This window comes from Accipiter gentilis, chromosome 5 (assembly GCF_929443795.1).
Source record: "Accipiter gentilis chromosome 5, bAccGen1.1, whole genome shotgun sequence".
In the NCBI taxonomy this organism is placed as follows: domain Eukaryota; kingdom Metazoa; phylum Chordata; class Aves; order Accipitriformes; family Accipitridae; genus Astur; species Astur gentilis.
This window is the reverse complement of record NC_064884.1, coordinates 11,169,241-11,313,419: the sequence shown is the minus strand read 5'-3', so window position 1 is coordinate 11,313,419 and position 144,179 is coordinate 11,169,241. Positions and strand designations below refer to the sequence as shown.

Here is a 144,179-nt window from a genome sequence, read left to right as displayed (position 1 = left end):
ATTTTTCTTTGCTTGCATCCTCAGTGCAGTATTTCCATCTTATTCCCATAGCATACAAAAGGCTCAATTCTTATTTAGGTACTACCGATCAACAGGTGAATGTTTATCCACCGGCTTCAAAGAGGTTTAAAATAAGACAAAACAAACCCTTCTCTGACAGTAAACATGGAAACAATAAATTGTCTTAACACAGACCAGTGGTCATGGCCAGTGGAAAATAATGAGCATCCCTGTCTGGTTTTGAGGGATTCCCTAGGGATGCTCTGTAACCAGCAAACACTTTTTTGTCTAACCAAGAAAAATCAAGCTGCATTCCTGTCAGCCTTTCTTGTAGAATAAATGAGACAGAAATATTGAAATAGCAATTATCAGTAGACCCATGAATTATTTAAAAAGCTGAATGCTGGCAGGTCCCCCATTCACTGAAGTGGACTGTTTTGAATGCACTGACTACCATAGCTGCTCCTGCATGTAGCACATAGGATGGGCATTTTGATAGAGTCAGCCTAAACCGCACCCTACTCTGCTGCAAACGCAGCCTGTCCCCGAATCGAATGTACCTGGCGGCTGCAGCTGAAAATCTGGCCCGTCGGATTTAATGGGATTACACATCTGTGGCAGCGAAGGCTCCCTGCTATGTCCCAGTGCTAGCCAGGAAAAATGACAGATTCAATGGAGAGCTAGAAAAATTAAGACTAATTATTTGGTCTGATCTCTGAAACTCTGAAGTGAAATTGCCCAGTTTAGCACCAGACTGTCAGAAAGGGGCCTAATTTGTCAGAAAGGGGCAAAATTTCTTACCCATGGGTAAATCTACTGAAGTCACAGCAAGTTCATTAAAAGTGAGTAGCTTAAGAGCAGAGCAATACCTTGAGTGAATGGGGCTCAGAAGGAGCTTCATGCTCCTCGTTATAAAGACTGTTACAGAGCCAGTCCCTTTAGCTGAGAGCACCACTGAAGCAGGGGCAGTGCGAGCCTGAACAAGATGCCTGCCAGCATGAGCCTGCCCCAAAAACAACACACCCTTCTTACAAACCTTATTCACTGCTTTATTCTAATGAGTTGCACACACACACACAAAGAAAAAGAAAAAATAAGACCCAAACCCCACAACATTTTCCACTTTTGTGATCATGAAAAAGGAGATTCCGAGTGCAACAGATTCAGAGTTAAATTGGTATAGGACTTTCAACATGATATAGGATAAGCATGGCTGCAACCACACAAAGCATGAGCTTTGCCTTATTTCTATGTCCCAAAACTTAGTGCTATGTCTTCCTGACTGTGCTGGCAAAACCTTGGCATGGCACACAATGCCAGCGGCTGCTTTTTGCTGCATAATTGGCAGTTCAAATGTGTAAAGCACTATGTCTGCACTAACCTGATTTGGGGCTGGGATTAATTATATAACATTTGCAGATAGATATTCATCAGTGCAGGCTGACAACATTTGATCTTGCACAAATCTACAGCAGAAACTAATGAGAAATTTAAGAAAGAAGATGAAAAAGAAGAAAGAGAGGAGATAAAAGGGAGAAATGTATTGTTTCTTTAAAAAAAAAATCCAACAAACAATAAGCTGAAGAACTAGAAACTAAAAGAAAGAACATTTTTCTCAAAACCTTCAGCTTTTTTGTTCCCGAGGTATATATGCTGGTGTTTGTGTCTCCCCCGAGCATTCTTACCTTTCCCACTAACTCTGCATTATCAATTCCTCTAACTGCAAAGAGCAAAAAAACAGAGTACATTAAATCTGATTTCTCCTTTTAGTCCATTTTCCCAGTATACCTTTGCAGACTATATTATTTACCATTAAGCAATTTCATATTCAACACTTCAGGAGACATCTTCTTCAGTACCAGTTTTGTTTGTCACTCTAAGATGCAGCTGCTGACTTTAAAGCAAAGGGGATTTTAACATCAGTCAGCAGAAATGTCACTAGGTATAAGTAACTCTTCCATAATAAATACAGAAAAGTCTATTTAATTGGCATAGCTCTTGTAGAATCAGTGAAGTGGCAGCTAATGTCTGCCCTCTCCATGTAATACAGGGACAGGGGAACACGTGGCAGCCAGTGAGAAGTGAGGGGAGGCTGTAAAGTACATGTCACTTTGTTAATCTGTTACCCTATTGCACCTGTTACAGAGATGGGGAGTAAAGGGCTTTATCGAGTTATTTTTCTTATATGTTCTGAAGCCATTGCTGACCAGGGAAGAGAAAGAGGCCATGAAGTTTTTCAGGTACATTTCTTATGGCTAAAAGCTCAAGTTAATGATGTCAGATAATAATATTTCAATAACTTCTGCAAATGTATCTCTCATACTCTTGGCTGAACCTGTTTTGCCTTTAGTAACCTTCTCTCAGGCTGACTTTGAGATGCAAAATGCTGTGCAGTTTTGTGTCCCAGAGGACCAGAATGATAACAGTATCGTAGAAAGCAGAGCGGGAAGAGATCCTACAGGGTCAGTTACTCCCTTCTCTTCCTCAAGGCAGGATCAGCTCTGCTAAATCAATCCTGACATTATTTGTCTAAAGTGTTCTGAAAAACCAAACAGCAGACCTTAAATTCGCGATGCCAGAGTCTGATCTTTAATACCTCTCCAGTGAATAATTCTTTTTCACTGTGTGCAGCCCTAGCGTTAGCTAAGCAGGACAGCAGTGGACCCTCTTGCAGCAGTAATTTTCAAGAGTTTGAGAATTCAAAGCAGGATAGCCACATGGTTTCTCTAAATACAGGTTAGAAATAAGGCTAGACATTTAGGATTTACAAATTGCATTCTGTAATTTTCTTCCCATACTCTCAGAATGATTTTATAATTTCTCTGCTAAACAAGGAAATGCTTAATCCTTGTGTTAACCTTCTTTTGATATTCCAGGACTCTCATTTATTTCGGTCTCTCACAGCTTAAAGGCAACAGTGAATGAAAGCCCCACGGAATAATGAAAGGCTAATGAATTTAAACGAGCCTCCATCCTACAAAGGCAACATAAACCATAGGAATCGTTTAAAATACCACCGGGCATATTCATACCAACAAATGTTTTTTTCTTCGTGCAACACTTTCACACTACAACGAAATGTGTTTACATTGCAAAGCTGAAGGCAGGGGCTGACGCACTGGAGCTGGAGAGTGAGAAGAGCGTGTGCCAACCTCTCCCCTTTCCCACTTCTTGGTTTTCCTGTCACAATTACTAAATCTATTTGGAAAGAACGGAAAAACTCATTTATCCACCACACCAGAGCAATGGCTTCTACCAGTGGCTGCACACATGGAAGGTTTTCAAATATCCTTAAATCCCAAGAATACTTAAAGTGATAGTAAAAACAGAGAGAAGGGTTCAAGTAGAGTCTTATTTTTCCATTGCTGTGTTATGGCAATAATAACTATATGTCTTCAAGGATGCTAAAATAACAGCAATGCTTTTTCTTGACAAAGAGTGGTATTGAAATTTCATTTAAAATGATACAAAACACACGCAGTTAGGGTTGATAAGAAAGTTAAAAAGTTAAACAGTAAGAAAAATGCTGATGAAAAATGGAATATTGGAGCAGCTGTTGATAAAACAAATCAGTCATGGTATATCCATGGACTAAGGAGAAATCTTGTGTACTTCTGAGAGAAATCATGTTGTTCGAACATTTGTGGACCATTTCAATGCTTTCCATTGCCCCTTTTCAAAGTGACTTTGACCTGATGTCTGTCACAGAACAGGGTCAAATACATTCCTTTGCTCAACAGGAGGAAAAAGCAAGTACCAAACAGATTTTTGCTCCCAAGTGCTTACGCATTAAGCTCTTCAGTCACTTGTATATTCATGAATATGTTATCCCATTCTTCTGTAAAAATATCTGCTAAATTATCCTGCCTGTCTCTGTAAGGGAGAGAGCTTGGACAGAGGCCAGCCACCAGCTGAGAACTCTCCTTGCCAAGTCTGTCAAGTAAATTGATTTTCCTCCAAGACCTTTGGGCCCCTTTGAGCAAAAAGAAGCCATATTTCATCTCCTTTTTGCTCAAAGGTCTTGGAGCAAAAATCTCAAATCTGGACTAGAGGACACAAAGTACCACCCAGGGACCACTGGTCACCTACAAAACTTTTGGATGTGGCCAAAGTTTGGGCCACCTTGACAGCACAAGCCGCTCACCCAGACAATTGCACTGTCCTCTGCAGCTGTGCTGGGCCATGGTAAGTTTTCCAGTCACTCAGGGGACCAGAGATGTCAATCAAAGTCCAGAAACCTCCCTATTCCTCAGAAATATAGTCAGAATCCAAAGGGCAGCGTATTGCATGGCAGCAACGAGTGAGGTGAGTCCCCATGTATATGTCTCCTTACGCTGAAGATGAACTTCTCTATACAGCCCCCATGTCTGTTGTCCCAGCTGCTATTGAGCCCACCATAAGCAGCATTTTGGGAATGTCTAGGGCACATCTTTGCTCCTGGAGCTGAAAGCTTGCATAGACAGCAATGCTGTCCGGTATCAGTGGCAGCTGATGAAGGATCAGCTGTGAAGGATCTCACTCACTTCTGAGATACAAGTGCATAAGTCTATCTGCTTGTTCAGTGCAGATATTTGTAAAGTATCATGGTTGGGGTTTTTTTCTTTTCCTTTCCATCATACAGCTGTTTCTCAGTTCATAAACAGTTCTTGAAATCCATAAAAATTAGTAGGCTTGTAAAAAAGTAAATTGAAGATATTTGTTGTACCAGAGTAAGCTATAAGATACCACTCTGGTGCATCATTGCCCCAAGTGAAAATAACTAGGGAAAATTTATTGTGTACTCTCAAGAGTAGTGGAGGAAATAAAATCTGAAGCCAAAGGTTTTCCACTGAAAATACCCACATTTCTGCCTTTGTACAGGCAGCTCTTAGACTTCTCCTGAGTTCTGCAAGAAGGGAAGCATAATAAAGACAACAGCTTTCATAACACTAGAGATGTCACATTTGTGGTTTAAGGACATATTACACACCAGCACTTCCATACAAGCTGTGGGGAGCTAATTAATGTAATTTCTTTCATGCAATGGCTGTCAGTCCCATGTTTACAAGCACAACTTGCCCTGGCCAGAAAGCAACTCCATTCCCCAGGTCTTCAGCAAAATTCTTGCCCCAGCACAGCCCTTTGCTCAGCAGCACCAAATCGGTAAATAAGCAAACAAGAAGCAGCCTTGTAGTGATCCTGTTATTTTTATCATTTCAAAAGGTGTTGTGTGCCTAGTCGTGCACCACTTAAACTTTGGAATAACCTTTTTAGTTCTGATATTTCACATACAGCTCTTCTAAGTGATTGATTGCTGTGCAAAAAAGCTTCCTATAGTCTTAATGTATTTTTAATGGAAGTCAATGCTAAACACATAATGTTTTAGCAGAAATATATCTGCAGTGTAAGAAAGGAAGAAAACTAACCTCTGCAAATTGTGGTCAAACTCTAAATGGTTTTGTTTAAAACCTAAACAGTTTCATTTTAACTACAATTATTGTTGACAATTTCATTAGGACAATCCCTCTCCCTACCCCGACTTTCATCTAGATTTCTAGAAATGGAAGGAATAAATATATATTCCAGTGAACCACAGCATTTCTGTGGAGCTTTTTTCACTTTACACTGAGTTCTGTCTGAGAACTTCACTCTACCTCATTTACGCCAGAAAGTAGAATAAGCTATGATATAATTTACTGCACTTTGAACATTGCCAAGCTTTGGATCAAAAATTTTGGTTTAGTCTATGCTAAAAACCAGCTGTGAAATCTAGGTTTGCATCTGGACTTAAATGTATATCATTTATAAGGAGAGAGAGGGGAAGGTCATTTGATCTCAGCATTTTATGTTGGATTTCCTACCTCCTCAGCTGGAACAGCAACTGCTAGGTGTGATCAAAATCTTATTTGGAAGCACTCAGATAAGAACAACCCAACACTGTTTATGTTACAGACTTAAAATATGATAAAGTATATTGTACCTTAACTCTTTATGGCTTAATATAAGCTCTAATATTTCCCTTACTGATTTTAAGTCCAATCCCTCTGATTTTGCCTTGACAGGAATAGTTCAGAGTGCTCCAGGTCAAACAGTGTAGTTGACCTCAGTAACACGATTGCTCCTGACCTCCTGCAAGTCTCTCAAAAGTCACATTGGCAATGGCCGGGGAGGATTAGGGACCCATGCCTGGGCTCTGCCCTGCCCTTGCACGAGTACTGGGGAGGGCTAATCATGCTTTGCACGTGTATAATTTAGTGCATCGGCTCCCCAGGCTGCACCCATTAAATACAGTCTCATACGATGCAGTATTTTCAGCTTTTCTATATAACAGTCAGGCTGATTCTTCACCCCTTCAAATTTATATGTCTGTCCATGGTGGGCATTGAGGAGAGGAGTAATTGGGAATGGTGAGGAATGAAGATCTTTTTTCTCAACTACAGAAGGGAAAAATGCCACCATAAGGGACAGACATAATGCTTCTCCCAGGCAGTGAGCAAAAGCTTGTGCAAATAGCCCTGCTCGTCCTTTCTGTACAGGCACACAGCTCCACCCAGAAACTCACCACTGGCCTTGGACAGGGAATGAACTGAACTTCTTCGAAGCCCTGTTCTCCTTCCTGGCCCAGGGCAGACCCCAGCAGTGAGCAGAAGAGCTTGCAAACAGCACTACTGAATCCATCCTCTGCAATTTTGTAATTTCCTGTTTTATCTCTTTTTCCCATTTTCAAATGCCTTCATCAGAAAGGCTTGTTAGCAATTAATATGAAAATGCAAGGATGAAGGCAAGCAGGTTTTTGGTGCAGAACAACATTGCCCGCTGCCTGCAGAAGCTCTCCTTATGAGAAGATGCAGATGAATTTGTGATGCTCGATCACCGTATAGAGGCTAAGCTCAATTACCGAACTGCACAACCACGTAAACGAAACTGCATCGCGATCACTTGGTAGACACAGCAGCTCCAACGATTCCTCCCACACTTGTACACTGCTGCCACTGTTCCCAGTCATCTGCAGACCCCTAGATCATAGTGAGGACAGTCTAAATCTATGGCAACCATTCAGCTATTAACAACATCCTTCCCAATGGCATGGTAACAGAGAGCTGGATACTACTAATACAGCACAATATATCCAATCTTTCTCCTAGGAAAAAAGGCTGCTAATAAAAGCAGCAAATTGCCATGAATTTTGTCTGTCTGAGAGCAAGAGGCACTACAAGTGTAGTGCATCCAAGAGGGATAAGAAGAAAAAAAGCTTAGCACAAATGATCAAAAATCTATGGGCTGGATCTGCAATTAGCATATGTGGACAAGTTTGTTTCCACCTGCATATTTCAATGCACTATTACAATCTCAATAAGAGATGGGATGCACACGGGATTGTCCCTGTTTCAGGAAACTAGTTGTGGACATAAAGAAAAACCAGCACAGAAGGAGTTCAGCCATGACTGATTTCTGCAAAAGTGCCTTTGGGTAGGATTCATTGTGGCTTTCTATAAACCAAGGGTGAAGGGATTGCATGCAGGGGTTGTGGCTGCTGCTGGCCCCTTGTGATGAGCTGGTCACCTGTATGTTGAGCTGATCAGTGTCCCTCTCATCAAGGCAGCCCTGTGGTGCAGCAGTGCAGGTCTTACATCACGCTCCTGGTTTGCATTTTCTGGCACGAGTCTGCTCTGTTGCTGAATCCAGCCAGAGCACTGCCTCCAACACGTGTGTTGTCAAGTCTGTGGAGATCAAATAGTTTTTGTGATATGCTCTGTAAAATTAGGCTACATTGTCAGGTGTATTTGATCATCTCTCCCTTGAAAACAGCCACAGCTTTCACAGACTGTGGTCTATTCCCCAGCCTGGGAATCGCCATCTTTCTGTGCTTTTCTCAGGTAGAAAACGCTATTTCCATAATCACAGGAGTGACAAAGCAGCAGGAAAAGCAGAGTACTTACACCTAAAATACAATCACCTGCAGGAAGAACAAGTATCAATGGGTGCATTGAGTGATTTCAATCATAAAGGTGACGCTTTTTGCTTCCTGGCATGGCCCTTCCCTCACGGCAGCAAGTGTCTAGTCCCCCCAAGACAGTCAGTTCAAAGCTACACATCTTGTGTGAGCACCAAATCACTTTCTAACACCCACCACACTTGCCTGCCAGCAGCTCCAGAGGGTTAAAATCCATTTACAAAATGTGCTTTTTTGTATGTAGTGCCCTAAAGCACTTACCAGGTCAGATAATTCTCCTAGGTTGTTTGTGGAGGGAATTGACCCTCCCCACCTGAAGACTGGAAAAATCCCCAAATGACCTCTAACCTTATTTTTCTGTTGCATTGGTTGTATCTACCTGATCACATGCATTCATTTAAATGCAAGGCTGATGGCATTGGTTTGCCTTAAAAAAGCAAAGTGCTGTAACAAGTCTTAAAAAACAACCATCCAAACTGTGAGAAAAAATTGGCAGAGATATGGAAAGCTTGGCAGAGCACATTTGCACTCCTCACAGCTGGAAACTGGGTGTGCTGCTAGCCCCAAATACACTGGGAGTGCAGGTCAGAGCACTGCAAATAGATTTCCTTGAGACATCCTCTTTTCACTTGCAAAGGGAGAACATTTCTGCTGAGAAATAGGAATGACATAATCCAACCGGTCAGGAACAAGCAGCTTCCCTCTCCCACTGCCCCTTGCAGACACAGATCCAAGCAGAAAGTTGATATTTACTTTCATCAAATATTGCTTCCTTGACACAGCAATGCAAGCACAGTATATGATCCTGGTACAGAAATCCCCCTTATGTAAACACATTGTCCTGCTATCTGCTGATTGCAGTGCCCAAATCCTGCAAGCATGCTGATGATAGCAAGAGTCACAGCAGGGCAAATGGTGAGAGAACAGGAGCAGAGGATTATCCAAAGCCACAGAAACCTGTGGGAAAATCTCTGCTTCCTTCAGTGCACACCGGGTACTCCAAAGTGGGGTGTGCATGTAACACTTCAGCATAATCCAACCAGTTACTCCACAGTACCTTCACTCTAAAAATGCAACTTCTAATTGATAAAAACATGTCTGATATTTTAACAAGCAATCCGTAATAGCAGAAAGGATTGAGGCAAACAGACCTATTTGATGCCTGCATTTGAATAAACATGCACAATTTTAAAAGCATTCATTTGCTGTTCTCTAGTGCAAATGTTATTTAGCCATTTGGTGGAATATCATACAAATTTCCTTTGCTCCCCATCTTAAGCAAAAAAGGAGGAGGTAAAAATATTTTTAAATTACCATTGATTTAACACGATCCAAGAGGGAATCCATGTTTGATTTGATGCAGTTTATAGTTTGCCTCATGTTTATTATAAATGAATACAAATAAATGTTCTTTATTTTCTGTTAGATAACAGCCTCTCTAGAGATAGTCTTCATAAATCAAGGTGCAGTTTACCATACCTGACACCTCAGTAAAGAATGAGGTTTTGTGGCTGTCCAAGCTGATGGCTGTGTGTTTGCTGTCAGGAGGGCAGGAGCCAGCCTGGACTCACTCTCACCAGCCAACACCACACCAACAACAACCACAGCAGACCCAAGTCTGCCTGGTGTTGGTTTACAAAGCAAAGCAAAAGAAAACTTCTTTCACCACAGAACCTCACTGACCTCTGAAAATCAACTCCACAAGATGGCAGAGGTCAGCAGCTAGTAGAAGCAAGAAGTCTGATAGCAGCATCACATGTGGACCAAAGCTGCTGCCCTACTGCATGGCACTTCTCCCCTGGAGATAAATGATGCATATATTTAACAACTGGCCTCACAGCCCGGGGTTCACAGTGCCTGCTTGCTGCCATCCAGAGAGGCTGTGAGCAGCACTTTCACAGCCATTTGGAGCCAAAAAGCATATGAGGGAATTGGGCATGGAGGTGCAAAGCGGGGTATGACTGTTTATGTTATTGCACTGCTTGTTAGCCTGGCTGCTCTGAATCTGTGCATTGGCCTCAGGTCTCACAGGCACCTCCAGCTCAACACCTTTTTTGCCTTTTGGGAATTACACAGTCCTACTAAGCAATATGAGGTGCAGTACAGAAAAGGATTAAACCCCAGAGACAAGCAGCTGCTACCTGTCTGCACTGATGGCATTTCTTGTGCCAGCAAGTTCCAACATAAGTGTGTACAGCCAAGTTTTACAGAACTTACTCTGAAGCACCAGGTATGGCTGGTTCTGGATGGATGCACCAGCCTGGGCTCTGAGGAGGAGGAGGAGCAAGTGGGAAGCATCCCAGAGTGGCTGCTGTCAGGATCACAGGCCCTTTTTCTCATCCAGGCTCAGAAACCAGCCCATCCTTTAGGCCAGTCATTTGCTAGGGAGAGGCATCCCAGCTGCAAGCAGGCATTGCTTGCAATGCACATTATTCAACGCATTGTTCGATGGACAACACAGAGGGCAGTTGTCAAAACCCAAGTGCTCTCTGCCCAGCACCTGTTAAGAGAAGGGTAAAACAAGGCAATTCCTATGCCTCCCAGGTAATGACAAAATTCACACGTAAAATTCACCTGTAAAAATAGGAGGGGAATGGAAATGGCTGACAGAAATATGGGCCCAGGTACTGCACATTCAATGTTCATGAGAAAAAACCACTGTATGGTATTTTTCTTTTTTGCCTCTCAAAAATGTCAAGACCTTTTTTCCCAGGGTATTCTCCAAGAGTATTTTGTTTCCAAAAAAGAAAAAAATATTTCCACAGACAATTCTGTAGAAAGCTCATCACTGTCTTGCCAGCAGAACTGATTGCATATGTAATTAGTATTTTTTCCCTTCTTTAGTGACTGCAAGCTGACTTTCTTACAAGCCTCATGCCATTTCAATGGCTGTGCTGCAGGAAAGGCTTTGCTGAAGCCCACAATCAACTATGAGGTATAAATTCATGAGCAATCAGACTTCGTTATCTCCCAGCTCAGGTAACAACTCCTCATTTAGCTGTCTTTGCAAAGCTGAGCCGAGCCCAGTGCAGTTGAAGGTGTCTTTTGAACATCCCAAAGCTTCACTGCTCTGCCATCCTGACAGCCTGGCATATTGTTCCAGCTGTGGTGCTCAACAGCTTAGTTTCTACCAAGGCTGTCAGCATAAGGGAAAAAGTCAGAAACACAGCAGATTTTTAAAAGGTATATATTTGGCTCAAAATTATTGATTGTTTTAGTAATGCACTTAATTTTGTATATCTGTGCATGCTTACTGCATGTAACCTTTTGCTTTGAACAGTGAGAAAATAAAGATCATAATATCCCATGCTTTGAGAATGCACTGAAAAAAATGTGAACTGTCAAAACTCTACTCTTAGAGAAAGGTTTATTTTCATAGTCTGTCACTATAATCAGATCAGTGTCTTTGTCTCACTGCGCTATCCCTACATTTTGCCTTGACAGTAACAGTAGTCATAATAACAACACAAGTCAGAAAGACATCAAAGACAACTCAGCAGTACAGCACAGAGTCATCCCCTGCGTATGGCTGTGCCCATCTGCTGTAACTTCAAACAAACTTCCCTGGGAACTCCCTGTGGAGGAGCGCCTGCACTACCGAGGCACACAGATGCATTTAAAAAACTGGGCCTCATCCTGAAGTCCAAAATCTCGGCTTTTGTGGGTTTAGACCACTGACGTTACCTTAATGCCCTTTCTGGTCTTAAAAATGTGTGGGAACCTTCTGAGAGTGTGGTGCAATTGATTTAATCTCCTTCAGGTGGGCTGTGCCCAGTCTATTCACCTTCTATTTGGAATATATTGGCTCTCAATGGTTGCTAATATGCCGGTTGCTGCCAGGCCTAAAGTACCACATTGCAAGAAAACCAGCACAAATAAAGCCAACATGCTGCTTAGTGTTCCCATTAATGGCACTTCAGCAAGGATTGCAAGGGAAGGCAATGCAAGAGAACAGGGCGCTGATTCCAGCTAAGACACAAGCGTGTATTTGAACCAGGCCCCAAAGTGATGGCTGAGGGCAGATTTCAGGGTGTTTCTATAACCTCACAGCTCTCATAGAGAATGACGTAAAATCCCCCTGAGGAGAAAAAAAATAAAAAATGTTGCTTGCCCTAAAATGCTTGAGCTCTAACAAGAATATGAGAAATAAACACATCAAGATTAGTCCCTTAAAAGTGGTGAGCTGCAGCTCCTTTTCCCTGCCAGAAGCTTCACCAAGGAAATTGGCTTCCCAGGACCAACACAAAACCATTTTGCTGAAAAGGGCCACGCCAGAACATTTTTCAAATGTCTTCCCAGATAAATTTTAACAGGTAGGCTGCAAATATTGCAGCCAAAAAGTGGGCAAAGCTCCATCAGACTGCCAGCAGTGGCAGATCTGCCAGTTAAAGCCTTTGGTCAAAGACTCAAGTGTTCACCAGTTGCAGCAGTGCAAAATAGGTGAGATCAGAATCAGATCCAGTCTAACAAATAGCAAATATCCTTGAAAGGGGGAAGAGAAGAGGCCACTTCTTTGTTCAGTATTTGGTTTTACTTATGGAAGACTCTTAAAAGTGCAATTTCTGTGTACTTCCCTCATACATCAATTTCCTTCTGCCTTCCAGGACAGCCAGGGCAGCCAGCATCTGCTTATACACCCTGGGGAAGCTGCAGCATGTGAGTCAAGAGCAACCTGTATATTTATTTTCTTGTTTCCATGAAGACTTTCTGAGAGAAAAAACCCATCCACTTGATTTTCTTATAAACCCCCCACCATTATAGTAGCTGCTGGCATCCAGCCATCATCACAGCGTGCCTGCAAGAGGTGAAATCCCTAGAGACAAGTCTGAGGCCAAGCTGGGAGTCCAGCCCAGAGAAAGAGTGAATTCCCCCAGCACAGATCACCCTGCCTGCCAGCTGCAGGAGCCCATGTATTTCAGCAAGGTCTGTCCTTATTTTTCAAAGTGCAATAGGAGAATTAGGCCTATTGTTCACACTTTCTTGCTATATTTTAGTGCTGAGATACGCCTTCCCCTAGAAAGCATCTTCTTTTAACAAAGACTATTCTTTAGCAGAGCTTCCCTCTGATTCATCATTTTTGCCACCGCTCGTGGGTTTATAAAACTCATACCATCCTTTAAACAACGCTTTTGCCACCAGATCCTGAGAGTCTCAATCAATATTCCTCTCAGTCCCTTACACAACTAGCTTTTTTTTTTTTTTTTTAAGTGTAGACATTCAGAAAAGATATTAGCTTAATGTCAGAATGGCTTGAACTTTCCTCCGGCCTGGAGCTGGCTGATTTCCAGTGGCAGCTAGAGGAAGCTGGGATGGAGATCAGCTATCCCTGCACTGAAATGAAGCTAACAGAGGCAGAGGTGCAACTCTCATTTAATCCAGCCTCCTTTCATCAGGGGTATTAAGGATACATCTTCAAGCACTTATGGTCTTTTATTTAATCTTCCCTGATCTCCCAAGTGGTCCTAGAGCAGCTTCTTTGAATTAATAGGGCTCACTGCCAATAAGCTTGGGAACAGCTCTGGAGCACACTGTTTTGGAAAGGCCATGCAAGACACTCCTAAGCCCTTTCACAAAGCACCTAATTCAATTGTTTCCCTTCGCAATGCAATATCCACAGACTCATCTGCTACACACTCAGCAATCACACTCAGATAATCAGTTGAAAGCAGAGGACAAACCAGCTTTCAGAGGGTGCAAGTCAGGGAACACTGGTCCCACGGTTGACCACCGCGCTGGATGGGAGTGAGGGCAGCACAGTCCAGTGCCACAGGCTTGCAGAGAGCCAAGAGGCGGGGTGATCACCCAAAAGCTGATGCCTTAAATGACTTAGTTACTGGAGAGATTTGACTGATGCTTTTACTTCCTTATGTTGGGGGGTAGAGCTGGGGTTGTTGGGTTTTTTTAGCTCTATGCTTTATTTAGGCTGCAAGGCAGCAATGTTTCTTTGCACTCGCACTGGGAGGTCAGAAGATTTCCTGGAAACAAAGCTCTAGTCCAACTACTTAATGTCTTGTGCTGGTTTCTTGCCTCTATTATTACAAGCTGCCTCTCTTATAGCTTGAGCACGAGATCCGTTTGGTATTACTAAAGCAATAAAAAGTTGGAAGAGAAAGACAAGAAAGGACATGTGGATTTTTGCAAGAGGAGAGAGAAGGAAGGCAGTGCTGTCCTGGCAGTGCAATGGGGCATGGGACAGTGTCAGAAGAGCCACAGAGGGACATGTTGGGTATGTCCTCACTGTGCAGTCAGCCCAGGATGTGACCCAGGTTTTATCCCAGTCCTTCTCCTGTCCACCTGGACGCTCCTTACTGTGGTTTTGGAAGTGCCTCGTTAATGTACAAAGATCAGAGCTGGGTCTGAAACTCTCCTTTTGCTCGGGAAGGGGAAACTCTTTTTTTCTGCAAGTTAATGCAGTTGAGTTGGGGAGGGTCCCGGGTCCTTCCCCCGTGACACCATCATACCCTCCACCAATGAGACCAACTGAAAAAAATCATAGATCATAAACAATCACAATATATACCCCCAAAACTCTCAGGTGGCTGCAGAAATAGTGAGGACATGATAATTTAAGGAGGGTGCTAGTACATCTACACTCACACCCAGGCTACCTTCAACAGTTGATCAGAGCATATCACAGATAACGGGAAGGGGGCCCTACCCACAAGCAGTAAAATCTATTTATTCTCGGTTTATGTTTCTACAAAACCTAGCACAAGAGAGTTGTGCTTCATGGTGAGGACTGTTCTGTACTACTGCAAAAGAAATATTTTAAAATAGATTTAAAACTCACTACCTACAAGTCAAAGGCACACCAAAGATGTGCAGAGCTGAGATTCCCAAGCAATGTGGCCTTGTGCTCTTAGAGACCCTCGTTCTTCCCCTGAATGTAAATGATAAAGACATCATATAACATGGAAAGGAATGAAAAAATCCCTTCACAACACAAAAAAAACTTCCAGTGACTTACTGGCAGGCTCAAGAGATAAGAACAGAAGATAAGTGAAGGCAAGCACCACAATAGTGTTTCCAAGTGTCAGATGCTATACCCAGACGAAAAGAAGAAAATATATTACTCTTTTCAGGAAAAAGAGTCACAGGCTCTCTATTCTGTCCAAGCATGAAAACTATGAACAATGTCTCAAGACAGAGTTCATACTGCTTAAGAGACAGATAGGAGAGATGTTTTGTCTTTTTTGTTGTTGTTGAACTTTTCTCAGCAAAATCACTATTTTGCCAATAATTCACTTTTTTTTTCTAGCAATTTTTTCTGTGTTCTGACCTAATAATGAAAAGGGTTTTGTAGAAAATGTGAGAACACAGAGTCCTTTCAAGAGTAATCATGCATCATATGGGCATTGCATCTCTGCAAAGATTGCAGTAATAATAAAAATTAACATACTCAACACTTTCTTCAGTGCCTTCCAAATATGTTCCTATACATATTAATGCTACATGAATATCCCATTTAAGACAAAGTATAACTGTTTTAGTAAGTAAAGTTGCTAGGTAGTTGTGAAGGGTGTTTGAATTCACTGCTAACCTGAACCACCCAGAAGCAGGGCTGTTCACAAGCCAGTCCAACAGGAAAAGGACAGAAATAGCCATCCAGCTCTCCATCTCTAGACAAAAGCAATAAATAAGTCATGTGGCAGAAATCCACAGGCTAGGGTGGAGTGGTCTGTGAACATGCAAAAAAGTACAATTTAACTAAACTAAATCTTCTCCAGAAACATTTTATACTCCATGTCACATTGATTTTCTTAAGCAGAAATGGAAATAAACAGTTCACTAACCCCAGATTTTGTATAGCTTTAGTGAGGCTTCTCAGCCAAATTCCAAGGAAAAGGACCCTGAATCAAATGCCAGAAAAAGCAGTGGAAAAATTCCTGTTACATTGAAAGGTCTTTAGATGTGGGCCATCTACTGTGCTCTCTTGGCAGAGCTATTCATATTTATACCAGTAAAAATACCCACAATTTGGGAAATATCCTTTTTGTGCCTGTCATACAGTTACCTTATCCCAGATACACTCTAGAAAGAGCCCCTACTGACCATGAAGTGTGTCACTGAAATTGTAGTAATTTAGGCGAGTTATGCCACTAATAGGGCATCTAGAGTCCAGAGTAACTTCCTTTATCAGCTCCTTATCTACTCAACAAAGCAATTCACTCTCCAGTAAGTACATTATCACCTGCATTTCCACATACACTCCTGGGCATTTGAATAGAAACCAATGTCATTCTTTAATTCATTCATGTAAGGTACAGCTCATAAATTGGTTGTTTCTTTTACAAGTATTCAAAATACAAGCATCTAACATTTAGTAACAAGGCTATTATAGCCAACAAAAAATAAGCCCTACTATCTCCACACAAAACCCCTGAAGGTTGGCTCCTTCGGTTATTCCTATAACTTTTGATGACCTGATTTTATTACAAAGTAGTTGAAATCATCATCCTTACTGGTATTTATCTCCAAAGTGGAGCCACCAGTTCACCCCATGGCCAGCTTGTACACTTGGGACTGTACCTGGGGCTAGGAGCAAAAGCTGGTCTCACACTAGTAAATATAAGCAAGGTCTTGAGCTTTGGGAAAAGATATTTTCAAATCTGATTAGACTGAGATACTTCCAAATGAGAGACAACAGTGAAACAGGGCCAAAATACATTATGGTATCGAAGTAGGAATTCAAGCAAAGGGTTATGAACAACTTCATTTTCAATCTACAAAAGGGAATTTATTTCACAAGCTAGTTGTTAATTATGGCCAAATCAGCAGTTCAAACACTGAAGAGATGGCGGAAGGGGAGATGGAGCAACAAACACATTTGGTTTTTATGATATTTTACCCTCATTTTCTGTTAGGTTTCAAAATACTGATGAAAATTTCTATACCTTTAATTTTAAGTATGGGACTAGCCCAATTGATTCAGTCTCAGGTAAAATTAAGCACATACATGCAGGATCACTGTCTTTATTTAGGAACAATGTAATTGTCCATTTTTCAACACAACATTAGATCTTCTCAGAAGATGCCTTCCTTAATGTTCACCACTGGAAAGCATAATATATATTTTTTTTTTTTTTTCCTTTTCCCTAAAGAGATTAAATGCAATTATTGCTGGAATTTGTCCTACTTCTCTACTGAACTGTTACAGGAGACAAATAACATTTTCGCTAGACTTAATTAAAACTCATGTTAATAAACTAAAGTGTAGGGAACCAAATATAGCAAATATTTTACTATAAGAAAAGATATGTTGTATATTTTACTTTATTGGCTATATTATGTATTCACTATATATACTCTTATATTTAAGATAAATAAGAACATAAGTCCTTAAATATAGATGTTAAGGTTATATATATTATACATATTTTTAATATATATACATATGTATGTTTAAATGCAAGCAAATTGAACATCAATACTTTCTAAGTTACATTGCTTTCCCTTATGGTAGGTAAATGTCCTGTGTTTTGAGTTCAGTATGCAAAGAATGTTGATAACACTGATGTTTTCAGTTGTTGCTAAGTAGTGTTTAGACCATAGTCAAGGATTTTTCAGCTTCTCATGCCCAGCCAGTAAGAAAGCTGGAGGGGCACAAGAAGTTGGCACAGGACACAGCCAGGGCACCTGACCCAAACTGGCCAACGGGGTACTCCATACCATGGGACGTTCCATCTGGTATAGGAACTGGGCAGTGGGGGCGGAGAATCGCCTCTTGGGGACTAGCTGGGTGTTGATTGGCGTGTGGTGAGCAATTGCCCTGTGCATCATTTGTACATTCCAATCCTTTTATTACTACTGTTGTCATTTTATTAGTGTTATCATTATTAGTTTCTTCTTTTCTGTTCTATTAAACCGTTCTTATCTCTGTTCTATTAAACCGTTCTTATCTCAACCCAGGAGTTTTACTTCTTTTCCCGATTTTCTTCCCCATCCCACCTGGGGGGGTGGGGGTGGGTGAGTGAGCGGCTGCGTGGTGCTTAGTTGCTGGCTGGGGTTAAACGACAGTAAACAAATTACTTACTGATATATCATACAGCTAAAACCAATGCGTTAAGTCTCTGAGCTTGTAAATACGTATTTCTGAAGTCCCTGTGCTATCACTGGCTGCCCAGTGCAGTCTGTGCTGTGTCTGCCCAACCACTGGTTACTTCTTGTGGCACTTTGAAGGCAATTAAGTCAGATATATTTGAACCCCCTGAAATGTAAGGCCATATAGAAGTACCACAAATTATTAAAAATACAAATTACTACTAAAAGTAGAGCAAATTATTCTTGCTGAGTGATATACCTGCTTTGATCAGGACTTGCACGGAATCACTCCCTTCTCATAACTTGGCCCAGTTTTCACCACGTGAACAACAAACATATTGACAGCTGGCAAAACTCTGCCTGGGTTGCAAACATATTTGCTTTTGAAGTCAGTACCTCATGCAGATACCATCTGCTCTGCAGTGAGGAGTAAGCAGCACACAATAAACAGGTCTGGGATAACCAGCCAAGCTCCTTCCCTGTGCCTATAAGCTACAGCTTGAATTACTCCTAGGAGTAATATTGTCCCTGGCTTTAAAACCTGGTTTTTGGAGTTGATGTAGTGTCAGAAGGAGCAATCACTCCTCAGTCTGGTTTGTCAGCTCACTGCCCTCCTCTTGCCTAGACAGAGAACTGCATGACTTTCCTTTTTTTGCATTTATTTGCATTTGTCCTCCTTGTGTATCTCCAGGTTCACTCTTTCTGCCATATCAAGATGTAGCATCCCCCACAGTAAAGGAAAAAAGGTAAGGAACTTCATTTGTGGCATAGATCTATTTTCCTGGTCAAGCACAACCCACAGGAAGCCAGGTCTGGTTTGGGCCTCAGACAACACCATAGGAAAACATGGATTACATGATCTTTTTACCATTTTGCTGATTTGGTGTCACTATCCATCAAGTTTTTGGACCTCATTCCAACTTCTGCCCATCAAACAGACTAGTAAAACAAACTAAAGTGAACACAGTCCCGTGGCATTCTGGTTTGAGGAAATATATTTGAGTCATCTATAACATGAGATGACAGAGGTGTATTGTCAAGAACGTCTACATTGTTTTGTTGGAGATAAAGGAGAAAATGTGCTGTAATAAATTGTAAAAGTTAGCCTTTTAGCATTTGGATGGCCACTTTAGAAATTTAAGTCCTCACCTTTAAAAAGCAAAACAACTAAGCTATAACTCACATTTATTTCACTCTTCCACTTCTCCATCAAAGATTTTCACTCCACATACAACACTTATTTTCAAAAAGCTGTCAAGAATGTAACAAATTTTGCCTTGAAGAGAAACAACCATTTCTTGGTGTCCTAAGATATAATAGCATACATTTCAATCCAGACAGGGTTGCAGCAATTACATTTATGACAATTATATTTCATGAGATTTCACCAAGGCAGGGAATGATTGTTTTACAAGAGAAAGGCTAAAGCTCCAGAAAGGAGTCTGGAAGCTAAATATTCCAGGAAGGACCCAAAGAGCCATCCCACACTGTAGGCTCAAGCAGCCTCAGGGCTAAGCTTATCTGCTTCAGCCTTTCCAAAAGCATAATTTCACGGTTACAGAGTGCAAATGCATAATATCTTATTCAACTAATTTCTGAGCACGTTGCGCTTTGGTTCAATGTTGTGGTTATTTTGCCATTTCTACACTTACATTTTTGGTTCCCTAGGCAGAGGAGCACCTGAATCATGGACAGCTGGAACAAGCAAAGTCACATCTTTCTTGGACCATCCCCAGTGCTTTTCATTTCTGCAACAGCCCACTTCTATTGCTGGTTGGGTGAAAGGTGTTTTCTCACAACTCTGAGTACCCCCATTTCTCTACAGAGCTTATACACAAATTTTTACTAATGCAAAGCAAAACAAAGGCAAGACTACAGGTCTTTCACTCTTCCTTTTTTGGGAAAAGCAGAACAACTTTGCAGCTCCTTCACCTCAGATGATGCAATGAATGTTTCTCCTGCTTCACCCAGCTTAACCCCTGCAGAAGTTTATTGTGGTGTATATCATGGATTCACTCCTATGAGCCTGCAGACTCCTGTGAAACACTGAGTGGTACCTATTTCTCCTGATTTCTAATTAATCCAGGGTCATGCTTATGACCATCCATATCTTTATAGGGGAATTAAAGATTTTTAGGACCCCAGCCCTTTGGGTCCAGTTTTGCCTTGGGTAATGGAAATTGCCAAAGAGAATACTGTATATGCAGTATTTTATGCTCCCTTTACCTGTCAGTACACTATAAAGTACATGCTGAAGTATATGCTGAGAGCCAAAGTTTACAAAAAGTTAGACTTGCACAACCCCAATCAGCCCCACAGCATCGAAGCAGAGGCTTTCAGCAGTACTTCAGCTTCCTTTGTGCCTTTTGCCTGCAGATTCAGTTCCTGTCATGCCCTCAGCTGGAGGACAAAGCTAAGTCAATGCAGAGGGTTGCAAACAAGCAGCTGATTACGGTGCACAATTAAGAGGCAGCGTGCTGGTCCCTGCAGATTGGTGCATCGTGTAACTTTCCATGCTCAAAAAGTCAAAGAAAGCAAACGAGCTGGGAAGTTGGATTCCTGTCACCTGGGAAGCTCACTGCAAGCAGATTCTTGTCTTTTGGGGAATGCATGTATAGACATTTAGATTTAATTGCAAATAGCAAACCAGTATGCCAATGAGATGACAGCAAGCTACTATACTGCAAGCATGTGAGCTTCAGTCACCAGCCCAACCCAGGAAAATAAAAACCCAACCTTATGAGCCTGGGAAGGTGCTAAACTTTTCTGCAAGGGTATAAGGATGTTCTTTAGCTGCAAGTGTGACTTGCATATATTCACTGCCTTTGAGACATCTGTCTCATAAACACAGCCTTTATCCCGCAAGTCTGATGTAGCATTCAGTTACACTACATTTGCAGCACTTTTCTGCTGAGTTTAATGATATTCTAGTTTGGAGAAGCAAACCTCTGCATGAGTTTTCAGATCTATGCAATTTAGGCATGTCCTTCCATATTTTAGATTACTACCTGAAATAGAGGCTTACCAGAGTACAGCCCTGTGTGAGTGAACACAACCAAAGAGAATAAAAGTGAAATGGTGAATACACAGTTCTCCCTAACACAAGGCAAAGTGTATTTTCATTCTACCTGCACACCCCTGGTTCCAGCTGTTACCATAGGTATGGAAGCTGAGGCTGATACTACAGATGACACAGGCTAAGTTTTGTCTCTGTAAATAAAACCAGTGGTATTTTTTAATTGACCAACCTTTAGCAGTTTGATCTTGCTTCTGGGAATGATATTTTCCTTCCAGAAACCAGTCTGAAGGATAATTCACACAGAGCCACTAAATGCCAAGGAAAATGATCAGAGAGAACAGACCCTCTTGCGCCGAGTCTGCCCCAGGAGGTGAGCACCACTCACTTTGATCTGCAAATCCTTTGGCTACTGGTGACATCCTGTGTAACCTAACATTTTTGCTCCATTTCTTCTCATGCCAGGATCTGACCTTTGCTAGGTTCCTTGTACATTCACATAGACTATTCAATGAACAAAGTTATATACAATTTCTATCCATCCCTGTGTCTTCAAGGGGTGATTTTCCTGGGTTTGATGGAGTCTGTGCTGATCTTTGGGCCATCTGTTGCCAGCTGCTTAAAACTGCAAAGTAACTCACAAATCAAAATAGAAGTGGTGGGTTTGCACAGGCTGACCAGAGAAGGACAGACTGATGCTCTTAAAAATACTTCTACTTGAACTTTCTTTTCTGTCTCAGAGGAATAAAGCATTTTTCAATGAGGTTGAACTTCCCTTTTCGTGATGCCTTCACTGGAGAAGGAGCACTCTCTCAGGCTCTACAGACAAAAGATTAAAAAAATCTTTCATGTTTAATTTCAGTTTAACTTCTGTTATGACTCCCTGTCTCTGGCTCTATACCAGGATTTCCTTTGCCTTCTGACGAAAGAGTAAACTCAAGTATTAAACAAAAACTTCTCTTTAAAAAGAAAACAATTGAACTTTTCATGTGTAAATGTACACATTTGTTCCAGAAATTTAAACTTAATCTCTCATCTCTAACATCTCTATCAAAAAATCATGCTGAATAAAACTGGGGGTTTTCCCCCCCTTTTGTTGTCCTTACAATGAATAAATTCAAAACAAGAGATGACTATGCACACAAAATATAATACAGTTATAGCAACTGAAGGGTTAATATTGAAAAGCTGATTTTCTATTAATTTTCTGGGCCTGAGTTCTCCTTTCACGCTTAAACATCTATATTGCACTGTTATTTCACAGAGACCAGAAAAGCACTTGGAAACACCAATCCCTATGTCACAGGTAGGCAGGTCCTTTATGAGCATGACATGCCGAGAGACCCTCCAGCCCAAAGTCAGCCTTCAGATCTAACAATGAGAAAATAGGAACCCAAAACAAAAATGAGAAGATTTAGAGTGAAAAGATAAGCTGAGGACACAGCACAGCCTTGATCTATAGCTGCTGATCTCATGCCCTCAACACTGCTGGAAGCTCTGACTGGAGCACAGCACACATACATATACCAGTCCTAATTTCATTTACTTTGGCTCCACTGCTAGCAGAGGCTTAATACAGAGCAAAAAACTTAGCAGCATATTGAAGCCAGCTGAGGTACCCAAGGGCAATGGAGATGTCCCCTTACATATACTTGGATGTGGAGGCTCAGCTCCTTCCAGCCATGCTGAGAGCACTACATGGCAGGGATTTGGGCATAAAAGTAGCAGATCATAGAGGAACAGATCTGTTGAAGTGGCCAGAGAGGTATGCAACCACCGTCAGTCACTGTGGCTGCATTGCTGCTAAGTCTGTTTAAAGGAGATAAAAAATCATACCCCATACCCCATTAATTCATTTTTTTCTGGAAGTTGCAAATATTGCCATTTGTGTTCTGTAAAAATCCTAACAATACACTCCTGACATGCATTTAAAAAAAAAAAAAAAAAAAAGCCTTTTATACTACCTAGGACCAGAAGTATTTGAAAGAAGTTTAAAATGCAGAAGCAGATGACCGGTGAAACTTGTCCTATTCTTGCTAGAATGATGCTCCAAATTCCTCAAGAAAGGTATTTCCTTATAAAGCACAAATGTTATTTTTAAATGAGCTTAAAATCCCACCAGGGCTCACCAGACACACATACACTTAGAGCCACAGAGCCACATAATGTCAGGGGAAACTCCAGCAAGATTTCCAGCATCTTTTTGCTCACAGCATTGTATGCAAAGCTCAGAGCCCACTTCCAATGGCACTTGTACAAGTGTGGAGCCCCGTTCTCACATCCTTATCCACACTGTGGCAAGTCTGATTTGAACGGTGTATTTAAGCTACTGCAGAAGCAAAAGCCTGACACCCCTAACATGTTTCTTTCCAGGGCAGAAAGTTGGTGTTATTCCATAAAGCACCTTATTCCTTTAGGTAATAATGGTCCAGAGCCAAGCCCCCAGCACTGCATAGGCCCAAGAGCAAGGGCATTTCAGGTACTGAATACAGGGATATGGCATAAAAAAATAGTAATTTCTGGCTGCTTAATTATAAGCTGCATCATTATGCATGTGCACGATGGAAGGAGAGGACAAACTTAGGTCACCCAGGAAACTTTGATGCTGGCGTTTCTTCACCTCCAAGTGTCTGACTTTGCAGCTTTAATAATATTCTTGTCATGAAGGGGTTTTGTTTAATTTATATATAGATTATGGGTTGCTGTCTATTGGCAGACACCCGCAGTATTGGCTGAATGCAGTTTAAAACAGCAAACCTTCCCTCTGTGAAAACACCTGCTTTAGCTAAAAGACCATTTCATTGCAGGTGTTACTTACACTGAATGAAATAGGAGCCTAATTTTGATTCTGTGATATGCCCAGGGATGACAGCATCATTTAATGTATCCATCAAAAGTTACTAACTTGATCATAATTGAATGGGGAATGGTACATCTGACCTTTCTTTTAAATTACCATCACAGACTTTTAATGGGTTTCTCAAAAGTTATTGTTATTAACATGAATATTACAGGAATGAAATCAGCCCTTTAAAGCCAGTAATCACAATGCTTAAACAAAACTGGTAACTGCAAATAATGTGCTGAGGTATCAAGAACCTTCTTGTCCCAAAAGAAAGACTAGATTAAGACAAATATATTGACTGGTAGAGATAATAATAACGATATCAACAGAGTTAATCAATTGTTTTACTGAAAGTATTAGAGTTAGTGAATTAAATGGGACAAGAATTTAAGTGGTGATGTGAAGTTACTTTACAGTGTGTCCTGTGGTTAATAGGCATAAGCTGATCTTTTGCATCTTCCACAGTTGGTTTGTTCATGATGGATATTAGCTGCATGGTGCAGGCTATTGACCTGTTACATATGCTGTGAACCTGCAGCTATTATCGTGTGAGATCCTGCAGCCACGTATTATTTATTATCAATGTCAGATTTGCAGGCAAGGTTAGTGAGCAACACAAGGGAACAAATTCCTAAGCCACTGTTAACCTCAATGGTTACTGAATCTTTTTGAAGATGCCCCCTTTTTGTTCTTATTTCTAATTTATGAGTGAATAAACTGTTCAGTCATTCAGGAGGAAGGAAAAAATCTGTCATATCTAATGCTCTGTTAGTTTAGTATTGATCTTTCTTTAGTGCTCCTAACCACTGGGATCAGTGCTCCAGTGGGTCTCAGCATCTGCTGTGTATATATCACTTTTTTTCTCACTGGAGGAAAAACTATAGTAGTGGGTCTGGAAGATGTCTACTTATTCATGGAAGAGGTGCAATACACACAGCAGTGATAAATACTTCCCTAACAATCTCCCCTGGAAGCAAGTCTCAGTCCCAGGCTGAAGGGACCACCTCTAGGTTTAAGATAAGTGTTTGTACTTTGGCCTTTTCTGCTAAGAAAAAGGCTAGTTTTTATGGTGTGCAGATTTTTTTTATAATAGCCTCCCATTTCTCATGGTCCTAGTAAAGAGTTATCAGATCACTGCCAGTAATGCATAAGTGAGAGAAGAGCCCTGACTGCCCTGTGTGGTCCAACAGCCCCTTGTCCAATATTCCTCTTTACTTGATTTAATATGCTAAATGCCATCCTGTGAGCTAAAGTACCATTTATAGAAATCAATGTATAATTAAGTTACTGAGTATGTGAAATTGGCTACAAATAGCAAAGGCATTCTTCCAGTGAGGATTCAAATTTTTTCTACCATGCCATAGTTTCCAGCTATTATTGCCATTTCTTAAGTATAATTATATATAGTTGGTGCTCAGCTGAGTTTACAACCTTCTGTAATTCCCTGTTCTCATTTATTTTTCTGCCCCAACAAGTCTAACTGCCAATAATAGGAAATATCCACCCCATTTACAAAGAGAAAAACACTATACTTAATTCCACAGATATATCAACTTAAATACCATAAATTTTAATACTGGGCATTGGAAAAGACACTTAGCTATGTACTATGTTATCTACACTGACTCAGTATGTGCAATGCCTATGTATTACAAGTCACTAAAGAGACCAAAAGCTATTGGAAATGGAGCATATCGGACCTGTGAAGCACCATGCCAATAGCTATGTATTATCTGTCTTAGCATCCAGCCTTTCACCTGGCATTTGGCCAAACCCAATAAAACTAATTACCATGAGATGTTTTTTTACAAATGGAAACGCTGCTAGTTAGATACAATCTGAGTGCTCCACACTGAGCACTGTGCATCAGGCGAACAAATGACTGCCAATTTTTTTTTTTTTTTCCAGTGGAGAAAGCAGCTATTTGCTCCCACTCACTCCAACAGACAAAGTCATAGCTCTGTTCTCTGGATCTGCTGTTCCTGGAAGACAGCAGCAGAGAGGACCTGCCTTTTACCATTATGAAAAAGAAGATTCTCGCAGTGGTCTTTATTGAAATACTTACCTGCAGATCCCCTTTTATTATATGCATTTATGGTTGCTTTTTGCAGATCACATTTTCACACATACTTCATAATGTTACTGCTGCTGAGTTTCATCTAGTCAGGTCCAACATACAGACACAAAATTTCCTGTTATAGAGAATCCCACAGACTCCTTCAACCCAGCATTTATATAAAAGCTTTCTGATAATCATCTATCCTCTGCAAGAACTATCGGATTTCACATCATAGCTGATCATACGGCTTACAGTCTCGCTGCAACTTGCTTTCGGCACATGTTGGGGGGCCACTAGCGTGACGCAGGGTTCCTGACAGGGGGAGCAGAGGCACAAGCAAAGCTTCTAAGCAGCTCCAGTGCCTCCAGTCTTCACCCAGGATGGTCTGCAGCCACCACCACAGCTCATCCCAGTCTCACAGCCAGGTTTGTGTTGGCACCAAAAAGCACTGTTGATATTTACCCCAACCCTCTGAAAAATTAGTGGCAAAGGAAATGAAATACCAAAAAGGAATAAGAGTCTGTGTTTGCTCAGGGTGACAAACCCAGGAAGGTTATCTGATCAGGAGAGTAAATCTGTCTCCTTCACAGCTGGTGATATTTTAGATGATTTTTTGGATAACACTGAGAAGCCATTTTCACTATTCCAGAGATGCTCTTTTTGGTCTGTGACTACAGACACCACCTTCAGGGCTGTCAAATACAGCTACCCCATTTCACAGTTCCCACACAACTCACCTTTACACTACCAAAACTGTATGTATGACAGCAAAGTGACTGCATCAACTCCAGTATGCTGCCTCACCCTGTGCCTGAATCCAGCCACTTGCTTCAGAGCCTCCTGGGTTTGTACTAGGACTGCCCACTGCTCCTCACACATGTATCTGCATCCCTATGGCTTTTGGGGGAGAAGACATCATTAGTTGCTGGGAAGACAGCTGGAAGGCCTGGTACCTTACATTTATCATGTTCTTTAAATTATTTGAGACTATTTACTGGAAGGTGCTGACACAAGGAATTTCAGTTTTTCACTTATTTTCCTTAGTCATTGCCCACATCCTAAGGATCCTGCACTGAGCCCTCGTGGGAATCCATCAGAGATGCGTCCTCTTCTGTCAAGGCTAGCCCAGGAAACAGTGGCTAGTAAAAGGCAAAAGGTGTCACACAAAGTAAATGGCAAATTAATAGCAGCATTTAGCATCAGAAAAACACCAAAGGTCCTTCTCCTTGAATGAGAGGATCTGCATCTGAGAATGTGTATCTGGCTGTAGGGAGAGAAAAAAATAGTATGATATAAGGAAGGACACACAGAAAGGCTCTCAGGAATGTTTTTGCCCGAGAAGGAATCGTTCCCCGGGATTCTACAAAAAACATTTTTGCCTTGCCCCCTGCCCCATTTACTATGCTGCTGTACAGGTCAAGAGAAGTCAGCTCAGAGTGTTCAGGTACAATTGAACACATTTGTCAATCACCAGTCTTCAAAGGATCACTGGCACCATGCTGCCATGGACACCTTCAGACCTGGGGGTTCGGACCAGGATCTATTGCTTCGGCAAAGTTTCAAGGGCGTTCCCTTCCTCTCTCTACATGGTACAAACAAGGTTGCCTGAGCAGATGACTGCACCATTTTGGAGCACTTTTTCCACTGCTGCGGGCATCTCTGCAGGCTGTGAATACTTGGTCCAGAGTTTTCAACAGTCATATGAATTTTGAAACACAGTGACTCTGCAGCCTTGGCCAAGGATTTCAACTGCATTCCCCAAGCGTTATGCTCACTGTGCTAAAGAGCACCTGCAAAGCATTTCTTTGTGATATTTACTTTATAAAATTAAAGCACAGGGAGAAAAAAAAAAATCAGTTTCTTTCTGCTATTCCTTAGTTTGCGTAAGCAGTTGATTGTAAATGTCAAACGCCAATGGTGCATTAGAAAAGGATCACACTGAAAAATTCTCTCTTGAAGGCCAGAGTCCAAACTCCTCACCAGCCCCAAGACTGCTCTAATTGCACACACAACAGCCTACATTGGGACCATGTACAGTAATGCCTAATTTAGCCATCACAACTCCAGTAGCATGGGAGTTAAAGAGACTCCAACCGCATATGCGCAGAGGGTTCACTCTTAAATTTTAGGCAGTGCCCCTCTACTTCAGACAGTTCTGTCCAGGTTCGAAGGGGTGAACGGGGAATATTGTGAGATCCAAGCTCATTAGAGGAGCAGGTGGGGATGTCTGCAGCTGAATAAGCAGGTTGCTTCAGGAATAACATGAAACAGATGTCCTGTCTTCGCACTCCCTGAACACTTTCTTCAAATAAATTGCAAGTGTAGGGTTTAAGGCTGAGTCTGTCATTTATCTCTTTAGCAACTCCTCTTCTGTTTTCTTCTGCCTGTTTTCTTTCAGGGTGGCAAATCTTTTCTGTAAAAGGATGACTTTAGAAGCTAGAGAGCAAAAAATGCTTTTTGATTGAGCAAGGGAAATGAAGTGTTGCTTCCTAAATGAGTTTACTGAAGTTTCAGGTAGAGAATACTGGGAGGTACTCTGCACATGGTGCAAGATAAGCACATATTCAAGCAATGTCAAAGCTCATTGAAGAAAACCACATACTAGGCTTTAATAAGGGGATTTCCCTTCAAGGTGTTTTCCCATCAACTCTTATTGTTCAGGTTGAGGAGGGAGTAAGGTTTTTACATATGCTAAGTATAGCTTGTGGTCTGTTGTTTCAGCACAGCAATGCTCTTACTCATACCAAATGTCTGAAACAGATGAAGGGACATTGGTTCTGATTACATACCCAAGTCCTGGGAAATACTCAGGCAGGTCTAGAACCATTCATAGCTACCAAAAATGTTCTGTCTTTAAGTAAGAGGTTACTTAAAGCACATACAAAAGCAAAGGAGACTTGATTCTTCTTCATGCATGAAGATTTTACTTTGAAAGATCAATGCACCCAGACTTTTACAAACAATGTTTTGGGATGTCTTCTTTTTGGAGACACCACCCCAGCCTCCACCAGAAGGTAGCTACTGATCATCAGAAGTCCCTACCACTCACTATCTAGACGTGTCTCAATGGGGTTCCTTCAGGTTAGGCAACCAGGCCCCTTTGTTAAGGTCCAGGATTTATATTTAAAAACACATTGCACAGCTAATGTACAGGGGATTAAACCAGCAACAAACTTCTAAGACTTATTAGCGGAAAAAATGGGATTTACAGGTCCACTGTCTTTGCTTATGATTGACAACTTAATGCACAGTGATGTAGGAATGCCATTTACTGTCTACTCTACTGCCTATGCTGCTGGGATAACCTTTCCTATGTGCAATTCTCTTAATAATGTCCATAACTCAGAACTGTGCAAAAGAAACTTCTAAAAATCTGCACAGAGAATTAGTTCAACTCTCAAGACAAAAAGGCAATAATTCACCAACTCCATCAGCACTACCAGAAGTTAACACAAAATAAATTTCCTGGGGGTTTGCAAAAATGTCAGATGACAATAATACCTTAGTGAGGCAGAGCATATTTTATGCATCCTGTTCGTTAGCTGTAAAGCCTGTCTGCATGACTGTTTTTTCTGATTTGAATTAATCACACTGTGTATTATGAAGAGACCCGCTAAGCCCTTTAGTACATAAAGCATTTAATAGATATTATTAGAAAAGTTATTTTGGAAATTTGCAATTACACATCTATTTGTACACTTGCATTTATTGCTTCTCTTACCGTCAGTCTGCATCAAGCTAAAGACATAGGAGTCTGTTTACACAGATGGACGTTTGGAGCCATTAGGGGCATGCTTACAAGAAAGTAACAGTATTATTCTTCTGAAAGGCTATAAATTTTAAAACACAAGTTACAGAGCAGCTGTTTGGCATAAGCAGATTTGTCTATTTCATATGAAGTTTATACAGCATTCTCAACATTGATATACCTCCCAGTTCCAAAACCAAGAACCCAGAAAATTCATCAATCTAGGCCATGAATAGTCCCAACAACCTTGAAATGATGCTGTGTACTGAAGTTCCTTGATGTGCAGTATCTCAGTTAGTCTGGAGCCTTAAACATTTAAGGCACAGAAAAAGCCCTTTGCAAGTCAATGAACCCAACCGTCTGTCTACTGATGTACACCTCCTCACATGAACTAAGTGTCAACCTTAAAAAGAAATTCAACTTACTGCTTCAGCCTTTATAGGAATACGCTTTTGCTAGTTGATGTTCTCTTCCAATTGATACGATAAATGCAGCCACTGCTAGTTTATCCCTATTTGCTCCTGCACCAGACAGCTCTTCTGCAGCTCTTAGCCCTCTCTGGTGTTCACCCTCAATCTATTTATAGACAATAGTATAGAATGTCCAGCCAGCCCTAAAAGTGAGACTTGGGGACTGATTTTGGGGCTACAGCCTTGGTTTTGTGCACAAGTCAGACAAGAATCATTTCTGCACACAGGGGTCTTCACTCTGCTAACATTATTAAAAGCAGGAGAATAACAGAGTATGAATTTCACAGCCCTAACAATCTTATGAAATTTGTGAAATACAACAGACAAACAGGTTTTGCTTAGGCACCCACAGACTGTGTTGGTAAAGGTTGACGCAAGGGCAGCAGACCAAGCGCTAAATGGATAAAATGGCATCCCCAGCGTTTTTTTTTTTTCCCTCATTCATTACCAGTGCATTTTTAGAGTCACCACATAACCCTGTCCACCCTTCCCCACAGGGGTATCAGTATTGAGTCATTCGTCAGCAGAATATTGTCACATTTTACAATATCAAGCTTAAATACAAGAGCCCTTAACAGGACAGTGCTGGAGGTTATCGATTTTGAACCACTGACGCAGCAGACAGCATCCCCCCAGCAGGAGAGATGCCCAAGGTCAAATGCCTTCTTAAAATACATGTTTGGCTACCAGGAGTTTCATTAAGTTCAATAAACCATCAGGTATTGACTAGCAGCACTATTTATAAATAATCAGCCTGTACAGTGCTGACCCCTTTTTTATTTAATGACATTTGTTTTCTCTTGTCAGTGTCAGGTATTTTGAGTTAGCAAAATGCTGTGACCTCTCCCACGCTAAAAATGAAACAGTGTATAAAGACTGCCATGAAAACCCAGAAGTAGCAACAGCTCCCGGAAATAGCATGTATCTATTTAGGTAATACAAACAAGATGTCAAGTCTTTAAAAGCGTAAGCTGTTAAACCAAGCGCCAAACGATCCATAAACGTTTGCATACCACAGAGTGAGAGAGAGCTCCCTCCTTCATTCAGCCTCCCTAAAATAAATAATATATTACGCACAAGCAAATTTTGTGTTATTGCAGCAGTGACAAGTCGTCCTATTGAATTAAGACATTCAAGAATTTAAGTTCTCCCTCTTTGTCCATTTCCTAAAGACAGTATTTCTTGCACAGGAGCTGCGATGTCCCGGAGCACTGTGGGCACAGCCACAGGGTGCTCATCAGGACTGAGCTTCAGCAGAACCATCCAGCTCTGAGCTCCCAGTCTAGGGCCAATGTTCTGCTGAGCTCAAGCCCCAACACCTTCTTAGTTCAGCGTTGCTTTCTCCTCCTTTTGCCAGAATTGGCAGGATCTTTATTTACTGCAGGTAGCAAAAACTCATTTTGAATTAATGGTCCTTTATTTCCTTATGGACTCTCCTTATTTCTAATTCTGATCTTTTGCCACAGTGGCGAAGGTGGGGTTCCCTCCTCCTCTGGTTTGCTCACCTGACATTTAAATTCTCCTGCACCATCCATGAGGGGGTAAAAAAAGAAATCACAACAAAAAAATCCAGGAAACGTAAGCTTATAACTTCAGGCCATACTATATTTAGCAGTTCCCCGGTGTGCTGCTATGTTTTTAATTGCTGTTGTCAGAATATATGTGGGAGAGGTAGATGCTGTTTTACAAAATAAGAACCCTTTATACCCAGCTGTTAGGTGCATAACTGTCATCTGACCAGTTAACAGGAGCATGAAATGTCAGGGTCAAATGCAGTACCTAAACCCTGTTATCTTGCCATGAATGTTGGTTGGTTTTGTTTCTGTGCATGTGCGCACCCATTCGCAGAGAAAGGGGTCCATTTTTTATGTGTGTACACATATTTATACTTATTATATCACATCGCAATATTTTGATTTGCAAGCGAGCAGTGTTCAGTGATGCAACAGTTGTAATGTATTTGGGGGATGGATAGATACAGAGTTATTACAAGGCAGGATTAAAACTCTTCGGTTGATCTGTATTGATTTTATTTTTGCAGTACTGTCTGCCTGATCATACATCTTCCCATTTCCACCCCACTGCTGGGCAGGAGGGGGTGCACAGCTCGGCTGAGACTGCAGAGTACGACATATATCTGCGAAGCAGAGAAAAAGGCACCAGCATCCTTGAGTGGTTACAAATTACAGACCTCTCACTAGGGGACCAGACTGGAGCCAGGATCCAGCTTTTAGTGTGCCAAAGCCAAATAGAGCTAAATTATACTCTCATCTGCTTTACCAAACAGCCACTGTGGCAGATGCAGTCTCCAGCAGGTCCTTGCCCCGTGGCTGGGGCCACCTTGCACGGCCATCCACAGTGTCACATGCACGAAGCACAGAGGGTCCGTGCTGCAGGAGGGAGACCCTGTTCAAGGTCTGTCATGCTCAGATCAAGTTTAGCCCTTGTACAAGTGCATGCACACATGTAACAGCCAAAATCACCTCGGGAAGCAAAAGACAAGTGCCTAGTGAGGGCACCAACACCTCCACACTCAGCAGCCACAACTGCTGCAGTAGTGCCTCTGCCACTGCGCCAGTACAGAAGTCTCTTTCTTTGCAATCCAATAAAACTGATCCAGGAGCATCTCCCGTAAGACAACCAGTTTCCCACCCTTCCTTACTGACTGAAAAGCCGTGGATTATTTGAAAGCAGGAAGAAAACACACCCACACTGCCTTTTCAACCTTGTTAGCATTTGCCAAGCATCATTTCAACCCTAACATTATAAATGTTTAACAGGTCCATGATGAAAGTCTTTGAACCTTGCAATCAATACAACTGAGCCACTGCAAAAAATTTACCATTGATCTGTGTTTCACTTCATTAAATATTAGTTTTACAAGGTTCAAAATGGGACTGCTTAAAATTGTTTAACAACCTGTGCTGTTCAGCTCTAATGGCCGTATTAAGGAAGGAAAAGTCAGTACAAAGATGGGAACAGGTTGGTACCAGGTTATGTCCTCAGCTCGTGCATTGCACAGGGGCAGGACTGTCCATGTGAGGCAGAAAACATTTGCAGGATTTGTGTGTGAGTGTGTTGCAACTCACCACGGGTCATGCAAGCTTCAAGGCAGCGGCACAGAGAAAGAGACAGGATGAACAATAAAACGTAAATGGTGGGCCCACCTTCTTCTTTGAATGCTGCTGCCTAAGCTCAGCTGCAGCCGAGCTGCCCGCCCTGTGGACCCCAAGGAGGGACTCTCCTCCAAACTTCAAATATAGATTTTTTTGAAACATACCAGCTCCTCTGGAGCAAGGAGGCAAAAATGCTGCAGCATGTCCCATTAGTCCCTTAAAGACCATATGATCCTGAAGTTGGCTAAGCCATACAGATTTGCATCAGTATTAACGTACACACTCAGCAAATTAATAATCAATTCTGCTTTTTGGCTTCTCTTTCTTGGTCCACTGAGTTAAATGTAAAACACAAAATCTTGATTCCTGCTACACCAGAATGGCTGAGAGCATCTATCAAGCCCTTAGTCCACAAGCAATGCTCTGCATGGGGTTAACTATGAGGGCTGATAGCAAACCATCACTCTCCTACCGCTACTAACACACACCGTTATTTATCTTCTGGATAAGTTTAATATTTTAGTGGAAATGGCTTTATGTACTAGTATTTCCTCATTTCTATGGCCCTGGGTCACCAGCCTCTATATTTTCACTTCCACAGCCAACAGCTAATAATGGAGAAAAACATTGTACATTCATTACAGAGGTGGGAAAAAAAATAGTTCTCCATCAACATGATTCCTTTGTGCTCTGGTTAAAGGTTGGACTTTCCTCTTTATTCTTGTCTCCTGTAATTTATTAAACCCTCTGCCACAATAAAATGAATAGTGAGTCTTGGAGTAGGTAAAAATCTATTTATGCAAAGGATATATTGCACAAACTATCAGATAAGAATCAGCATTCTTTGAAATTAAAATACATATATTTTTAAAGTATATTAGTTGCTGAGGAACTTTGCCACCTACCACTTGAAGATGCGCTGGGGCAGTCAGCCCGAGGCAGGGGCCTCCTTGCTGCCCCCCAGCCAGGAGCTGCTTTTGCAAATGGAAATCTGCTCAAGTGTTTTGGAAATTGCTACTCACTTCTGCTTGTGCTGAGAGCCAAGGTGACAGTCCAGCAAGAGTCACGACAATGCCTGGGTGTATCGCTCCTCTTGGTGCAGCACTGTGGCCTTCAGAGGAAGCATTCCTGTTTAAGAACTGGGTGTCAGAGAATTAGGCCAGGTTTACAGGCCAGAAATAGCAGCTCTCCTGTTCACAAGGCAACCTTTTGGTTGCTACAAGCTCCATGGCCAGGAGGGGGACACGCGTATGTACATTCAGATTCAGAGCCCCCCCTCCGCCCCGGCACTGCACACAGTGATGGAAACCACCCCTGCAATTACATCACAAGGAGTTTCCCAGAGCCCACTAAAGTGGCATTAGCAAAGGCGGTCAGAAATTCTCCTCTTTTGTGCATTATTTCTCTCCATCCCACGGTTTTACTTTGAGCGGAGAAGCCCTGCCGATGGCAGAGGCTGGGAAGTGGTCCCTTTGACTTACAGCTAAAGTATCATGCAATGCAACATTTTTATTGTCACCGTCTGCAGGATAAATGGTATTTCTCTGACACACTGAAATTCATATACAAAATAAACTGATACTCCTACAGGATAAAAGGAATACAGAGCCACTCTGGTCACAGATCAGCATGATTTTGCACGGGTCAGCAGCCTCTGCCAATTTGCTTGGCACAGCCACAGAACCAACTCCAGCATCAAGGCAGGAAAGGAGAAGAACTGAAATCAGCTCTCATCTGCAAAGTTTTATTCCTCTGAGCATCAGCAAAATGCAGATGGTCTCTTCTCTGAGTGAAGACCATTCTGCACCTGGAAAACTCAAGTCAGGAAGAGAGACCAGAAGGCAAAGAGGAGAAATCCGTTTGTACAAGCGCTTTGCTCTGCAAACTGAGCTGTACCCCTCTAATCAGCAGCAAATGTTCCTGTGCACAGCAGTAGCATGTGCAACCCAAATGTGTCTCTCAAATAGATGAAGGCATTTTTTCATGGAAATAACTATTTTGCATTGACTTTAAAAAACAACAAACGGTGCCTGTTAGAATTTTTAAAGTAGAGGAAGAAAGTGTTAATAAGGCTGTTTGGGATCTGCTTTTCTTTTCTGAAATTATTTTGAAAGAATAGGGATTAAGTCAGAAGCAGATTGGAGGGACCTTTCCCCAAGAGCAGAGTTCAATAAGCAGTATTTTTCTGAGCAGTGCTCCCAAGCAAAGGCCACCAGGCACTCGCACATATCTCCCAGTGGTACCATAGACAATGACACCACATCACATACTAAGATAAACTCTAAGCTAAGGCCAAATAAACTAAGCGTGCTTTTTAGCACCAGGCTCCACAAACCCAGAGTAAACCCATACAGACTTACTTTTCTCTACCAACAGTTTACAAAGCACCGTTGCTGAGCATGTTCACAGGATTATTCTTCAAGGCAGTAACACACCCCATCTGACAGATTCCCCTCTAGCAAGAAGTTTTAGGAAAGCATCCATTGAATTACAGACCAACATGAAATGAATTTAAATTCTTATGAGCAGAGGAACACCTTGTCCAGGCTGGTGCCTTATTCATGTAAAACTATCCCTGTTATATCTCCACTCCCTCACTGAGTTGTTCTGAGCTGCATAAATTAGTTACATGGGAGTGAACAGGACTGGGACATATCTGATAGATGCTGAAAATTCCCTGAAGCCCTTTGAAAATCTAAGCTTCAAAATGAGGAAAACATCTTTTAAAACTCCTTTAAGCTGATTTTTAATTGCAAAGTATAGATCACTGCACTTCACCCAGTAGATCTTTTTTTGTTTTGTTAACAACATGGCTGTATTTTGATGTAATTCAACTAGAATTGTATAGTTTGTCAAGTACCATAGCTGCATCACTTTGATAAATACCTAATTGTTCTGCTAAGCTCTACTGCAGTTATTTATAAGACCAAGAGCACCTGTGAAGTACAACCATTTTTTATCACAACCATTAGATTTCTACTGTTTATGGACCAAATTTTCCTAGGAGGTACAGAAGGGGAAAATCCGCTTACAGCTGAGGTATATCAAATGGCATTAGTTCAGGACCTTACCTAGTGTATTCACCTTTTATTGGAATAGCTTTGTCATTTCCTTTCAACATGCATTACCATTTTTACCATAGTTACAGGTTTACAATCTCTGGTTCCCTTCCTGGGCCTTAGGCTGTTCCCAGCAGCCACCAACGATGGCGATTTACCAATAGTCACAAATGATGGACATGTTTCCACCAATTGTAGTAACCATTGCTTCAAGATAACTGTTTCAGGTGTTTTCACCACAAGAAAGGACTTGCCAGGTTAAACTGAATTTTAAATCTTTTTAATTATTAAATTTGACAATTTCCATGTAATTTACCTACTCCCCAGGAAATCGCAACAGACACACAAAAACGAGAATAGAAAATGCATCATTTTGAGATAATTTTCCAGTCATTTATACCCATGAAATCCCAGTTAACAGGACTGTATCCCTAAAGCAGCAATAGAAATGTGAAGGGAATTGGGTCCTTTCTTTTAAATGACTATCCGCCCAGCTAAACCGGCGCTACCTTTCCTGGTGGGTTTAAATATTGTACAGATCACTCAGGTAATTGAAAACAGAATAAAAACCTGGTTTTTTGTGCAGTTATAGTTCAGCTAAGACTCCGGCATTGCAGTCATGTTTCTCCTGCCCTTTGGTCATCTTTATTTCTCTGTAAAGAATGAAAAGTTACAGGACACATCTGAACAGAGACCAAGTCAGAGCATTGTTTTGGATTGGTTATACAGCTCTCTTCTAATACCATCCCATAATTTATATAGTTTAGGCTCCTCTTGTTCAGACCACCAGAATTCAGAGCCTAATAACGTGTGAAATAGGAAATAAAAATGTGGCAGTTTAGTCAGAAACCTTTTACGGAATGTATTTAATTACTCCTAGGAAAAATGACCAGTCTGCTAGTATTTCCTCCCCATCCAAACGAATAGCATGGGATAATTAGACTAAATATCTTTCCCTCTTGCAATTGCTCTGATTTATGGACTTTGCTGTTTATATAGTTTCTATGATGACAGAAAACTGAAATTTAGCCAATGTGACTTAGAACACGTTTTTTTATAATGTGCATTCAAAAAGTTTTCCTTGATCTTTGATACTGATGGCTGCTGAGCGTGCAGAGTTAACCATGGGCAGTAAGTGGAGGAACAAATTATTTAGGTAGATGCCGTTCTGCCCAAGGAAATAATCTTTTCCCTCTATGACACAAAATGACTGGAAATCTCCAAATTCAAACCAATTTTTTCCCCTTCAGACTCACACAGGTCAGCTGGCGGGGAGACAGGGTTCTGCCCTCAAATGCACAGAGTTACAGAGCTCTCGGCACTTCCCAAACCTTAACACCACCTTGGAGAAATACTCGCAAAGGGGGACAGTTTGGGGAGGGAGGAGCAAGCTCTGCCCACAACACAGGCTGGGCACCACAGGGCAGGGTGCCATGTCCTCCATGCCTGCCTTCGAGGGGTCCAGCAGGTAGTTCAGCCCACCCGGACAAGGCAGAGCTCGTCGTGAGACTCCACCTACCCCTTCGTGTGAAAAGTCAAGTGCTTTTTTTTAATATATATTGCAAGTACCTGCACTGGCTGTGGGTGCCTGGGCATCAGCCATTCTGTGAGGAAAGGCAGGGGCTGCCCCTTGGCGGGCAACGGCCGGTTCCAGCCGGTTCTGGCTGGTTCCAGCCCAGGACTCCGCCCAGCCCCTCAGCCTCACCAGAGGCACCTCAGGGGAAGCGGGTTTAAGAACAGACAAAATGGCACCCAGCAGCGAGGCGTGAGGGGAAAGCAAATGTGAGAAACAGCCCCATAAGACCAGAGTGGAGAGGACCCTCCCAGCCCTGCTGTCCTCGCCAGTTCTGACGTAGAAAGGACAAGAGCTAAAACCGAGCGTGGCCAGATCGGAGCTGGCACGCCAGGGTACGTCCCGTAGTGACTGGCAACAAGACACCATTACCAGCCACGCAGACATTCTGACATGATCCCAATATCACAAAACCTCCACCTTGCAGCGCTGACCCTGAGAAGCGAGAGTCCTTGGGGTCTGCTAACGCCTCCCTGGGATGGAGACAGGGGCAGGAACAAGCCCCTCGGTCCCTTTGTCAACAGCACAGAACCAAAACAGATGAAGAAATTTTCAACTGACACGTGAGCATCGCTGAGGGATGCTGAGCATCAATTATTTCATCAAGATCAAAGATAAAACCTTATCTGCGCTAGTCTCAGCACCGCTCAGGAGCAGACCAGATCACTGAATGTTATCAAAACCCATCTTCTCTCTATTGTTCCTTCTTCCTGCTAAGGCAGGGATATTAGCAGTGAAAAAGTCAAGTATATGGTCACATGGACCTTTCATCTGAGAAAAGGAAGAGCTTCAAAGGACGAAGGGAAGCTACTCAGTCTGAAGTAGTCACTTTTTTTTTTTTTCTTTTGTTGAGGCAACCACTCTATCTTTTTTTAATCTGAAAATTTCTCCAAAATTACTTGAGAGCAGCATGTTTATTGCACACTCCTGGCACATACCTGCCTTTACTTCAATCTCAGTTTTCTATTAGCGCTTGCAGAAACATTTTGATGGACACAGTAAAGTTATTACTTAACATAAGCACATATGGATTATGGATACTGTATATTAATATTCCTGCAGTTTCCATTCTGTCAGGTACCAACATAGCCTTTGTCACCACGGTATTATAGAGCTTATAAAATAGGGCTGAGGGAAGTGATCCTTCCCCTCTACTTAGCACTGGTGAGACATCTGGAGTGCTGGGTCCAGTTCTGGGCTCCCCAGATGGACATGGACATACTGGAATGAGTCCACAGAGGCCATCAGGATGGCTGGAAGCTGGAGCATGAGGCACGCGCCTCTCCCCAGAGATGCCCAGTGAAAGGATGAGAGACAAATGGGAATGCAGGAAATTCTGGGCAGATATAAGGAAAACTTTTTCACAATGAGGATGATCCAAGAGGATCAAACACAGAGCGACACTGCGGTTGGTAAGGGGTGACCAACTCACGGGGATGAACCCTGCGCATCTGGTACTGTCTAGCCCAAGAGTGCGGCCCACACAGCTCCCCGCTGGCACTCAGCTGCTTGCACATGCCATGGCCAACAGCAACAGCTTCCCCTGCAGGTGACTGCAGGCCACTCCTATCCTGTTTACTTGTTATGAATTGTTTCAGCATGTTTTTCCAAAGCCTGATTAAATTGTGGTAACAGCTCATCTGTTCACAAGCGGTTTGTCAAGGTTCTCATGTGCCTGACCCCTTTCCTCCACTGTCACATGCAGTCAGGCCCTGACGTGTAATCACCGGGCAGACCTGCTCTGGCAGACAGCTTAATTACAGCCACATGCTGTTGGGGTCAATGCAGAATTTAGAGACTGAACTCCAGGTAATATATGGCATAATTTATGATTACAGAAATATACTGGTGCCTTCCTGCCTTTCTCCCTGTCTGCCCAGTTATGCACACAGCTGCAGAACACATGCAGTTCATCAAGCCCAAACAACCCCTTCCAAGTGGGCGACGGATGGTGACAGCTCTGCTTTGCCCCATCGAGCCCTTGGTCCAAGGACAAGCTGGCCAGGCTCTCCCCACGGGATGCAGCAAGGGTGCACCTGAACTATGGGGACTGCTGGCACTTCCTGGTGGTCTGTGGCACCTTTGCATACAGAGTGGTTATCTTCCTGTACAGAAACAAACAGTAATCTGCTAGTTATGTAGTTTTGCCCTTCTAGTGAAGCCATCTCAGAGTGTACCTCCTTCAACATCTATTTCATTTTGCTCCTAATGTTATTAATGGGATTTATGGAGACAAGGTTTAATCATTCATCATTATTTTACCTTTTCTCCCCCCTTTTAAAGTTATTAGCAAAAAATTAAGATGAAGAAAAATTTCTAGCTATAATTAATTTCTGGGAGGCAAAAACTTTTGTTTAACATGTACACATAATTCATTTACTGTAACTAAATGAAGAAGCTTAGAGTTCTCTTAGCTACAGGTTACCTCATCTGGACATGAGATGCTCTACCTGTCTGCAGGGAGCAGGCCAGCCTAAAGGAGCATGTTTTACTTTAAAATCACTCATTCAGATCCCACTGAATGCCAAGATACAAATAAGCAGTTTGGCCACAAACGTTTCTGCTTTTGATTTTACTTTGAGTTCTTAACTGGTACCAGTACCCTGATCAGGAAAGCTGAGCCTTTTCAAGAGAAATACACTGCCTTTTGGGCATTATAGCAGAGAACTGATTTTGCTCAGAAGAGCGCAAGACACCATCTGCAACACCCTCTAACTGCACCATGCACCAGACCATAAGCTAACCTAAGTCCTGTTTGTTTCAGTGACCTTCAAATAAAGCCTGGTGTGTGTATATGCGTACCTGCATGCAGACCCACAGAACATGTGTGAGCACCTGAGCAAAAGGGAGGCTGTACCATGCTAAATATTGATCCTGACAACTAGGAAACTAGTAACATATACTATTATCTTACTATACTGTGAATAAGTTCTGTAGCAGCTCTTAATTCATGCATCATTACGAAAGGCTCAATAGCTACAATGAGCTTTTTTTTTTTAAAGGGTTTTCAGCTGTAAAGGCATCTAACATATGCTCTCCTGCCAGCCCTAGAGACTTGTTGGCCATTTAAGGCTGCCAGCAGTCCTGCCAGCAAGGCGCGTTGCCCCAGCGCAGCAGGATGACACTATGCACACCAACAGACTAACATTTCTTCAGGGAGCTGACGGACAGGGGTGCCGGGAGGCAGCTAAGCAAGGGCAGAGGGCATTGTCATTCAGCAAGACAGAAGCTGAACCACAAAGTGTGAGATTTAGAGGTCCTCATGCTATTTATGATATCTTGTTCCCTTGGAGAGAAGATTTCTTCCCATGCTCTGGATGATTTGTCTTTCTAGATGGAACCACCCAGAGCAGAAGGTGTCCAAGAAGCAGTTTTTGCAGTTACACATATTTAAAGTTTGATGTAAAAGAAAGCAAAACCAGAGTAATCACTAGGACCTGTTACACAGCGGTAAGAAGCAGCATTCAACCTCAGTCAATTCCTACTCCATCTTTTCATTCACTTGCTACAAACCTGGCTGCACATACTTGTACATTCATCATCGCTCCCCTTTTCTATTGGGCCACACCACCACCTAGCCTGAACATCAGTGACTCCAGTCCTGCTGCCCAAGTGTGGAAGGTGGTTAACCAAGTCTGAGAAGAACTCACTTCTGGCATTCAGTATCACAACTTTTTCTCTGCCACTTTGGTTTTGTTTGTCCGTGGCTACAAATGCTAATGTTCAGCTAAGCTGCTCCGAGACACCACTCGCATGCTGCAGATGAAAAGCACAGGAGGAAAATAAAACCTCCAGTCAATGTTTGGTAGGCTGTTGGCAGCACAAAGTGAGAGCGCCCAAGTGACATATCCAAGCCCCAAAATACCTGGTGCAAAACTCCAGAATATTTAGTGAGAAGCCAAATGGATGCTGCAAATTTGCCGTAACAACAGGCTTAAAAAATAAAAACCAAGAGGAAGTGTGAAAATCACAAGAGAAAGAAAAGAATGCATTGCTTTAACATAAGTGTACGCTGAGAACATAGAAGAATGCTTGTAAAGAAGGCTTTAAAATGAGTTTCATAATCTGCTGTGATTGAAGGCAAGGCCTTATTCAAGACATCATTCATCTTGCACTTAATTGTAAGCACATGTTGGGGCTGCAGCCTGAAGCAAGGGGTTAATTCTCCAATTATTTCACAGGATTAGAACTACATTTTTTTCCCCAGGAAATGTAGTGTTATTGTGAAGCCCATCCAGACATGCTATTTCATAATTAATACTAAATAAAAAATGAATTCTCTCCTTTGTCTAAATAGTTTTCTTTGGCTCAGCTAGGAGCGGCAATTAGCAAGACAGCCTCCCTGAACATATTTGATCTGCTACAGGGTTTCCTGCTGCGTATCAGAAGAACAAACCTGATTTCACACAATCCATGGGGTTCGTGTTGGCTGGATGTGCTATAATTAAAATGATCTCCCCCCCCGCCCCCCGCTCCGGAGGGCTTTGTTAATATGGTTGTGGTTTTTTGCAGAGAGGCACGTATGTACCTAATTTAGCAGTTTTGTTGATTTACACTTCTGCTCTTTACCGGTTCCCTTTGTAGTGTTCACTGTTTGTAGTTTGGTGCAGAAATTGGGACCTGTTATCATTTGTGTTATAGGTCCGTTTTATTAGCAGGACTAGAGGTACAGTTCCCATGGAAACGTTTCATGGTGTGCTTTTCCTGGGATTTTCAAGGTTGTGTAGGGTGGGCTCTGGGGTGCTCTGGGGCTTTCTAAATGGGCACATGCATCAGTCTGTGAACACTTCCCCTTCAGCAGGGGGAGAAAAATAACATATTTTTAGATTGTGTATTTCCTCTCTTATGAAGTCTAATGCCTGTGAAAACAGAGCAGCCCGACAGCCCCATGCCACAGACTGATGTTCAGGCCAATTCCCACCACTCTGACAACAAACTGGATCCTATTTTGAAAGGCCACCACAAAACCCAAGAGAGTGTATTCCTTTCACTCTCTGACCTTTACACTTAAGCCAGGAGTGATGCCACTGTTTAACAGGGCTCAGCGCACTCGCCTTAGCCAAGATGTCCTCGTGTCACTAGGGACTTTCAAAGCTTCTTGAAAAAAACATGCCATCAACCCCCTCCTGCTCTACAGCTGAGGTGTTCAGGCCCAGGGAACGCTACTGCTCTTGGGCCAACCCTGTCCCCTGGGATTTATCAAGAGCAATGCTAAAAAAAAATAAAATAAAATCACATGTGAAAACGTTAAACCACCGTCTTTGTCACACAGCCTTTCTCTCAGGCCTCTATGATTACCATACACACAGCTGAGTTGCATAGCAAATGGGTTGCACCACTAGTCACCTAAACACCACGAGGATTCACCTGCAGCCTGGATCCTGGCAAGGCAAGTCCCCATCCACCTTCTCTTTGTCCTCTTTCTTTCCAGAGTCTGCAGATGGGTTCCCAATGCTATTTTTTCCTTTACTGTTTCACCTGAACACTTATAAATAAATTATTTTAAAAATTTACTTCAACCTATTCATAGTGGTGGGGAAAAACCCACAGAAGCAACTTCAAACTTCAGGGCCATGGCCACAGCACTGAAGAGATAATTATAACAAATTCTTATTCAAGTAGAGAGTAATTATCGTGTTCTAACAAACATATTAAATAATTCATTATTATTTTTATTTTGGCACTTCTTTGTGAACCAGCTGTTTAGGAAGCTGTTTCAGATGGAAGCACGTAAAGTCCCTGGGGTCCTTCCCCACCAGGCAGTAGCATGAGAAGAACCAGTAACGCTTGGACAAGGTTGGACCTACCCACAGCCTGGCTCCAGCATGGCCAGCAAAGACCTCGTATCAATATCAGAAGATGCTATGGTTTTATTTATTTTTCATCATCCCCCATGAATATTTGTCAGTTTTCTAATTACTCCCACGGAAGTGTCTGAGCTTTCTCAGTTAAGAAAGATTCAAGTAAGGCTTACGTCTCTGGTCCACGTTCTCTCTTAAGTTTTTAAAACATGATAATATTTTTATTTATGTAAGACTATTTAAAACTTTATTTTCATTCACACTACCATTTATGGGTTGCTTGACCCTCCACCAAAGTCAGCAGGAGTGCCCATGAGCATCCCATGTAGTCTTACTAAGCCTTCCTCTCTGATCTTTTTGTGAGGTGGCCCCAGTATTTGGCTTTTCATAACAGTGAAAGTTTCTTTTCCAAATATCAAAAATCTCAGCCACATCATGCTATTTCTGGGACAAAAGAACCCACGAAGAGTCTGGAGTCACCAAGGAGGAGGGGAGAGAGATTCTTTAAAAAAAAAAAAAAAAAAAAAAAAAAAGAGTCATTACTAGCAAGAAAATTATTTGCTCCTTCCTCCTTGTTCCCAGCACTGCATATACCAGATGTGAGTTGCCAGCTCTGGCAAACGCCATCTCATGATTCACTTCTGGGCCTGACTGCACGTGCTAGAAAGTACCATAAATCATGAGGCATCCCAGCAAATGCCTGTTCGCTGGCTGATTAAATAATGCAGAACCTCTTTTTATTAAATCCAAGCAGAGCTACTAGCGAGTCAGATGTTCTTACCTTCAGGTTTTTGGATGACTAGAGTCACAGATCTAGTTGCTTGCTGGCTTGGGGACATTCATGGCTGGGGTCCCTGCGTACATCGTTCACCTGAGCCTGCGTGGAGTGCGGAGGTATAAGGAGGTCTTGGCATTATATACCTGGCAACTGTATTTGCAAGTCCATTCTGCAGGAATTCAAAATAAAGGACAGTCTTATCAAGACTTTTTCTCTCCTGAAAGTGGGGAAAAAAGTGGCTGAGCCACCTTCTGTATCAAACTGGTGAGATCAGTATAAAGAATTCATACCACCCTGGGACTTCAAAAACATACAAAGAATGAAACAAACCAGTACCTGGGCAAGAGTGGTATTTGTTGGGGAGGTTCCCGACAGCAACATGGAAAGCCTGTGGGGCATTTGGTGTTTGAGAGGTTTGGGCAGCATGAAGGACTGCAGGGCCGGGTACCGTCCCCATGCCACAGAGGCATTTTGGGCTGGCTGTGCTCAAAGCATTACAAAGGGCACACTGGCTTCGTACTGTGTTCATAAACATGTCCATCAACTGCAACCTTTGGGGAACGGGCTCTGCTGAAACCATTCACTTGCTGAAAAACAAACTGCCATTCTTCACCTTCTAAGCCTTCAGCAAGGCAGCTCTTCTCCACTCCAGAATGTAAAATCCACTCACTACACCCGCTACACAAGTGCTATTTCAAATTCACTCATATGGTGACTTTTATAGCTCATTCATGCTCAGCTCAGAAGCTGGGAATGGCCCCGTAACAACATGTGCAAATTTTCGACTGAAGCAGAATTTTGCTAAAAACAATGGAATGAGGAGTCCATGAGGCTTGGCGCGATTACATTTTACTGAGAAATACCTAACCATGGGGGCAGAGACCAAGACAGATGAGATGAAGATCTGTAACTACTACAGCAGTTTTTATTCATTAGTACAGAGACATATCAGCAGGCTACAGGACGCCTTGAGAGCACTGACTCTCTTTTCCACACACTGCCCACTTTCTCCTCTCAGTAAGCTGTATTTTTAGGAGCACCCACAGGATTTATTAGCTTCAAGATATTGATTGTACTAAGTATTTATTTTTTTTTCCAGAAAATTTAGTGCAAGTTTTCTGCTCACCAGCACAAGCAGTAATCGGCAGCCCTTTCGCTGCACTATCGCGACACACATGCAGCCCACAAGGGGATGAGGGACCCCAGTCCTGGGCCAGAGATAAGGTGGGTACAGGAGGCCACCGACACACGGCCGTGGACACAACCAGCCTCCCCAAGTACCACAAACATGTCTGCGTCTCTTACCTGAGCAAAACGGCTCCGGGACCTCCATATCGCCCTGTCCTCGCCTCAAAGCTGTGCTGTGCAAGAAGCAAGGAGGAAGGGCCCCGCACAGGTGCCCGGCAGCTGCCCTTGCAGCACAGCTGGGGACTTAACACGTCACACCTGGGGCACACAGCTGGTGGCAACCTGGACCTGCCCCACGGCACCCTGCTCTCTGTCTACCATAGGTACCTCATTTAGCGTAAAAGATAGAAGGAAGCTCACCTATCTGGGATTTTTTAAGACACCTGGAGAGAAAGTGAACAAAAATGCATAACATGCAGCTAATTTCTCAACCGAGCAGGAAACACTTCAAACAGCTCCTTCAAAGCAAACTGCATGCAAGCCCAAGCACCTCATGGCTTCGGTCATTAAAGGAGAGCAAACAACAGTGAGATTCTATAATTTATTACTGTTGCTAAGATGAACACAGATACTTGATACCCAATCGTATGCAGAACTGTAAAAAAATAGTTTTAATACAGTATCAAAATTTACACAAGTGTAGTGTCAAAAGACCAGTGTCCCTCAGCTTAGCCCCTGCACATACATACGGCAGGCACAAGTACATGTTTTACATTTTTTCATACATATATATAGATATATAGGAATACAACAATTGAAGTTTAACTATGCAAACAATATGTATGGGAGAAAACAACATGTAAATGTAACAGACAACTGTTTGGGCTGGGTTATATATAAGAATTTATGCAAGAGTGCAATGTTTTAAAATGGAAGGCTGGATTCTGCATTTCCAACTCAAGGAGACAGAGTGAACAGGAATTTTGCCCGAGAAAGCAATGCTGGATCAGAGGCCTTACATTGAATGGTACCAAGGAAAAATAACAACAGAAACCAATGGAATTACTGCTGCAAATTAACACACTTTTTTTGAAGACAGTTAGCAGATTTACATCATAGTCCTATATAACAAAAGATAGTACAGCAACCGAGCTACATTCTACTGCAAATAGCCCACGAATACAGCATGTTGCAAGCTCAGAGAAAACAGAGGTTCTGACTTTGGCTCAAATCTTAGTAACCAAGAACAAACCAGAAACCCTGGAATTGTTGCATTCCTATTTTATTTATTTTTTTTTAACTTTTATTAGTCTTTTTGATGCTCAGCTATGGTAAAAAGTTAAGCAACAGCATTCAGTCACAAGCCTGTTGCACATTCATACATGAAACTATCATTGCTTTTAGATATACACAAAATACCTATCATTGCAATTCAATACACACAACTATTATCATACACATAGATAAAAATAAACTAAGCACATCTAGGGTGCCATCTGGTCAAATCTCAGGCAATCTGAACAAGAGCTTTTTGCCTCATAATAATCAAAGACATGCTCTGAGTATAATAAAACCTTTTTCTTTGAAAGAATGCTACAGTGGCAAGAAAAGCTTTTTTATAATGCAGTGCAATCTTTGAGATCCTTAGAGACTCTTGTTAAATAAACCAGCATGTCTCTAAATTAAACAGTAGAAATTAGCATCCTGACAATTGGAAAATACTTTCTGAAAAAAACTCTGATGGAAATTTTGATTTGAGACCTGTAATAGTGACACCTAAGTATTTTGTTCATTAAAGGGCTGCAAACATCACACACGTCTTCGGAAGATGTGCAAAGTGAATCGAAAAGAAAGCTATCTTTACTTTCATTTAGAAAGAAATTGTGTTTCACTACAAGTACTGTAGTTATGCTACACTACTGGCTGGTTAGGAGACTTTATGGTCTTTTAGCACCTCCAAAGGCAGGTATTCTACCAAAGCAAAAAAAAATCACCTGGAAATTGCCTAAGCACCATTAACTGATACTTTACAGACTGAAGTGTGAGTTACTAAGAAATGACTTTCTCAAAACTGCAGAGACCAAAGGCACAGTTTATCAATGTCTCTCTCCAGTCTGGTGAAAAACCTCTATTAAATCCAGTGGAAAATTCACTCAGACTTATTAGAGATTCACTGTAACTAACCAAAATAAAACTTATTTCATGTAACTCCTGCAGAATCTCAATTATCTTTTAGTTAGGATGGAAATACCTCAGTGCTTCTAAATATGGTGTGTTGAAGTGATGATGTGGCGGCAGCATTTCACTAGCCAGTATACTGAAACAGCAGTATTCAGGGGACACTGACAACCTGGCTCCCCTGAAAGACCTCTGTGCAGAATCTCTACAAGTTTCCGGCGAAGTCTCTTGTGCTGCATACAGACAGCCTGTTGTCAGCTGGGAAGTTGCTGTGGACACAGTCAGTTCCTTCTCTCTCATCAGCAGTTCAAACTTTTTCCCTTCAGAGAGAAGACTTGCTCAGGGCCTTTTACATAGGTCCTTTATACTGATTTCCTGACAAATGTTGTCTAATTCCAGGGCACGACCCTGCAGCATCTCCAAGTTTCCTCCACACAACCTAAAGGGAGGGATGGAAAGAGATCTCATTATCACCAGTTAAGATGTACTGGTGTTCATATAGACATGCATCTGGAAACACCACATGTTCATTACGCAGACCATGCAGCACACGTGAGGACAGAGGGGAGGGACATACAACAGGAGAAGAGAGTATTTCTCAATGGATACAACATTCCTTCTGAACACAGAAAGCACATGCTTCTAGGTAAAAATGATTAAAAACAGAGACAAATGAACTAGCAAGTGCAGCATCAGGATATTTTATGCTTCAGATACAAGACTGAGGGCATTTACAGGCCTCAACTGAAATCTTGTTCAACTATTTCCCAAACCACATCTCTCACAGAACACAATTCAGAAGCACAAAGCTCAGTCCAGAGGAGTCTAAACACTTCCAGTTTAAAAAGCACAGAGCAGTTCTCTTTTTCAAATAATTTACTTGTTCTCTTAAAATCAAGCAAGGCATTCAAGTGTCTATTCCATTTGTTTTTCCTTGACATCAGAGGAATTGTGCATGTAGTCACTCTTCTATACATGCTTGTGTGTTTTGTTGAACCAGAGCGAAATCTACAATTTAGTAGAAGTTATCAGTTTTTTTCTTAGTGTGGACTGTATGTTATAAAGGCTTCCTTCCTCATACTCACATCTACTCCCATTCATGATTGTATAACATCCATGTTACAATTATGGAATTAAAAATGCAGAGAAGTTATACGCCCCAAAATTAGGGAAGTATTTTATAATGATTTGTAAAAAGATTGACCAATTACAAGCAGGAGAATCAGTAGCTTGTGTCATATCACCAGGCATCTCCTCCAGGGGCCACTAGAAACAAGAGTGGCGATTACCACCATACTGTGTATTGCAATTTAAGATTATTTCTCTTTAATAATAATCAACTAGCAACCAGCTAAAGTATTACTGCTACTAAACCACTCATTAATCTCTGGACCAATAGCGATATGACTGTCATGAAAGGCAAAAACCATTTTCCATTGTCATTATTTATTATTTGTATCTTAACAGTGGCTAAAGCCCAGGAGTAAAGAGAGATTGCATTAGCTGGAACTGGATAAACACAAAGCAGCTGGATCCTGGGAAGTCAACATCCTGCAAAGGCGGCTCCTACAGCTGATGAGCAAAGGCAGAACAACCCCAAAGTCCTACTGTTATTCTGTGCAAGAGATAGGAAAATAACCCAGTTCCTCTGAGCCTTTGCTGAAGAAAACCTGATTATAAGCACGAAAACCAGAAATACTCCAATATTGGAAGCAGTAAGATGACAGTCTTACTACACAGGGCCAAACAAATTGAAGTCCTTTAAAGGAAACTGTCTTTAATACTAATGGGTGGGTAAAACCCAAACCCTGCAAACTTTCCATATTACCAGAATCTTGCAGCCTGAAATCAGAAGTTATCATCATAAAAATACACATGTGTTTTAGCTATGCTTGCTGTATTGTGAAACTCTGTGCCATGGTGAAAGCATGAAAAATGGGTTTTCAGTGAAACCTCCCAAAACAACTGTCTGTGGCTGAGCCATCGGAGATGGTGAAGGGCTGGATACGATGAGACAGGCTTTTCTTTCCAACATTTGGCTGATTTCCCTAACAATATTACCGAACAGAAAGGTCTCTTGGATAGCTTTTGTGAGAAGGCACATTGTACCTACATATGCCTTTCAACAATTTTTCTGGTCAATAAACATTACACAATATTTACCAAGCAGCTAATGCTGACACAACAACAAACTAAAAGGTGACACTTCCCAAAGTCCTTTATTTCCAGCTGAACAAATGACCCCTGATTGCTAGGAAGGGACAAACGTGTACAGGACAGCCCTGGAAAGCTGACATCCTAAGCAGAATTGATGAGGTGGGGTGAAAAGGAATACTCATGCCATTTTTATGGGTGGGAAATGGAGAAATCTTTATCAGCAACCGCTTTTGCTTGTGCATACAGTGCAAGAGATAGCTGGGTCCTGAAGGCATCACAGTAATTTTATTTGCCTCCTTTTCAGAAACATGGGATGATATAGGCCAAATATCTGCAGATTTATCACCAAACTCTCCTTTTGTGCTGGTGTATGCACAGTTCATGGCACAATCATGACAGCTGTACATGTTGCTGCCTTCTGCACACATTTATTTAGCCTTCTGCATTGTATATGTATTTTGGATTTGCATATAGGGTTGTTTTCTTCTAGTTCAACACTGACTTGTCACAAGCAGCACTAATGGAATTACTTTGCATTTACAAGCACTCAAAAGAAAATGTAAATACTTCAGCATTCCTGAATGTGTTTTAAATAGTTATGACAGAGCAAAAAGCCCAGTACCAAAAACTTCACTCAAAATTTCAGCAGAAACCTTGACTGAATAAAGGACAGCTATGAGGTTCACGATACAGTCATGGCGATTCATTTCTAGCTTACTTCCAACACACCAGAGTGAAAGGACAGAAAAATCTTCTCCTGGAAGCCAGGCAGACACCTGCACCCTAACTGCAGACGAGAGCAGCTACGTCACCAGCCAGCTGTGGTAGCATTTGAGGCCCGTGGTACTTCATGTGCAGCATGAAATACTCGTGGAGATCTCTGGGCTCCCTGGCCCCTCTTGCCCAGCTACCCCACCAGTCCCACATGGCGGATCCCATCTTCACTTTGGCTCCCAGCCCAAGTGAGTGTACTGCAGCCCTGAGAACAAAACTTACCGGTGGCCTGAGGAAAATCATGAAGAACATCCCTCCAGACTTAATCCAAACATTCCTGTGCTTTGCAATTACCTCCATGCTCACTAATACATGATAAACTACCTCTAAACCTGCCACTACATATTGCCATGTTCTCCTCAGACAATGCAAGCACATAAATACAAAGCAAAACCATTCCCAAATACGTTGTTGATGAGGTGGTACCAACACCATATGCACATACATCCTGAGGAGACAATTTCCACATCCATTATCTTAATAAAACATCAACATGATCGTGTAACACCATAAAGTTCCTACAACATGAATGATACATCCAAATTGCATTTCGGTACCAATCAAGGCTATGCACCAAAATTACAGAGCTCAAAATGAAACTTGTCATCATTCCACTGTTTTCACAGGCAAAACGAAGCCACGGGAAACATTTCGTGTAAAACACCCACAGTGCATAAAGCTGCAGCAAAACAGTGAGCTACAAACTGGAAGGAACTGCAATGAGAATGCAAAAGAAAAGAAACATAGTAATTAGTTTATCACAAATCCACTGTACTTTTAACACGGACTAGATGAATGTAGGAAAAAGTAAACCCAGAAAGGAAATAACCAACTATTTTAGAAGTATTATATCAATAGTCCAATCAGACATAGATTATAAAAGTCAGAAGAAAAGGTAGCATTTCAATGCCAGCAGCAGAGCTCTGAATGGCTGGAGAACAAAGAGACAAGGCAGAATACAAGTATATATTTGGGATTTACAAAAATGAATTGATAATGTCAAATTTAGTATATTAGCATTTTAGAAGTGTCATCACTTACATCACGAGAACTTTTATGGATTACTATTAAATATGTATTAGTTAGAAACTGCTTTTTTATCCATAAATTGCAAAGGAATAGTGTAGGCAGGAAAATGCATAGGTGCCATCATACAGATGGGGAAACTGAGGCTGCCAGACTTCATCATACTTGCCAAATTTTATTCTTATGAAGGATAAGTTCAGGTCAGCTGAGTCATACAGTACTTTATCCCAGATATACTATCACACATAGATTTTTCTGATCAATACTAACCAGAATGTTAAAATTATAGTGTTCCTAATAAAACAGTAATTGCATTACAGAAACAGTAATTGACTTAATTTCCACATAAAATCTTCAAGGGCATATTGTCAGCATTTAAAGTACTTTGCATCTTCAGGTGTTTCCAGACTCCATATGGAATATAAAGTTAAACACCTTAAACCTATACCGCACGTTTCTTCAGCCAGAGCTTTTTCTGCCTCACTAAGGTAGTGGTAAGAGTCTTAAGAGTCTTTAACAGCCTGCTGATTTATATTTTCCTGAGCTTCCAAGACCAGGGTATGTTTAAAAAAAAAAAAAAAAAAAAAAAAAAAAAAAGGGAAATTTTGTTTTACAAATTTGTTTTGCAGCAACAAATAAGAGCAGTAGTATATTTAAGCTTTCATGGGTCCTTCCTGAGTATGGGCATACATATATAACTGACCAATTGCATTTAAAGATAATTACACTGATTACAGTGCTCTGGATTTCAGGGCAGGAGGGATCATTAAATCTTCTTGCCTGACCTCCTGGGTACCACAGAACGCTTACTTTTCTGCAGCAACTCCTACACTCAGCCTTAGACCTCGTCTTCCATTAAAGCGTACCTCCATTTAATTTGTAGATGACACAGTGGAGTTTCCAGCAGGTGATGCTGAAGTCAGGACAGGAAAATACAACGCAAGTTTTGCAGGTAAGCCTGTGCCCTTGGTTATTCAGGCATATTCAGGCATTCAGACTGGGTAACAATCATCACTCCATAAATACAAATCCCGGTCTGCAAAGCAAACCTATGTGGAATATGCAGACCTCCACACACAAGCATGCAGTTTGGTCATATACAACTTGCAAAAAGAAAAACACATCCTGCCATATAAAATAACTATTTATATATCCCTGGTGATACCAATTTCACATAGGGAATAATCTCATAACCACTGGCGGGGTGGGGAAGATCACCAAGGTCCAGGCATGGGGATGCACTCACGGCAACTTCTTCTTTCAAACACCCTGCACGATGGATCAGGTCATGGAAGAGTCTTTCTCAGACCAGCTGCATGGCAAAGCTCTTCTCTGTCTTTTAGCACTGTCTCCACCAGTGGGAGATTCACAGGCAATTTTTTTTTGTTTTAAAGCCTCCTCATTACTCAGGAAAACAACAGCACTATTTTTAGCAATGACCTCCCTCTGTCTTCTTATGGATCCATCACTTTAAAATACCTTCCTGCTCTTTAGATTTCTTGCTGTGCAGAAGGGGATTGCACTAACAATGAGGTTTTGTAACAAAGACTATATCATTTTTCCAGGAATTCCAAATTGCCAAATTTGTAAAGAAAAGCAGTCTCCTTACTTTGGCTTGCTCTTTCTCCTGCATCTGATTCTGTTAAGTGATGCAAGTGGGAGCTCTGCATTCCCCAGAAGGGCAGGATCAAACCCATATGCTTCACTCTGGGAAACAGCAGGGTCTCCTCCCTGGCTGGGGATGAGGAAGGTTGGGCAGTCTGTTTAGCTGAGAGCTCACTTTCCATTTTGAATGTAACAGTATCATTTATATCTATTTCTGCCTGCTGCAAAACCTCCTAGCAAACTAAAAGCTGAGCTTTCACATTATACTGAACTATATTCTGTGTATTTCTTATCAATCCATTTCAGCAACCAAGTCATCAGCCATTGTTCAAATATTTCACGTACACCAACCAGCTATTACAGGTTGTCAAAAGCATGTCGTTAAATGTTCCATTCAGGGAAGTGTCTTTGACAACGGGTATTTTAAGACAACTACAAAAGGCTTTTTTTTTGATAATTATGCGTGACCTCTTGACAAAATTATGTGGCATAGCTTTATTTTCTAGGCAGCAGCAGGTGAATTATATGGAAGATGCACACAGGACCTTGAGCACTGCTGAACCGGGCGTTCCTCAGCAGCTGGGAACCAACACCTCTCCTGGACCAGGGCCAGACCAGCATGCTCACAGGCAGAGTGCTGCCGAGGAGGACATGGCCAGAGTGGCCATTAGAAGGGGACCTGCAATTGTGTGTGCATGGAGAGGGGCTCAGGCGCTCTGCTGCTGCTTCACCCCTTCGGATGCCAGAAAAACAGGCAAGGCGGCTGTGACGAAGCACTGCACCCAGGTTTTATGTTACAGGAAGGGATCCGATTGCTGTGATTTGTGCACAGTTCACTTGCATAAACCGACTTCCTCAGGCTTCACAGGGGAGAAGTCAATGTCACCCAGCCACGTGGAAGATAATCACCTTGCGCATAAACTCAGATGTCCAGGCAAGTCAACAGCACTATTGAGCTCTTACTGTGCACTGTACATCTCCACGAAGCTCAAAAACAGAGCAAATGTCTACAAAGCTCCCTTCTACTTCTCCCCCAGAGGAGTGCAAACCTACCCCTCCAAGTAACCAGTACGTCCCTACAACATCTGTATAGGTTGGGAGTAACATCCACTTAATTGAATGAATATTTAAGCAGTTTAGCTAATGAGTGAAGTATAGGATAGAAGACATGCACAAAGCACAAGAAAACAATCACACCAGAGTCCACATTAGGAGACAGGAATACAAAGTCTCTGCTCGGCTCACCATCCCTTTTTAATCCTCTCCAGAGGAGCATGGACACAGCTGACACCCACGCTGCAGTGGGACAGTGAACTCAGCCACTTGCTGATTCAGATCAGCTGATAAACCACTGCATCTTGTAACAGCTTTCTAAGTTGCATTAATTGCAACAGTTTCACTGTTGACATAGGTAAGAACTTGCAAATTTGCCCCTCCAATTGTTTGTGTCAATTGCTGTTTATCAATGCAACACAGGTCTTTGCAATCCAACCCTGACTTCAGGGTAAATCACATCTGCTCTCAAACAAATTTCAACACTGACCTTAGGATCATGATGCATGGTCTTCAGCCCAAAGTTTTGCTACTTGTATTACGAATATACCATGCCCATTGGCTTTAACTTTGCATTAAAGTATTTCTTTCTGCATGGGTTACAGGAATCCATTATTTTCCACAGGAGAACAAATATGCATCCTAGATGAAGTAGAAAGACTTCCTTATTCAGAAAAACACCACTTTCAGCTTTAAAGAAAAACTGTACAAGTGTAAGTAATTTGGAGAACAGCTACAGTTGGCATCGCCCCATTATAAGGGCCAGATCCCTGCCCTGAGAAACACACAGTCCACAGATGCAATGAGTGACAAACAGAAAAACAATCCCGCTTATGACAGTAACATCCCAGTGGTGTCCACAGGAATGTTGCCAGGACAATACAACACATGTTGAGTAACAGACATGACGTTTTGCATGGACTGTACCGGAGGAGCGTTACCTTCAGAGCATTTACCACTGAGTCAGACTGCTGAGAGGCTGAGCCATGTCCACTGACGCTAGCTGGCTCGTTTGCAGAGCAGTAACTCCCCTCCGCCCCTCCTGGCATCCTAATGGGATCCTTCGCAAAAAATTAAAAACTATTTAATAAAGAAAAGGGTTGGTAACTAATTAAAACAGATGTCAATTATTTATTGTTCCTTTTAAAAAGGCTGAGAAGCACTGAAGGCATGTTTTACTCCAAAGTTCCCCTTTTCTGTGCCACAGTAACCAAGATCCACGTGAGGCAGCTCAAGTTCTACTGTTGAGTGCCACCCAAACACTCTAGCTCTCAAGGGTGTCTATCTGGAAAATCAGGACATAGTAATAAAATTTCTTATGTAGGTACATTGCCTCACAAAAGAGCTGCAAGGTTCAGAGAGATGATTTCAACTCCAGAGGAAGGTTTTGAGAATGTCCAATTTTATCCCAATAATTCTGGAGGTTGTTCCTTCAGCAAAACTCACATTCTTAAATATTGCTGCAAGGTTTGCAACACAAGCTCAGCCGCAGCCAACCAGAGAATGAGCCAAGAGGTCCGGGCTGCCAGCTCACTTCTTCCCTGCCTCTGGCTGCTCAGTGCAAGGGCACGTCCCCCTGCTTGCCTGCCAGATGTCCATTTATACCCAACAGTGACAACCTCAGGGGCTTTCTCCTCCCATTGAATGCCTAGAAGGGTTCTTCAGGACACTGCCAAACAAATGCAAACTACCTCAACTCTTACAGCTCAGTCACCTCAGACTTTGCAGGATGTAAAGCGTGTCCTGGAGCAACTGCAATGCCGAGGTAACCTGAGCAAGCAGCCTGCTTCAGGAGTGCTAAAAATACCCCTGCTGCATTCATGGACAGCAATGTGATAGCTGCAGCGACAGAGATGGCCCGGGTAGAGGCCTCCGAGGTGCTTTCAACCTGACATGCTCTTCACTGTCATTCTTCATGCAGAATTTTGTTTGAAAAAATGAGGAATATAAAGAAGAAAAATATTTCTAAGATTGAGAGATGAAAAGTTCCTTTCTTACAGAGTAAGAAACACTGTAGGAAACAAAGAAATAATGTAGCAGTAATTCCTGCTGGAATGTGTGGGAAATGCATTTCTGAAGGAAAAACAACGACAGCGGAAAGAGCCTCTGATAAGAATCAGTGCCCCGATGTGCACTAATTTGCCCTGCTGAGCAAGCACATAGCACGTTGCAGTCTTTTTGGAGGTGTCTATAATCTAAACAACAGGAAAGATGAAGGTGGGTGTGGGAGCAAAAGGGCACAGAAAGATGACATGAGGCTGAACTTCACAGATTCAGTCTGCCTGAAAATGTTTAACTGAAAAGTATCCCAGTCCAAAGCAAGTTTAAATGCTGTGCATGACTTCGTCAGGATATGCCCAGGCCTTTGTAACCAATGCTGTATGGCTCACAGCAGTGCCAAAGGGGCACGTGGCAGAGAGAACCCTTGCAACTACCGAGCATGTTAGGCTCGATCCCAGCAATCGCCTGCAGAACTGAACCTCACCCATTAAAAAAAACCACAACAAACTAATTAAAAAAAAAAAAAAAAAAAAAAAAAAAAAAAAAAAAGAACACTGCATATGCTAAGCCCACAGACAGGGTACCTTAAGTCTGAATATGAAATCCCAATTGGTACACAAACTCATCTTCCAGTGTTGCTATCCTGCCAAGCAATGGATGCAGTGTAAACCACAATAGTGGGCATTAATGGGTCTCATAACTAGGCTGACAATACTGGCACACACTTAGGGCAGTGTGCAGTGTATCATCCTACAATTCTCTGCATCAATGACTATTATCAATTTGCTGTGATGTATGGAGGGAGGTTTAGGACTTATTTTTCGTTGAGAAGGATTTATAGATCTCTTAGTGACTGGGCAGACTTAATGCTATACTTTGGGAAAGGAAATGAAAGAGGAAGGAAAAAGGGTAATAAAGCAGACCAGAGCAATTCTGGTTTAGGATAAATTCCCTCAGTCAGCTTTGTTTTCTCTTTCTTTACTGACTCCAGGGCCAGCAAAGATTTTTGTCAGTTTTGAATGGTGAAATATAAATATTGCTATTAAAAGCTAGGAAAATTAGGACAGATTGTACATCTAAAGCCTCCTGAATATGAGAAAATCCAAAAGTCCTGCAAATTGTGCTGCTGTCAGAGTTCAGGCCTTCCTCCAGGCAGCTGTCCTCCACAGCTTCTTCTGTGCCATATGCAGCACATTTTTGTCTCCCTTCATGAGAACAAGAAACTTGTGTACACACTGCTTTAAGCAGACAGCATCCTCAACACATGTTGGTAGGAGACTGAAAATTAGTATTTCCCCTGTGGACATCCTTCTCCCTCCTCCCTCTGTCCTTCATAAGAGACATAAGCTTTTCTTAAAAAATGAGGCAGTCCAGCTCAGGGACTTCTTATCTCAGGTGAGGCCACTCCACAGAGGCAGTACAGCTTCTGCCTTCTTTGGAGGAAGCTTATTCCAGCAGATGATGCGGATGGGACCAGCCTGAACGTGCGTCCCCTATTCCTTGGCAAGGCCTGTGAGCCTGAGAACACAATCGGCACTACTGACCGCATTATGAGTTTCTGAGGCAGTGAAGCAAAACAAGAGGAAAAGGCTCTTTGCCAAAGTGGTGATGTGTGAAAACAAGGTGCCTTGGGAGACGAGGGAAGTGCGCTTTTCAGACCTATCATCACAGCTGCTGCTTGCCACTGGGGAGCATGGCCATGTTTACCCTTCCACCAGAACTTGACCTGAGTTTCCTTGCACTGAGTCCCTTCCCTGCCACTGCCCAACTCAGATTACAACTGGATCCTGAGCAGGACCTTGAGAACAGGAAGAGAAATCCTGTTCCCCTGCTCCTCTAGCTCCACACATAGCACTTGCTTACAGCCACTCAGCCACTCAAAGTAGGCATCCCATGTGTCCACGTTTTGGACAATCTTTTCATTTATTATCCAGTAACAAAGCTGTGGAATTGGAACCAAATAAGACAGAAGGGATGAAGTCATGGCTCCATAGACTGAAATCTGTATTAACTTTAAACATCTTGAGTAATTTTGAATAAACAGTGCTGCACAACATTAACGTCTGAGAAATAATTTACTTTTTTCCTCATCCTACACTGCCAACCTTACCTACTGCCCCTGCCCAGCCCTTGTGCCCAAGCTACAGCATGGTCTGCATGTTGCCTCCACTGAGTCTAATGTGTACTCTGTGCAGATTATACTGCTGCAGAAAGCACATTGTCTGAAGCAGGTAAAATCCACATAATATACCGTGTACATTTTGCCAGGAAGATAAGAGAGTGCAATCACTGAATGTGCAGATCCATTTTCTGTGGGAAGTAAATCTACAAAATATCTAATGCCAACACACGACTCTAGTGAATAGAAAGCACAGGAAATCTCACTCAACCCCAGAATATCACATAACAAAAAATTAGATAAATGGAAATTTAGCATCTCCGTCGCACTGACTGCAAAATGTTAAGGATACTCAGGCCATTCTCCTATAGTGCCAGAGGCAAACGCTGCACTGTACCGGGGTCACAGACAGAATAAAGACCCCTGTGTAGAACAGGGTATTCTTTGATGGAGAGAACTAATCATGAGCCTTTTTACTTGAGCCAGTAGAAAACATCATTTTTTTCAATCCATACTGTTGATAAGGATGGTCATGAATGAAAACCACTGTAGCGCAAAGCACACTGTATAGCTCAAGTCAGTGGCAGTTTGTCTGCCAGCTCCTCCAGAGGAAGCATGCCGCTTGCTGCCTGACTCACAACCTCCCCACGGCACACAGGGATAGCTGAGGAGGAAAAAACACGGTCCATCTCTGCCCCAAGGACAGTAGCAGTCAATTCACCAGAGCTTCTGAGGGAACATGATTTTCCTGTCCACTGGGCATTGCTCTGTTCGCTTACCATCAGAGACCTACCTCAGCAAATGCACAAGACCTCATTCTCCAGCAGCCTTTTATCCCAGAGGCAAGTGCTTTACTGGGAAGTATATTCTTCCTGCTGGGTAAATGTCACACCGGTTCAATCACTACCTGATTTTCAAAGCTTTTTTCTGATTTCCTCAGCCCTCAATTTCCTCATTAGCTCAAAGAAAACACAGGCCGTGTTTGTCAGCTTGTTTCAAACAGGAGGAGAAAGGAAAACCAGAAAGCAGCGAGCTGTAGTATGTTGTTCTGCTGGATTAATAACACCCTAAACAAAACGGCAACAGTTTTTTTAGGGAACATTCCTGTCAATTAAAATGCACAATTTTAAAATGCTGCAGTTATTCACCATAATTCCTGTTCTCAAAGACCTCAGCAGAAGATGACCTTGCTACTTCTGCATATCACTGCCGAAATCCACATATTCTCATAGCATATTTGAAGCACACTCAGATTTCTGAGTGGCCAAAAGCATTGCTGGCTACACACCTTCAGAAACACCCATTTTCAGCAGGCCCTTCACAAACCTCTGTTGCTAATGAACTGGTAAGAGAAAAAGGCCCTGGGCTGTAGCACCTCCAAATCTTGGAGGCCACACATATAAAAACCACCACTATTTAAAGTCTGGAAGATTCAGTGGACTCTACTAGAAAATCATGAGTACAAACTAACTCCAGACTTTTGGAAATTACTCTGGAAAAAATAAAGTATCTGTCCTTCTCGCTGAACTGCAACTCTTTTTGCATATCAGGTTTTTATTGAATTTGTATCTTGCCCATAAACTCTTGCTATTCAGCCTGCCCGTGCCAACCAAGATGGAAGTGCTATGCTTAGGACACCCTGAGACAAAGACTCTGGTCAGAACCTCAGCTGTTGTAAACTAAAGTCACTCCATTAATGACCTATTAATTCAAACTGAGGATGAGACCACATGAAAGAACCAGGTGGGTGGATGCTGTTGATTTACTTTCAGCAAATATTTAATGATATGATTAGGTAACATGGGTTTGTATGATGGGTTTTAATTACATTTTGGTTGAAGGATTCCCTATTCTTCTACATGCTATGGAAGGGAGGAGACAAACACTATTGGACTGCGAGTGACACTACTATTCAAACAGTTCCCATCTTCTAATTAGATTTATAACTGAAACCATGCCATGCAGAAGGAAAATAAAAACCACAGATCTCAGCAAAAAGGGTTTTGAAAGATCTGGACATGGGTTGAAATAAAAAGTGATAATCTAATGGAAGTGGGAAGAAAGAGGGAAATGGAAAGTGTTGGAAGTACTTAAAAATGAACTACTGCGTGCCTAAGGGTCATGCCTGTCATTTCACACTTAAAGGTACCAGGACTGGAAAAGGCTAGCAAGGATGCAACCCCCCCCAAAAGTGCCTGAAGCAACAGCGGAATTGAAAGAGAAACAACAAAAAGAGATGAAAAAAGGATCAAAAGACTTGTAAAGGAAAGAACGAGGAAATGGAGGCAGAAAAGCCCACGTGAGAGGGAGCAGAAGGGCTCCGGTTCAGCCCTGCACCACACCTGCCTCACGGCTTTGGGGCTGCCCCCTGTGGAAGCCAGGAGCTCGGCTCCCTGCATCCAGCCTCCAGCCCCACTGACCCAGGCAGTTTGTTTGCTCACAAAGCGGCATCCTGGCAATACTTCCTTTCCCCTTCATTAAAAGGTAAAGCTGAATTACAAGGACAGAGAGTTAGAAGGGGGAAATGTCTGACAATTCTCCATCTCTGCCTCTTGCTCCCTCCTCCCATGAAACAAATAAAAACTGAAGCAATTTAAATTGGGTGGCTTGCCAAGTATATCTTTTGCAAATGCATTCACTGTCATTATATGACAGATGTCCACATTTCCATAACATTTCAGCTCAGCTTATCAACCCTGAAATACTACCCCTATGAAAATTCAGGGATATCTTCAGTTAATTGACATGTGGATGCCAGATCCTGATCTAGCTTCCCCCAGCATAAGGCATGGATAGGAGTTACCCACCGCATCAAGTCTGGGAGAACACTCCTGTTTTCAGTTAGCTGAAGTTACTCACTGACATAACAGATCTGTCACAGCCCAGGAAGCTGTAAGTGGAATCTGAATCCATTGTTTGGCCCCTACATATTTTCTTAATTATTGCTGAGTATCTTCATTACAATATGCATAGACGCTCTGTTCTGGCTAGAGCACTGGCCATACTATCACAGGGATTTTTTTTTTATGTTAGCGACAAAACTCAATCCGCTGCGATGCTGTAGTTTCATGTACGTTTTGAGACAGCAGAAGGCAGCGGCACTGCCAGAGCCCGTGTGCTGCAGAGAGCTTTCCTGCCCTAGCCCCACAGGGGAACTACTCTGGCCTGAAATCCAGCCAGCAAAACAGAAATGTTCTTGCTCAAATCCTTTTGCCTCTACACACTGCTGTCACGCAACCTTACCTACATGAGCGTTTGAGAAGCACTAGCGCAAGCTGCACACCCCTTGTCTCAGGTGCAGCCAGCACAGTTTGGCATTCTCAACAGAAGACCCAGCTGCATACCATAAATCTTGGAAAGTACCTGCTTTCTTGCACAAAAATCCTATTTGTGGCCAGAAACTGAAAGGGTCTGGATCATATCTTGCTATATGCTATCTGAGAGAAGGAAAAAAAAGAACAGCAACAACAACAACAAAGAACAGCTAATTACAGCTCTTGCCGACACAGCAAACCTACAACCCATCTATGGCTTCTCATAACTCTTAAGACCACTACTATGCTATAAACTGCCACCAGAACAACTGTGCAGCACAGGAAGAGACATTAACGGGCTTAAGTGAATATGTACATTTTTATACCTTTTCTATTACCCGATCAAACTAAAATATTGACTCAGTGGTGGTACTGCATTTCCCCTGACAAAGAAGCCCTTCAGTACAGCAGAGTGAACAAAAACTCAGATTCCATTTGAACAGCGATGGCAGCACTTAAAACCATTTTCTCTGGAAACGTTCATGCCACTAAATATTAATAAAACCTTTACATAAGAGGTCTGTGGGGTTTTGAAAAGAAAACTAATATGTGTGGAGGGAGACAAGCAAAGCAAAAGAAACTGGAAAAGAACCACGCCTACATGACAGATGAAAGGAGTGATTTATCTGAAGAGGGTGTCAACAAATGTGCCAGTGCATTTTCATGAGTGACACATAAGCAGAAAAGGAGGGAAAGAAAGGATATTGAAAGCAGAGAGGAAAAAGAAGAGAAGTGTGGCAGGAGGAGAGGAAAAAAGTCTCAGAAAGCAAGGCAAGGACTCTTCAGTAAAGACCTAGCAGAGGTGTCACACTCACGAGTGTGAGTCGTCACCTCCCTCATAGAAAGTGCAGTCCTGCAACTCCCAAGCCCTCCCAGTGCTCCAGTACGCTATCAAAGAGGTGCTATGCAAAAAGCAAAAGGCACTCTCTTACTGAAGGACTAGTGAAATTTTAAGGCACAACACTGTGGCTGAGTAAGAGCTGTGCCAAAAACCTTCATCAGTTGTGGAGCTCATTGGTTTATTTTCAGCTGATTTGTCAAAAGTGCTTTGTTTGGCTTAACGCCCAACAAACTCCCATTCTTCCCATTAAATGGAATCAAACTAGGGCCAGGAGCTTATCCGTTTCCATCCCGCATCCTTGTCTTTGTGACAGGGCCTGATCACCGCTGATAGCACGTTCAAGGTGTTAACTCACAGGAACAACAAACCCCCAAAACGAACTCATGCAAATGTTTAACGCCAAGGTAACTGAATGCAAAGTCGAAATGAGCTTGGTGTCTACATTTTCTTCCTTTCCCCAAAGCAATGACTTTCTTAAGGAGAAAAGGTGAGTAAGATATGCCAGGAAACGTGAACCCTTGTCACTCATTATTTCTTATAATAAAGTATCTATAGATATTAGGAGATTTTTCAGAACTCTATTACAGATCCTTGTGCCAACAAAACCAAACATAAGACAAACTGACCTGTGTTTTTAAAAATAAAAAGCAGTTTTGCAGGCTTGCTCACCTAGTTCTCCCCCTTCAAAGTCTCACAATCAGCATATTTTGTTACAATTACTTTTGCAACAGCTATGGGCTTAGGTGCTATTTTCACAAGCACTATTTTCTGGTTTTGGCACCCCAACTAAGATATTTTCAATGAACTCAACGCCCCCACTGTGGGTGTTCCAGTCTTTGGCAAGATCCGGTAATGCATTTCATGGGTCTCCACTCGAGCACCTCAAAACCCAGACAAATAAAACACATGGCCACTTCTAAAGATTTTTCCCACAAAGAATGTTCCGCACAATTTATCCCCCAGTGTTGTTCCAGACCCAAGACAAACTACAATGGTATTTTTTCAGGCAGGTTTGTTAACATTTGCCCTGAAACTGTTCATGACAAGAAAATATTCTTTATCACTGAAGATCAACCTTTGTCTTTCCTATTGAAGACTGTATACATGTTAATGGACAGAAATTTAACCATTCTTGCTGTCCTCCTTTTCCAGATCAAAAAATTAGGGTACAGAGAAGTTACATAAATTGCTCAAGGTCACCTAGCAAGTCAAGAGCTAAACAAGAGCTAGAGAGGCCCTTCCAACTGTCATATTATAGGTGAGGAAAAAAACCACCACACTTTACTTAAAATCCACCTTAAGGAAATTGTTAATTTGGGGCTGAGATTTCCAGCTAATCTTAGCTTACACAAATGAATAAATCTCAGCCAGTGGATTTTACTTCTCACTATGTTTCACTGGTATCTTGGATTTTACGTTCAAATAACAGTGCTAAGTTCAATAAAAGGCACTTTCCTTCTTCAGACCAATGTCTTCATTTAAACTAGTGTTTGATTTAAACAAAATGCAACTTCTTTTTCCTTCAAGTGGGCAGCTTCATTTGGAGACTTTATGGATTTTTCTAAGGATTACTTAACAAAATATAATAGAAACATGCGCTGCTATATATGTGTATATATAAAAAATTACAAGTCTCTGATTCATTCTTCATGAACTTCAAAATTTTTCACTCTTAAAAACATATTGGGAAAACCTTTAACTTCATATTTGCTTATTTATTCAATTTAATTTCAATCTTGCATTTATGTATGTAATATATTCCTCAAAATATTAAAAGTTATATAACCCAATTATTATTACCTAAAACATTTGCATTTTTAGAACAAAATATTTTGGTTAACTATAAAGTGTACTTGATATTTTAGTAACAAGAAGCTCTTGAAATAAAACCAGAATGTAAAGGGTCAGTTCACTGAGATTTTCAACCCTTAAATTAATTAATTATAAGTACCGGCTTCCAGAGAATTTTTCTTAGCAAGGTATCAACACCTGCAAAGGAGAAAAGTTAATGAAAGCATTGCCATAGCCTTAAGTGAATATCGCACTCAATCACGAGCAAGAGAGCAAACAGATGCGAGTGCCTTTGTTTATCCAAATGATCAGCCTGAGTGTTCAAATGCAGTAACGTCAAATGACAAGTAATACTGATTTTATCTCAAGCACAAAGACTCGAGCGTTGCTGTCTAGCTGCTGGCTACTGTTCCCACCAACAGAAGTCACCCACCTGGGGCAGCATGCGATTTTCCTCCTCCAGCTGTCTTACTCTTGCCTCCAGCTGCCTAACATAGGACAAGGTTGGTTCTAAAAATCAAAAAGAAAAAAACACTCATATTATCCACAGAGATCTGCTTGTGTTTACTAGCGTCAGAGCCTGTGCCACATTCTGACTTGTACTCACAGCAGATTGCCTCTCTCAAATGTCCATTAAACATTCAGCTCTGTTCCTCTCAAGGGCAGCGCAAATAATGCCGATACTAGAATTAATCCAATTCCTCGGTGCTTTTGATTCTAAACTGCTGCGCTTTAAGGTGGTCCCTTCTCAGACACAAGGTATCTTACAGAAAGGCAACACAGCCTTGAGCTCTTCCAACCCCTAAGCTCCATGAGCTCGTACCGTGTTTTGGAAATACTCCATGAGAGCAACGCATTATCCCACCAAGTCACCGCTGAAAAGCCCTGAAAGAGAAGATAGTCTTCTGCAGGAAGACGCAGTCAAAGATGCCCTTCCACACAGTCCCTCGGAGGTCCGATGCCACACACACAGCCTCCCCCCACAAGCCGTGATCTCACGTGCAGGGAATACAGCAGCTTGCCGGCAGAGGCTCAAGCTTCGGCTTCTGATAGGGACACGTTGTCACAGCTTGAACCTGTGCTAGAAACCAGACGTGTGTCCCCACAGCCCTGAGAGGGTTTGGAGCCTGGCTGATAGCAGGACAGCCCAAGGCACAGCACTGCTCACGGTGCGTACTCCTCACCCCGTGCACGCCAGGACAGTACCACACTAGGACATGCTCTCACAGCACTGCTTTGCTATGTGGGCTTGGTTGAAGAGCAAAATCCTGCCCACTCTTTTCACAAGTAACCTCACTGACCCTCATGAGATAATTTGGTTGATTATAGGGAGCATGAGTCACTCCTAGTCTGCTCTGTTCCCAAGAACTTTATGAAAGAAGAGTAGATCCATGATCCCTCTCTAAAAGCATTCAATCACTTTATCATCATGCATGTCTTGGGTCACACAGAATTTCTGCTATTAAAGTCCTGTATCTAAGAGAAATACATGCCTGAGAAAGTAGCACTTGACTGTAAGAGAAAAGCTATCTTCTCAGTGCAGAAACACTGCCGTGACTCTTGTACCTCCTTGTACGTAGATGGAAGTCCACCATGTACTCACTGCTGACTCAATGACCCACTCAACTTTCTCCGAGATGTCAATTCCAGTAACGTATTTGTACTCATACTACCACGTAACTAGTAAAATTATCTCTCTGATGACTGATGGTACAGAATCCATGGGTATTGGGGCAGTACTGTCCGTTGATATAACCCTGCAAAGCTTCATGGACAACAGAGCTGTTCGCTGGTTTAAATTGACAGATGAATTTGTGCACCAGTTTCCTCTGATATCTAATCACCATGCCAGCCTGCCCATAAAATAAAGGTGATGGGAAATAAGGTGTTGCTTATTGCTCTTATGAGACTGCAATAGGCTAAAATATGCATGCACAGGTAGCGCATGGGAATTTAGACAACACAAAGACCACACAACCCAGTAATTTGTCAAAAATTATTAATATACAGCAAGGCACTGGACTAAAAATAGCATTGTACAATAAAAGGGAAAGAGGTAATCTGAGGTTCTGCGTGCTCTGCTGCATAAGGATTTTCATAGCTAGTGATGGGTGCATCTCTGGAGAGTTGCTAAGCCTAGCTCAGATGAGCACTTAGAAGATGAACAGCTTATTCAATTAACTCTATATGACGGGGTCCCTCCCATCAAATCAGCTTCCTTCCCAGCAGCAGTACTTTTGGGAGGAGCTGCAGAAGCTCCCTCACCATTATGGCCATTAGCATAGGCAACAGCTCCCAGCACATCTCATCTCTTCTCTCTGTTGTTTTCTACATACGGCAGTTTTTGTGGAGCCGTCTTTTCAGAGGGACTGAAGTAGGCGCTTTCTTTGGCACACGCCATCTCTCACTCACGAGCAGTTTCAAGTCCACTCCTATGTTAGCTTGGGCTTGGACTTCATGCTCGAGTCCAACTTCCCAGCTCTGCCCACCAGCCCACTTCATGCAAGCTCCCTTCTGGATTCTCTTCAGCTCTGGGTCTTTTGTAATTTTCTGGTTTACCTTTTATTAGCTCCTCATACAAAGTATACCTCTTGGCAAAGTTTGCCTCTCAGTTTTAATTCTTCAATTTATGTTGGGAGTCCAGAGCTGAGACCGTTGCTGCTTCAAATCACGTAACTCTGCTGTCAGGTCACAACTTCCCGATGCCAGTTCATACCAGCTGAGGATTTGGTCTGAAATCTCTGTGCCTGTTAACACTTCTGAAGTGTGAAACAGTTAAATAAATATCCTTTTTTAATTTGATTAAAATGGAAAATTAGGTCATCTACCAAAGGCTTGATCTAGCAAATCCTTATTTATGTGAGTCTTCTTGGCACATAGACTAGATGCATATATATTTCAGTATCTGTTAATATATTTATGCTGTGATGCTATGAGCTTAGACGAAAAAATGAGCAGAAAAGCCAATCAAGGACATAAAAGATGGAGGAATTGAAAATACACAAAGTGAATCACTGTCACCAAACTTTAAAACAAACAAACAAAAGTTGCATCTTGAAAGTATTTATGAGAAGGCCTATACGATTCATCTATTCTTAATCAGTCTGGAGACCAGTAAAGAGCTCTAAATAAAGAGCAAGTCTTAAAATGCCATTCAGAAAATAGTTACCTGATACCACTCCCATTGCCATCCCAGGCAAATTTTCACAAGACAACTAAGCAATTTAAAACTGAAGCAGAATGAACTGATGATAGTAATGCCTCAGCTTGAGTATCTAAGCTGAAAATTAACATCTCCCAAAGGGAATGCAATACAGAAACTTAGGATCGCTTCCATAACATTACTGTTGTCTTATAATAAAGCACTTAATAAGATACTACAATTTGTCAGGCAACCACTGCTCTGAAACATAACCTGCACAAACAAGATGATCCCTAGCTGATGTCATTAGTTATAAAACCTTTTTGTGTTTTATCCTTCCCCAAACAGATTTATCTCACATTGCCCATTTTCACAGAGCTGCGAGTACACAGAAAAGCCCTCCCTTGTTTGCAGAATCTTAAACTTGAGTTGTAGACTGCTTATAGATAAACTTCCAAACACAAATCTGCCGAGCTTCCTCTGCTGAGAACACAACCAGGGAAAAACAGCATCTGCATTAACACCATGTCCTGTTTTTGGCTGGGATAGTGTTAATTGTGTTCCTAGTAGCTGGTATAGTGCTGTGTTTTGGGTTCAGCATGAGAAGAACGTTGATAACACTGATGTTTTCAGTTGTTGCTCAGTAGTGTTTAGACCAAGTCAAGGATTTTTCAGCTTCTCATGCCCAGCCAGCGAGAAGGCTGGAGGGGCACAAGAAGTTGGGAGGGGACGCAGCCAGGACAACTGACCCAAACTGGCCAAAGGGGTATTCCTTACCATGTGATGTCATGCCCAGTATGTAAACTGGGAAGAGTTGGCCTCGGGGGCAGATCACTGCTTGGGAGCTAACTGGGCATCAGTCGGTGGGTGGTGAGCAACTGCATTGTGCACCACTTGTTTTGTATATTCCAATTCTTTTATTATTATTATTGTTATCATTATAATTATTGTTTTCTTCCTTTCTTTTCTATTATACTGTTCTTAACCCACGAGTTTGATTTTTTTTTTTTTCCACGATTCTCTCCCCCATCCCACTGGGTGGGGAGGAGTGAGTGAGCAGCTGCGTGGTGCTTAGTTGCTGGCTGGGGTTAAACCATGACACACCATAAAAGCTCAACTACTATGTTCTGGGTAATACCTCAGAAACGGTTAACTATGTTGAGATCAAACACATACTCAAATAAAAACAGACGAACAGTTAATTTGGGCCCACATTTAAACAAGATCTGACCACAGAGACGTGACACTGCAGTAGCCAAACTACCAGTTTCATCACCTGTGGACTTCTTGGCTACATTATTTCCGTTCCTTCCCATCTTCCTTTGCTAGGCACTTCTACAGTAGCAACAATCTTGAACAATTCCCATTCTCAGGAATGGATTCCTACCAAATGAGCTGCCCTACTTGCACTTCCTGTGCTCTTAGCATCATTGAAAGTGTGATCACCGTGTGGCGCTTCGTTCCAGGGCTGAAACTAAAATTCTCTTCCAAATTATTAGAGACACAGTAATACCTTGCTTTTAGGGAAATTCAATGACAATACACCCTTTCTCCACATCCATCATTCTAACATGTTATTACCTCAATGTTTACATAGCTGATCTCTTTTTCTTTTGACATCCACACTCTTGAAGCTAGTAGATATGCTGGGGTTATGTCAAGCTTCATCAGACGCTTAAGTTGCTGCCAAATGCCTGTTTTTGCCTTGGCTTTACCCATTTTTGTGTGACTGTGCCTGATCTCAGTCTATCAAGTAATTCATAATGTTCTTTAAGCTAGATTATTCTCCGCTATTTTAGAATGGTTGAGGATGTCATGTTAAATTCTGATACTTTCCTTTTTTTTTTCTGGGTTTGGTTTTTTGCAGACTGGGGGGTTTCAACTCACAGACAACTCAAGGGTTCAGCCTACACTTGTACTTGTTCAAATGTGCTTGAGTAACAAACACATATGGCAGGTGGAAGGGATTTTATCTATATGACCAGAGAAGTATTTGAGGTAAAGAAAGAGCAGGAGATGCAACACCTCTAGTACTGATATAAACTCAGAAAGTAATGTACAAGTGCTTTAACTCAATGACTAAAATTCCATTTTTCTGTATTTTTAAAAAACACTGATTCCAAATTATAATAGTTGTCTGCAAAAACTGAGCACTGGGATTCCACAAACCTCCTTTCGACCAACTTTAAAGGACAAACCCATCAATGCAAAAGATGCTACTTGCTTCATGGAAGTTAAGAAAAAAAATAAATGTACAGAATCTTTTAACTTCAGAGAAAACTGTTAATACAGTGGATGAGGAAAGCAAACATCTCAGAGGAAGTAGAGTGAAATCCTCCAAGATGAAAATACTTCGAAGGCTGGAGGTATTACGAGAAAAGAATAACACTGTTTGCCTCGATCCCTGGCCATTAACTTATGGCCAGCATGAAGAGAAGGTGCTATGCTGGACAGAAGGCTGCTCTGAAGCAGCAGCAGCCAGTCTTTACACCCTCATGGCCAGAAAACAGAAAAACACAATTTCATGATAATGCAGACATCACCTTGGTTCTGTTAACATCAACATTTTCTGCTTCCACTGGCTCAGCTCTATTTGGTATTCATGTTCCTAAAGGAGGTCACCAGAATCTGGAGAGCTGTCACATCCAAATACGCATATTTTAAATACCTACAGTATAAATGAGGGAAATTGCCAACAATTTACCTCAGCAAAGAATTTAGCACGTTATGTGTAGTGATACTTTGATGTATGGCTATGAAGGTTCAGTTAAGGTATATTCAACTTCAGCAGGGAAAGTCATTTGTTATGCTGCTCTTCCTGCACTGTGTTGGCAGGAATATAATCATTGCACATCAAATCGGATTTTGGTCATTCAAATCCACACCCAGCATCCCACAATGAAAATGAAATAAACTTTCAATAAATGGAAGATGAAAAACAAGGCTGTGCAAGGGTTACTTTAACCCGCCCTGTAATTAACTGACAGCTCCATACGTTTATGAAAGGGTTTCTATGCTAACTGGGGAGCAGATTCAATGACACTCAAAGTATTTCCCTGTCCTATAATTCCCAGTCATCTGATTTAATTACTTCAATATTAATATTCATGGCTGAAATATGTTATTACTGCAATCCATCAGCTACCCTGTTTGAATATAAGAAAAAAATACAAAATCACAGTTGGATTTACACTGACGCAAATTTACACCAACTGCATCTCTGAATTGGTGAAGCTGCTCAGTGTTTACATTGGCAGTGTCCAGCTTCTCAGCAGCAGGGTTAGGCGACCTCCGAAGGTCATTTTTAGCCCCGTCTTCTATGATTTTCTATAACGGTTGCACATCTTGCATAACACTCCTATTAAATAACTGTTGGAGAACTTATTAAAGTGCAGCCGAATTCCGCTGTAACACAGAGACTTTAGGATTAGTGCTATCATGTAGACAGAAAGACGTTTGCCTAAGGCAAAATTTTATTAAGCTCACCAAAATGTTTAGGAGCTATTTACCACTAAGGCACATATTCTCAAAAAGTTTTGGGACAGCGAACACCATAGCATTAGCATTAAGATAGGGTTCACATTTCTCAATATTGCTGTTGTCTGAAATTGTCCCACCCCAAGCTGAGATTTCTTGTAATTACGGATTTCAGCACTTCTTGACTTCTCCCTGTAATTAAAAATATAATTAACTAAGCTTAGCTAGTTCACTGAGTATTTCAAAACTGAATCCTAGCAAAGGGAAAAGCTTACATATGCTAATTCAAACATCCAGAATGCAATGATAACCCTGCCACTTAGGTCTATTTCTCAGGCAACACGTGCCATGTTTCCCCTTTTCAGCACGCATTACACACAGACATGTGCTAATTACGTCATCTCTGTAATCAGATGTTTTTACACAGATTTCATATAAAAATAGTGTTTTCTCAGTTGCAACAGCTTTTAATCACAGATTATCTATTTACTAGAAGAAAAAATATTTCTTGTTATCTTGAGACGGCCCTAGCCATGCCTTTAACGATTCCTCGATGCTGTCTGACTCAGATTGCCAATGTGTTTGCATTTGTCTGGATTTAAGTGCCACTTTGGCACTGTGGATTATGCAGTTGTGGTAATCAGGCCTGGGCCGACCAGGCTGCTGTGCACATGCTTGCCTGTGGTAAGGTGTAGGCATTGTTCTGCTGCAGCAGCACCCAGGGGTTTCATTCTTGCTGCGGACACCCAAGGAACACCTGAGGTCACCCAAATGCTGCCTGTGACACAGCCTACTAAAAATATAGGGTTGGCTTCCACTTAAGAAGTGATTTAGGTTTGCATTTGTTGGAGGTTTTGTTGCATGTTTAGCTTTAGGGTTCAACAAAATTTCCAGTTAAATTAAGATACAAAAAAAGAGCTTAAAAAAAAAAAAAAGTTTAAAAAACTCTCAGAGAGAAAGGATTCGACTACAGGAGTACCTAAAAATGATATCAGATGTCAGACGAGGTAAGCTTTTGTTTCCTACTTCTCTGAAGCTATTCATAACACTCCTGCTAACAGCTGGATAACACTGTCATGCTAATGGTCTGTTGTAATACTAACCTTGGTTTGTTTGGGGTTTTTTCGTGCTAGAGGTGACAATGGCAAAGCTTTTCTTGCTGGCCTGCTTGATATCCTGTTAGCTCTGCTTCAGCCTGTGCTAAATGCATTTGCCACGTTATTGATGAAAACTGAGAAAATCAAACCCATTACGCTATTGCTAAAACCTTTCTCACTGACTGTTAGCTTGTTCTAGTATTGATTTTGTGTGTTTTATGATTGGTAAAATCCTTATCAGCTCCACTTACTTAACTGCTTGGGTTTGTCCCTATGCCACTGCACTCTCATTTGCTCATTAGGAGTGTGCCCCAACTGCAGGCACATCCCCCAACTAGAAGCGCAGCAGAAGGAGAGAACGGGTGTTCAGTGGGCTCCTATGCAAAATCAAATGAAAGGTTGGAAGAGGCAAGCCTGAGAATAGCTTTGCTTAGGGAAGAAGGTAGATGAGGGTGCTGGTTCGGAGAGATAAATAAGGGAGGGTTTCACTACTGTTTCATAGAAAGAAATCTACAAAAAAGACATTTTTACCTTACATCAGTGCCTCCTGATCATGTTGATTTGCATCTCTTAAGTGGTCCCTTGCTGAAAAGGCCCTGGGTCCCCTGCAAAACACATGGCCAGTGTGAAGCCATGCACACCTATATGGCCCCATGCACCCCCACAGCCACCTCCAGCTTCTCCCAGTTCCGCTGTGCCCATGTTAAATGACCATTTGTGGTACAACAAAATGAAAAAAACAATACATCAATATATAAAGCTTCCCAACAACCGCAATATTAGTGCAAAAAGGAGAGGACCAGAGGGTCAAACTGACTGAGGTGTCAAATACATGCGCTAAAGGTCCTTCATCATCCCTGCAACTCCCCACAGATGCTCACAGCCACCTTTCTTATCAGGTAGAATTGTATTTCACAGGCTCCAATCATCAGATGTTGAAGAAGCATAGTGTAGAAAAGTTAGTTTGCTTGAGACTTTTAGTATTGATACAGCAAGCTCTAGTTAATAATTATATTGGCTTCCACTTTGAAGACTGCAATGTAGGCCAAAACGGAAAACTACATCTCCAGGAGTTCTGAATCAAATCAAACGTATGAATCATTTTTGTGCTCATCTAATGCCTTGTTAGGAGGCAGTTATCCAACCTCTAAACTCCCTTTTCATGGGTGACTATTTGTGTGACTCAAAACCAAATTCAAATGATGTTCCTGAGAAAGCAGAAATAGAAGCTTTCACATCACTGAAGCCACTGAACAACAGCACACACACTTTTTCTTGCTACAACTACAGAACAGATGCCAAAACTCACAACAAAGATCGATAGCCACAAGAATATCTGAAGGAACAACCAACCCACACTCTTCCTCCTTGGTAAGGCATCTCCTTGCAAGTGAAACCAACAGTTCACATTCTGTGTTTATGTGGGGCAAGTCTGGATAGAGAGACAAAGGCTGGGAAGGATGCCGTAGCTGCATACACCATTAAACAAATTGGACCTGAAAGCGTCTGGCAGCAGACGGCATCCTACCGTCTATAGGCTGCAGACTACGGCACCCAGCAAGTTGTGTCAGGGAGTCCCTTCCTAACCCCTTACATCTCTCCCTGCTTGGAGAGGCCTCCAGTGAGGTAGACTCATCTGGGAGAACCTGGACAACCATATGATCATGGCTTCAAGAGATATTTGGGCAGCAGGCAGTGCTACGAAAGCAAGAGGGGCAGTAAGGCCACTCTCTCAGGTTCTGTTTCTAGCTCCTTGGCTCCCTTCCAATCCTGCCTCTGCTCCATTTCCTGCAATAGAAGCATCCCACAGTGACCTGCAGCGTGCAGACAGCAGCACAAAGCCTTGCCTAAGCCCTGCTGGAGAGCCAGCGTGGCAACAGCATCTCCCGCGTGCGAAACAATGCCGGCACGCCCAGTCTTCAGGGGAAAAGTATCACGTAATACTAACCCAAGAAGATAGCAGGATTTAATTCAGCCATTATCTGTGAGATTCTGCTGTCTCGGGGGTAGAAGAAAAGCTGCTGAGAGGGTCAGGAGTCTTTTATGTTCACTCTTATACTCAGAACATCTTACTAGCTGTGTTAAAAGCACTGCCAATATAGTTTCCTATTGGAATAATGAGTCATACTTTCTAACAAGCACGAGATCTAATTTTGAATTTCACACCTGTCCGTCAGTCTCCCTGCAGCTACTCACCCCTGCCTCATGCACGAGGCGTGCCAGGTAGCACTGGATGGGAAAGCATCACAGAGAACTGCGGCTACACACAGTGCCCGCTGCCAGGAGGGCCCAACCTGATCGCTAAGTAGAAAGAGAAAGTGAAGGGGGACACCCTCACCTCTAGAAACAAAGACATCAAAACATCCACGCGTTTCCACATGGCTGCAGGCATCCTCTGGCCCAGGGCAGGCTGCCTGCCTGGCTGAGATACCATCCGAGCGGCCTGTCCCTGCAGCAACAAGCACTTGGCAGCAGTGCAGCATCTCCTCCCCGAGGCAGAGCGTCAGCAGGAGGCACCAACTACAGCAGGTCACCACCTCTGCCTACCCAAAAAGAAGCAGGAGCATGTCCTCCTCAAAATCCCAAGTATCTTACTACAGAATAGATATTTACTGGGAAACACAGCAGGGGAAACTACAAAACCAGCAGGTCTCCAAGGGAAAGAGAAGCTAGATTTATACAATTATCCATCTCTATGAATGAGTGATGAGGAGCACTCCCGGGATCAGGCAAGAGCAGAAGCTGGGGAACTGCCGGAGGAAGACAAGCTAATGTGGGCAGATACAGTGAAGATTTAAAATTATCACGACAGAAAGGTTTTTTGGATTAATTTCTCTACACAGAGTGATTAAGATGTAGGACAGGCTATTAAATGTAATAAAAGATGTTGCAAGATTAAGTATGTCCTCGAGACTGAACCCACCCTCTTGCTTCCCACAGCCCATTAAAGAGTCATCATAAAATAACACCTTCCTGTCCCTACTGAGCCTGGTCACGTTTGAAGCGGGAAAGATGACCATTTTGTAAAATTACTCCGCTGGCAATCTCAGCACAGAACCTAATTCTGAGGAAAAATTAACTATCCATTACATGCTGGCAGCTACATGATAGCAGAGGATAAGGCTGCCTGCATAGCCTCCATCTCTTCTGTAAGAGTTTTGGGGGCCTACTGTGGAAGGGAGTAATAAAAAGTATTCAAATGACATGGCTTTTAAGCCAAAAATCTGTCAGTGCAAGTATGTCACTATCTGTAGGCACTCACATCCCCAATAGTCTGCATGCCAGGCCACGTAACACAGGAGCCTGGGCTTCTTCCTCCTCAGCTGGAGCATCCATGTCTCCAGACAAAATCCCTGGGAGCAGAACGCCCCAAGAGGGATCTCAGAGATTAGGAATCAGTCTAAATGTCCAGCTCCGGTTGAAATCAGCACCTTACTAAACTACTTCAGTACTCTGGAAAACTCTGCAGATGTATCCTGCATGTTCTAGATACCTCAAACAAACCTGACCTCAGGGGATTAGAGACGCCTGTACCAGAGCAGCCCAGGCACCTACCCAGTGCAGGATCCTGCCCGAGCCTCAACTCTTCATTTCCTTAATTTCTGGAGATCTGACCTAGTATATCTGGGGTCCTGATATGATGCTGAGATTATGCAAATATTCCAGTAAGGCTCTTAGCAGCCATTGCTTCTTCAGAACCGCAGCCAAGGCAGTGACTGCCAGGCAGCGGGGACTCGGGTGCTGCATGCCTGAACCCTGCCACGCTGCATGCTTAGGCATCCAAGCCTTCCCAGGGACAGGGTTTAGGCACATTTTGCATATTTCCCCATTCACGTGGTCAGACATATGGTTCTCTCTACCCTGAGCCCAGATTTTTTCCTGTCCCATTGCCTTTTCCTGCCTTCGCCAAGATCTCTATGGCTGTATCCTAAACTGCTGCTGGGTCTTAGAACTAATTAAAGACTGTGTTTTATTTTGTGAAAGTATACAGATATAAAACCACATAATTGACTCAGAACAATAACACTTGTGAGAGACATAAAACAGGAGAACCTATGTTTTATCAGGGCTTCAGAGGAAACCAAATGCACCACATAAACACAGTTTTCTGGTTTCTCAATCCCTTTTCACAGTTCTTTCACTGCAATCATAATATGCTGCATAATATTATATTAACATGATGCTGATTAAGCCACTAATAATTTAAAAGTAATCTCAAACACAGGTAACAGAGCACAGCACATACCGTTACTGATAGGCTGCACTATACACATTTATCTGCTTTAAAGCTATCAACTTAATGATTGTGTAACGATGTACCTCCCAGACCCAGCAAATGGCGGCTGAGCCCCTTGGGCTCTCTCTCCCTTTCTGCTAGTCATGTATCTGCAATGTCTTTGTAGCGAAATCACCTGAGACTTCCTAAGTCAGCATGCTCAATAACCAGCTGCCCATTTACTGGTCAGCATAACAGATTTCTCCGGTGATCCCATATAGGTCACGTTGGTCCCGGGACAGATGTGGCAGCTTCCTTAGGATGCTACTGCCTGCCGGCTGGCAGCCCCTCCACTGATGTGGCTTTTTACCAGTATTAGTGAAGCTAATCCTTGGGCTTTAATGATGTGATCATCTTCCTAATCGAAGAGGTTAATGAAGTGCTTTCACTTTACTACACTTCCAAGACATTTAGAAGAAAGATTCAAATATATCTCCAAGCAGCCCTAAATAAAGGATACCGTCTTTTGCAGAACCGCCTATACATCTTTGTTGCCAACATGGCCATCGACCACCCAACAAGGCCATTTCTGAACCTGCATGTCTCACTCTGAGCTGTCTCTTGAACACATGAAATGATGCCACACTGCTGTTGGCTGCCCCTGCCCCTTCTCCTTTTATGTTTCAAGTACCTCTTAATTCAACAGGGATGAAATCAGTCAAATATAGGAAGTACTCTAGAACCTGAAAATGGTAAATAAACAGTTGCTATAATTCCGCAATTTTTTAAATCATCTGCATTCACCTGCAGGGATATAGTACTTTGTTCAGTTGCACAAGGGGCTTCAACATCCAGACAAAGCTTTGAGTGACTCACTGAGCAGTCAAACTTCAGAGCTCTCCCAGCTGCTTATCTACATCATCAGAACAAAACAAGTATTTTAAACAAGGTCTCTTCTGTTTATTTCCTGGTTACTTCACTAATGGGAAAGCAATTTACGCATTTCCTCTCCCTAAACAAACAAATAACTGAGAAAGGCTTTTGTTACAAAGGCTTTGGAAACTGTCATGTCCTTCAGGCTGAGATCTACACAGAGCGATTAATTACTAATCCTTCTGCCCCAGGCACAAGGAGAGGGGCTGTGCGACCTCCTGAGGCCCCTTTCTTGCCCTGTTCAGCATCAGGCCCCTCTTACGCTACACAGTGCATACAGAATAATGAGACAGACCTCAAAAATTAAGACTGCACGTGTTTCTGTGCACACATGCGTGTGAGGTGAGAGTCTTTTCATGCACTACCTGCCTCAGAGTTATCAGGATTTCATTCTGGCTACATTCTGAAGGCTTCTTTTATAGGATTACAAAAAAACTAAAAATTTGCTACTTCAGCAGACAAAAAGACAGAAGAGAGATCTTTGCTCCTTAGCTGAGCATTTCCTGAGCAGGTGGTATGGTACAGTCACAGTTATCGTGTCTATCTGATTAATACTAATACTGAAACTGAAACATAATACTGTTGTGAAATATAATAAATTCTAGAAAAATAAAAAATACCAACGTTTTTCTCTCCCAGCAGCTGCAAACTAGGACTGTATCTCCTGAGACTTTCTAGAATGAAGACAAAAAGACATAATTATTCCCAGAGTTCTGGGCAATGAGACAGACGTGACTGTAACTACAAACTGAAGGAAAACTACAAGTAAAAGAGTCAAAGGGGAATTACAAATCAGATTATATTACATACATATGACCACCACAAGTAATGCTAAAAAGACAACAAAACTAGACTACCTACTATTTTATTACACAGGGATGAGCTCAGATACTGTAGTGCTAAGGGCAAGGACGGTAGACTAAGTGTATAAGTGAGCTGTCAGGGAGCTGCTGTAACAAAACACAGACAGCATCCTGAGATTTCTGAAGAAAAGTGAGAAATATAGACAGCCTCAGAGGTTTAAGGCTAGAAAAATGCCATTAAAACAATGCAGTCTGGCTTCCTGCCCTGTGGAGACAAAGGAATTTTGATAATAATTCCAGGAATGCTGGGTTTCCTTTTGCTGCTGGAAGTGGATATGGTCAGAAGGCGGCTGTGGGCTTCTTCCTCCACAGAAAATTTTGGCAAAAAAATGGAAAAACAACTGGACCAAAATTAAGTTTATGAACAACATTTTTCATGTGAATTAGGACACGAACGTAGGATCTGTAGTAATAAATTGTTGCAGGATGGTTATATTCTCCATTTCTGTCGGTTTTGTGAAGCCTGACAACCAGTTCCAATCCATCTGCATTACTTTCTGCCATTCATCAATAACCCTGCTTTCATGTTCGCCTACAGAAACAGCAGGACACCTCTATCGCTTACCCTCCATCACTTTGTTTGCATCACGTTGCACCCAAGAAGGAAACCTGTCCGCCCCGGCTGGCAAACCTCCCACCGGAGGACATGCCACAATGCTTCCTCCATCCACCTGCTTCTACGGGTGTACCAGAATAGGCACCGTAGCACCAAGATTTGTCATGCTACAGTTAAGTGTTACCCAAATCCCTAAATACGGCGAGAAATCTTACACAGAAGATGACCCCCAGCAACCCACTGCTATTTCCTAGATGGTAACAGCCGTCTGGCCTCCACCAGAGTTTACCAGAGAACTGGCCTTAGCTAGACCGTTGCTCACAAACTTAACAGAAACTTCCAGTCTTAACAAAGACTAACAGAAAAATCTCAAAGCATGGGACAGGAGAGTAAACGCAATCTCCTTTCCTCCCATTCTTCTAATAGCAGCAATTACGACCTACTGACTCCAGAAACAGTTGAGACACAAAACTTCTTCCTGGAAACGTGCCAGGAGCTCAGGAAAATTATAAGCTTGCCTTTCCTGTAGCATAAACACATTTCAATGAGGCTCCACAACAGCAGCAGCAGCAGCAAAATTATCAGGCAGAGCTACATGCCTCTCTGCTGACAGCCGCCAGCACAGCCGGGCCAGCCTGCACTTTCCAAGGAAAATGGCATTTTCTCAGACAGCTGAGATAACCTTTTCTGGAGTACTTGGCATCCAATGCTGGCAGGAACTGAAATCTTCCAGCAGAGTGGAAGTTCCATCCTTATCAGACAAACAGAATTTGGTAGACCAAAGCACTTGGGCAGCAAATGGAGCTAGAGTAGTAGTAATGGGAACTGCCTGCTTTGCTTTTTCATTTGTTTTCTTTTTGTTTGTTTTTGGTTGGGGGCTGGGGGGAGGGTGTGGTTTGGGATTTATTTGTCCCACTGTTACAAACAGGCAGAAGAGAAAAAGGCATTTAATACATCTCTAAACCACGTCATAGGCTAGAAAGTGGTAGGTGAGTTAACATCTCTTCTACCTTGGCCTCCTCCTGTTCCCATACCTGCTTGTTACAAGAGTCCTTCCACTTCAATGACTCACAATATCCCTAAGTTTCATTTTCACTCTTTGTTAAAGGATGCTTGCAGAGGCAGCTGACATGGCTGGCCGAGTTTTGCTGAGAGTATTTCTTATATCATGACCAGAGGCCTTGCTCCACAGACAGCACGCAGGAACAATTTACACTGTATGGGACAGCAAAAAAAGTGCTACAGTCACAGGATATGTGTGATGAAAAGAGGGAAGGTATTAAAAGGCCACAGGCTTTTTCAAGTTTGAATGAAGTACTTCCTTTAGTAAATGATACAAGGATGCTATGAAGGGTTAACTGCACTGAACAGAGCACCAAGCTGGCATTTGATACTGGAGACGGGCAGAAGGATTTGGTTTCTGTATTCCCCACAAAGGGAATTGGTACCTGCTCTTAAGACAGGCAGAGAGAGCTCTTGATATCGCTGGTTTGGTTTTCTATAAACTAACTCAAACTGCTTTAAGAGGCAAAGTCTGGATTTCTCAGTAATACCCACAATTCCCAGGAACCCTGACTCCAAGGGCTGCTTCCCATGATCAGAGAAAAAGGAAAAGCCCAAGATTCAACAATAGTGTTATACCAGGCTTACCCAGGCGTGTGACTTTGGTAACCAGAGTCCATAAGTGAAAAAGAATTAGAGCTGCCTGGCCAACATTTTGATTAAACATTTATCATCGTCACCTAAACATCAAGAGTGTTATCTAAAAGGCATCTAAACATGTCTGAGTGCTCCTGCAGCTGAGGGCACCACTTTCAGCTGAACAGAGAAGAGCCACAACACGCAGCAACACCGTTTCCTCTAAGGCTGATCTGCCCCTGAGCTTAAACTGGTTTTGACCCAACACAAAAACTTCAACCACGGACATCAAATGCACTGATGATCTTGTGACCAGGACACTGCTCCAGGGCAACAAATGATCAAAGACCAGCCTTTTATTTCAGACTGGTTACTGAACAGACACCAGCTTTCCTTACAAGAAATACCAGTAACAAAATGAGCCTTTTGTCACCTTCCAGATTGGCTTGCTGGTTATCGTCCTTACCGAGGACATTTTATATTTTGATGAAAATGCTTACGCAGGCTTTAAGCATGAACATGCAAGTCGCTGCTCTGTCTTAGAAGAATACAAGATTAAAGGGTCAGGTCTCAAAAGGATTAGATCTTTCAGTTAGAAAAAGATTATGGGATAGACTCACACTTGGATTTGAAGCTTTCAGAATGGAAAAGAGAAAGAGAGGGAGGCAGAGTCAGAGAAAGGAAACTTGACCTCAATTTGAACTAACAAGTGAGACAAATCTCCTATTGTAGAAGTCAGAGGAATGCAGACCTGTTTGGAAAAGTAAAATCAGAGGAAGTAAGTAGTAATCGGTAAACTTATTTTCAGAAAATCACCTTATCTTTACTGCCTTATTCTTAACATGAACACAATGTTTCTTACGTTATGGTAAAGAATTCCCTGTAAACTTAAGAAGTAGTGATTTTTTTTTTTTCCTAGACTGTTTTCTTCAAGTCATCCATTAACTCCAAAGAGTCTACGATCCCTTGAGCATCAAAGCATTTGCCGCTGAACATGTTCAATGTTGCAATAGCCAATTCTGTTTCAGAAACGCTCACTATGCAATGTCAATTCCTACTTTTCTCTACTAGCTCTTGTCAAAGCCCAAATAATAACCACTGCTGGTGCCACCTACCAGTTTCTTCCCTCAACTGGCAACTAAGCACATTTCAGAACCATAAAACAAATACATTAAAATAATGTTGAAAGTGGTTTTTTTCGAAAGCTCTTATGACTGCACATTTGTGAAGTACCATACTTACTGCAACAATGGTTGCAGTACTGCCAAAAGTGACATTTTACTCTGTTTTATTAAAAAAATTTGTTAGCACATAAGGTATTTAACAACTCTAGTCAACAGTGTCAAAAAAAGTAGTCAGCAACTCTTCTATCATAACTGAATTCTCAAGATAACACATAGAGAGCTGAAAAAAAAAAGTATATACTATAAACACATTGTGCGGTTACAGAGTAAGCATTAGCCAGATCTAATCTCTGGCATTTTGATCAATACAAAAATTTCATCTGCAAACCATTTTTCTGCACATATATATAAATGTTCACACGTACAACTAAAACTACAAGCAGAACTGACTGTTCTAACTGAAAACAAACTCTCTTTCTCTTCAAATCACATCAGCAAATGTTCTTGCTCAACTCTATAGTAGTACAGCAACCACAAGTGAACACGCCATAAGGCTACCTGGAGTGACTGTACCTAGAGCTGACTTCTGGACATGTAGAAATATCAGTTTCTATGAATTTTGTAAAGGTGCCTCAGCCCATAATCCCCAAGTGTTCAGATCCTACCTATCTCACAGGGATTTCCTAGGAACAGGACAACCCATTGTAGACACGTACTGCTTTAAGATCCAAATCAGTTTTCCTAATCTTTAATCAGAGACACATCACTGTTTAAAACACTGACCTAGGACTAATGCAGGACACTTGCAATTTGACTTTCAATTTTAAAAAGATTCATAAAGTTGCAAGATGCTTTTCCCACAAAGGCAAAACTAAAACTCAGCCCATGCTTAACGTATTTACATAGTCTTCTACCTTCGTGTTGGAAGAATGTTCAATCAAATCTACTGATTGAGATAAATGTCTGGAAAAAGGATATTTGTCCTCTGGATTCGGGTTTGGAACATATCATGGAAAATACAAGTTTTCACAAATTATGTAGTAAGTGCTCATATTCTGGGGAAATATCTTTGCAAATTATTACTTACTGCTTGGGGATCATATTTGGGGAAATTTCACGTGTGACAGAAAAGCTTTCCCACACTGTAAAAAAAAATTTCCTATACTGTACATTGCGACTCTTCTCAAATTAAATTCCTTTCCCTGTTGAAATAATGGGTCAAACCCATACAGCCTACAGTTCATTTAGTGCTTTGAATAGATCACGTCAAGCCAAAGTCACTTTGATAGTAAAAATAAATAAAAGACTGTTGAATCAGCAGTGTAATACACTAGATTAAATTTGTCACTAACCCAATCAGATACACCACTTACTTTGTCCTACATATTGAGCACACACCCCTACCCGCCCCCCCCCCCCCAATCTATTAACGACCATGTATTTCATTAAATAGTGCTGGTTCATAATTCCCAGTTAACGTCTCAGCACAAATTAAAAGGGAGTTTGAATTCTACTTCCCCTTGCTGATGCGTATCTCTGCGATTGGAGGTTTTGCCACCCCTGGCAGGGTGTACTGCCACTAATCGCTTCTGTTTTTACAGTGCAGTAAAAATGGGTCATATAAATTTGAAGATGACTGATATTGGAGCAGACACGAACTAAGACGCAGCGTAACCAGGCTCAAACCACGAGTCTGGCCGAGCCCACTGCTGCTCAGCTGGGTGCGGGTGATGCCAAGGCAGAAAGGAAGGAGCTCGCTTTCATTGCGACACACAGCAGAACCGGCAAAGGGGTGTGCGACCCACTCGAGGTTTAGTTGTACTCCTGGGCAGAGACAGGTGGATAAATAGTATATTTATGTACTTTTGATATCTTTATTTTTTATGTATATTGATACATATGCTTCAGGCAGGCTGTTGCACCCCCTCTCTGCAACTCGGCAGAAGTTCAGCTGCTGCTCTCTGTGACAATGCTGCCCATAACTTGATGGGTCACGTAAGACCCAGGGGAGGCATGACTCTTCATTTGCAGAATTTACATATTAGCCAATTTAAACATCCAAAGTGGGGACCAAAACTAAGGACAAATGTAGACTCCCCCTCACCCCCTGCCCAGCTGTAAAAAAAAGCTTCACAGCGTGAGTTGCAGCCTCAGAGCAGGGCGGGGGCAGCTCTCCCAGGACAGACTCCTTTCCTTTGCCAGCGACCTGGAATCAATATTATTGGATTGGTATATATTTTCATCATGCTGAGAGTCGTTTCCCAAACACTAGTCTTTACCTGCCAATTGTTAAGTTTAGCATTTTCAGCAGTAATTGGCTTTCACCCACCGCTCTTGCTGCTACAGACTTTTAAGAGACCTTAAATACTTCTTACCAAGAACTCAGTCTAACAGAGCTTGGTAAGTCACTTCACACTACAATTAAGTCTTCCTGGCCCTGTAAACCACAATATAAAAGTTAATCAAGTGTAAAAGAAATTAGGGATGTTGTTACTCAAAACACCTAAATTTTACAAGTCATATTTCTTAACTGTAAGATTATTTCACGTCTGTCATTTGTTCTAGCTTCGCTGTGAAAAGACTGTAGGAAATTATGTTTATTTGAAACATCACCTTTAGCAATCTTCACACCAAGTTTAAGCTCAATAAACTAATACTACATTAAACTGAAAATCTGTTGAATGAAAGATGAGTTTGACTGAGCTGCAGTTTTCATCATGTAATAGCACATAACCAAAGGTAAGATTGCTATCCCCAGTAGACTCCTCTCTAGTAAAAAAAATTGTTTTGTGGTAACAGGATAGGTTAATTACCGTTTCCCCCAATAAATTACTTTTATATAGTTTTTGCGTATTACATTAGAACAAATGATGTATGCACATTTTTTGATATGATTTCTCTCTTCATGAAGGCAATCATAATTAGCAAACTCCTAAGTCCTTTCTCAATTTTCACTCTGTGTTTACTTAAGAAACTCTCACTAAGGATCATAACAAAGTCTTCAGTTTTTATCCCATTCTCACTACTGTCATTGACAATTTCTGCGACTGAGGATTAATAAATAAGTATTTTCTTTACACTGCAATTTCCTTACATCTTCATATCATCTGTCAACATAACTATTAGCTTGAACACTTAGAGATACGCCAACAAAAATAGCTGAAATGCCACAGAAAACAGTAAGAGTGGACATATGCCTCCACATCCTCAAAACTTTGCTTCCTATCTTCTTGTCAAACACGTCTCTTATATTTGACATGTTTATCAGCTGCATAAATATGCACATTGTCAAATTTCACACTCAGAAGCATCATTTTGATCCTGGGGCGGGCAGACATTCACGCTGTATATTTTTGCAGCTGGAGAACCCACAGAAGACAAATACACTTTGAAAAAGGCAGCACGATTGAGGCCATATGAATGAAGATTTAAGATTAAGATTTATTTATGCAAAACAAACTTTTAAAAAATAGTAACAAAACCAAAAGTAACATTCAAATGAAGTTAGATCCTGTTGCAAAGAAAAGTCAGAGGACAAGTTTCAAAAGCGTGAAAAAAGTCCATTTTCAAGTGTGCCACTTAAGGCCTTTTTCAAAGCGCTAGCATCCACACAGAAACTTTTTGAATGCTTATATAGCTATATTTGACCTCCAAAAAATATGCACCATTTAATATTAGTATGCTGCAGATCTTTATTTGCTGTGAGAATAGCTCTACTGCCAATCCCCATGAATTAATTCAGCATTTTGCAAAAGCATTGGAGGATGAAATATTTGACAGTGAATACAAACAGAGATTTCATCAGAGTATTTTGAAGATCTGCACAAGACGTTCTTTTACGCCAACCTCAGTCCCACAACATGCAGCTTACCAAGAGGGGCAGCACATATTAGAGTGCTTACAGATAAGTAACACCCATCTGCACACCAGTATCTCCAGCCCAGTGTTTTCACAGCACTTGCGTTTTCAACCAACAGTTTTTGCTTGCATGTAGAACTTGCCACATACCTGTAAATTTAGGACATTCAAGGGTGGATGAATTATTTTAATAAAACTACCATAATTTGAGTCAAGATCAATTTAAAGATCTCCTTTGCATGCCTTTTCATTCTGGAGGCTTAATTTTGCTGCTATCTTTTCAGATTCATACTAGCTTAAGAAGGAGCTGAATTTGGCCATAATGTGGTTTGTCACTTCTATTATCTGTCTGACCTGTCATTTGTATTTTTGCCATTTTGACTGTTTCTTTGCATCCCCTTTTGCAGCCAGCCATGGACCCAAGAGTCATTTCTCAGAGACTGAAGCTCTGCCCAACTTGGAAGTTCTAGCTTGAAAACCGTGTCACTGAGCATCAGGCACGTGCACTGTTCAAACACCAACTTCTGTGACCCTTGCAGGGGTATTTTCAGCAATTGTCCTCACACATATCTGTTCCAACCATGCCTGTTTTGTTATAGGAGCAAGAAATGGGAGTTACAAGGACTCGTTGCACTTGGTGTTACATAGTCTGGAAGAAATAAAAGGAGAATAAAGTCATGAAGGGCGTCCTTTACCGCAGTTCAAGGAATTGGTAATATCTGCCAAGTCCTACTGCATGCCCCTCTGTCCCCCACACATCATGTAGGTGTGCCAAGCCATAGGCACGGGGACCAGAACAGATCCTCTCCCTTAAATGCTCCTTTCAGAACAGGCATTGCCCATATTTATTCCTGGGGTCTCTTTCCACCTCCAGAGAGAAAATGTGTAGTTACTCAGTTCATTTCAAAGATTATTCAATCACTGACTTACCTCCATGGGAAGAAAGTACTTGCGGCATTTTCTTTTAAAGGCTTCTAATTCTGAAAGCATCATAAATGTAATGAGCATTACGATATATATGTTCATGACATATATTTCTTGTAATAGAACAGTTCTAACAATGTCCCCATCCTAAAGAGCCATGGTGGGAAGCTGTGTGGTTAAGATTATTAATGTGCAGGGGCTGAGTGAAAGTTTGGTCCTCATTTGTTTACTTGAATTATTCAATGCAAGCAGGTGTGAAGAGAAGTAATTTTCCCTAAAAATAGAGGACAAGCCCTGTATTCTTTATTCTCTCTCTGGCTTCTGTGTCAGAAAATCTGAAAAGCTTTCTAGCTTCCCTTTTAGAAAAAAAACCATAAAGGCTTCTTTTAAATTACAGCAGATGTGAAGTCAGTGACTGAAATGATGGGAGACTGTCCACAAAGCTGTCCTAGAGGATGTGCTGTCAGTTAAGGATTTGGTTGTAGCAGCACCGAAGCTGTCAACAATCTGAAGACATGTCTTGCCCACAGCCACTGGACCTCTGACAAATGGGAACACAGTGTAGCCACAGCTCTTCCTGAGGGTCTGGACCTGACATATTCACCCTTGAAGTGCCAAGTGATGCGTTTTAAGAGAGACGTGCGTGTGCCAATGACAGTGTGCCTCTTCCACCTACGTGCGCCTATGGATTTAAAATAGATTTAGACACCTATAGCAGGATTTAGGTGGAACTCGGGTTACTGTCTCCAAAACTGTACTCATTTCTCTAAACATGCTGACTTGGGGTCCCTGAATAGACAGAATCCTAAGAGGTGAATTCCACCAACACAGAAGAATAACTGTTTTACACAGCAGCATGTTTTGTGTAGCCCTGCTGCAGCACATTCACTGCTTTTCTCTGTGGTTCTTCCCACTATCGGAACACCTTCATTCAGCTCAGTGAAAGCATAACAATTTGATTTTCACTTCAAGTTATACAGATACCATACAAAATATGTACATGTATTTGCATTTTCCTATGCAACTACTGTATTAATAATTGCTCCAAGCACTGTAAGAGGAACTCCAGCTTGTGTCAAGAAGCACAGCCTCACTGATGACAGGAGAGCCGGCCCCAAGAACAGACCATAAACGGCCACCAGCATCAGGAAGCATGGGTGCTAACCCCAGGTTGAGACAACACTTGCTTTGTAAATCACAGGGCCTCTTCATTTCTCTCTTTCAGAGGCAACCACTTCAGTAAAAGGGACTGCCTCGCACTACGTGTTTGCATGCTGCCTCTTCCAGCAGAGCTGCAATAGTGACTGGTCTGATACACAGAAAGTGAACAAGCCATCCGCCACCGAGACAAATTCCCTAAGAGTGAGCCCACTGCAACTAGCCAAAATTGAAGAGCCTGGCCTTGGCTGGCAGCCAAGCAGTGTCCCAGCTGAAGCTAACAGTAACTCTTCCACTTCTGTAATGATTAAGCTAATGGGTATATTTATAGTGTAAATGCTGTATATACCCACTGTAAATGCTGACATCCACTGTAAATCCACTGTAAATGCTGATAGTGATTTGTTGTTTAATAAATTATAGGTCTGGTTTTCAAAGGCAGCCAAGTGCCAGCTCTGTTCCCATTGCAGCCACTAGGAAAAATCTCTCTTGATTTCAGTAGAGTCAGATGAAAACTCAAGACTTTTAAAAATTCTTAATTATATGGAGATGTAAAAGCTCACTGAAACAAAAAGATTATATAAAAACGTAAACTGCTTAAACAATTCTTTAAATTTACATCAGACCAAATTTTGTAGTTTTCAGGTAGTTCAAATCAAAGCCATAACAGATGTGAAAGCCAAAAGGAGCAAGAGAGAGAGAGAGAATTGAGATTCATGACGCTTCTGTTTCTTAAATCCATATATAATGCATAATGACTGAGTCTTAACCTTGCCCTGAAATATAATACATGACAGTACAATGTTTCTTACAGAAAAGGTAGTAGCTATATCTTGTGGCAGTAACATGTAAAATTTAAATGACATGAATAATTATGAAGAGATTAATAGATACCTTAAATAATAAGTTACATGAAAATAGCATCACATACATGCTTTAAAACCCTTAACTGAAAGTGTAGTAAAGTACTTGCAGGACATAATTTCTACTTTCACAAAGCAGTCTATCAGTTTATAATGTGTTTACAGCAGTAACTACAATATACCCAGAGTTTTCTTAACAGCAACTTAAAGTAGCTGTTTAGTTAAACATAAGTAAGGATCATATCTGCTACCTTCACTCACACCAATCTCATTTTACTCAAGACCTGATCCTGCACATGCTTTCAAAGTTGGCATTAAGAGTACAAAGGTTCAGCCATGTATCACAGCTCCCAGGACAAAGCCCATCTCCCAGTTTATTTCAAAAGTATCTCCCATCCATCCGCTAGCGCATGTAATCCTCAGTACCTCAATATTTAGGCACATCCAAGAAGCTAGATCCTGTAACATTTGGGTTAATGAAAAAGGTATTTCCAAAAGAAGTCCCAGTGAGAAGAGCAGCCTCCGTCAGGCTCCTGAATGCTTTCAGCACTTTAAAGAGCAGAAATCAGCAGCTGCAGTTCACACAGAACTAAAAGGACTTCCTTGCCCTCAAAGCAAAGGCAACAGTTATAAGAATCTAATAAATAATTATTACTAAAATAATTTCTTGCATGAGGCTCTACAAAGGTATTAGGTAATTAGGCACTTAAAATGCAGTGAGACACTTGCTGATTCAGTTGTTCAGATGCAATAGCTCTAAGCAACTGCTGTCTGCTGTAAATCATGACAACAGGCTACAATACAAAATACAGTAGGGAAGGGATGACATTGCAAGCCAACCACAGCTTTAAAGTGCGTAAGGTGGACAGTCATCTCTGCGTTTCAGAAATTATTCTTCAGACCAGAATACTGAGCCCTGAACAGTCAGAGCATTTCCCATCCGTAACTGCGTTCTGAGCTGAGATCTTAACAGTGAAAAGCCTGAAAAGCAACAGTATTGTGGGTACACCATTCAGTCGCCCTTCCCTACTGCTGTCCTACACAAAGATGAATTCAGAAAAGCCACCTCTGAGGAGCTCATACAACCCAAAGAGCAGTTAATGGAACAGCAAAACTTCCCTGCCGGGACACCAGGAGACCTCAAACAGCAGATTTCACCTGAGAGTAAATGTTTCAATGTTTGAGTTATAAACCTCCAGAAATAGGACTTCAGGATTATAATTTTCATATTCCCTTGGCTAAGGTGTTACTCTAAAAAGAAACTGCTAAAGAAAGATCTATTACCTCAGGTAAGATTAAAAATAAGGTTTCAGGGCAAGTAAGTTCAATGCAGAATGTATATGTATTTAAGAGACCCATTTACTCCATGCAGTTATATTGCTCCCTGATCTTCCTTTTCTTTTCATGCAATTATATTTAGAATTAATAGGATTTAGAATTACAGTCAAAACTGTAGAGCTGTGTCCATCTTTTTAAGATGCTTTCAAACCAATTTTCTCAAAGATTTCTCAGCCATCTGAACTAGATATGGATTTTTTCCCATCTTGCAATTTTACAGATATTTGGATTAAAAAAAAAAAGCTTAAATAAAATTAAGCTTTAAAAAAGTACATGCTAAAACACCCATTTGCTTAATGGTAGTTGTACAGACAGTGCAGTAAGAGATTGCTTACACCTGCAAACAGAAACCATTTCTAAAAATTAGTCTTACAAACCACCACACACAAATCTATGGGAAATCAATGCCCATGGTTTCTGTTAGGAAGTAGTAAAGAATTATTACTTATCCAAGAAGTAAAACAACCTTTTTTTTTTTTTTTTTTCTCTTTGTAAAATTCTGAAGGCCCCATCCAAAGCCCTTTGTCAGTGAAGCTCCTCACTGATTTCTGTGGGCTTTGGATGACACCCTTTGCCCGTCCTTAATCTTGTCAACAAATTCTATCATATCCTTCAGAGAAAATCCTGTAGTTGTTTTAAGTATGTCTAATCCACAAGGACAAAGCTTTAATGAGTTTCTAAATTTATATCTTAAGAAGTAAAATAAAATAAAATAAACCCCCCCCCCCCCCCCGTGACCTAGAATGTATTCCAAAGCACTGCTCATCTTTACACGGCCTCTGTGCACTCTCCTGCAGTGAAGTCTCTAGATCAGATTTATCTCATGTACATGAGCTAATAGGCAGAAAACAGGAAATAACCCTTGTGCTACACAGAAATATGGTTTTCACCATATCCCTCAAAAGGCAGCAAAGGGGTCACGCTCTGCATACCCACTGTCACCCCAGAGAAGCTACCACCTCATCTACCTGCAGGTGTGCTTGCGTGTGTGTCTGACAGCATTACATCATTTCTAGATGAGACATACTAGTTTTAGTAAAAACAAGAAGTCAAATAAATGAGGGATGGAGTAGGCCCCTGGGAACAGTAACAGACTTCTTGATTCTCACTGTCCATCCCTTAGGTGGTTTAATAAAGGGCTTCATATTGTGCATTGTAAAATGAAAGAGATAAAATTCATAAGAACTTCTTGTGTTCCACTGAATTTGTTTTAAATTACAGAACTGCCAAATTATAAAGAATTGAACAGTACTTTCCATGCAGACTTTATCAATCTGACAACAATAACATCCTAGTCCATTACCTAGGATTTATTATACTTCTAGCAAAATGACAAATGAAAGCAAGCACCAACCCTTCACCCGTTTCTATTCAAGATCTAAATTCCTTCAAATGACCCAGTTCTGTAACCTACAGGAAACTGCAAGTCAAAACCATTTACTTAGTCCCTTTTTATTTAATTCTTCATTTAAATTTATTCACTTTAAGGTAAATAAAATCAAAGCTGGTAAGCAGCTACAGGAGTGGAAGATGAGTGGGTGAATTCACAAGAAAAGGAAGGGAATTTACTGTTTAGTTGTGCATGCAGAATGTAGAGAAAAAATATGAAAATATATCAACAATAAACAGTGTATTTATCACCACACTGATCATTATAGCCGCCTGGTGTAGTGCTCTTCACATCCCCTTTTTCTCTTATTGTTTGTCTCGTGTAGATAGTCTTTGTGGGAAGAAGAAGATTCCTTTGTGTCTTCCCATTGCTAGGCACATTTGGGATGCTGCTGCAATCTAGCCTAGTGAACCTACAAGGCTAATATAAGATGCAGCAGGGAGGGTCAAGAGAGAAAGCAGCAGAAGGGCAGTGACCAACATTGGCTGCAGCAGGTCAAAGTAGAAACCAGCTTTCTTGGTCTTCTCTGTTTTTGAACAGATTTGGGTATTGCTCTTAAGGCTTGACCCAGAGTTAAGTCGTGACTACATCAGAAAAAGGCGGCCAGGATAGCAGAGGCCGCAGGTTAAGAAGATGTAACTTGAAGTTATCACACCTTTTGTCTCCTAATGGTAATAAAATAGTCCCTATTGATGTTTTCACCCTCTCCCACCTGGTGCTAGGCAGAATCCTAGGAAAAGACCTGCCTTTTGTAAAAAATAGATGGGGTTGTAGACAAGCTATAGAGGGGAGCTGCCAGGCACACATCAATGTGGAGTGCTCCCCATCACATCGCTGGTGTGCAGAACTGAGGGAAGGAAGCAGGTAAACCCCAAACCAAACACCTGATGTACTGTGCACCTCTTCCTTTTTGGTCCTGCGGCTTCTGTCCTGCTTGATGCTGCTGAATACATAGTAAGGAATGCCTTCTCTCTTATTTGCAGATACTGTTAGAGGGCTTCTCTCTCACCCTAGTTTCATGTTTATGTCTATTCAACCTCTTTCCTAACTGTTCAGCTGCATTTTCATATAAAAAAGTGTGTCCATCTTTAGAATTCAATCTGTATGGTGTTATTTCTGCACACAGAGCCTAAACAAAGTTCCTACTTGCAAATTCCCTTAATTATAACCATCCATTCGCACTAAAGCAAGCTACGGTATTTAATGCTTACAGACTTCAAAAATCACAGCATCCTCACGATGAGCTCACTTTGAGTGCAAGCTAAACAATGCATACTAGCTGTGTCTATACTGCAAACACAAGCAGACACTTCACGGAAGGTTCCCCATCAAATGAGCATGTGTCTGTGCACTGAAGTGATCTATTAAAAAAAAAGAGTAATGCAAACAATTGATGGAATAGGACTTAAGTATGAAATGAAGCTTCAGCATAAAAGGGGGAATACAGCCTTTAAGCAGGCAAATCAACTTGCTGTTTCAGCAAAACGGGAATTGCCACATTGCTCTGAAGTCAGACCAGTCTCTCAGTGGTTAGTTCAAGATGCTGCAGAGTTACGGGCAAACACCCCACCACAGGCTGACGCAGGTTAACTTGTCCATCGTAGTAGGGAACATGCCCTGTTCTTCAGTAGACAAGAATAAACAGAGTCTTGAAATGTAATTACTGTGGAATACAGTTTGTTTCAGTCAATTACGATGACCCTGAACATTCTCAATACCCACATTTCAGTCTTTTTTCCATTATAAATACATTTTAAGTATCAACCACCGCTTTTTGCTGTAAAATTTATTTATACATTTAAACAACATGTTCGTTTCTTTCATTGACTCTGAATCTTCTGCTACTGTATTTCATAGAGCATCTCCTATACTTTCTAGAAGTAAAATAAAGCTTCAGTCTGTCCTCTGCAGTTACTCACCGTTTATGTATTTTCAATTTTTTTCTCCTCCTCTTTTCCTCAGAGATTAAAAAGTCTTTTCCAACTGGACTTCACCAATTAATTATCTTTTTGTCCCCAAGAGAGAGGTGACCAGAACTTCACTTCATATTTACAACAAAGCTTATACAAAATATACATGCAATACCATGTTCCCTGTAGCAGTCACAACCCCACGTGACCTAGCATCATCTTTGCTTTTTTCTAACCAATGCTGCACATGCATAGGGCCTCCTTTCAGCTATAACGCTCAGATTCAATATCAATATTGATAATGCTATCATTTTAGCATTGGGCAAAGTGCCTTAGTTATTTCGCGTTCCTATTTAAGTTATCCTAGTTGGACAGTACCGTGGTCATACTGGGGCCACAAACAGTGGTCCATGTGCTCTTTAGCCTCACGAACCTAAGTAACAGGAAATGACTCACGCCACCAAGGAAAAAATTATATAAAACTGGGAGACGGTTGCTAGCACTAGCAAGACAGATAACAAGACAGAATATCTTTTTTAAAAATATTTAGGTTGATACAGTATGATGACTTTACAACAAATTCCAGTGGAACTGGACGCATTTATGATATTCAGTTAGGTTGATCTTGAATAAGTTTGTTTTGCTATGGAACTTGAGTAAGTTTGTTTCTCTAGGCATGACTCACGTATTAAGCAAACATTATCCACAACATGTTTTTACTCCCAAAGACATTTGAATCTTTTTCTAAAAAAGTGACAGAAGGACAAATATTTGAGACCTTCTCTGGGGAAAATCTTTGTTCGATTGCCACTTTAACTGGGATTTTCTTCTCGTACTCACTCACACCTTGGTTGTGAATTCTGCAGATGCTCCCTTTGTTCTCTTTCAAATGTCACTCTCTTTTCATGACCCAACCATTTATTTAAAGGCAGTTTTTCTTAGTTGGTAAAAGGGCATTTGAAGGCATAGAAGTAGTCTTAACATTTTCAGTTCCAGTCCTATATTGTGTCAATTTAATCTCATCACTTGCCTGAGAGTACTTTTATTCTTCTTGTTTAGGAACCTACAGACATATGGCAGTAGTCATCTAGAGGCAGAAAGAAGTGACATGTGGCATGAGCTTAGAGCAAGGTAAGAAAAATTAACAAGCAAAAGGTAAGGTTTTTCACTAGAGGTAACAGTGTTAGATATAGTAATAAAGCATCCCAAATACAATAGCAGCTCTTTCTCCATGGGAGCATATACTATAAATACCTGATTTTCAGGCAGCAGACTTCGGTCAAGTCCAGGTGAGTAGTCGTATTTCTCCTCAGTCGGAATGCCAGCGCTTTCTGTCATTTAACAGTCATGTTCACAAAAGGCAACTAATCACTGCGAGCACGCACCAGCAACAAATCAAAAGCAGCTCCCATTCACCTGCCAGGTCAATACTTTGTAGATAGCAAAAACATTTTCTGTGTGAATTTGTAGGTATTTATTTCCCTGGTTGCTCCTGCACCGCTACAGCAAGGGCCAGTGACCCCAAGGAAGAGATGCCAGCTGGTAGACCTGCTCTTGCAGTTCACAGGCCAGCTTTATGTTTGTGAACAGCAAATGCAGAATGATGAAATTAAAGGAAAGGAGATTTAGTCTATACAGATACAAGGCATTTGATTCCTTTTCTTTAACCTAAAATGTTTCAAATGAGAGTAAGGACCACCCCGCCAGAAAGGGTATATAGAAGTTCATGTACCCATATCTGTTAGACATGCTTTGAGGTGCAAATCAAATGCAGAGTAATACAGATGCTGTTTTAACCAAGAGATGGGTCCTGCTGTTTAACCCCACTACAGCATCTGCATCGTGCTCTCACCTGTTCTGAAGTTAACAGCTAACTGGTCTTCCTGTCCAGACCCCTATGAAGTCTGAGCTGAAGCTGAGGCTCAAATATAAGCAATACACCTAGCACACTGGTTGTACAATGCTGGATATTCTATTTTAATCCAGTACTGATGCATCTTCACTGAAATTTTCCTTTATCATTCCCAGGAAATACTGGAAAAATCTGACATCTTTTAGTAAGCTTTAGTTTTAAACTTCTAAGGAACAAACCTGAAAATTAATGGTGTTAACGTATAAGCACAATAAAAACAGCGGCTGATAAAAATCCCTGTAAAAATGAAATACAGCTTATTCTTCTTGCAACTTTACACACAGCTTGCATTTCTTCCTAAAGCTTCAGAAAAGGCCAGGAGACAGACTATTTATCAGAAAACCATCAAGCTAGAATTTCAAGTCTGGCTAAAAAGATCTCAGCTGAGCTGCTTACTTGTAAATAAAAGAACCTATAAAGTATGGTATGGAGCTTGATTTCCTTAGCTTTGAACCCCAAAGCTGAATGGTCAAAACCCAGACAACTCTATCCACCACTTAAATTAATCTTATTTTTAAAGTTCTGCTGCAGCATCAATCACCTTTGGATTTGCTACCAGGCCTTCCTTGTGCATCAGACTATAATACACACATGGCCCTGCTTAAGCTGTCAGCTTATTAAAGAGAGTGCACTCAAAGCTACAGCATTATTGAGACACCCGCAAAACTATCTTTTTTGCATAGGCTTCTATAGGAGGCAGAAAAGCAAGCCTGGGGCCAACTATGCACACTTGGTGCCATGGTAACAGAATGAAGCAGTTAAAAAAAAAAAGCATTGGAAATTTAACAAGATCCACATTAGGTACATGGGATTCCTTAAAAAAAATTCAGCACTGGTCCGCTTTCAGATGGAGGTTAAGGTAGTTATACTTTTGATTACAGTGAAGAAGAGTTATGGATACATAATGCCTCACCTTGCCACCAGATCTATTGTGTATAATACAGCTTTAGTGAAGTCTGTATCATGAATTACATAAAATATACTGGCTGAGCTTACCAGTTAAAATTGACTTTTTAATTTTATTAAGCAGTAAAGTCAGGGCATGGAAGGAAGATGTAAAAGAAAAATTTATGCACCACTGGGATGGCCACTATCCAAATCTTTGCAGCTTCCAGAAGAGCTCTCAGTATTTGATATAATGTATGAAATGGCTTGAAGATCTGAAAATCTACACCAAATTCTCAATCAGTCAGAAGTCTGTTGCACTGTGCCACCTTACATTAGCTAAGGATTTGGCATCTCAGCCCTTAAAATTTTAAACTTTTATTTGGTCATTTGGAACATCAGCACAAACTGGTACCCATTCCCTATGGCTGCAGGGGGCTGGTTGGATGGAGTCACATTCACAAGGCCCTTCTCTTACTACTCCTAAAGGAAATGAGAGATTTCATTTCCACAGCTCTTTAGTCAGGAATCATTTTCTTCCCTCCTCATTACAGTGTCTTCGCATTTGTTAAAAAACACTTTCAGGAAGAAAAGAGAAAGAAAGTGAAAGCAGCAAGATGTATTAAGATGTATAAATAAGTAAACAAACAAACAAACAAATCTGTTTTCCAACCACTACTAAATAAGATTAAACTAGCTCCTGTAATTAGACCCACCTCTTATCAGAGAAAGAAGAGGTGAACAAATGGCTGTGAGATAAGAATTAGCCTCAAGAAAAGCATCATCATTATTCTCTTTCCACTCCAAAACCTTAAACACATTCAGTCTTACTTGATTTCATCAAGATACTGCCTAGGCAAGTGAAAAGATTCCAAAAATAGTGCCAGCACCAAGACTACTTGCACTGCAACATATTCCCGGACACTTTTCTTCTGATCTATCCCTTTTGACATGACATCCAGAACATCACTAAAGCTTAGTATCAGACTGTGACATTGAACATCTGACGTTGCAGCAATTACCAAGTTACTGTGATTGAATGTCTCTCCCTGAGTAATCCCCACGGACTGGTACTCCGCATGAGAATTTGACTTTTGGAGAGAACACTGATCTTCTACACTCTGACACAGGACGTGTTTCCAGGTTCTGCACATTCAGCATAACTCAAAGCAGCCCTGATATGAATTTCAAAAAGCAGATTAAAGTTCTGGTGTCCTGCAACCTCTATTTACCTTCAAAACAGCTACTATTTATGTCTTGTATCTAGACAAAAGTTACCCTCAGCACATGCCAGTGCTTCCTAGCTTTCTCCCCTTTTCTTGGCTCTAGTGCAGTATCTTCAAAACTTGACACCAAATCTGCTCATTGTTTTAACCACTCATTGTGTTATGTGTAAGGAATACTGCCTATAAACTGTATCTTGCACTTCTTTACTATCCTTCTGCCCTTCAGAGGCTTTTATGATTCCTGCTGACACTGCCCACCTGGGAAACCTCAGCTCTGAGAAAGGATTTTGTTTTGGTTTCTCAAAGGAAAAGAATATGTAAGAAAAAAACCCCAATCAACAACTCCTCCATCAAATCAACTGCCTTACTTGTTAGTCATGCAAACATTTCAGGGCATTTCACGTCCAAGAGCTCTAATTCTGTTCCCTACAGATTAAGAACCAAAACTTCCACTACAGCACGTCAGCCTTAGTGGGTGCAGAGGTAGTATGACTTCACGCACACTGATGGACTTGGTCCAAATTTGTTTTGGATTTCCAATACAAGACAGACATTCATTCCTTCTTTACTATGTTTCTGCCCTTCCTTTATCATTCGACTGGGAAAAGCTAAATTGAAGCATATAGTCCAAAGTGAACACGTGATAAAAGTGCAATATATCCTCAGGTAGGCATCAAATCCAAATTCTGCCTTGGGATGCAAGCATAAAGCTTCTGCAAGTATCTAAGAGAGAGAGAGAACTATGCCAAGATTTAATCGAGACCATGAGTTGAAGTGTAATGCTCAAGTTGTCTGAATTGCCAGAACCAGAAGCCGGAATGATACCTGTGCCTTTTGGAAATACAACACTTTATACGATCCATTGCATGGCTCCAGTCAACTTCCTTTCCCTGCTCTCACAGGCATCTAAAGCCCAGGCTATTAGTCCTTTATTGTTTTCTATTCCAAAGTTTTATCCTGTTTCAAGATTGTCACTCATTTCTTGCTGTCTGACAATACTTTTAGCTTTTCAGAAGTTTTAATTCTACTAATTATTTATATTCCAAAAAGTAATATTTTTGATGGATAATGCTGTTCTTGGCCAAAGGCTTTTTTACCCCATTTTCTACCCACGTAGCCTGCAGAACCATTTTTGTTTTGCTAAAATGTCCAAAGAAGGGACACTTTTACCAGCATTGAAATACACAGCATCTTTCTTGTCTTATATAAAAATTAAACCCAACCTGCCATCTGTTCAATCTGTCACATCTAACACTTCCTGCAAAAGAGAGCTAGTTTGATCATCACCCATCCAGACTTTGATAGAGTGATCACAGGATCCTGTCTACAGGATAGTAACAAATTCTAGTGTCTTTTCTGTTAGCAACCGTAAGGTATTTTAAAATTATGATGAGATTCAGAAATATGAAAAATTTCCCCTATTATTAATAATAATTATTATAATAAATAAAACCTATTATTATTATTATGTTGTAAAGAAAGCAAAGAGTACACCATGGAGACAGAAGAGAAACTAAAGTAGTATTTGCAAAAGAAAACAGTAAAACATATTCTACCAGTGACAGCAAAGCCAAGGCCGAGTGGTTCTGAAAGAGTTCATGCCTTGCACATCCTCAGTGATAAGGCAGAACCCCTGTAGGAAATGTGGGAAGCCTAGACCTGGGGGAACAGCAAACAGATCTCAGATTTGGCCAGGTTTGTTCTGCTATGTTCAGGCAGTAACATACAGTACCAGTACAGCCAAGCAAAGATCATTTCTGAGAGCTAGTAGAGAGCCCACAGAGGTTTGGCTGCTGAGAAAAACAAATAAAACTATTTTTGACCTAAGATACATTTCTCTAATATAAAAAGATTTTTCCATAACACAAGTTTGATGACTTCACATTCCAGAAGTCAATAAGTTGAAATCATTGTTTTATGACTACACTGAGCATAAAGCTCAGTGCTTGAAAACAAACCCATGTTTACTGCAACGTCAACATTCATTCACTTTTTACAGTTTTTCCACGGATGAAGACTGAGATGCCAACAGCCCTTTAAGGAAACTATCTTTCATCTCTACCATTGTTCATCAGTCAAGCCAGATGTAAGCATGAAACTCCAAACACTGATCATTCTGATAAATGTGAGATGACAGATAAAAAAAAACCAGGGAGATGTAGAAAGAATAACCACGAATTATTTTTACCAAACAGAATACTCACTGGTTTGTTGTACTGCAGGGCTTGGTATCTGTAATGTATAGCAATCAGTTGTGAGCAGCTCAGAGGGCACCGCAGTTGTTCTCACGTAATCAGAGTATGGGGGATTGCAGAGTCACCTGATAGTTATTTACTTTACCAGCCATGAAAGGCAGAAATCTGGCTTATATATTTTAAAATTCTTTAGCACTGGATTTTCTGAAGATGTGTAGGGAAACAGCATTTCCAAGAGAGGAAACAGGTCAGAGAAGGGAGTTCTTCCCCAGAATAGGAATGATCTCTTCTTGACATAGTCCTGGACCACTTCCATCCTCAGCAGGCATTTTTGCTTACAATTAAATCTATTTTATCTTCCAAAAATATAACACTGAAGAGTGGCAGTGACAAGGGTCAAACAGACGACATAAGACAAAAGATGGTTGTGATAAAGAGAATAAATAGGTGCTGTGATGAGAGAAGAAAAGTGAATCTGCTTCAGGACTCGAAGCAAGACAGGCATACAGAGCTGTGTTTGCTTAGAAGCACACCAAAGCATCATACAGCAGTTTTTGGCAAAAGTGAATGATAATAAGTTCCACCACTGACGTTTGCAGAGAGCCTTGCAAAAACTTTAAAGCTCTTGGTCTTTGGGACTTCAAATAACAAGTAGAAAGAATCTCAGCTTAATATTTCAACCTTCAACCCTCACAGTATTTATGACTGACTTAAAAGATAATGGTTTTTCCATCACTAACACACCTGTGTTTTTTCCAGAGGTTAAAAATCCAGGTAATGACCCAGACTGACCCTGCTCAGCTTACAAATGCTGAGAAGAGCCTTACTTGCAAATGTACGGCTTCTTTTCTTTTAAAGAAATGAAGAATTACATAAAAGACCGAGTCCTTGCTTTTGTTAGCTAAGACACTGCTAAGACCTTCTGTCAGTCTGGAACTGCACAAGAGCCTGTGTATAAAGGAGGATTACACAACAACCTCTGAACAAAGCAGTCATTGGCTCACCTGATCTCTGTAGGGCATGGACCAAAACCACTAAGCAACGGAAAAGTTTCACCTGAGTCCAACATTTAGGTGTTACTGAGACTGTCAGAGCATATACCCTATGTTGCCTAACTCCACAGATTTATGAAGTGCGGTCAACACTCATGCTTCCACCAGTACACATACAACCCTGCAGCCTGCTGCTGCTGAGCTGTTCAGCAGCTGAGCGGCTCTTTACTCCAGCAGGACTCTCTAACATGCGCGGCTCACCTACAGAATCCAATGCACATCATGAGCTCATTTTATATATTCAAGACTACCAAAATAAGACCTCCAGTACAGGCTAGCTGTATACATTTACATAGCTCTGAGTTTGAGGAACCCACTCTGGGAAGCAGCAAAGGTATTTTCGAGTCCCCACAGCGCAAGAACCAAACACGGTCTTGTTTGCACCAGGAGAAACCCCAAAACTCTGTGCCATTGTGTCCTTGCCCTCCAGAGAGTGAACACCACACCACAACTGCTAACTTTCTTTAGGAGAGGATGCCTCTAACCTACCTCTCCCCTCTCCATCTTCTGCTGGATGGATTCTCCTCTCAGTTTTCTAGTTTTTGCTAATCCTATGCCTAAACAGGTTATTCTCCCCAGAAGCTAAAGGATAAAACCAGGTACATAACTTGGAGCTGAGAATTCCCCTAGTTGAGCAAGCCCTGATGTGAGCATTTCACCATGACTGGTCTCCCACTGCCTGGGGTTTCAAACAGAGGTCTGTCAGCTGAGATCAGCCCAGAAACTGCTGTGGGTAACAAAGGAACATGCAGAGAGGGATGATCTATACACTTAAGCTTAAGTCAGTCCCCTGAGAGCTTTAAAGAAGATGACCAGTAATTTGATAATGAACCAGAATAAAGCAAGCTATAAACATCTTCTGCAGCATAAACTGCTGCTAGATTAGGTTTGTAAAACACCTCACAAGGAAAAGGGGGGTATTGTTGTGAAAAGCACAATTTTAAAATCTCTCTTTTTTTTTTTTTAAAGTTATATTTATCAATTGTATAAGATTCCAGGGCGTACAAACAAGTGATATCATGAATAATCCACTGAAAATTAATTCTGCGCATTGGTTCTACAGTTTTAAAGGTAATAAATCATCAATCACCACCACAGGACCACAGCATCTATTTCATGCATGAAGCAGCACTTCATCATGGTAAATTTAGCTGTGTATTATTAAACTGACCGTAGTCTCTGGCCAGCTAGTAGAACCTGAATAGGTTTTCACATTATATTCCTCAGAGCTCAAAATAAATCAAAAAGTCTCAGCTTTATGTATCTACGCGATTTTTAGAAAATTACTTAACCATTTCAACTACTGAATACTCAGCAAGTGTGCAGTTAGTCTGAGGACTAGAAGTTCAAGGAAAAAATATCAGCTGCCACGGCTCTGGCATAACAATTATATTACAGATTAAAAAGTTAATTTAGTCTCCAGGCAGTCAAGTAGATTTTGTTTGCTCATTTGTAGTGAGGGTTTTTTTAGGGTTTGAGTTGGGGGGGTTTTTTTGAGTGTCAGTGAATTAGTCTACACCAACAGAAAAGCATAGTCACATGCAAACAATGTGGCTACAGCCTGTTCCTCTAGAAATCAGTGGCAATATTTCTACAAGAGGATCAAACTGCATATGATCAATTTCTCATTCAAATCCATTTCTTCTTCCCACCAAAAATGAACTTAAAGCAATTTAAGCATTTTCCAAATCCCTCTGTCCCTTCTCCCCATGGTTTACTGGCCATTCTTTTATTGAGGAAAAGAAATTTTCTCCTCTATTTAAGTTCTGAAGGACACATTATGTGTGGCCAACTGTGCCAAGGTTTTATTCCAACCCCACCTGTTTCCTTCACTATATACATATTGATTTTTCATACTTTAACTACTGTGGGAAACAAAGATTTAGGGAAAGAGTCGACTATCAAGTATGAAACCTATGTTCCTGTGAAAATAAAATCAAAAGAGCATTCTTGTGTGACCAGTTCTTTGCAGCAAACTTCCTCTCTCCTTCTGACATTCCGGTTTTCTTAAAAATCAAAACGGGGTTGAACAGGCTATAGAAATGGTACTTTGGAACTACCCGTGTCATCTGCTAACCTACAGCACTCCAGTGGTTGCTAGGTCAATTGTGGCTCCTGGCAATCATAATTCTTATTCCTGCTTCAAGGACTCTGTTGTTTGGCAAGAAAACAGGCCCAACAATCAGAGTTCAGTATTTTCTGGATTCTACTTTGAATCTCTCTTGCGTGTGTGTAAGAAAGAACATAGGATACATTTGTATATGGATTTCTCTTCTTTTTTATATCTTTAGCAAAGGGGGTGACTGAAAAAGGACATTCCGCTCTTTTCATTCAAGACAGTCAAGAACCAGAACATCGAACATTAAGATATGTTCAACAAATTCACAGAGTTCTGCCTATTTACCCTCAAGATTCTGGACTTATCGTTTCAACATGTCTGTTACTGTGACGAACACAGGGTCACAGCACTGGGATCTGAAATGCTCATCACACTGACATTCAGAAGCAACCAAAACATACCCAAGGCAACTCTCTTGCCTTTTTTTTAATCTGAGGTATTAAGAAAAAAAAAAAAAAGTTTTCAAAAGAAAAGTCTCTAATAAATTTAGAAAGACCTTGTTCATCTATATGAAGTTATAAAGCTTTGCACCTACCGCAAATTTCTGTTTGCCTGTCCTTTTACACTGCACTGCTAGGTAAGTCCCATTCATACGGCTTTATTCCTATGCTTATTCAGGCCAACTGTCAGAAACAGGAGTCAACGTGAGTCTTTCCACTGACTTTAACCTCACCTAAAGTGATGACAGGAATAACTGCAACTGCAGCACAGCAGAACCTCATCTAGATGCTGCACAATCCTGTACTTCTTTCTCTCCACAACTTCAACCACCATCACCATAGCGTTTCCCCATCTAGTTCTATTTTCCTGAACAGCGGTTAAATACTTCATGCAATTCCTTGACTTAACAGGAAAAAGCACCAAGCCACAGTCAAAATCATATTCACAGTAATTGTGACTTTTAATATATCAGTGACTAAAATCTGCAATTCCTCAAGGAGAACAGTTATCTTACCAGCCTACCATTACCTACTTAGCAAGCAAACACTGCTGTCCCTTAGCGGTCACCAAAGCAGTGTCAAAAGGAAACGGGCAAAAAATTATTCCAATCTCCAGAAATGTAATCACAGTTCCTGACATAACAGCTTGAGTGCTACTCACATATAGTTCTTCTTTTGAAGCATTAGATATAGCCTGGCACACAGCAAGGCATTCAGAATATTAATTTATTGCAGAGAGTGGGTCTAATTTCCTGCACTTGGTACAGTAATAGATTGGCAACACTTGTATTAATTCTACTTTCTCTCTTGTTGTTGAATCTCACAGCCTGTATATTTGAATATTGAGCTTATTTGTATAGCTACAATATAACCTATACATTACCACACAATGTGCTTTCTTGCACTGACCTATCCTTTTGAAACAGGTTTAGCATTTCGCACAAATAGGTTCACATCCTATCTGGAGTTTTGTACAAAAGCATACATACTGCATGGAAGGAAGGGGGTGTGTGGTGTGTGTGAATGTAGCCCACGTCTATATATTTTCCCCAAGAAGCACATATTACCTTACAATGAAACTGGAAATGTAAAAATCCTCTCTGATAAACATTTTAACTTTCCACCAAATACCCTGGCAGTAGGACAGCAGTCCCCAGGCACCTGCATTGGATTACTCTCTGCACTCTCTGCCTCAGACAGGGGTTACACTTTTTTGAAACAAAGGCAATTTCATGTTAGCTCTGTGCAATTAAAAAAAAAAACTAAAAAAAAAAATCTATTTCTCTTCTCAGTGACATTCCAGGAAAGTTTTCTATCTCACAGCACCTTTGGTTCATGTTAAATTTATCAAAATTACCATCTAGACAAACTGAGAGATGAAAGATACTTAAGGCTATAGTTAGAAATAGTCATAAGGCTAAAACTAACCATTACAAATTATTCAAGAAATCTTTCAAACCTACAACCTTTCTAAGACTATTTAGCTAAGTTTCTTGATAATCTAGAAAACAAAACAAAAACAACACTCCTAATGATTGACCAAAAATGTGTAATTTAGCACGTTAGTTATACAGTGCCTTATATCCATATAACATATAATTAAATGATTATCAAGCAATGCATAGCAGCCTTTGTAACTGAAGTTAATTCACCGCTTTTACTTTAATTAATCTGATATGATAATAGCTATATAGATGAATAGTCCTATTTGTGCAGTTGAGTGAACATTTTCTATTTGATTTGAAATGAGACAAGTGGCCCCCTAAATTAATAAAAGCTACCATGTATGGACACACGTAAAATGAATAATCAAATTCTTCCCCCATGCAGTTAATCTGAGATTTTTTTCCCAGTGGTGAAGCACAGGCACCTATAGGAACCTCATACCACCATAAACTACATGCTCCCATATTAACCAGACAGCACTCTATCATTTAAACAGCTGCTAGACAAGGACTAACAAGAGGAACCAGGAGGAATTCCTACATCTGTCTCACGCTGAATAACATACAACCCACTATCAAAAATAAATCAAGGAAAACCAAACATTTTACAGGAGTCTTATCTTCTTACTCATGCGTAGGTTTGCAGTGATACATCTCAGTGTTGGTACAGGTGAAAGCTGGCCCTCATGGGGACAGGCATAGTACTGTTAAAACTACAAAAACTGTGTCAGGTCTGGATATGATCCCAAGTTTATCTGACGAGCGGTATTATACGGAGGTAGAAAACACATGCACTCATCTTTCACCAATACACAAAGGAAATGAAGCCTATTTCTTACTACACTGCACCCAATGTATAAAAGGAAACAAAATATAACCCAAATAGAAAACATTAATTAATTGGTGCCTTAAAGCAGCACTTGGAGGACAACACTGTGTTTTACAAGGACTCTCACACCCAACTCTCAGCTGGGTTTGTGTTGTCTAAGGAAACAAGGCCAGACCATTCTTCTTTTCAAGGATTCTGGTCAACAATATCTATTACTTTGATCTGCATAACATTTCTTTTGCAATGCCCAAAGCATAGTTTCCAAATCTAAATTTAATTAAAGTTTACTTATCAACATGGTCTGAACTTTAAGTTTGTATCAGACTCCCTGAACCACATGATTTCTTGTATTGCCAAGTTTAGTGAAGAATACTTTGCCCTTTAAAAGACCAGGTCCTCAAATCAGCAAATGCTGCTTTTGTACTTAAAACGAGGAACACACACAAAAGCTTACAGAAGACAATAGCATCACTTTAGCACGTTAGGTTACAGCTGTTTGTAAATGACCACAAATCAGGGCCAAAGATATAAGGCTATACATACTGAAACTACAACTTCAATGCATTAAGACTACTGCAACCAAACGCATCTACTAAGCTATTTTTTTACTTCAAAGTAACGTGCATTGTCCCTGGCCTGATGGATCATTCTGATTATGCTTACATGCACATCACTAAGCTTTTAAGCAGCTCTACAATGCTGAAAGAGCAATGTAGTGAAAGCCATCTGGATCTTCCATGGAAAATCTTTATTAGATCCTTCTGCACTGCTAGACTCAACCTCTTTTGCCACATCGCTGAATCTGTCCAATTTTCGTCACTCAATCTTCAGTCAAATCCCACCAGATTAAAGCAGGTGCAATGGATTTCACACTTTGCAGAGAGATGGCTGACAAATTGATTTTTAAGAATATATATTGTTGCAGCTAGAAATTATAAAAAGAGAAGAACTTAACTATTTAATAGCAAAACTGAGAATCCAAATAACTGGATTACCTCCTTTCTTGTCTGCAGATAGTCTAAACTGTGTTTATAAAAGGCAGCAGGAGTCCATCTCTGCCCCATATAACTGAGAGCACTGTAGTTTTTAACCTCATGTTAGATTTTTAGTTGGTCTTCCAATGTAATTACTTTTTCAAGAGCAGGAACTATCAAAGGACTCACAGTAATGACTTTCACAAATAGTTAAGATTAATTTAGTAAAAAGTGGATAGAAAACATATTTTGCTTTTTCCCTTTTAAAAAGGAAAGCTCAGATTTATTAGCAGAGTTCAACTAACACAGACTTTTCACCTATGCCATGGTAGCAATTGTTTGAAAAATTAAATATTTCGTAATGAAAGATTTCTGCCTTCCAATACGCAGGGGAAGAATCCTGCCTTACGAAAAACTCTGGTAGAGGAGTAGAGGGTATATAAAAAGAAATTCACATTTCTACACTATCAACTGCTAGGATTGCTAAAGTAGCTGCAGTCCTACTCCATTCTCAATCTCAAGAGAAGACTTGCAGTAGGCACCTTCAAGTGCTCAAGACACCAAAAGCCAGGGGTAGCTCGGAGATGTTACAGAAGTAAAAATCCTGAGCGCCCACCGTGAGTCAGTCAGGATCAACACTACCATGATGGCAGCTACACCATGGCTGGCAGATACTCTAATAGATGTCCTATTTCTCATCGGATAGCAGAACAAGGCGGGCAGGGTATCAATCTGATATCTGAGACTGACTAAAAACTGCATAGTCATTAACAAAACCTTTCAATTATTATATTTGTCACCCACAAATAAGTGATATATCAAGTGGTCATTACCTATATCATTTCTTACCATTTCAAGTTTGGAAATGTTGGAGCTCTGGTTGCCCCTATAATCTAATTCTGCTGTCCCACACCTCCATTTTCTGGAAGCAGGGATACTGTTAAAAAACAGTGTAAATCCACTATGATCCAACTTCGGGTAACTGGATTATGACATTTGCCCTTCTTTGGAGTCCTTCACTTTGATATTTTCTTTTCTTCAGAGTCCTTCACTTTACAACCTATGCACTCCTTAATATAACTCTGAATCTGTCTAACCTTATCTAGCTTCTTTTTCTCAAAAAAAACCTTCGGAAACTACAACTTCTCTTTTGAGCAACTTTATCACCTGTGCTCACTAGGGTGCAACTCGAACCTTCAGCATCAAACACAGCCTGGTCCCATTACAGCTACAATGCCACCTTCACACCTGAGTGACATTTCCCTACAGATGGCAATCAGCTTCTGAACCCAGTTTCAGGAGTGAAGAGAAAGGAGATCCTGTTCAGTTCATCCCCCTCTTTCCTTTCCGCTTCCAGCAATTGTGCACTTGCTACTCCATCTGTAACCGCTCTGGGGAAGAGAGCTCTCTGCCTCCGGGCTGCAGGCCCCCAAGCATGACTGGTGGAGCTGCTCTCTCCCTCTCCTTTTTCAAGGAGACTGAAGATGCTTCATCCATTGCACTGTTTTACAAGGTATAGGGGTTGTCAAGAGCTCCGTACTTGGTTCACTGTTTCCAGTGAAGCAGAGAGAGAGCCCAACATGCTTCCCTGCTACTAAAAGCTGCAGAGGCAGCTCCCACCGTGTCTTCAGTGAGGGCCCAAGCCCAGCTCTGGGGTGATCAATGAAGGCAGCACCCTGGGGAGAGAAAGACACTGCAATTTTTTGACTGTCTTCAAATGTGGACTGAGACTCTGCATGGCAAATCCCAATCTTATTGAAAGCAGACAGTGAAAGAATAGAACTTCTTGAAAGAAAAGTTGCAAGATTTCCTTCAGATCAGAACATTATGGGTAAAAAGGGATTGCTGCCTCCTTCCCCTGGAATAAATTTCTAAGTCCCAGCTCATATTTCCATGACACCACTCAAAAAAACCCCCCAAAAAACCCCAAAAAACAACCACCCTGCTTCTGTGAACTCAGTGGGAACATGCAAGTCTATAAAGTCAGCCACCTGCATAAACAGAAGCAGTATCAAACCCAAATGATTTCATTAGCTAGACCAGTATCTCCAACATGACAACACGGTGAGTCATTTTGTTTTCACAAGAAGCAAGATAACAGCACACATATCAGCACACACACACATTTCTATAGCACAGCACACAAGAGCCTAAAGCAGACAAGCGGTCATTTATTCTAAGCAGGTGCTTAGAATACAACCTGCCCGTACTCCTAGAAGACACACTGGAGTATTCTGGCAGCTTGTCTTTCAAAGTCTGCCCAATTCCATCCTCACATGCACTCAAGCTGCTGGCTCCTGGATAACATAGCTGCTGGGAAGCAACAGGGCAGCACAAGACCCCGTCATCAGCCTGGCACCACACTAGTCCTACACCTTAGAGCATTTCCTAGAGTGGCAGGTAATATGGGTGGTGTGTACCACATACCCCTACCTTAGCAACTTCACATGGTCCTCCTGAAGTAAAGTAATCGGAATCCTTGTTTTCCCACTGCTACGTAAGAAGAGTAGTTTTAGGTCTGCATCATTCCCTGAGAGAAATATTTTTGCTCATTTCTGAAGGTTATTTAACAGGTCAGTTAGCCTCCTGCTAATTATCTCTCATGCCAGATCACAGTCTAGCACTGTAGACAAAAGTATACAAAAGTATTCTGGCTATTCTACTCCTCTAACTTTTCCAGCTATGCCAAACTCTTCAGTCTCAGAAATATTTTCAGTTTCCCTTCATTGTATATAGATGAATGTATTGCTATTTTACATGTTTTAATGCATGCTCATGACTCAAGCTTCACATGGCTCATACAGAAGAAACACCATCACTTGGAAAATGTGTTCACTTGACTGAACACAAAACATGAGACGTAACCAGTTACTATGTGAGTATCATGGACACCGTATTAGAGGATTCTGTGTCAACTGACTGTCAGTGATATCCCAAGGGTTCAGCTTAAAAATAAAATTACTATTTTGACCCTTTCAAAATATCTGGGAAGTGTTTTGATAAACTATTTTATTTTTTATGCAATTATCACTGTTAAATTTCTTACTAGTCTCTTTGAATTTCTAGCTACTTACGTTCATTTTTCTTATTCATGGTTCACAGTTGAATTTCGTGACCTACATCCAGTAAAAGTTTACAATGACAAAAACATGATAATCCCACGCTGTAGTTATAAAATTGGTTAAATACATTAGGAATGTTTTTTACAGGAGAAAATTATATGGCTCTGCAGAAAACTTTACAAGCAAAGATATTTAGACAAGTGCTACATCAGAAGTAGCGCCATATGTTCCCATACTTCAGCATGAAAGACAAAATGCCTGTAAAATGAAAAGCAATGAATTTTTTCCAAAAGCTACTGCCCTGAGAACTTAAAAATACGCACTTATTTTAAGTACCAAATAATCAGACCAATCTAATTAGGAAGAAGATAATTAAAAGACTAACAGTTTGCTAAATCATGCTCAGGACACACAACCTGGTGTTTGTTCTAGTTTATAAGTAAGATTAAAATAGTAACAGTACGAATGTCTCTAATCTCTGCACAGGTTTGAAACATTAAATTGCACTCAGACCACATTTCACCATAAGAAGTGCCATTAAAACCTCACTACTTAGCATGGCAGGAAGCTGCTGTAATTGCAGTAACTTTTTACTCATAACAAGAATTGTTACTGTAGTCCTGTCATCACATATCACTGACTGAAAATGTTTAGGCTGTCATTTTTGAACGTCAAAGCCTGATTCCCCACTGAGTGTACACTACTATGGAGCTTTAAAATCCTGGACTGAATTCTGATCGGTGCCATTCATAAACATTTTTAGAAATGACTCTGCTACAGTTACTTTGTACAAGAAACCTTCATCTTTTGACAGACAGCAAGAACCTTTACCCAGTCTTCCCTCAAACACAGCCACTGCTTCACATGACTTTAAGTAAACATTTCAGGCTGCAGTATTTGATAGATAGCAGCAGCAACCACCTACCTGCTAGAAATGAGTCTACTAGCATTCAGCCAAAAAATATCAAAATACGCTAGTTCACCAAGTTCTTATCTTCCACATCTGCCAAGTCACACAGATATTCAGACTGAGAGTCCTCGTGGAGATTTGTATCTGCTAAATACCACTTCCCCTCTTCCCTGGCATATTCACAAGATGCCACACTATTGATTGATACTAAGGGCCAAATTACCATTGCTGAAATATTGTGTTCTCATTTTTTTAGCGTATAAGAGCTTTCATTTTCAAATTTCATCCTGATGAAAGACAAATACTCCTTTTGATTGTACCAGTTAGCAAGCTGAAATCCTCAGCTGATAGCTGACCACGCCATCCGATTTGTATCAGCATCTTGATTTCCCAAATGAAGACAACTACAGCCACACGACTATTCTGCAACATTAAAAACAGGCCACAAGAAACAAGACAGCTTTACTAAAGGAAGCTATATTTTTCTATCGCAGCACTTCAAGTTTGGATTCATTGTAAATCACTTTCTCTATGTGCAAGGACACTTTTAAGCACCCCTGTAAAGGCAAAAGGTACATTAACATCTTCCAATATGCCTGCTGCATACACACACAAAACACTTAGGAATAGCTTTGTTCCCCACTGGCCTGGTTAGCATAATTCAGGAAATACAGGAAGGAAGGAAATATTGCCTTAAAAGTTGATTTTGAGAGGAAACACATTGAAAATATTTGTATCAAGCTAATTGTTCATAAAGGTGTTTTCTAGGCATGTGAGTAACCTCAGCCCCAGTTTTTACACCACACAAACCAGACTAATCTAAGAAAAAAGCTGTTAGAAAAGTGGTATGATGCAACAGAATAATCAGTAGCTACAACTCAGGAAAGCTGGGTTTAAGGTTTAGTTGGTGGCTGATTAATCCTGTCTTGTCATTTGTTTAGCTCAAGGTTCTTCATACACAAGATGATCACAATGTTTGCTTCATCAGTAAATTGTTTTGAGAACTACTGATAAAAAGCTCCAAGTAATAACCAGGCCCTACTAACAGGTGTAAGCGTTTACTCAGGTTAACAGCGCATCCATAGTCCTCTTACATACATCAAGGTCTCAACTTCACGAAGTCATTTTTTCTGACTTTGTACAACTGATACCTTGGCTATAATTAGGGGAGCATTCACACACATAAATCTATGCAAGTTCCACACATTGATGCTATCTTGATCTACACACGAGATATCTCCAGGGATAGAGCTACCATGAGTTAATCCATCTCCAGCTGAAAAGCCAAAGCTCTCTAGTCAGGGCTGCTTTATCTCCTAACAGTCGTGCAAGACTGGTCCACAAGCCTCCACAGGCTCAAACTCCACAGTTAGAAGCTGGAGCAAAGAGAGGACTTTCTGATGGCTTTCCACAAGAACCAAGTGAGCAAAGAAAACCAGCAACGTCCTCCTCTCCTCTGGCTGATACCACAGTCCCCACCTCTGAGATCACAGACTTGCTTTTGACCTTTCAGAAGCTCACAGGACTCACCGAAACACAGAAGCGAGCTTACGCAGCATGAACCAGAGCAAAAGGGTTTGGCCCAACAGATTGGGCCTGAAAAGAATGGACTTAGTGCAATGATAATTTCCAGAAGATGCATAAATATCATTAGCCTGATGACCAACATGTTACAGATTTTCAGTCTTTCCCTCTGCCAGATATTCATGAATTCAACAAAATTTAAATGTACCACAGACACACAAAATAGATATCACCGAACATTTATTTTGGTGGCTTTCAGATCTGATATATACTTGAGTTTGGGTTTTTCAGAGTTTGGCTTCATGGTTTTGAGGATTAAGTTAAGTTTTCTGCACAATACGCAATTAAAAATACATTTTCACAAAACCGGAGCAAGATAACAGGATACAAGATCTGATGATCCCACTGCAGCGATGCCATACCAGAAGGTGAAGAAAGCCAGTCACCTGTGCAGTGAGGAGCACACCTTCGTTTTGAGGAAGGCAGAGGATGCTCAGATCTCTCTGAGAATACTCCCCTCCCCCCAATGGGAACAGGCATTAGCAAACTTGCATGCAATGAAATTGATACCAAGCCTCATCTGACCAGCTATCACTAAAATCTCACGCTTCCACACAGTCAGTCTCTAGCCCAGCTGACTGGTTCGCAGCTACCAGGCCACATCTTGCATGGCTTGGAGGGTGAGCCCCGACAGAGTTGAAAGCCGACAGGGCCACAGATGACAGCTTAGTCAGCATCGTGCCAAGCCAAGATTTACAGTCTCATCCATCCCTGAACCTCCACAGATTCGCAGCTGGCTTGAGCACTGAATCAGAAATATATTTGGACTGCTAAAGGGATGGTGTTTACATGCAGAAGAGAACTGGGCCTGCAATCTGTAGGTCAAAGAGCTACTTCTCATTTACACCATTAAAAATAGAGAACTGTTTGTTGAAATATGTTTCTTTACGTATGCAACAAATGTCTCTGGATGTGGCTAAAACTGACAATGTTTTCAGCTTTATCCTTTCCAGATTTCTGATCAGACTTCTGGAGCAGTGAAGAAACTGTCTCTCAAAGAACCTTTTCCGCTGTGTTTCACCAGATACAATGGGACACAAATTTAGCACTTAGTAAGCACCGTATCAACAGTCATGCTAGCTAGATGAGTAAACCAACTGGCTGGTTTATACATCATTTAACTAGCACGACTATTCACACTCTTGAAGCACCTGAATACTACGCTGATGGGTAAAAACACAGACCAGTGAGGCTCAGCGTTTGGAATTCAGATACTCCTGGTTCCCTCGGAAACAGCATTTCCTAGTAAACAGAATACAAACATTATCTGGATTTTTTCAGTGAAAATCTGCTATCACTTTCATCTTCCATTACAGATCCTTTCCCATGAGTTTCAAGAGCCTCTTGCTTCCTATGCATCGTGATGTATTTCTGAGGAGCACTACAAGGGCAAATCAATTAAAACCTAACAAAATTTTGGGTGTATTAAAAGCACTTAATTTAAAATGTTAAATTTGAGAGCAAGTGTCACCTGACTGCATCTTCACAGTCAACACCCTGTTCCTCCTATAACAAGGACAATGAATATCCAAGAATCTCACATTAGGTTTAGAGACATGTAGGATTAATATCTAACATCAATTTACTGAAAAATACATCTGCTAAGTGCACCTCTACGAAACACAAAGCAGACAAAGCCAAGGGTTGCTACATTTAAAGTATAGATCTTTTCATATTGACAAATTCAACAGGTGTTTTGCTCTCAAAGCAAACAGAAATTATTTCTCATTCAAACATTCTTCACTAATCCTTCAAATATCCATTTTCTAAACTGATATCAGAAGCAACTCTGTCAATTTGGTTAGTTAAAAAAAATAAAATAAAATAGAAACACCATCAAGCAACAGAGGTGGAATAGAATATGTTGCCCAGGAAACTTAGCTTCAGTGCCTGAAGTACACATTTCCAGGTGGCAGTTGATAAGTGTTACTTGTCATTTAAGTACAATACCCTTTGTTTAATTTGGATTGTTGTAGAGTTATCATGAAAGAGGGTCAAGCAAGTCTTTTTGTGCTACATCTCTTTTTGTACTTCCCCAGGTATCTTTTCAGTATTCTATGGGTCTACGACTGGATGTACTTGCAGCAGTGTGATCAATACAAGGAGTTAGCACTATCGAATTCATTCTTGACAAAACCAGGATGATGGAGTGACTTGAGAGGATAAAACTCTGAGATCCAAGCTTCCAAGACAGTCTGATCAGTCACTTCCATGCTGTCAGGCAATCCAGCAATTCATTTTTATCAGTCTGAATACAACTTCTCAGGATGCTCCAAAAGGTTAAGAAATCTTTCCATTTTATTACATTCATAAAGAAGGTAAAATATGCAAATACCAATGTCTTAATGCTGAAATTAGGATTTATTTTAATATGCTTAGGATGCTTTTGTCCTCCTAGTTCTCCAAATTATTTGCATATGCTGTGATTGCAAGCTGTCAAAATGTAGCATTCAGCATTATTGATTGGAGTGTAGACCAGCTGTCAAGTTCCAACAACAAGGAATAAATCAAAAAGTTCTTAGCACCTGTACCTGGAGGAGACATAGATTCTGGTATCTTCTGCTGTTTAGTTAAGACTGCAGAGCCTTTGGTCTTGGTGGCTGGAGAGCTGGTTAGGAAAAAAAACATTGTTGGAATGCTTTGCTTTCATGTTTTCTTTATGGACTTAATGGTATTGCAAAAAACTAAAATTCAAAATTTAACTTCAGGTTACAAAAAATTCTAAAATGGACACAAGCAAGATGAACGACAATAAGAGACAAGTGACTTCATTCAGAGCACTGCAAGAGCATGGATATTTAGGCATCTTGCTTCTCTCTGGACATCCAATTTCAGTGTAAGTCAGGTGCCAACAAGGAGTGAACTGCTCAAATACTTCGAAGGATCTAAGCCAATTTTCAGGTTCTACCTCACAGCATTCATATGCTTGTGCTTGATGTATTCAGCTGCCATCTCAAACAGTATTTTTAGAGACCCATCTTAATGTCATTGGTTATGTTTTCAGACCACAAAAATCGTAAGATGGATTTTTAACATCATTAAAATTCACTCACTGTAAAACAAAAACAGACTCAGAAACCAAGAGGGGATGTGGGTCACCTATCAATGCTTTTCTCCACGCTTATCTGAACTTCGCATAAATGTGAGCTACATAGTGATGAATCAGCCCTGTAACCTTTGTAAAAAGCATATATATTTTTACTTTGAATCCACATTACAAGTACATGCTCCAAAAGCCTACAGCAAGTGTTGTTCTAGGCAAATTTTCACAATTCACAGGAACTTAAAGAGATACAGTGAAAGAAATCTAGAGAGTTTTGAGGTCAAATATTTGAAGGAGTTATCTGATTACTGATCAAATTAGAGAATTTTGATATTACAGGCAGAAACACTCTGGAATAATTTGGGCAACCTTGAGGAAGTACCAAAATGGAGACCTTTAGAAGACATTCAATATTGTTGCTTACCACATGGGTCACTCCACTTTTTCAGCTATCACATATCTTTTAGTCTTGACAGTGCTTGAACACTATTGTGCTTGATTAGTCTAAATAACCACTTAAATTATTAAATGGACTTTTCAAATCAGCATTACAAACTTTGTCACCATTTTTCCCCTCTGTGATCTGACAAAATATTTATAATAATTCAGTGCAAAGTTCACGTAACTCATGCAAATAAAAACTAAAGGGTTGAAGAAACATGGACTTGCTGAAGTATACAGGTGCAAAACTGCTGGTTCCCTCCTCTCTCCAAGAACGTACAGAAACAATGCAAATATGCCAGAAGTTTTACAGGAGAACTGACAAGTTGAACTAAGACTATTTGTTATTCACAGCCTTCACATAACTGCTCATCTTTTAAGACAGCCTAGCTCAGAATAGCAGCTTTCCCATTCACAATCAATAAATTTGCAAACGTTTTCATGCTGTGTACCAAATGCTCACGGATATATCTCAAATCACAATCCTCACTCTTTTTTGCATATCTTGCAGAATTAAAAGTACTAAAAAAACAACAAAAAAAATTTACAAAAACACTAAATGTGCACAGACTAGTATCCTTAGTGTATTTATTCTTTAAAAAACACTGTATACTCATCTTATACATGTTATACTTGTATAATTAATTTCCTCTGAAACAAATTACTGTTATTACTAGTATATCTTACTGTCTTTCAGTCCCACTGTCCAAGGCCTCTTCCAGGCTAATCCTTCCCTTTTCTCATTTTGTCTGGTATCTTTCTGTTATGATACTGTCTGAAAAGCCCATCACAAGTGATCAGATTTCAAAAGAAGAAATAGCACAAAGAGGTGAAACGGAGAAGGGTGGATTTTTCTCCTCATTTACTTAAATATGTTTTTAGATTTCTTGCTTGTAAATGCCCCAAAGATTATAGAAGATTTTTAATTCATGTATATAAAGGAACCAAAGTACATTACTAAAACCCTTCACAGTACTTCAAGTTTGCACGAACAATGAAGACCATATTATTAAGTCCTCAAGGAATATTACAAGCCACAGTTGGAGAACAAGTGTGTGGGAAAATTACATCCACCTACAAAGGAACGCTGACCAGAAGAACCACCTTACAGAAATTAGAAATTGCCACACTGGATCAGACCACCAATGCAATTAGTATTTTATCTTCTCCCACCCCATCCCACTCATTGGGACTAGGACTGGCTGTTTAGAGGCACACAAAAACTTTTACCATTAACAGCAATGGAATAACACCCCAGCGTGAAGTTCACCTTCAGTTTCTATTACTTAGAAGCTGATGTTTGCCTTAGACCAAACAAATCAGATCTCTTCTCCCAAACACCAGAGATTTCCATATTTTTTAGATGTTATCTTTCATTTTGTATTATCCAAAGGAACATATGATACTTCTCGGGATTTTAATTGCTGTTGGGCTCTGTGCCATTTCACAGCAACAAGGGTCTGGCTAAATCTGCTAGTGAGGCTTAAGAGTTTAGTTACAACTGAGCAACCTATTATAATACTTATTATAATCCAAATTTCATGGTACAGTGCTCTACCCCTTCTTCTTTACTAAGGCTAAATGCCACAACTATCTTCAGACAGACAAGAACATTGATGGGTACACAGTGGATTCTTCTACAGATTCAAGTATAAGCTTGTGGTAAAATCAATCATAGCACAAGCACTGTATAACTTGGTTTATAACTTTTTCACAAGTATGGATGTGGTATATTAAGATGTACTTCTTTCTGCATTAAGCAAAATTCAAAGCTCAGTGTTTCAGTCCTAGTTGTTTCTCTTAACAGAACTCACCCTGTAACTCTTCAAGAAGCACATGCAGACAAGACTCACATCAAGATCCTGACTTGAAGATAATGCTCAATGCTCTCTCAGTAACTATTTATCTGTGTATATGGCAGTAAGACCTAAGATAAGCTGCACTTCAGTTTACGGATTAAGACATGACTTACTACCTCAAAAGCCAATGAATTTCCATTCCTAGAGTCATTTTCTTATGTACACAAAGCTTTATTATACCTCATTAAATAACCTATAATTTGGAATGCCTCACTGTCCTTGACTCCTGTCAACATCTACATACTTTGTGTGTGAATAGTAGTACAAAATTTTAACCCTATGCTATACTGCTATGCTCTTCCCTAATTGTTAACCAATTCAGCTCCAATCCCTGCACGACCTGCAGCAACTCTCCATTATTAACTTCCAAATAAAATTAAAAAAAAATATTAAAAAAAAATTAAAAAAAAAGATCCCATCAATAGATAGAACAGAAGAGACAGGACAACCTTTCATTAACACACATAATATACACTACAAGGCTGAAGTTCTTAAACAAGCAGCACTTGCCAAGAGTTATTACAATATTCTAACTCGGCATTATAACCACCAGAGTTCAGAGAATTTGACAGTTTAATCACTGTAATATTTCTAAAACCATATTTTACTATTATAAAATCATAACACTGTAACTCAGAAAGCTGTGCAAAGGACTGTTACATGAGGTCCTGTCCTCAGGTTAAAGGTATTCTCTCCAAGCAAGGACTCAGACAAGATTTAATGTGAGGACTCTCCATACTGGCACTAAAAGAATAAAACAAAATAAAAATCTGCACACATATTTCAGGCAGACAACACTAACAGCCATCCGTGCAAGCTACTGATGAGCTCTCAGAGGTAAAGGCAAATGTCTTGCATCTTGACGCAATCACCATGAAAAATAAATAAGCTTTTCTATTGTCTTCTGGACACATACCAAAGCAAACTCCCCCTCACTACTCAGAAAATACATTCTTTTTAAAAACATACAATGACATACACAAAAGAAAAATCAGTGTGTCAGATCCATCCCAGGTGTGACCCTAGTAAAGTTAGGGGATGCACAAAAGTGCTGGCTTGTAGAGTGTTTGTCAAGACACCGTCAATAATGGCACTGTGATTTATTGTTAGCCTTTCACTTCTGGAGGTCTGTGGTCAAATGTCAGTGAAGTTCCAACAGACACTCAAAACAAGAGTTATGGCCGCACATCTCAAATTAATCAGCCAGCCAGCATAGCTGCTAGCCTCCACGTCGTACTGGTTAAATGCCTGGAAGATAAGGGCACTATTTACAGGTCTGAAGGGAGAGTTACTGAACGGGCCGTATCAGTGCTTCTGCGTAACTGTGGTATGCCACATGAACTGGGAGATGCGTAACCAACTCCTTGGCAGAAGCTGTCTAGTCCGAACCAGTTCCCTCCCACCTTATTAACACACACTCATCACAGACTAACATAAACCTTGTTCTAATAGGTACACGGTACACTGGTGATGGCTTAAAGATACTATATCTATATTCTACTCTGATTTTTGCTTCCATGAACGAAAGACTGAATTATCATCAAGTCCTTACTGCAAAACAAAGCCACTTGTGTAGTAGGACATGCAACCTAAGGGAAAAAGTATAAAACTTGAAAGTAGTGACTTAACAGAAATTGCTGTGTATCACACGTAGCTGTGGTGCATTCATAGTCCTGTAACAGGAGAGGCTGTTCAGCTGAATCCTTCCTATACTTCCCACTGTAACATGTAGTGCCGCTGCCTACCTAGCGTCAAATAGACAGGGGTAGAAGTAAACCTCTGCAATCAGCACCACTGTTTGCCTCTGATCACCCACTGAACTTTTCAGTAATCAGAGTGCTGGAACAACCATATAACCATTTGAAAGTAGGCAAGTTTCTTGGTAAGGAGAGGCATCACTCTTCCCATTAGCATAGCACTGGTTTTGCTGGAAGGATGATCCACCTTATATTAAAACATTCAAACCAAAACTGGTTTTGTCAGTGAAGATATGGAAGCGTAAACTCCCAAAAGCCCTATAACATGAGTTTCTAGGAGGTTCATTGTTTTGATATTACAAGCCACATTTTCAACTTGATGAATTACTCCACAAAAAATTAGTTTGGTAATAAATGCAGCAGGCTCTAGTCACATACATATTCACAAATCATGCCCCAGTTCTCTTACAGCATGTAATAGCTAAAACTAATTTACAAGTTTGACATGAAACCTATGGAATTCAATTGAAAGACTCCGAATGACATAAAGTTTGAGAGCTCTACACTTATAATAATAAACCTCTGAAATAAATAGTTGATTACTTCATATTGGCAAGCAAAAAATTCTATCAGCCCTGTAGCCTTTGTTTATACAACAGGTTACTGTCAAGAGTAATTAATGCTGTAACAGGCTCCCAACAGCAGATGTACAGTGGTGGGTGCCATCAGGAAGTCACACACAAAGTATTGTACTGCTATTAATGACAGGCAAATTATTTCCATTTCAACTTTAAGAAACATAACATGTAAGCAAACCTACACTGAAACATGACATCATTTCACAATTTGGCCAGCAGGATGTGAGCTATTTCCACAGAGAGGATATCAGTTAACTCAGTAACATTATTGGGTTTTTTTTTCCTCTCTGAAGTCATACTGCAGTTTCCTCTTTTTACTCAGTGCAGTATTTTTAGATTTTATTTTACTTATAAGAAGCACAATTATAGCAGAAATTGTTCAAAACTTAAGCGAGTCTCCATTTCGCCTACAAATACCTTTGCTCAAGGAGAGGTGCTGTTGCATTTGTTCTGTAAGAATCCTCACACCTCCAGCAGTGTATATAGTGTTAGTCAGCATTTTTACTTCTCTTCATTAATAACCTCAGCAGGAAGCAAAAAGCACATATGAAAGCCTTCTGATACTTTCCTTTCACACAAAAGTCAAAGCCTAGAGTAAAGCAAAGGACTTCTTAAAATAGAAAGTTTACAATAAATTGCTTAGAATAAAAAACACCACTTAGATTGCAAATGCTGAAAGTACATGAATTTATATGGAGGCACTTATAGCCCACATATTTGTGTCAGAGTTAAACTGTCATGTATTATTCTAGGTTGCATAAACATTCTCTTTAAAATGTTTTTACCGGTGGTATTTCATCTTCTAATTTCAGCAATCTTTCTAGCCCAAATATCTCTGTGCTCATTATCCAGAGCATTTAGGTGCGATCACAGCAAAAGTTTGTTACCATGTTTTATTTGGTTAGAGCCTTTAAAATGAAATACATATGTTTTCAATTAACAAACATCAAGCCAAATTTAGCTCTCACATCCCATTTTCTGTCACTCCAAAGGTTGAGGACACCCATTTCAGAAAAATATGTAGGAGAACCCTGAAGTAATTTTTTTTTTTTAAGGCTTTATAAATCTTATAAATGAAAGCTGACATACAAGAAAAAAATACCAAGATCAAACGTTTGAGCATAGAAAATGAGAAGAATTATGAAAGAAATGTTATCACCTCATCCTTTATTCCATCAGCTGTGCCTATGGACCAAAGACAGCCTCAGACTGAAATAACTTCCCGCATACCTCATGACAGCTTAAAATATGCATGAAGCCCAAATGATTAATGCATATACCTCATCCTGTAAAGCAGACTACAGCTACACATTGTATTTCTGATAGCACTGTAATATTATATTGCAACTGCTTTAAGTTTAGCTTAACAGCTTGTCAGAAATCTGTAAATACTCTACCTCCATTTCCCATGTCTTTACATAGAAAGTTCTGGTATAGGTATCTGAATACTTCGCTTCCCTGTGGTCACGCCAAGCGCTGACAAGACCAGAACTCTGGGTAAATGGGAGCTGTTAGCAGCATATGGAAGTTCTCATTTCAACAGGAATAGCTAGGCTGTTCAGAAACATGCATTCCAATTAGGAACAGCAATTTCAGGTAGACAGTATAGTACTTTTTAGAATGAGGTCTGAATACCTTCTCTCAGACCCGATTCAGAATCCAGTTAAGACCAAGGAAGATGCGACAGGCCTGTACTGAGTCTGGTAAGTTCTGATTACATAGTTAAAATACATTATTTTATTCCTTTATTTGCAAAGGAGTCGAAAGATGTCAGTCTTTGCTATTCATCAGTTAGGATCACAAACACTTCACTTGCTGCTCAAATGACAATCCACAAGTACTGCAATAAGATTAGAAGGGCCCTGTAAAGTAATCACAGATGTGCAATCAAACATCTACTAGCTAGATATACTCCAAATTTTAAAATAAACTAGGGTCCACCAACATGATATAGTTTACTTGCTACATGATTTGGGGATAAGAATCAAAAATAGCATCCTTTTATATTGCTCACCAGAGTTCAGGGCCAGGTTTCCATGCCACTTTCTAACTTATGTTCTCACAATTTCACTATTCCTTACAACAGATGCAAAAAGATCAGGATTTTCATTACAGCTCAATGCACAGTTCCCCACCTATACTTGATTGGCAGGTTCATGTATACAGGTATACACAGAACACACAAATTAAGATTTACACATTACTTTCACAACTGTAACAAGTGATAATGGCCAGCACTTTTAGCACTTCCATATTAACTGTTCTTCTCCACAATTTTACGGTAGCTGACAAAATCAAAACACAAAAAACCCAAAACGATTCAACCTTGCTGTGAAGACCAAGTATTATTCCTGAAGTTTAAGGCCTTTTCCTCAGAGCAAAGCTGTCAAGAGTTTTACCAGACCAAGGTCAGACAAATGTCAGCATTAAACTTCATGCTTGCACCAAATTATATAAATATGAAAGGAGAGAGGTTTGACAACTTACTGCTGAAAGAAGTTCTCTGCAAAAATGATTATATAAAGCGTTGGACAGGCAAAACTGTGATTAAAGTCAATAAACAGACTCCCAAATCACCAGCTGCCCTCTCCAGCATCTTATGGCCCGAGTCCAAATTGTAGATAGTTGAAATACTCTGCACAAAAGACACCAGGTTTGAAGTAACAACTGCTTTCATTGCACCATTAATGATATGGCCGAGTCCTTAACAAGACTATTTGGACAAAAAGAAGTATCAGAAAGCCCACCATGTCGGGAACAGAAAAACCTCATCTTCCTCTGTGCATGAGTTTTAAAAAATACATACATAAAACCTCAGATCTTTCTACATAAACATTGACTGGATTGATGAACATCATGAGCGCAAGTAAGCAGCCGCTTTCAGGAAGTCTGGTTCCATACTTCACGCTACTTACAGCGAGGTCAATTTTAAAAAGAATGAACTGAACGGAGAAAGAAATACAGTATTTAATGGAAGTTTTGTAAGACCAACTTTTATAACTTCTGTATTACACATCTTCACACAGTTGCCATACAGTCATCTTATTAATCATTTTTAAATCATTGAAAAGAGAAGTCTCTACCCTTACCACTTTGGGGTTTGTCAGCCCTGTCAAGTATATGAATTTCACTGACAGTAATCTGGATTTACCCCTACAGAGCAGGTTATCTTAACTGACAGCATTCTGTAAATTAAACATGATAGGTAAATGGACCAATGTGAGAGAGCAATGTGATACATGATGAGGATAGCACCCAGCAGAGAGCTCACTGTCCCCTCCATCTCACAAGCAGATCCAACAACAAGTGGCCAGTTCCACCGATGTCAACCCGACTTATCACAGCTGCTTATAAAATGGAAACACATGAACTCCATCCAAGACAATTTACTAAGGCAAAATCCTCAATTTCACAGAGCTTGACTTCAAATCTAAGAGTAAAGGTCTGAGAAATGGGTTTTCAACTGTGATGCTAATTTCCTTCATGAAAACATCTCAAAGCACATAGAAGAAACAAAACGGGGCAGACTATAGAAATTCTGCTAAGTCTAGAAACAGTTACTTCTACAACATAGTAGGATGTTTGAACTTTGGTTTTAATCATTTCGTTTGCTGTATTTCATTCATTTCAATATGTTTGTAACCACTTGTCTTTCAAAATAACAAAATACTTAAATAGCGACTATCTTTAAAAACAAAAATAATTAATTTCAATCTGTGAAGATACACAGCTCTTAAAAGCTAGGCATGTTTATTGGGTATCTTTCTAAAATGCAGCAATAACAACACAAAAAAAGCCCTTAAGATCTTCCTTAATTTTTCATTTGTTATAATTAAACACATGCAAACTCAAGGCTTTGAAAAGCTTTAGAAGCTATCCGGTTCATTTATATTGAGCCTAGCTCCTCATCTGAGGTCTTTTTCTAAAGTTTATAGAAAAGGATATAGGAAGCCTTCCATCAATAAACAGGAAATTTTAAAATCTTTAAAGCTACAGACAGGATAGGTCAGGAAGGTGGAAATGGAATTGGAGTCATTCACCTCCATTCTGCTGACTTAAACATAGGCAGGACAAGAAACATATGCAACTCCTCTCGGATGTAAACAGAAACCTACCTAGGGACAAATAGTTTACGTCTACCAACCACAGAGCAGGATCAAGGCCAAGAGCTGCTTCTTTATACCTTACACCAACACTCAAGATGCACTATTCCTCTACTTTTTTTAATCCACCCAACACATGCTGGATGGACAAACAGGTATATTCCAGTTAATTCACTTGCTAAAGGAATAATGGTGACACCAGACTTGTTACGTTTCATTTCACATAAAACACCATCCCTTTTCCAGAAATAGTTTAAATAGGACTGAAACTACCTTAGTAATTTTCAAAGTGAGTTTTCGCTAAATGTGTTGACCCACCATTCATTCCATTGTATATACTTCTGTGGTGAGGTGACAGGTCATCTGTTACTTGTCTCCTGAGGGTACCTTCTCTGCTGCCTCCACTGAGATGTTTGAGGTGCTCTGGGCTCCCTCCATAGTGTTGTTTGAGATGCTCAGGGCTCGTACCCCTCACTTTGTGGAGGTGTTCTGTACTTCCACTCGGTGTGTGCTTTGGAAGATGATCTGGGCTGCCACCGCTGTGCTTTTGATGCTCAGGGCTACTACCAGGCCTCTGCTTTTGAAAGTGTTCAGGGCTACTACTCAAAACGTGCTTTGGGATAGTTTCTGGACTGCTGCTGCTGTGCTTTTGTTGTTCAGGTGCTTTGACAATGGTTTTGTGATGTTCTGGACTTGGTCCTTTCAGGTGATGATCAGGACTGCCAGAACTCCTGGGCTTCTGCAGGTGCTCTGGGCTGATATTCCTGTGTTTGTGGTGCTCAGGGCTTCCTTCGCCCCGAGTTTTTTGAAGATGTTCTGGACTAGTACTTGGATGATGTTTATGATGGTCTGGACTGTCTGTACTTCCCGTGCTAGAAGTACTACTCCCATCACCGACATCTCTTATGTAAGCACTCGTCGTGGTTAACTGGCACAGGCTGATTTGGCTGTCGATAGAGCTCCGGCTGCCTGCTCCACCACTTTTCTCCTCATCCAGCAACACACACAATTCTTTCAGCTCCAGGTTTTCCTTAACCACTTCTTCTTGTCTCACTTCCAATTCTTTCAGCTTCTGCAAGTATAAGGCAACCTCTTTGTGCATAACACTAGCACTGTATCTGCCCAGTCTCTGCCATTCACGGGACACCTTCTTGCCCTTCTGTCTGTCGTCATCCAGAAAGCAGCAAAGATCTCTCAGTTCTTGGTTATCTTCTTGCAGCTTCTGGTTGATATCCTTTAAAAGAAAGATTATCATGACAGAGGAGTGTCTAAAAGAATTAGCATTATACCATTACACAAGCCAGTGAACAGCACTGCTATACACTCATCATCTAAGCACTCAAGTGAGGCATAAATAATTGTGTGTGTAGATCTGGCATATTATAACAGCATCATGCTTCCAACAAACAAAGCTGCTGTCCAGTAAAAAGTGACTATAACGTGGAGATAATCTTGAAGGGTTCAGAGACTAACCTGTGATACAGCATAAAAGTTTCAAGTGCTTAATTAATTTTCATGCTAAATACCAGAATAATTTAGCTCCCAAACTGGGCAAAGACCATAAGCGCTCTCATGATGATCTCACTCCCTTGAGAAATATTCACCTGCGAGTTATGGCTGAATAAAACTGCAAGGTACATCGGAAATTGTAATCTCACTAAAATAATTAATTATTAACATTTATACCCTCTATTCCCTAAAGCATATTCACATATAAAGATGAAGATTTTAGAGATTTAAAAAAATTGGAGTTTGTTTGATTTTTTTTTTCAGATTTCCGTAAAAGAACCTTGTCAGTCATCGCTTAATCAGAATTGCTTCAACCACTCTGAAATGAAATAATCTGCTTTAATAGATTTTTCACTCCTAACAGAATGAAGTACACGATTCCATGCCCTTCATTTTAGCAATGTTGCTTAAGAAAAGGAAGCTGTTGTAACTCCACTGGATTTGTGTGCATGCATGCATGCATTTGTCTGATCTTTGCCCCGAAATAACTTTGAGCTTGACCAATTTCAATGCGTATTTGACAAAGGAAAAATCTCAGTGAGGCCACAAGGTAGCCTTAAAAATCTGTGCTGGTGAGAGATAGTTAAAATGACCCCACGGTGGAATAAAAAAAAAAAAGTTGCAGACGCCCACAATTCATCAGTCAGAAGAAGCAAGAGGCACCCATCCACCGAAACTAGGTGCAGCTGGTCATTCTTACTTATGGACCAGTTATTTCACACAGGACAAAGGAGGTATATGTCCAGACACCAACACAGGTCTCAAAGCCACATTCTCCCAAATTCCTTTTAAAAGTTCCAGCTCAGGCATCTGAACAAAAGGTGGAAGTTAAACATCAATTAAGGAGTTCAGAATTGAGAGAGGAATTTGTCACTCCTTCCTACACATCTTGGTCTGTTTTGTTACTCATCTGGAAGATGCATAAACCCGTATGATGTCACAACACTTTTGTACATAACTGGGAGAAAGACACTATTGCTGTAATTTAACTTGTATTTAAAACGTAAGCTTTATTTTTACTGAAGTACTACCACGGATGGGTCTTTTTTACCCTCAGACACCATATATTGTCAAAAAGAGGGAGGGGAGACACACACACTCATACTTTGCAGAACAGAAAAACTTGGGAGGCAGGAACAATCTTCCCCCAAATGCCATTTATGTTATGTCACACCATTATCAAAGACATTTTCTCAATAATTTAGTTGTTAAAAGCCATTCTACAAGTGAAGAAATCTCTTCTAATGTACTCTCATGTAATAATTCAAAAGCCCACACTGCATCTCTGTCTCTCCTCTCCTTCCCTCCAACCTCACCTCACTGAGGAATTTCCTAAAAACAATGTCCTTTCTCAAAGCAATGGGACAGAAAATGTTTTGTAGTCATGCCTACTTTAAGATAACTAACTTTCTAGCTCTATAATGCACGTGTACATGCTACATCAGGGTAATTATCCGTAAACAGTCACACTACCTTCCCAAGCCTTGGAATTGGGAAGGAAACATCAGGGATGACGCTTCTCAACCAACAAAGGAGTTAAATTAAGAAGGGCTAAGTCATTACAGACTTGGTCTGCCTCTGACTGTAGCCTGCAGAAGTATACAATCGAAATTGGTTTGATCTGAGATGCGTTACCAGATGTCTTTTTCAGACAATAAACTAGGGACCGGTTCTGATCATCCCGAGACCGAGCCCAAGGGTTTGCCATCACCCGCCATACACTGCACTGCATCCTGGACATGACCAACTCTCTCCAGCAGCCTACCAGACTGCCTGACAGATGGGTAAGTCATCTTAAAATCGTGACAGAAACCAGCGTAAGCTACACAAAACCTTTTGAAAGTCTACAGCTCTGCACGCTATTCCTTCACGTGCACTTCAGAGAGGATCGTTTAACCTTACCGAAAACCAATGAAGTCTAACACAAAAGTGACAAGTGTTTTCATCCACCCCAAGCATACTGGGGCTGAGCAGACAGCAGCTGTGCTCCCCCAGCCTGCCGAACAGTCGGTCATCTCTTAACCGGACACTGGGTTTTGCGTGTGTGGTTTTTTAAGCGGGATCAAACACTACTGACTCCAGTCCTCGTTCACTTTTCAAGCGATCCTCGGCAAGGGCTCCTCCCAGACCATCCATCCACCTGATGAGATCGCTCCCGGCGGGACGGGTGGGGGACGCGGAGACACCGCAGAAACTTCAGGACTCCCACCCTGCCCACCCCGCTACCTTCAAGCCGCGGATCTCGCCGAGGTGGAGCTGGAGGCGGCGGTTCACCTCTCGGATGAGGTTGCTGTGGTCCAGCATCGCGCTCATCTTCTCGGCCTCGGCGCGGCGCAGGCTGCGGATCAGCTCCTCCTTGCTCCACTTGAGCAGCTCCTCGTCCGACACCTTGGACAAGTCCTCGGCCGGCGCCGCCCCGCAACTTTCCGCCGCCACTTTCGACATGGTAGCGGCCCGGCAGCCGGGGGGCACCCCCGCGGGCACCCGCGGCGGCGGCGGCGGCAGCAGCAGCAGCAGCAGCCTCCGCGGCAGCCCGCCGCCAAGGGGCTACGGCCCGCCCGGGGCCGCCCCGCCGCCCCGCCCGCGGCCGGCCCGCGGTGCGCCGGGGAAGGGGCGAGCCCGGAGCCCGCGGGGAGCTCCTGCGGGAGGAGGGGGCGTCCCCAGCTCCGGCGCTGGCGGCGGCTGGGCCGGGCTGGGGTCGGGGCTGGGGGGTTACGAGGGCAATCACTTCTGGCCGCAGGCGGCGGATCCTGGAAAAAAGGAGGAAGAGGAGGAGGAAAGGGTGTGGAGGAAGCCGGGCCACAGTCTGGGGAGCAAACTTCCCCCGTCGAGAAGACAAAAAAAAAAAAAAAGAAAAAGAAAAAGAAAAAAAGGGGGAAAAAAACCCCCCACAACCAAAAAAAGACCAAGACAAAGGAAACCCCAGCGAGCCCGGCTCTTTCAACAGGTCAGCTGTAGCAGCGTGTGCCTCGTCGCCCCTGCTGCGCCAGGGCTAGCCCCGGCCCTGGGAGCGGTGCCTCTCTCACGGTAACCGACGCCCCTCGGCTGAGGGATGCCGGCGCGCCGAGCGGGGAGGATGCGAAGTCCCGAGCCAACGCACCATGGCGGAGGGAGGCAGAGAGGCTGGGTCGGGCCGGGATGCGGGGCGGGCGGCCCGGCTCCGCCGCAGCGGGAGGAGCGGGGCGGGCGGGCGGGCGGGCGCTGCCGGCGCCAGTGGCGGGCGCGGGGCGGCTGGCGGCTTTTCACCGGGGCGCGCGCCACGTGCGGGCCCGCGCGGGCGGAGGCGGGCGGGGGGTTGGGGGGGGGAAGAGGGCGGTGCTGTCCCCCGCACGGCTCGCGGGCGCCACCTGCCGCGCGCTTTCCGCCAGCCCGGCGGAGGGCGGCCCCCGTGGAGCGAGGCGGGGACGGGGCCCGGCCGGGCACCGAGGGTCCCTCCCGCCCGCACCGGGGCCGGCGTTCACCTCTCCCCCCCCCCCCCCGCCCCGGGCTGCGTCCGCGGGCGGCCTCGCGGGGGTGCGAGGGAATAGGTCGGCGGAGGGCGGGCGGTGCCGCGATCGGCGGTGGGGCTGCCCCTCAGCCGGCTGGAGGCACGCCCGGGGACAGCAGCACGGCGGGGCCCGGCCCGGGGCTGAGGGGGCACGTCGGTGAGGAGGCTTACGCTTGGAAATAAGGGTCCAAACACATCCACCCCCACGCCAAACAGATCCCTCCACTGGGGCGGCTTGTGAGAGGTCGCATTACATCACCAAAAGCCAGCACCGCCTCAGCGTTCACCTCATCTTCAGGTACGGTGAGAAGACTTGAGCCTTGTGGAGCTGTTACCAGACAGAACTAGATACAGTTCCTTACTGCAACTCTTTACTCAAGCTGAAGGTCGCGTGCCATGAAATGAGCTCCCCACAGGAACTGAGATGGGGATATTTCTATTTCTTCCTTGGGAACATTCAGTCGCGGTGCTGCGAGAGGCTTACCTTTCCCAGTTTGCTTAGAGATACAAAGACTCTACATAAATCTGCCTTGCAGATGATTTGAGAATGAAACTTGATAATCCATTCATGCCGCTTACAAAGAAAGATGATACGATATATCTCAGCAGCAGAAGGGGATGAACTGAAACTATTAGGTGAATAATTGGTTGAATTCCCATTTTTTAAATCACCTAGTTCCCCCTGAACAATCCCCTGCAGGCAGAGGAGGGTGCCTCACTTAATAGGCCTTTACTACCTCCAATTTTGCAATTTTGTAATTACTTAGCATTAAAGAAGATTTCTGATTCTTGAGAGGAAAATGGAAAGTACTTAATATCAGCACTGGCAGATCACAAGGCTGCAGCCCCATAAGCAGGGCTGGCTCTGCAGAAGGCGGCTGCAGAACATGTGCCCTGCCGGTCCCACCATCACGGTCCCAGCTGGCTCCTTTGGCATTTTGCTGCCTCAGGCAACTCTCTGCTCTGCTCTGCTCGCTGGAAGATCAGCCAATGCCACAGGACCAGACTAGCCAAGGATTGTTTTCTGCTCTGGTCCTATTTAAAAGTTGCCATGAGAATGGTTAAATCAAACGCTATTTCTTTGTTCTTATTCCTGTTCTTCTCCTTGAACTATCAGCTATCACTTGATCACAGTTGAAGTTCTGCTCCTATCCGTCTTGGGTTATACTTTGCATTTTCACCATGCCAAAAAGTCCTACACGGTTTCTCTTCCCAAGCGCCATTCAGAGATAGTCTTTCAGCTGATCTGTTTTTCATGTACCTCCAGTTATGCCAGACCGTCCCGTTCTATCCAGCTGGGTCCGAGGACCACCCAGCAAGGGCAGCCCCAGAAGCCCATCCCAGCTTCCTGCAGTAACAGTCACTTGCTAAAGTCCTGGTTTGGGAATCACGTTTGAGCTGCTACCGTAGGTACAGGCTGCTTACTCCAGACGCAGGAGAATTACCCACCATCCCTACTACAAACAGTCCCTGTGCCGCAGAGTGAAGCGCAAAAGGACAGGCATGTTTGCTGAGCTGCAAGATGAACCCTGAAGTCCATCACTGTCAACAAGAGCTTCAGCAAAGCATGGAGCTTTGCCATCACGAAATCCTATTTCCTGATCAGCGCTAAGTATTGCGTGAAAAATTTATTTTCTCTGAAAACTCTATCACTCTCTTAAATCCTCTGAAATTTCTTCCACTGTAAAGAACAAAGCTTTAGATAAAAGCATCTGACCAGCCACAGCAAAAATACAGTAAAAGGCCATGAAAAGGAGCTGTCGTCTTTTATGCCCAAATATATTCCATTTTAATGCAATGAAAGAAGAACAGCTTGGGGAAAAGACACCAATAAATAAAGGCTTTTCTTATTCTTCTAATTCAGCAATATATTAGTTGAAAGGTCATATGATTTTAGATTTTTAAAAGTTCAAATGTATTTCTTTCCATGAAATAAACAGTTGACTGAAGAATGTCTGAAAGTTTTTAATTGAAAAGCTTCAGGGAAGAACGTCCACTTCCCTCAACTCAACTTTAATGGCGTTTCTCAGGAGTAGCATTTCATAGCTTTTGGTCACAGGGTGCCACAGAAGGCATGGATCGGAGATGAACAGCTTCAGAGAACACTGCATTCTCTACAAATGCGAAACGCCTCCACATTTGTATCTTCCAGGAGGTACAGCTTTATTGTATAGACACAAATAGAGAGAAAGGAGAATTCATAACGTATGGCCATTAGAAATAGTTTAATAAAGTCAAACTTCAAAAGTTTGGGACAAATGTAGCTCTAATAATGGAACCAAAAACGTGTCAAGTGAAACTAATCTGGAACGCTTCTATAAGGAGAGGATCTAATTTCACATTCACTCACGCTTGTGTAACAAGATCAAAATGAGAGTGGGAAGTGTGACATAATGATTCCCATCTCCTGGCAATTTTAACTTTACTTTCAGATAGTCCACCTTACTGCTCAAATGCCGAGTACTTCCCTATGCCTGGGCTGTTATCAGCAGTAGCGATGACAACAGTTGCCCCAAAACAAACACTTTATTTTTCACATTAAAGCTGATTTTTTGCAATACTGTCTTACTCCCTGAATAATTCTCATTCACAGGCTGAAGTGGAGAGACTAGGCAGATAAGCTTGGGGATTGCAGTGCTGGCAGCGCGGCAGTCCAGTGGCAAGGGGGATGGCAGTCCCCCTTCCTTTCAATTCTTTCACACCGTGCGTCAAATGCTAGCAGCAATGTGGACCCGCATCCAACTAAATCTCCATCATTGACCATGGTTTGCCAACTTGGTAACATTTACACTGCTGTGTCCTGCTCACGCCTGGATATACAGATATGTACTCACTGTTACTGGAAAATTTTCTTGCAAGTCCTTGAGGGCTAGCACTGGCTTTTCATTGCTCCTTGCAGACTACCTAGTGCTCTAAGTCTCTGATTGCTGGGCGGTGTCTTTGAGCACTATTATAACCAATAATAATTATACAATGATTTTAAAAACATTTTTGGACATTTCCAATGAGGCCCTAAAGCTGTTCAATAGCTGTCTGCCAAAAATGTGTCATAGCAAATGAATACTTTCATAGCAATCATTTTACATGAAGATGGCTAAACTGTTTTTGTTCAGACTTTCCAAAAATACTTCTGAGAAGAGTTCAGACTTGAAAAATGTCATTCCCAAATTGGAAGGAAGTGGAAAGAGCTTTAAAAATGAAAAGTTCAAGTAATTTTAGTTATAGTTGCCTCTAGATGTTCTACCCATCATTCATGTGTCTGTAGCTGACACCGAACACAGCATCACCACGCTGGCTGTGGTCCAATCCTAGCCCACTAGTTCTCTGCTGGCTCACCACCCATCCCTAGGCAGAGCTCCATACCTTCCCATTGCTAACAAAAAGGATGACTCCCCCTCCTTGCCTTCCTGTCCTTCCCAAAGAGCCTCTATCCATCCATGGCAGCACCCCAGTCACGTGAGCTACCCCACCGTGCCTCCATGATCCCAATGAGATCATAGCCCTGCAACTGCATACAGACCTCTAATTCCTCCCCTTTGTTCCCCGTGCTGTCTGTGTTGGCATACAGGTATTTCAAAGAGGCACCCAGCTGTGCTGATTTCCCAGGAAAAGTGGTAGAGCTTGTCCTGCAATGCTGTCCTCTTGGCACCTCCTCATTTAGGTGCATATGTTTTAGGTGGGCACCCTTCAGTCCTGTGTGTAATATCTGATGTCTCTCTCATCCGCATCACCCTGCATCCCTTGCTTATCAATCTGGTCCACTATTTCCTCACTTGTCTGTTTGTCATCAGCTCTCTCCTGTCCATTCCTAGATTAAAGTTCTCCTCACCAAGTTTGCCAGCATCTTGGCAAAAATGCTTTTGCCTGATTTTGTCAGGTGGATCCCATCTCTTCCTAACAGCCATTGACACTCAAAGAGGGTCCCATGGTCATAAAAGCCAAATCCTTGTTGTCAACACCAGCTGTGCAAGCACTCACTAGCCACAGGATCCATCCACTCCTCATCAAGTCCTTTCACCATCGTAGGAGTCTTCATTTTCCAACCTGGCAAGCACAGACCCTGGCTGCCCCTCCTTTATTCACTATACCAGTATAAGTTAGATTAATGCACTCATGTAAGAATACAATACAATATAGAACAACTTTTCCTAATGGAGTCTCATACAGTGTTCGTAGAGTGTTAGTACATATAAAAATTAATAGACTGATACTAGGCAGTCCATATAATATTTGCTACTTCATTGCATACACACTTCCATCACACAAGGGATATTATGGATAAAGGTGTCTAGCTAAAGCTGGCTAGAAACAAAATCCTTCATTACAGACACTTTGGTATTCAAAACATTTACAGACGGAATCCTCATCTTTTGCTCCTGACTTTACGATAGGTAAAAATAACAAACCCAAACTTCATTATGTTCACAACCCACTGTGAACTATACTCACATTCTCTGGCTTAAACCCATTATTTAGGCATGGTTTATTTATACTGTATCTCTTAATAAAGCTGTAACAGGTATAGATACACCAGCACACTTTCCAGTTCTAAATGAGATTAAAGACAGTATGTTATGTGAAAGGGAAAGCAACTCAAAATATTGGTTGGTTTTCCAAAGCTCTTGTGCCCACGTGCCCTTGGCATTTCAGAAGGCCTCTCGCCATTCTCTACTTTGACAGGTTTTCATTTGTGAACTCCCTCCCAAGCAACACTGGCCACCAAGCACTGCACCACAGCAAAGCCAACACACCAGAAACAGCTGCAGAAAGGGAAAAATGAGTGGAATCAGCAGAGATTGCAGATGCCTAGGACAAGGCTGGCTACATGAGGGCACACTGTGTGATTCTTAAACCCTCTTGCTGATGTTTCAGCTTTACTGCAACCTAGATGACAAACAAGTCCACAAATATAATTTCCAGTGCAACTATGAGCATATTTTTAAACTAGGCAACATGCAGTTTTCTCATCCCAGAAATATTTTTGCAAGAGAAAAAGATTCATGTATTCCCAACTACAAGAGAATATAAAAGAAATCTAGAAAAAAAAAAGTTTTCAAATTCACAATCTGGAGAGGGGAAAAAAAGCTCAGCTTGAGTTAGTCATTGGGCTTTTCAACTTTGAACCTTTTAATTAATTACCTCTGATAAATAGTTTGTATTTATTCTGTAAGGAAAAAAATGAAATAAAAACTTTTTTTCTTCTTGAGATTGTCGAAAAGTTTCTCTCCTTTTTTCAAAATTAAGAATTTCTCACAAAACAAAGTTTGCTATGAACTTCCTCCTACTGCCACCTACACATTTCTCATGATCTAGCTATCATGCAACCATGTGGTGAGTCAATGAAAATTTTTTTTTAAAATAATAAATAAAAATCAACCACTTAAAAAGAATGACTGATTTTCCAGTGGATGATTGCACTGATCTGTCTCACAGTACCTTTATCGGATGCAAGTGAGGTGGAGGGAACACACAACCCCAGGAATGGAGGTGGAGTAAGACCATCCCAGTTGATGGCAGCCTGCATTTAGAGCAGATTAAACATGCTCATGACAGTGAGCCTTCAGAATAGCTACCAAACAGGGCCCAGATGAGAGAAGTAGAGAGCAATTAGCACTTCCTGCTTGAGTTTCTGTGGTGACTGTGGTGAAGTCAGATTTGCAGATTTGACTTGGAATCTATAATAGAATGAAAAATCCTGAAAGGACTTATGTGGGCACTTTGCTTTTTATTTCAATTGGAAAACTGATTGGAGACTTTTGTGGCCCTCCTCCAGGACAAACTTGGGCTCCCCAGGTCACCGATTACTCACAGGAGGTTCCAGGAACAGATACTGACTCGGAAATTGCTTTTGCAAGTCTTGGCCAATACTCCTAAACCCGTTTGTTAATTTCAGTGAGGTACATGTAAATGAACATGCTTTATAACTGCTCAAGGTTAAACAAGTGGCTAGATGACTGATCCTTGGAGACAAAATAAAATATAGAAACAGGCACCTTTCCAGCTCAGCAGAAAACATACCTGAAACAATAACTTAAAGGCATCCAAAGATGTTAGAATGAAATCGTTAATTGTAACGTTTTTATGGGGTTGATTTTATCGTGAAGAGCCTGGCAATTTTTCTGCACAGCTAACAGTTTGTTCTGGCTGGGATCCAACATAGATGCATAACCAGAGCATCTGTGGGTTTGTTTTAATTGTACTGTTCATCGTCTGAGTAACATTGGACTTTGTTTTGTGTTCATATTTGATTAGTGAGTTAATAAGGGGCCAGATGCTTCTTTCCACTATTGCTGATGGAAATAAAGTAGATGACTGTGTGGTGCAGAGTGAGAAAAGGTGCGTGCCCTACAGTATAACCCTTTGCTTCTCCCAGCCCTGTACAAGTGGCAAATACTGGCACAGTATATGCAGGGATGAAGATGGAGATCTTCTGTCCTCCTCTAAGACACCAACATAACTGTAGTAAAGTATACACTTAAGCATTTACAATATACTTAGTAAGCACAGGCATTGGGATGAGATTAAGGTAGGGTAAGTCCTTGGAAAAAAATGTAAACGTTTTGGAAATTAAGCAATACCATGCTAGGAAGACAGGCACCACTGTCAGGAAGGAGGAACATGGAAAAAATCCCTTGCCCTGATGGATACTTTAAATTGGCTGCTCCCTAGAACCCCCCCCCCCCCCGCCGCCTTCCTATGGGGTTTTTTCAAGTTTAAGCTCTGGTATCATGAATGAAAATTGACATGAATTGACTGGAGTAGTGGGTGCCTTGATAACTATACAGAAAACAGACTCTATGTCCATTCACATAAGCCATCATACCAAATAAGCCACACTTCCTAAGTCCTAAGAACTGTGATCCAAACCAGCTATCTAATGAGGTGAAGAGGAAAGCCTCCATACTCTATTATCTTTTCCCTGAATCTACAAGACAAAAGACTGGAACTTTTCAAGCTAAAAGCTTCTTTTTAATCTGTCTCTTCAGTGGCATTATTGTCACTTGTTAACAAACCCTTTTTATGAAAAAGAGATTATTCATTGTATTTTTGTAAAGCTATGTATGCTTAAATAAAACTAATCTACAACAAGACTATATGGGACAGATCTCCAATGGTTTGTAACACAGTACTTTTCATTTAGAATCATCTTCATTTATCCCAAAATATTTCAATCAGTCACCACCCACTCATTCTGGCTGCCACATGGCTACATGAAGGCCTTTTATATCCACCCTGTTCCTTGGAGGATGGTATTTTGTAAATAGACTCTCCAGTTTCCACAAATCTCCCCAAAATTCAGTTGTTGTCTGCAATAAGATGGGCTTTTATGAAATCATTGGTTATTTATCCATCACTTACTCCTTTGCCAGAGAGACACTAGCAGTCTGTTGCCGAAGCTGATTTCTCCCTATCCCTTGCTGCTACACAGTGACAGCTTCCACAGTGGAGCTCAGTGGGAAACAATTCCAGGGATTTCCAACTTATCTTGACTTCTCATTCTGAGGTGTACATGTCTTTACCAGGATTACCTATTTAGAGAGAAGCAAAATAACATTATTTTGAAGATTTCCCTAGATTCACTTTAAATACTAGACCAGCTTAAAAATACAAACAAAACCATTCTTTCCAGGCAAGCATTGGTTCTTGAGTACAAAATTGGAAACCAAGTAATGAAGGCAAAGCATAAAACTAAAGAACCTGTGCTGAAGACATTCACACATCAGTCCATACAAGTCTCATGTCCTCAGTGCAACTCTGACTTCATCTACAGCACTTCTCAAAAGCTGATGGCCAGACCACAGCATCTAGAGTGCTGCTTTTCACAGTGGGCCCTCTCAGAGGTCTTGTTTGGGTTCAAAAGCCAAGACAGCAACTTGGGAACAGTTCATTTACTAACAGGTGTTTTTCCAAGTTAACCTGCAATGCTGCTTTGCCAGCCCTAAACCCATGCTTCATCTGAGGGGTGCTTTGTTCTGTACAGCTCTTTCTGCAAGACAGTATTCCAAGACAAAACCCCTTCAAATTTATCTAATAAAAAGCAGCAGGAGTAACAAGACCTCTCTAGCAGATGTGGCTGTGATAACATTCACTTCCTTTATACCAGCTGCAGCTCTGATAATTCCTGTTTCCTTCTTCCTGTTCTTCAGAATTGGGCTTTTCCCCCATTCTTTTTTAATTAACAAAAAAAAAAAAAAAAACAAACCCAAAACAAACCACAAAACAAAAAAACAACCTTCAAAGTTTGGGTGCCTACGCAGTGAAGCATTCAGAGCTTATCTAACAGAAAGCAATACTTCTGATTGAATGCACTCCGTGTGTTGCTACAGCAGTTTAAAAACTACTGCAATATTTTTTAGAGTATATATCATACATCTGATCAAACCCTCAGTCTCCCGTTCACTGGTAATTCCTCACAGGAATCTGGTGCAACATGCTAATAATATGGGTGAAGAAGCCAGCATTCAGAGCCCTTTGAGCTTATTCAAAACATTGATTTGTTCTCATTTTGTCCAGTGAAAGCAACACAGGAGAGCAGACACCTTTTGTCATTTTTTTTAAAATTGGTATTCACAGATTACTTTTAATGAGAAAAAACAAGAAAAATTGTTGGAGAAGAAAGGAGAGTTAATGATATGTCAGTGAAACTATCACAATGCCTAGTGAAGTTGCAAGCTTAAGTTGGAACTAAAGCAGTTTTGTACAGTCATTACCTTCACATCAGTTAGAAAGTACATGAATGTAGAAGGGAGCTGCCTGCTAATAGATACACTTTTCACTTGCTCAGGCCTTATGCAGATATCACTGGCTCTAGCAATTCTAGCAATTAATTATCAGTTCTGACAATGCCATTCAGGATGGAATAAAGACTGTAGTGCATTTAGTCACCTTGAACATTACTTATTTATTTGTACTGCAATAGCATCTGAGACTTCTAGCCATGGAGTATGACCCCTTTGAGTTGGAGCTATAGAACACAAAATGAGAAGACTGTCCTTAATATAGTACATAAAAAGACAATGCTCCTAGAATTTACAGCCTACACCCTAAGACCTCTGGTTCTTGCAAAGTGCAGGGGAAGGGGCAGAACTAGTTAAGTAAGACCGTCCGTTTAACATATAGTCATTTTTCACTGTAAACCTACACACACATTAAATTAATGAAGGAACAAACCACACTAAAAAAGTAGCAGAAGTCAAACAGGAGGATTATAAGGTTTGCAATGAAAAGAGAAGAAAAATAGATATTAGAATTCTAAGGAGTGTATTAGTGAGAATTATGTCAAACAGTTATAAACCCAGTTATGTAACCTGAAAAGATTATGAAGCCCATGATAGCAAAACCAAAACAACTACCTCAAAATGCCTGGGCAGATGATTTTTATGAAAACCTTGGACCCATTGTGGACACAAGGCATTGAGCTGTAACAGGTAAAATGACAGAAGTATTTAAATCCTCAAAGCAAGGGTGGTCCTTCTGCAAATACAACTCAACCTGGGCAGCCACAGGGAGATTTGCTGATGTGAAGTGGTTAAGAGAAGAATGGCATGCTGTCCCAAGTGACAAGAGCCTTTAGAAGTTGAGACCACAGGGTCTGTAGAGATTTCAGGGGAGAAAAGATGACTGTCGTTAAATAGGGAGTGTTCTTGTATTGGTTCACTCAGTCTGGTTGAAGTGATTGTTTAGCTGGTGCAGTGATGGCAGAGATGGCCTTGTCAGTGACACTATGCATTGGCCTGGGCTTTCCTAACAGCATTTCTGCTGCTTGCAGTAAGTGAAGCTTTATAAAACATTTTGGAAGTGTACCATTGGTGAAATGTGCAGAGAATGGCCCATGAATCCCATGCTTGCAGGCGTCTGCTTCCGTATCACTGCTAAAATCATCTTCACCCCATGTTCTGTTCTGACTCTTTGAACGTGTTCAAGTGACATATTGGCTTCCAACTATATTGTCAGTTCAGCAAACAGTAATCAACTTAATATTTACCATCCTGTCATGCAATAATACTTTGAAATTCTTTACTGGTTTGGGGCTGCTGAAATATGCATATACATATTAATGCGTGCAATACCACACTTGGAAGAAAGGTATACAGTAATTGAAAAGGCAGCTCACGAGGTTATTGAATGAACAGCGATCCCCACAGATCACCTTCCTGTGTAACTTTCATCTCCATGAACACACTCTTTAGTTATTCTGCTGATTCCTCTCAGCAGGAAAAATCCATTACATATTTAATTACACTGTGTTCAATATATTAGGTAAGTGAACTATTCTATGTAGTGCTAGCTTAACGTTACATGCTGTATCATAACGTTCTGCACAAAACAGTGTTGCAATGATATGCACATTATTGGAGATTTTTTTCTATTTGCTTACGAACAGTAAAAGCAAAAAGAAAATAAATACCGAAATCAGGATTTCTCATCTAAGCATACTCCTTTTAGCTATTATTATTTAATCAATTCAAGAGAAGATGCATGAACTCTGGAAACTGCTGGAGCACTAATAGGTGGGCATTGAAGTGAGGGGTTTTTTTTGCTTGTTTGCATTTTTAAGTGGAGCAGGAATTCATTGGTAGAGAATGAATGAAACAGAGGTAAAACAGAGAGGGGGGCAACTTGGCAATACTGAGATACTAAGTACAGCACAAACCATTGCTTCAGAACTGCCAGCAAATCTTGCCGACCTCAGTCAATTCCCAGCAATTAGGGATGACATACACCGTAACATTTGGAATATATAGGGAGAGGAAAGAGAATCAAATTGCTGTACATTTTGTCACAGCTGAGGTATGACAATTGCCAAGGGCAAGTGTTTCTGAAGATAAACTGATAGGCTGCAGTTGAAACAACTGCTTCCGACAAGGAAATATTAGAGGCCAAAAAAAACCACCAAACCCCAATCTTCAGGGGACGAGTATTTTCTCTGTTTGTAACATTAGCTAAACTATGTGCACAGAGCAAGATCACTGCAGAGGAAATTCTTGCAACTGCAGCACCATGTAAAATAAAAGAGGATCTAATCCAGAAACTTGATTTCCTGGGCTGACATAGCAAACATTCATCAAAGGTTAAATAAAAGATTTTAACTTCCTAATATCGGAAGACAGGGACAATTGGGTTCAGTCCAAAGAACTGGGGAGAAGATGCCAGAACTGACTAACAGAAAGCTATGATTAAAAAGAGGGATAAACCTCAATATTTTTTTAATCAGGAACTCAGTGCTATGGAAACAGACAACTGTTAGATGTTTTAGATTTTGTCCCAAAACTCACTGGCTTCAATAGGTGACTTTCCATTATTTGCAAGGAGTACTGGATCGGTACCCTGCTCAATTATTTACCTATCAATCTGCCTTATTCCTGATCTCTTATTAGAAGCAGGCTGACATTTGCACAGAGAAAATGACAGAAAAAAATTAGAAGAAGGAAACAGCTAATAAAAAATAATGAAAAAAAATAAAAATCACATCGCCTACTTTTTTCTCTTGTCAACTGGAATCCCCTTACAGTTCCAGTAATCCAAGTGGTAAGTACTTCCTCACATTGCCAAAAATGCAAAGATGTTAGAGAATTTTGCAAGTCAGCTATGTATCGGAAAATCCCAGCTGGTTTAACTTTGATAAATGTCTTTTATAATAAGAGCAAATTTATTCCTTTTTCTACTGCAATGCTTTTAGGGGGGGATTTTTAAGCAGGGGTCTTATAAGCACTTATAAGCACCAAAACTTTCTGAAAAAAATGAGGAATGCAGAGCCTTGTTGCAAGCAGACATGGGAAGATTTGCCAGCTGCCCAATTACTGTTTTGGAAATAAAGCAGGTTCTGGAACTAGATCATCTACAACTTTGAACAAACCCAAAAAGTCCCTGATCTTGCAGGGGGAAGCAGTTTGGACCAAATTGAAAGGAAAACCTCCCAAAGTTTTTCTTCCAAGAGGATCAGATGTTAATGCTTCCCTCAGAAACAGTTATTTATAAATAAATAAATAAATAAGCCTGAATACAAACAGCTATTTTCCATACAACCTTCTGAAACACAGGCAAGAATGAAGGACAAGGTCAGCAGGTTTCATGATTATTACAGACAAAGACAAAAGAAAAAGCTACAACCAGATACTGTTAAAGATACTATTGGTTTAAAGCCAACTCCCCTTCTTCAAAGGGTAATAAAAAAGTGCTGGCCCCACAGGGAAATTGAAAATCTTCTCATCTTTGTACTATAATCTTCTTGGTTTTAGTCTTCCAAGGCCATAAATCACTGCTTAGCACTGTGACACAGCCTTCTGTAGAAATACCATCACTAGCCCGGGCTGAATGTGTCCTGGCCTAGCCTTAGACAAGGATCATTTTAGGCAAGAGGGAAGCCATCAGATGCACGTGTTCATGTAGGACAAATATAACGAGACTTGTGTATCAATCCACATAAACAAGCTAGTCTTATTTGTATGTACAGGCACTGCAGCTGCTCACTTCACCAGGATTCTGAGGATAGCATTTGGTCCAAGATCATATTCTCTAAGTTTACATCTCAATAATCCAATTAAAATGTACGTGAACTAATTAAACCTAGTGGATAATGATAGTAACAATAGTACATAGTAATTTATAGCATTTTCTATCTTCAATGCACTTTACAGGCATAAACTAATTAATGGATAACATGAATTTAAAAATCAATGCATGAGCATAGCATATGATTAGAATTAACATTTCAATTACTCTCCTTCTCTGACCACTACATTTACAAAATGCTGCTTATTTCTTTGCACGTATGTGTAATAATTAAAAAGGATTCTGTACAACTTATTACAAAGTAATTATAGAGTTTCTAAACCATTCTATATACTCAATGAGAAATCACATCGGCACTCTTATTCTCCTCGAAATTCTGCCTTTTCAGTTGATTTCCACAGACCCCTATTAATGTAATCTCTTTTTCTTAAACTTTGCTCATGCACAGGGGATTCTGTGCAGTAACTTCAATCCTACAGCAGCTATGCCACACCAGAAACAAGGTGAAGCTCCTCAGGAAAAGCCACTGGAGCTGCCGTTACCCTGGGACTGAAGTACTCACACACAGACTTGGGAAGTTCCAGGGACCAAATCCCCATCATTTCTTTCCATGTGGCAAGTACTCTCACCTGACTCCTAGTGATTGCAGCCTTGACTGATATACCTCAAAAATCACCATTTCTAGTGCCGCTAGTGCTAAAACAAGAGCAGTACAGAGCTTGCCATAGGCTAACTGCTCTGGACCTGCTTTATGGGACATTTTTTTTTTTAGCCTGAGCCTTCTGATTGCGCCACAGCAGATTAAATGTAATGCAAGTATATCTGTGCAGGGGCCAAACATGGAAGTCTTCCACTAGGAGGAATTGAGGCTTTCAGAAACACAAAACAAAGACACATTTTGGCAACTCATCTTCCCCTGCTGCCAATTTAAATCTTACAGTTTAAAATTACTTCCTTTCAACATCTGTTGTTTTTGTGGCTAACGGATTGACCTTTTTGAGAAGGGAAAAGTTCCTTCTGGTTTTTTTTGCAGGCCACTGGTCTGCACAGATGTCAGACCAAGTGCCTGGATAACTCAAGGTTATTAGATTTTTCCAATAGTTTTCAAGGGTTTTCAGGTACTAAAACCAAAACAAAAATCCCCAAAGCTAGAAGCACCCATATACACTAGCTGTCATACACACCCTACAAGAAAAAGAAACCTGCCTCAGCTGGCAGGGGAAATGTATTTGCCTTTCCTGCACAACAAGAATTTGCAGCACAGCATCTCACTGCTGATGCCTTCCTACCACTGTCCTCTCCATCTGCAGAGTTTCAGTTTGTCCTCCTGCTGTTTCACACACCTTTTAAATGAAAATTAATTCATATTGCAGCATTTTTCTGCTAGATGTGTAGGTTGAGACCGTCTTTGCTCTGCTGTTCTCTGTCTTTCTTTATGGACCAATGCAAATTGCCCAGCTAGACTTTCCTGTAAGAATCTGTTTTTTTTCACATGTCCCTGCATAATTGTCAAGCATTACATTTGAACTTGTAAGTGTAGAGGGACAAAAGCATTTATCCAGCCTGATGGTTACCTCTTTCAAATGACTTTTCTGCTCATGTCTTAACTGTAGAAAGCCCTGAGCAGCCGGTACCCATTCTAACTTGTCTTTTTTGGTGCTAGTTACATGTTTCCAATCAATGAAATCAATAGCACACTTCTCATGTTTTCCTTAATACATAAATAAATATGGATCTAATGATTCCAGTGTACAGGTTGAGGTGACAAAGAAAGGGGAGCACAACAGTGAAAGCCAACAGAAATCACTCAAACCCTGCTGAATAAAGTTCTTACTAATAATTCAATTATCAGATTCTTTTTTTCATTTAAATTAATAAAATACCCATAAACTTCTAACAGGAAAGGCCAACACTGATTTTAATCTTGCTTGTTACATCATTTGCTTCTGGCTAATAGGGCTGCAAATACCCATTCTTCTGTTAGTTAATTTTTATTATTATTCCTTAAAATAGAATATTTCTTTAATTTAGAGAGAAGCTAGCTGGTGAGATCTACATAGCAATATTTCAAGTTCATTGCATTTTACTTTCAACCACGAAAAAAATCTGTACAACTATGAAAACAAGTTTCAATCAAGATGCAATTGATCACTTCAGAAAAGCATTTCTGTACACACTGTGGGAGAAAGAGCTGTGTTAATAAAGATTTCTGGACCCTGAATGGAAATTGTAATTGGTAATTCTCACTAGCAGGATGGTCCTAAACCCCTTATAGTAGGGGTGAGGAAGATTTTACAATAGCAATAGTGAGGCAAATGGGTTGAAATAGAAAAAAAAAAAATATCCATTACTGCCACACTGAGATGGAACTGGGAAGCTGAAACATTTGGTTGCTACAATGTAGGAATCAGATTTAATGACAGAATTTTCCAGGCAAACATCAGATGGAAGGATTCCTGGTACTCTGACATGAAGCCCACCCCAGGAATCCACCTGAATCCATCCATGTGTGCAGCGACTACTGCTGCTACTATTGTTCTGTGACCTCTAAAGAAGATAATGAGGGACCACCACCCAACTTCTAAAGCACGGGAAAACATTTTTAGAAGAGCAAGCAAGTTTGTCCCATCTAGGTAGGCTTGGGAGAGTTACTGGAGAATAAATGAGCACTGGAGAGGAATAATGCTCTGAGGCAAAGAGATGATTTTTAGACAAGATTCAGGCACTGGCCCAGAGCATGAGGAAATTTCCATTGCTGTTAGTACTGTACGTCATCCGGATAAATAAAGGCCTTCCTAAGCCATCCCCTTCCCATTGCCTTTCAGAAGTACTGCACTTACAAAAAGCAGTAAAAACCTGAAGACTGCAGGAAATGCAAAGTATTTCTCTTTTATTAAAACAAATGTTCTAAAGGAAAGAGGTATCATACAGAGAAATATTTCATAAGAAATTATAGCCTCATAGCTATCCCATTTTGCTTTTCCATTTATCATTTCTACCCACCTGCTCTCCCACCCACACACCCCCAGCATTATTAACACTTATGAAAGAGCATAAAGTTCTCATAATAAAGAATGTTTTTGTCCATTATCTAGAGAATAATATAGTTCATTCAATATGTTTCCTTGGAGAAAAAAACATTTTGGTTTGCTGTAACTAGATGCTCTTTCTCGGGACAATACATTGCACTAAGTACCTGATCTTCTTTTGGTTTTAAAAGGGTACAAAACAGTTCTGCCTGGAGACAGTGATTTTCATTGTGGTGATGCTCACCCACAGACAGTGTCAGGTGTGCTGTTCATTATATATCACCATCCTATACCATGTGCTATGTGTAGAACAA

General features: G+C 41.2%; 1 protein-coding gene across 2 annotated transcripts; it reads right to left on the bottom strand.

Moving 5' to 3' along the window:
* Window positions 1-46,175: 46,175 nt before the first annotated feature.
* CCDC85A (coiled-coil domain containing 85A) lies at window positions 46,176-127,309 on the bottom strand. Of its 2 annotated transcripts, XM_049801062.1 has the most exons (5): window positions 127,063-127,309; window positions 123,646-124,561; window positions 64,860-64,936; window positions 55,302-55,421; window positions 46,176-48,184 (listed from the first exon to the last, which is right to left on the bottom strand). In XM_049801062.1, the coding sequence occupies exons 1-5, from the start codon at window positions 127,279-127,281 to the stop codon at window positions 48,095-48,097; spliced, it is 1,422 nt and encodes a 473-aa protein (XP_049657019.1). In that variant the 5' UTR covers window positions 127,282-127,309; the 3' UTR covers window positions 46,176-48,094. The 2 variants fall into 2 exon arrangements, with proteins under 2 accessions (XP_049657019.1, XP_049657020.1); XM_049801063.1 differs by lacking the exon at window positions 55,302-55,421.
* Window positions 127,310-144,179: the final 16,870 nt, after the last annotated feature.

What these genes read in the sequence shown, in the direction of transcription:
- CCDC85A (XM_049801062.1), bottom strand. Translation starts at nt 127,281, where the DNA reads ATGTCGAAAGTGGCGGCGGAAAGTTGCGGGGCGGCGCCGGCCGAGGAC. An exon ending in TATATACAATGGAATGAATG is followed by an intron (nt 64,937 to 123,645) that starts GTGGGTCAACAC and finishes TTTGATTTTTAG; the next exon opens with AACCAACCTTGTCCTATGTT. An exon ending in AAAATCGCATGCTGCCCCAG is followed by an intron (nt 55,422 to 64,859) that starts GTGGGTGACTTC and finishes TTTTTTGCGAAG; the next exon opens with GATCCCATTAGGATGCCAGG.